The sequence below is a fragment of the Engystomops pustulosus genome, chromosome 2 (assembly GCF_040894005.1).
Source record: "Engystomops pustulosus chromosome 2, aEngPut4.maternal, whole genome shotgun sequence".
Taxonomy (NCBI): domain Eukaryota; kingdom Metazoa; phylum Chordata; class Amphibia; order Anura; family Leptodactylidae; genus Engystomops; species Engystomops pustulosus.
Genome location: NC_092412.1, coordinates 228,225,578 through 228,369,756, shown reverse-complemented (window position 1 = coordinate 228,369,756; position 144,179 = coordinate 228,225,578). Strand labels below are relative to the sequence as shown.

The following is a 144,179-nucleotide window of genomic DNA, read 5'->3' as shown; positions in this document are numbered from 1 at the left end:
ACATGTTATTTTATATATGTATAGAGAAAACAGAGAATGTTTGGTTTATTCTACTTTTTTCACATTATGAAAATGTCTCTCCCTAGACTTTCTGCTCCACTGAATAACTATGGAAATCTTTTCATGATTGAAAGCTGATTCTTCTGATACTGTAGGTAAAATTTGTTACATTCCCATATGTGCAGCCGCTTTATTAGTGTCTTTCTGGTGCAGAATTTCAGGATTTTCTGTAGGATTGTTTGATGTTCTTGTTCTACAGTGGACCTTAATTTTTGCCAAATAAAATATTGCAGAATGTAGTGTTGTTATATCCATCTATGGACATCGGATGGGTGCAGCTGCTGTGCCCAGATGTCACCAGTGGTGTCTAGCTCCAGCATTGCTGGTCAGACACAATGTATTGTTTCTGGAGCCCAAAGATCTGAAAAGTAGAGGTTTGAAAGACGAAAAACTAATAACTCTAAAATGTAGCAGTGACCTTACCTTACCAAAGAGAAGAGGCAGCTTAATGGGATTGTATCAAGTTATATTGTAATGGCGTATCTACAGGATAGAGGATAACAATCTGCAGGACTCGCCTGGTGGCACCAACATAGAATAAAAAAATTGAGGCCCCGTTATCACTAATAAAGGAAGCAGCAGGTCGTGCATGCAGTCCATTCGCTGTCTATGGGAGTAGTGGAAGTTGCCGAGCTTGGTGAATGGGAGGGCCAGTGATACTTGAGCGCTGTGTTTGGCAACTTCTGGCACTTCCATAGTGTTCAATGGAGCTGAAAGGGGTGAGAGAGAAATGGATCCAAACTGACAAAGCTGTTATGAATTTTCATCTGTATAGGAGGATAACATATGATCTTAAAGGGTACCTGTAGACAATCTAAATAAAAACCTGCGCAACGCCCCTGCCAGATGCAATGGTTAATTTAGGTGTTACAAAATGAATTCCCTCTCCATGCCATAGACCCTCTCCGTGAGCCTGATCAACTCACTGAGGGTCTCAAGTGCTGGATAATGGTAATGCAGCTAATAATTCTCTGCTGTGAAGGAATACTAACATTGTTAACCTATGAGATGCATTATAACAATTGTAATGCCAGGAGAAAGCTGGTTGGATAAGGAGCTTGCTGACCTCACAAGGGCAGTTTATAAAACCTCTTGTGGCTAGAAGGTTCTAGTTCTGCACAGAGGGTGGTTCTTAGGGCTTTCTTACCGCCCAGGACAGGACGAGAAGCTCAGGTGTCTGTGGCATGCTGCCCTTACACCATTGGCCTGAGAGAACACCAGGCCACACGCAGACCTCCACCATTAGGAGGTACCAGGCTGTGAGAACCTTCCTGAGGAGTCCGATCCAACCAGCTTTCTCCATCCAGTTGCGGACATTGTGGCCGTTGCCAGTTCCTAAATAAAGAAATGTAAGTTATATGTCTAACCAACGTTGCCTCTGAGTGATCCCTGTGCCAAGCTGTCTACCATAATCATGTTACCTTTAGCACACTGTTTTGAAAAGGAAGATGACAATTGCCTAGTTTCTTCTAGTACCCTGTTTAGTGATGATATGTCTTCTTTTGAAACAATCTCCATTATGAAATCTCTCTGTTCTTTTGCTTTTTCAAAAAATTTGAATGCATGTTCACTGCAACAATAAAAAAATACTATCATAAAAGTGGTATAGATTTACTAGTTGTGTATAATTCGTGACAAATTTACGACATTGGGTAACGCATATGATAGAACTAGTACTGCACCACCTATGTACTGGCTTAGTTTTAGCCCTCATTCACACCAACATATTTGCCTCATTTCTAATCATTAATTCATTAATGCCTCATTAATTCTAATGATAAGTGAAACCAAACTTTAAGTTCGGGTTTTGGTGCACCCCATGCAACCCGGACATGTAGCTGGGTTGGCAGCCGTGCAACCAATCAGGCAAATTGAAGCCCCTAGCCACAGCTGTGATTGGTCAGTGGGACACCCATGGCCCTCTTAAGGAAGTCTATGGGCTGTGAACAAATAGTGATGCACAAATGTCATCTTTGTGCCCTCTGTATTCATACCTCAGGTGCTAGGTAACACAATCATTTACCAGCCAGTGTTTTTCCAGATCCACAGAAAAAGGATGACATGCAGAAATCATGTAGCACCTATTTGGGGAGCTTCAGCTCAGAAACTGTAAAAAGAAGACATACTTGCCCCCGAAACTGGACAAAAAAGCCATATTTTGTGGTACTTTGAGACCACACAATTGCATCAAGATTGTTGCAATGTATCAATGGTGCCTTTTTATGCTAAGCCACCATTGTAGGATGAACTGCACAAAGTAAATGTACTACACAGTAAGTACACTAGTAGGATTAACAGAAGAGGAGGGAAAGTGGAGCCCAAACCAGTTGTCTAGCTCTTGTGTCTAGTATGATTCTACATTCTATTTCTTCCCATCTACAGCTCTGGACACTTTTAATTTTTAGATGTTCGAACCTTCACTAAATCTTTTGTGTGATCAGAAAATGTGTCACTGCTAGGAATTTAGTTATGTATAAAGAAAACTGTCTCTTTAGCGCCCCGCGGGTATAATTAAGCAATACACAAACAGTATGGCTTAATAGCAGATAGCACATTGTAATGCATGGGGTTGCCCGAAGTAGCCTTGGGTCTTCAGAAGACCCGAGGCTAGCATAGCTATGGATCGCCGCTCCCCGATGACGTCACTGGGAGCGACTATCCTCAGAAAGATGGCGGCGCCCATCTTTTTGAAGCCACCGGCAGCTTCCCAATGGCGATCAGCGGGTAAACCGTTACCGATAAGCCTTTGCTGCAATATACAGCAAAGACTTACCGGCTATGGAGAGGGCTCAGCCCGTGAGCCCTCTCCATGCACCTGCACCGTCATGTGACGTAATACTACGTCACATGTCGGTAAGGGGTTAAAGGAGTCTTTTACCAGTCTAAACTTTTAGGGTGGTTCCACATTGGCGTGTGTTGTGTGTCCATTGCATTTTGTCTCTGTTTTGCTTCCACTTTGTCTCCTTGATGCTTCCATTTTGTCTCTGCATCAGCAAAAAAAATGAACATTGCTTTGAAAACATTACATCTGGTTTCTTGGCCTCATCAGTGAAAAAAATCTGACGTTTCATATATTTTTTTTTTTGCCGACCCATAGACTTCTATTGATCCGCAATGGACAAGTTTACATTTTTTTTCCAAGAACAGCAGATCAGTGAAAAGATAAACCAATGTGAAAGCACCCATTGAAAACAGCCAAACCAGATCCCTACTCTGTACTGAGGAGACCCAATCAGGTTGAAACAGCGCTGTCTACAGTTGGAAGTCTGTTCCTTCTGGAAAATATACTGTATACTGGTTTGGTTTTAATCCTGCATTATGTTAGGCTTCCGTTACTTGTTGTTGACTTCTAAGTTCACCACACAGAATTTCTCATCCCTTGAGGAGGAAGCACCATGGCCACATTTTCTGTCGTCACTATAAAAATAGAAAGAAAATAATTAATTTTTGAATACATTTACAATGAAAATACATTGTTTTGTAAAATTATTGTAATATTATGAAATGTGCACACTAAGGGAACTGCTTCTTCGTTATGTAGGGCGTTGATTATACAGAAACCAAGCAAACAACTGTGACAACCATATGAAGCTTGACATGGCTGCAGTTTATATTGTTACATACCTCAATTGCAATAACCAAATAGCACATGTAACATGAGGAATAACATTTAACTTTTACTTCTTGCAATTAAAAATAGATGCTAGCAGAATACAACTAATACCGGCAATAGAAATATAAAAGAACACTCACGGTATATCGTTAAACAAGTTTAAATTGTACCCTGCCATGAGAAGGCTGTTAACAGGATGAAATGGATGGATGAGATGGATGAAAACGGGGAAAATATCACTAATGGCCCTTGTGAGGCTGCAGGGAAATGCCCTATGCACACTTATTTTATCTCATGCCCTTACAAGGCAGTACCCAGCCTGACCCTTCAATGATGTCCAAAACCCCCACAACATTGATCCCAGGCCAATCCCGACGCATTTCTGGTGTCTAGAGTGACACCATCATCATGAGAAATGTTGTAGATCTGGGGCTACAGCTTATCTCAGGTAGTAATCGCTAACGCTCTCTAGACATACAGACAGGCAGTGGGCCTCTTTTTCCAAAAAAACGGATAGCACAGTGGTGACTATGTGGCTAGGTGTCATTATATAAATTAAAAAATAAGGAGGACGTTGAAGAACAGACAGAAATTATTAAGAAGAGGTTTATGGAAAGGGGATACCCTAAGAGTTTGTTTTATATGATACATAGGAAACAAAGAGGTATAGGAGAGAATTAAATTAACCCTCCTCTTTTTACTAAATACTCTAGGGAGGCTTTGAGGATTAAATCTATTGTACAGAAATATTGTCAAATAGTGTGCGGAGATCTGGTCATTGGGGAATCTCTTCCAAATAAACCTAAGGTGATTTTTTAGAAGGCATCATCCCTGAGGGATATACTCACAAATAGGTATATAGGAAAAAGATTGGGTGTGAACAAGGAAGGTTTGAATAAAGGTTTTACCCTTTGTGGGAAGTGTAAGACGTGTAGAGAGACGAAAAAAGGCAGGGCATTGGGGAATGGGAACGGAGTAGAAATTATTGAACTAGAAAAGAAAAGAAATTAATATCGAGTGAAATTATAGTAAACTAATGAGCTCCAGGCACTTGGATGTTAGATGGTAACCCAAAATAATAATTAAATGGTGCACTACCGAAAATGATCTGAACTAACTTTACTCATGATGGCAAAAAAGAACTTGGTAGACTAGGGGCCACATTTATCACTTTTGTGCGCCTAAATGTAGTAGTTGCGCCTAAATTCTGGCGCACTGTTTTGCCAGAATTATCACAAGCTACAACCATCTGTGATAAGTATATTTTCTGCCTCTTATTAATCACTTTACTTTAACACAGTTTAGGCGCAGTTTAGGCGCAATGTTAGATTCGGGCACTTACATGTGATCCTCCTACAAGCTCCTCTCTGCTTCTCCCACAGCCCAGAATGAGAATAACACTCACAGCAGCACCCAGGTGTGTGACACCCTGCACCCAGTGATCTCCTCAGCAGGGGTTTCTCCTAGAGGGGATCCCCCAGTGCTGGTCTCCTGCTGTACCCCTGTAATACTGCACAATATCCCCCTCAGACACTGTGCAGAATTACATGGGGGACACTTGTTTGCAGTATCTGCAAGCTTCTGCAAACTTGTGCAAACTTCTCTTCTCTCTTGCTTTGAGCTCAGGTTTTGCAGAATATTTTGTAAATAGAAGTGATGATCTGTAAATAGAGTCTGCAGCTCCTGTCTGTAATGTATCTAATTGTATCTATTATATGTTCCAGTGTCTGCAGTGTATATAATTGTATCTATTATATGTTCTAGTGTCTGGCTGAGACCTGCTGCTAGAAATGAGCTCTTCTGCAAAGGGGCTCAGTGCTTTCTTCTCAGATAACGCCACCTTCGGGCTGGAGTGTTTTTGCGCCCGTTTTTGCGCCTAAATGCAAAAGTCGCCCGTGATGAATATCATTAGGCGCAGCAAAACATCTGGAATTGAACGATAGATGAGGGAAAGGTGGTTATTTTTGCTGCGCGGCTAATTTGACGTTTAATCGCAAAAATGGCGCAAAAACGGTGCGCCTAAACGAAAAGGCGCAAAAACAACAGAAAAAACAAGTGATAAATGTGGCCCTAGGTTTTAACTGAGCCCCAAAAATTCTGCCAAAAAAGTGTTGGCGAAACTAGAAGTACAGGAAAAGTGTTGGGATTCCACAGCTGCACCCCAAATTGTGCAACCAACAAAAGAAAAAGTGTGAGAGCTGGGAAAACAGTTTTTTTTGTGGTGCAGACATTTCATAAATATGGCGCAGGCATTCCAAACACCAACTATGGACCCAAGTCTGCAGGAAACCTGGTGTAAAAGACATAATGAATGCCCCAGAAATAGAGCAGCTAAAAGCTGGTCTACCAAGTTCTATTTCACGTTCATGTGTGCCAATTCATTCATCCCTTGCTCCACCATCTAACAGGCCAGTGTAAATAGCCACATGGTTTCTGCATCAAAAACATGGACCCTGTGACATTATTAATGAATAGTGTCCTATCAGCAAGTAGCATGTTACAAGGCAGAAGGACCTGAGCAGATAACATAGGGGGAGATTCATTATGCCTTCTCCGCCAGTTTCCTGGCAAAAAAGACACATAAATCTCCCTCTCCTCACTAGTTTTCCTGTTTCCCTAACCCCCATATCACTTTGGGCATGGTGGTAGGAGGGTGGACAGGGCGGTGAACGCCCAGCTAGCTAGATTTACTTTAGTCTCTGAGAACCAAACTGGCTAAGATCATAATTACCAAGAGGTAGGAGCCCATTTAGTAGATACAGCCGCTGGACCACCAGTAGGGGGACTTTAGAACCGGCATTTAAATTGCAAGTATTAATGAATTCCCTTAGTGTCTCCTATATGCAGGGAGCATGTTATAGAACAGCTGAGCAGAATTCAAGAAATGTTCCAGGACATTAAAATCTCTGCTCATTTGGGGTTCATTCATCTGAATGTGGTGCTTAATTTTGGCCACTTTTCCTTTTTGGAAATTTGAAATGTAAATGAAGAAAAGTTACACTGAGACTTTGTAACAGCAATATGAGTACGCTGTTTATGTATCTGCTCAATGTTACTCCAACCATTTTCAATGTTGGCAAAAGTATACTATACTTTACCCTGGTCGTAGACATGTAACACATGTATTATATTTCATTATTATAAAATGTATGTGTATTTATGACCCCGATATGTCACGCACAGTTTATTGTTCCTATAAAAGAAGTATCCAAGCATTGAAGTCAATGAGAGATATCTGCTTAGTTATTTATTTTCCATCTGTTCATAAAGAAGAGTGAAATAATATGCACAGTCACTTTTTCTTAACCTAATTCTTTGTGGTTTCAGGTCTGAATTATATAGCATACTGCTTACAATACTCAGGAACTGGGTCTATATCTGAAAAAAATAGCTATTGGGCATGTCTTGCATTTCACCTTTGAAATTTAAGATGAACACCTCCAGGTTCCTCACACATTCCATGAGACACGTTAAAACAAATCTCACGGATAATTGTTACTGCCCCATGGAAAAGAGCAAAAAGCCTAAATCTACGATACGTAACTTTCTATGAATAAACAGGATTATTGAATTCAACAAGAAACTCCTAAAAAGATTCTTTTCAGAGAAAACCTGAAGTACTGCTTATTCTGCTCCCCCCCCATACACAGACTTTTAGTGAGAGTCCTGATTGCTAGCCCCACACACAGTGATTAAAAGAGTCCTGATTACTACCCTAATAGACAATGACCGACAGCTACAGCCACTCACTACATGTACAGGCAGTTCCGGGGTTATGCACAAGATAAGTTCTGTAGTTTCTTAAATTGAATTTGTAAGTGTTGTAAAATTTTGGGTTTTAATCAAAACTGAGATTTACCCTACTTCCTTCTAAAATCAACTTTTAAAATGTTTCTAATGATCCTGAAGTGCTATGGGGTAATTACCAGAGTCTCTCCCTGCTTTGGCTTCATAGGCAGGAGCCTCACTCTCTCCCCTGCTCCTTACTGAGCACTTCCCCCTCCCTCTGCCTGCTGTAATCTCACTGTAGCAGAAGAAGTTTCAGCACAAAGTGGGAGGGAGGAGTGTTCCTTCACATTGTAACAGCCTGTGAAGCTGCAGCTGGCTCATTAGCATAATTTTAAAAGTGTATTTTAGAAGATGTTTAGACTTGACTTGTCTAATTGTGCAATGTCTTGGAACAATGTTTTTGGGATGGATAAGTCTGCCCCTGTGTGTCCAATGTATTATGAGACACAGACCTCATAATAAATAGGATGCATGGCCTCACTGAAGTTGACTCCAGCATGAGACTGTTATCTTGCTTAAAGATTGTGAATCTAGAAGATGCCTGCTGATTTCCTGCTTTTTAGAAAGTGGGGAGGCTGCCAGTGGTTCCCCCCTTCCCTCTAACAGTGTCAGCCCGGCCTACCAGATTACACGAGGAGCCTATGGTAGGCCTAGGCTCCAACCCAATAGTGGATCTCAAAAAAATACAACAGAAGAAAACCCAGTAGTAGGGTCAACTTCCCAGAATAATTTCATCTGGAGGACCCAACAAGCCCCAGTTCCACACTTGACATAATTATCCACTGCAGGTATGTTGTCAAACAAGTTATGTTCCAATTCATGTTTCTTTCATGACTTGGTTTGGTGGCATCATCTGGAAAATCAACATTGAGATGAGATGTAAAATAGTGAAGGTAGAGAGTTTAGAGCTGAATGATGTCAAAATCATTCACATATGTTTTATATATATTCTAACAATTTTTTCGGTTGATGAAGACACTTGATTGTTAGAATTTGGATTGACTGGAGGGGTAGGTATTTCTTCATAGATTATATTACACCCCTCGAAAAATAGTGAGAATGGGCAAGCGAGTGGAGATGTGGGGCAACCGAAGCAGGGTTTTATCATATGGTATGGAGTTGTCCAAAGATTAGCCCATTTTGGGAAGGAGTCCATCAGAAGATGGAACAATGGTTAGGAATATCAATAGAGGAGTCAACAAAGGTATTGATTCATAACTTGCTTAGTTGTTATCTGTGTTCAGGTCTGAGGAAACACCATATTGAAGCCACATGTAAATTTTTTCTCTTGGCAAAGGTGATTATTGCAAAAAATTGGAAGAGCGCAGCACCCCCATCAATACAGCAATGGGAGGCATTATGCAAGAAGGTAAAAAAAATCTGAAAAAATACACTACAGGCAGTCCCCTACTTAAGAACACTTGACTTACATACGACCCCTAGTTACAAACGGAACTCTGGATATTGGTAATTTATTGTACTTTAGTCCTGGGCTACAATAATCAGCTGTAACAGTTACCAAATGTGTCTGTAATGAAGCTTTAGTGTTAATCCTAATTCTTATGACAACCCAACATTTTTAAAACACAGAGACCATAAAAGTTCTGTCTGGGATTGCAATGATAAAATATACAGTTCTGACTTACATACAAATTCAACTTAAGAACAAACCTACAGACCCTATCTTGTATGTAACTTGGGGACTGCCTGTATATGCGTAGAAGGAAAATTATTGAATGGGAAAAGATCTGGGCATCTCACTAGATGTGGATATTATGGCATGCATACTGGTTATTTTTTTCCCCTCCTCTTTTTCCCCCTTTCGGCTTGGGTTAGGATGGTCTTATGTAGAGATGAGCGAACACTAAAATGCTCGGGTACTCGTTATTCGAGACGAACTTTTCCCGATGCTCGAGTGCTCGTCTCGAATAACGAACCCCATTGAAGTCAATGGGAGACTCGAGCATTTTTCAAGGGGACCAAGGCTCTGCACAGGGAAGCTTGGCCAAACACCTGGGAACCTCAGAAAAGGATGGAAACACCACGGAAATGGACAGGAAACAGCAGGGGCAGCATGCATGGATGCCTCTGAGGCTGCATAATCGCACCATTATGCCAAAATTATGGGCAACAGCATGGCCATGACAGAGTGACAGAATGAAGCTAGATAGCATCTAAAACATCCAATAATTGACCCTGACACTATAGGGGACGGCATGCAGAGGCAGCGGCAGCAGGCTAGAGAGTGTCATGGCGACATACCCTAAATGGACTCAGGCTTCAAACCAATGGGTGGCAGAGAGGAACCAAAGGAGGTGAGCAAGAAGCGCTCAAATAATATCGGTACATGATAAAAGTTTGCCAGTATATTTTGTGGATTACACAGCAGGGTGGCGACAAAGTTAACATGGAAGCCATGAAAACAACCCAAAATTCTGCCTGACACAGCTCGTTTGATAAGGGGACCATGTATGGAGGCAGTGAACTAGTAGTAGATTAAAGGTGCTGCAGTTAAAACTATGTTAGTTGGATCTTGGCATGGAGCTGGCGCTCCGCTGCCAGGCGAGCTTTCGCCAATCCAAGCCCCTGTCTATAGGCTACTCCCCAAACAGCACTTCTAAGAACCTTTTGTATAAGATCAAGTGTAGTAGCGTTCTTATAAGTTTAGGATATGGCGGGTGAGGGGAATGTAAACAGATGCGCAAGAAGCGCTGAAATAATATCCCTAAATGGTAAAAGTTTGCAAGTATATTTTGGGGATTACACAGCAGGGTGGCGACAAAGTTAACAACTTTGATGTGGAATGCCCTGTAATAGCTCTTGGGCGGTGTGCCTTTTATCGCCTAGGCTCAGCAGTTTCAGCACCGCCTGCTGTCGCTTAGCGACGGCACTGCTGCTGTGCCTAGAGCTACCGACTGATGGCGCCATGCCCACGGACGGTAATTCGGAGGAGGAGGAGGTGGAGGAGGGGTGGGAGGAGGTATAGTAGGCCTTTGAGACCTGGACCGAGGTAGGCCCCGCAATTCTCTGCGTCGGCAGTATATGACCAGCCCCAGGGTCAGACTCGGTCCCAGCCTGCACCAAGTTAAGTGTAGTAGCGTTCTTATAAGTTTGGGATATGGCGGGTGAGGGGAAGGTAAACAGATGCGCAAGAAGCGCATGATGCGCATGGAGCTGGCGTTCCGCTGCCAGGCGAGCTTTCGCCAATCCAAGCCCCTGTCTCTAGGCTACTCCCCAAACAGCACTTCTAAGAACCTTTTGTATAAGATCAAGTGTAGTAGCGTTCTTATAAGTTTAGGATATGCCGGGTGAGGGGAATGTAAACAGATGCGCAAGAAGCGCTGAAATAATATCCCTAAATGGTAAAAGTTTGCCAGTATATTTTGTGGATAACACAGCAGGGTGGCGACAAAGTTAACAACTTTGATGTGGAATCCATGAAAACAACCCAAATTTCTGCCTGACACACCTCGTTTGATAAAGGGACGATGTATGGAGGCAGCTATATGGACGACTTTTGGAGGTAGCAATGGAGACAACGTGTGGAGGCTGCTATGGAGACAATTTAATTTGGATAGTGCCTGTATGTGGCAGTCCCAAACATTTTTCAAACCAGAGGAGCAGGTAGGTGGCCCTCCAGTAAAATGGGATAGATTGAGTGCCTGTATGTGGCAGTCCCAAAAATGTTTCAAACCAGAGGAGCAGGTAGGTGGCCCTCCAGTAAAATGGAATAGATTGAGTGCCTGTATGTGGCAGTCCCAAAAATTGTTCAAACCAGAGGAGCAGGTAGGTGGCCCTGCAGTAAAATGGAATAGATTGAGTGCCTGTATGTGGCAGTCCCAAAAATTGTTCAAACCAGAGGAGCAGGTAGGTGGCCCTGCAGTAAAATGGAATAGATTGAGTGCCTGTATGTGGCAGTCCCAAAAATGTTTCAAACCAGAGGAGCAGGTAGGTGGCCCTCCAGTAAAATGGAATAGATTGAGTGCCTGTATGTGGCAGTCCCAAAAATTGTTCAAACCAGAGGAGCAGGTAGGTGGCCCTGCAGTAAAATGGAATAGATTGAGTGCCTGTATGTGGCAGTCCCAAAAATTTTTTAAAACAGAGGACCGGGTAGGTGGCCCTCCAGAAAAATGGAATAGATTGAGTGCCTGTATGTGGCACTCACAAAAATTGTTTCAAACAGAGGACCGGGTAGGTGGCCCTCCAGAAAAATTAAATGCATGAAGTACTATAGCAAGAGCCAGTGGGCCCTGTCAAAAAATAGCCATTTTCCTCTGCTTTACTGTACAAAGAGGAGGAGAAGGAGGAAAATGAGGAGGAGGAGGAGGAGTGGATCAATTATTCAGGTTGAGCTTCCTTCACCTGGTGGAGATTGGAAATTCTGAGAAATCCAGCCTTTATTCATTTTAATAAGCGTCAGCCTGTCAGCGCTGTCAGTCGACAGGCGTGTACGCTTATCGGTGATGATGCCACCAGCTGCACTGAAAACCCGCTCGGACAAGACGCTAGCGGCAGGGCAGGCAAGAACCTCCAAGGCGTACAGCGCCAGTTCGTGCCACATGTCCAGCTTTGAAACCCAGTAGTTGTAGGGAGCTGTGTGATCATTTAGGACGATGGTATGGTCAGCTACGTACTCCCTCACCATCTTTCTGTAAAGATCAGCCCTACTCTGCCGAGACTGGGGACAGGTGACAGTGTCTTGCTGGGGTGACATAAAGCTGGCAAAAGCCTTGTAAAGCGTACCCTTGCCAGTGCTGGACAAGCTGCCTGCTCGCCTACTCTCCCTCGCTACTTGTCCCGCAGAACTACGCACTCTGCCGCTAGCGCTGTCAGAAGGGAAATACTGTTTCAGCTTGTGCACCAGGGCCTGCTGGTATTCATGCATTCTCACACTCCTTTCCTCTCCAGGGATGAGAGTGGGAAGATTTTGCTTGTACCGTGGGTCCAGGAGAGTGAACACCCAGTAATCGGTGCTGGAATAAATTCTTTGAACGCGAGGGTCACGGGATAGGCAGCCTAGCATGAAATCTGCCATATGCGCCAGAGTACCAACGCGTAAGAATTCACTCCCCTCACTGGCCTGACTGTCCATTTCCTCCTCCTCCAACTCCTCCAACTCCTCTTCTTCTGCCCATACACGCTGAACAGTGAAGGACTCAACAATGGTCCCCTCTTGTGTCTCGCCAACATTCTCCTCCTCTTCCTCCTCATCCTCCTCCACCTCCACCTCCTCCGATATGCGCTGAGAAACAGACCTCAGGGTGCTTTGGCTATCAACAAGGGAATATTCTTCCCCCGTCTCTTGTGACGAGCGCAAAGCTTCCGACTTCATGCTGACCAGAGAGTTTTTCAACAGGCCAAGCAGCGGGATGGTGAGGCTGATGATGGCGGCATCGCCACTGACCATCTGTGTTGACTCCTCAAAGTTACTCAGCACCTGACAGATATCAGACATCCACGTCCACTCCTCATTGTAGACTTGAGGAAGCTGACTGACCTGACTACCAGTTCTGGTGGAAGTTGACATCTGGCAGTCTACAATCGCTCTGCGCTGTTGGTAAACTCTGGATAACATGGTCAGTGTTGAATTCCACCTCGTGGGCACGTCGCACAACAGTCGGTGAGCGGGCAGTTGGAGGCGGCGCTGCGCTGCCCTGAGAGTGGCAGCATCTGGGCTGGACTTCCTGAAATGCGCACAGATGCGGCGCACCTTCGTGAGCAAATCAGACAGATTGGGGTATGTCTTGAGGAAACGCTGCACTATCAGATTTAACACATGGGCCAGGCATGGCACATGTGTCAGTCTGCCGAGTTGCAGAGCCGCCACCAGGTTACGGCCGTTGTCACACACAACCATTCCCGGCTTGAGGTTCAGCGGTGCCAGCCACAGATCAGTCTGCGCCGTGATGCCCTGTAATAGCTCTTGGGCGGTGTGCCTTTTGTCGCCTAGGCTCAGCAGTTTGAGCACCGCCTGCTGTCGCTTAGCGACGGCACTGCTGCTGTGCCTAGAGCTACCGACTGATGGCGCCGTGCCCACGGATGGTAGTTCGGAGGAGGAGGTGGAGGAGGGGTGGGAGGAGGAGGAGGCATAGTAGGCCTGAAACACCTGGACCGAGGTAGGCCCCGCAATCCTCGGCGTCGGCAGTATATGAGCAGCCCCAGGGTCAGACTCGGTCCCAGCCTCCACCAAGTTAACCCAATGTGCCGTCAGCGATATATAGTGGCCCTGCCCGGCAGCACTCGTCCACGTGTCCGTGGTCAGGTGGACCTTGTCAGAAACGGCGTTGGTCAGGGCACGGATGATGTTGTCTGACACGTGCTGGTGCAGGGCTGGGACGGCACATCGGGAAAAGTAGTGGCGGCTGGGGACCGAATACCGAGGGGCGGCCGCCGCCATGAGGTTGCGAAAGGCCTCGGTCTCTACTAGCCTATAGGGCAGCATCTCCAGGCTAAGCAATCTGGAGATGTGCACATTAAGGGCTTGGGCGTGCGGGTGGGTTGCACTATATTTGCGTTTCCGCTCCAGCGTCTGGGGTATGGAGAGCTGAACGCTGGTGGATGCTGTGGAGGATCGTGGAGGCGACGATGGGGTTTTTGTGCCAGGGTCCTGGGCAGGGGGCTGACTAGCAGCTGACACAGGGGAAGGAGCAGTGGTGTGCACGGCCGGAGGTGAACGGGCTTGTTGCCACTGAGTGGGGTGCTTAGCATTCATATGCCTGCGCATACTGGTGGTAGTTAAGCTAGTAGTGGTGGAACCCCTGCTGAGCCTGGTTTGGCAAATGTTGCACACCACAGTCCGTCGGTCATCCGGTGTTTCCTTAAAGAACCTCCACACTTCTGAAGATCTAGCCCTCGCCGCAAGAGCCCTCACCACGGGAGCTTCACTAGTTGACAGTGGCGCTGATGCACCAGCTCTGGCCCTGCCTCTCCGTCTGGCCCCACCACTGCCTCTTCCAACCTGTTCAGGTCGAGGACTCTCCTCCGTCTCAGAAGCACTGTGTTCACCCGGCCTCTCAACCCAGCTTGGGTCTGTCACCTCATCATCCTCCGATCCCTCAGTCTGCTCCCCCCTCGGACTTCCTGCCCTGACAACAACTTCCCCACTGTCTGACAACCGTGTCTCCTCATCGTCGGACACCTCTTTACACACTTCCACTACGTCAAGAAGGTCATCATCACCCACAGACTGTGACTGGTGGAAAACCTGGGCATCGGAAAATTGCTCAGCAGCAACCGGACAAGTGGTTTGTGACTGTGGGAAGGGTCCAGAAAACAGTTCCTCAGAGTATGCCGGTTCAAATGCCAAATTTTCCTGGGAGGGGGCAGACTGGGGGGGAGGAGGCTGAGGTGCAGGAGCTGGAGGAGTGGGGATTTCGGTGACATGGGTGGACTGCGTGGAAGACTGACTGGTGGTGGACAAATTGCTCGAAGCATTGTCAGCAATCCACGACATCACCTGTTCGCACTGTTCTGGCCTCAACAGTGCTCTACCACGAGTCCCAGTAACTTCAGACATGAACCTAGGGAGTGTAGCTCTGCGGCGTTCCCCTGCTCCCTCATCAGCAGGTGGTGTCTCACCCCGCCCAGGACCACGGCCTCTGACCCCTGCAGTAGTTGGACGCCCACGTCCCCGCCCTCGTCCTCTACCCCTAGCCCTCGGGTTAAACATTTTTAAAATGAGAGTTATAACTTTTTTTTTTTTTTACTTCTTTTTGTTTTTTTTGGTGTTTTTTTGTGTTTTTTTTTTTTTTTTTTGTGTTTTTTGTTTTTTTTTGAGTTTTTAAAACCAAACAATCCTATCCTATTGCTATGGCTATTTTCTAGCCAAGTATCAAAGGAAGCACACTACTATGCCAGATGAGATGACACTGAGTTATTGCCTAATAGAAATCCAACCCCTACTGAATTTTGCCACTTCGGCCTTTGCTATGGATATGTGCGCCACTAAGCGCAGAACACAGCGGTCGCAAGTCTCACTACAAATTGCTCAGAATTGGCAAGTACATGCACTGCAGAAACTACAGCCACCAGCAGATCAACCAGAAATCAAATATATAGAACGCTACTGTAGGCTTCAAGAAGCTGTTTGTATTCTCCTATGGCTATTTTCTAGCCAAGTATCAAAGGAAGCACACTACTATGCCAGATGAGATGACACTGAGTTATTGCCTAATAGAAATCCAACCCCTACTGAATTTTGCCACTTCGGCCTTTGCTATGGATATGTGCGCCACTAAGCGCAGAACACAGCGGTCGCAAGTCTCACTACAAATTGCTCAGAATTGGCAAGTACATGCACTGCAGAAACTACAGCCACCAGCAGATCAACCAGAAATCAAATATATAGAACGCTACTGTAGGCTTCAAGAAGCTGTTTGTATTCTCCTATGGCTATTTTCTAGCCAAGTATCAAAGGAAGCACACTACTATGCCAGATGAGATGACACTGAGTTATTGCCTAATAGAAATCCAACCCCTACTGAATTTTGCCACTTCGGCCTTTGCTATGGATATGTGCGCCACTAAGCGCAGAACACAGCGGTCGCAAGTCTCACTACAAATTGCTCAGAATTGGCAAGTACATGCACTGCAGAAACTACAGCCACCAGCAGATCAACCAGAAATCAAATATATAGAACGCTACTGTAGGCTTCAAGAAGCTGTTTGTATTCTCCTATGGCTATTTTCTAGCCAAGTATCAAAGGAAGCACACTACTATGCCAGATGAGATGACACTGAGTTATTGCCTAATAGAAATCCAACCCCTACTGAATTTTGCCACTTCGGCCTTTGCTATGGATATGTGCGCCACTAAGCGCAGAACACAGCGGTCGCAAGTCTCACTACAAATTGCTCAGAATTGGCAAGTACATGCACTGCAGAAACTACAGCCACCAGCAGATCAACCAGAAATCAAATATATAGAACGCTACTGTAGGCTTCAAGAAGCTGTTTGTATTCTCCTATGGCTATTTTCTAGCCAAGTATCAAAGGAAGCACACTACTATGCCAGATGAGATGACACTGAGTTATTGCCTAATAGAAATCCAACCCCTACTGAATTTTGCCACTTCGGCCTTTGCTATGGATATGTGCGCCACTAAGCGCAGAACACAGCGGTCGCAAGTCTCACTACAAATTGCTCAGAATTGGCAAGTACATGCACTGCAGAAACTACAGCCACCAGCAGATCAACCAGAAATCAAATATATAGAACGCTACTGTAGGCTTCAAGAAGCTGTTTGTATTCTCCTATGGCTATTTTCTAGCCAAGTATCAAAGGAAGCACACTACTATGCCAGATGAGATGACACTGAGTTATTGCCTAATAGAAATCCAACCCCTACTGAATTTTGCCACTTCGGCCTTTGCTATGGATATGTGTGCCACTAAGAGCTAAACACAACGGTAGCAAGTCCCCCTGCTAATTCCTCACAAAATGGTAAAAGATGCAAATTAAAATAAAAAAAGTAGAACGTTATTGTAGCCCTAAGAAGGGCTGTTGGGTTCTTTGAGAATCACTCCTGCCTAACAGTAAGCTAATAGAACACCCTAACGCTTTCCCTGACCAGCAGCAGCTCTCTCCCTAGCGGCATCCAGAGACAGAATGATCCGAGCAGCGCGGCCAGCGGCTAGTCTATCCCAGGGTCACCTGATCTGGCCAGCCAACCACTGCTATCGACGTGTAAGGGTACCACGTCATGCTGGGTGGAGTGCAGAGTCTCCTGGCTTGTGATTGGCTCTGTTTCTGGCCGCCAAAAAGCAAAACGGCGGGAGCTGCCATTTTCTCGAGCGGGCGAAGTATTCGTCCGAGTAACGAGCAGTTTCGAGTACCCTAATGCTCGACCGAGCATCAAGCTCGGACAAGCATGTTCGCTCATCTCTAGTCTTATGCATAAATATAAATGACATAAGATATATTTGTATATATGATAGGATAGTTTACTTTGGATTTGTACGACTTTGGATATATAGATAAATATTGCTGTTTTTTACTTTAATTGTAATATTTGTGATGTCAAATGACTAAACTAAATTATGAATGTATTACTGTGCACCCTGTCACAAGATTATGTCATATTTATTGAAATGTATAATGTCTTGAAGCAAGATGAAAAAAAGAAAGATGTGCTAAGCTGCTTTACTACAAACCGGTATTAATTTTTTAGGTCAATTTATGCTGAAAGGTTCCCCATAAGCATCATTATCAGTAATCCTCTAATATTTCTCATCAGCATCAAAATCATTCACATATGTTTTATATATATTTGGGGTGGAGGGTTCCTAACATGTGTCAGTCTACGAGAAAGGCTTCTACTTCTACAGAAACTTATAAGTTGTTACTTCTTGGGCTTCCACTGGAATGAATGTCGCATGTCAGTTAAAGTTATAAGTGTGGATCATATCAGGATCCCACCTGCCCGCTGGACTTTTGTATCCTATTTTCTATATATATATATATATATATATATATATATATACACACACACGTTTGCAAAACAGGGCAGAACCTACTGTATCTTGCCTGATAGGTTACTCCACTTGCTATGATACCACTTTACTGTAGTAGTATGGATTTAACCTAACAAAAATATGGTTTAAGAGGCACAAAAAAAATCTAATCCATAAGTGTGCCATTAAAAAAAGGTTCATCCACAAATAGTTCCCCATACACCCAAGTTAACTAAAAAATCAAAAAGAGTTTCTAGACAGTGTAAGACATATTCATATTCATCTGGATGCTCCATGGTTATCATTGTTCCATTTATCACATTAGTATTATCATTAACTCTCTAATCCTGTAACTCTAATACATACTGTAGTACAGCGCATTGAAGACGTTTTTGGAAGACAAATATGGAGACTTACCGTAATGTAACATTCTTTTCCATGAGAGAAACTTCTTCATCTGTGCTGTCAACAAGCTTGAATCTTCTAGAAGTCATTTTGTTCCTATCCCTACTCCAGGGAAGGCTCCACATAATCTACTAGTGCAGAGGCACCTGGCTCATTATATTGAGGACTATGTAGTCATCTGAAGAAAATAAAAAAGCCAGCACTTCTAATGTAGGAGAAAGTGGAGGTTTTTAGGGTTAGGGTCATGTTCAATGTTTCCGTTGGGTTCAGCCTTTTTGTGACAATAGAAGATGCTCTTCAGATTGTAACCTAGAGAGAAAACTAGTAAAAAGTGCACAAAGGTGGAATGAATAAGACAAAGGAAGGTTCAGCCACAAACCCACCTAACTAGTTCTCCAGTGTCCTGACACGTCCTGACATAAGAGCATATATCCATCAATCTGCCTGTCCTCCGTTTCCGGATTGCTCAGCACATGGGCTACTGTATAACTGCTGTGTCAGCTGCTTCCACTGGAATGTATGAGATGCTATATAATAGATATCGCCAGCACTTATCCAAAAAAACAGACTTTTCACAACCTCAACTTTTTATATCTTTAACCCCTATTCACCTTTTGCATTTCAGTTTTTTTTTACTTTCCACCTGCAAAAAGATATGTTTTTTTATTTTTTCATTAGCAGAGCTATTATGTGTAACCGGAGTCCATTGCAAAAAATAAATTGTGTACGTTTGGCATGTACAGATAATCGGGCAGAAGAATTAGTTACAAGCAAATAGGTATGTGGTGCATCCAGATAGTTAGGTGACATGAACGATTGATTTATGTAGATGATATGTTTCAACAATTCCAATGATTAATGATCTAGCTGGAGGCGTGTGGGGGAGTTTAGAAGTTTGGAACATGTGAGCCATTGTAAAAGCATGTAAAAAGACACACATTTAAATGATATATTGATATTTGATGGGATACGGCCAAAGAAAGTATCAAATATCTGTGAAGTGTAAAGAAAATATTACACGCTTTTGCGACTTTTTGCTAGTTAATAAAACTGGAAAGTGCGGTGAACATATGTGTTCAGCCTGCCCTGTACTCCCTAGATAAAATCCAGGGAGTCCAATAAGCTTAAGATTTTCCCTTACTAGTAGAGTACATCTTTACATAATTTATTCTGAAGACTAACATTTGACTATTTTATTTTTCTGTAACACTAATTTTATCTTTACATGTACCCAAGCATATGTAAAGTGCTGCTGCATATGATGGGGCTATATAAATAATTATTATTAATCATTATTAGTATAAACACAAGTTCAATTTTTTGTGAAGGCCACAGAGGTTTGTTAGAGAGCATTAGTGAACAAACTGCATCATGAAAACCAAGGAATACACCAGAAAGCTCAGGGATAAAGTTGTGGCATAGAATATTGCAGGAGCCAGGAGGTCCAGGGTTATTTTGGTGGAGCTGCTGAGATCTTCTGTTCTGGTGGGAGAATCTCTCCACAGGACAATTAATTGGTCCCGTGCGCCACAAATCTGAACTGGTAAGAGTAAGAGCCATTTTTGAAAGCAAAACATATGTAAAAAACTATGAAGGGGCACAGCTAGAATATGGAAAAAGTGCATTGGTCAGAGTAGGACAAATTTTTAGTTTTAGGCCTATATAATAAATGCTATGTGTTGGTTTTAAACAAAGTAGGGGCCCTGAGCAAAACAAAAAGTGAGGTCCCAAAATAAAACTTTATTTTAAAACTTTACTTTATTTTATAAACCGTCACAATCAGTACAAATGCTCTCTTCAGCTCTACACAATAATAATTCTTTATTTATATAACTTGCAAAGCGCTACACAGAGCTTGCCAAATCGGTCTCTGTCCCCAATGGGGCTCACAATTGAACCTACCAGTATGTTTTGTAGCGTGGGAGGAAACCGGAGGACCCGGAGGAAACGCACTCAGACACGGAAAGAACAGGCAAACTCTTTGCAGATGTTGACCCTGGGACATGAACCCAGGTCCCCACCGCTGCAAGGTTGTAATGCTAACCACTAAGCCACCGTGCTTGACACTTAGATAGATAGATGATAGGAAGATAGATGATATATATGAGATAGATGGTTTTACACAGCACATCTTTCTAAGTAAAACTCTTAAGTGCATAAACTGAATTAGACCAAGGGGAGCATCATTGTTATCTTCTGCCATATGTCATCTTTTCCACCTGATTTCACCATCACTCAATTCTCTCATCTTCAATTTTTTCGGGTTAATTCAGTATAAGAAAGCCCAGCCCTCTCTGCAATAGTTTTAATCTTTTTTTGTACTTGTTAGTGTGAATGCATATCTATTTCCCTGCTGATTTCTGCAGATTTTCTGCATCCTGCTCCATTTCTCTGTCCACTTTTTTTCACACCTGATAGTTGTAACTAATTTGTCTTGGGTGTATAAATTGCAGACTAGTGGTCTTACTAGACCTTGGTCTTGCAGTGCATTCTCCTAAGTGCAAGTCTTAAGTGCACAAACTGACTTATACCAGAATTGAACCAGTAGTGAGCAAGTGGGCTCTTTCTGTAAGTACTAGTGTAACTAAAAAGACTAATTACTCATCTTAAGCTTTATTTGAAAAGCAAACCATTACCTCTGTCATCCGACCTACCTACTCTTGTAATCATTCCAACTATCCATCGGATTCCTTTACCACCTCCTCCTCCAACTATGGAACGCACGTTCTGTATGCAACAAACTCGCAGGTATTCACAACCCTTTCATCTCCAGAAAATCGTCTTTTCTGAGCCTAATGTAAACATGACTAGCCCCATCTGACACTGCTTCCCCTGCTGCGCCCTGTTATGACAGTCTCTGCTTTTATCGCACTCCTCCACTCTGCAATAAACCTGGTGTTTGAGTTGGCATCCACCTGTCAGAAAACTGCTCCTTCAGCCCACTCCCACCTTTACCCTCTCTCACCTTTCCATCTTTAAGAATTCCTTGCATCCACATCGATGCTCCATGTAACATACAAGTGGCTGTCATCTACAGCCACTAGTTTTATTGATCATTTCAACACCTGGCTTCTTCCCTTCTTCGCCGTCATCATCATGGGTGACTTTAACATCCCCATTGATACCTCTAAACCCCTCTCTATTACATCCTCCTTTGATCACCCTAAATAGTCCTCCACAGCCATATACCAGACTTAATTGTCACCCACCTTGGTTTCCTATCCAGCCTCTACTAACACTACTCATCTAACACTACTCTTATATTGGACCACAACTTACTCCCCTTCTCCGCTACTCTGGCCCCAACTACTCCTGCAGTTCTCCTATACCCTAATGTAAGGAGGGAGAACTGCTGCCACCTTCTTTAACACCACCACCACATCAGCCCAGAACTCTGTAGCTCCAGTAGTGCTGTGATCTCACAATCCCAGACAATTATTTTCTTTAACTTCGTCCTTCAGCATCCCCATCACCTGGGATGGGAGGTGGGTGTCAGGCACCAGGGGTGGACCCACTGGACGATAGCGTAAGGCGACACATGGGAGCGGAGTGGCAACCGGTTTTCACCAGAAAACCGTAGTAACCAGGTTGCTCCACAGATGCGACTTTGTCCTTGGTGGCGGCCAAAGTGTAGTACAAAGTCGTGAGGTAGAAGTGTGGTCGGGGACAGGCAGAAGGTCAAGACAGGCAGCACAGGAGCGAAGTCAGGAACGGAATTGAGGTCACAATAGGAAATCAGGATAATCACAAAGGGCTTGGAATACAGTTTTCTCTCTGGCATAGAAGCACAAAGATCCGGCAGGGGTCACAGGAAGAGGTTGAGCATTGCTAGGTTGTCAGGTGGCCAGCGCTAATTAGCAGTGTGCTAGCCCTTTAAATTTCAGACAGCGTGGATGCACTCTGAAGCGAGGAGACAGTCGCTGGAGCGCGGCTAGGCAAGTGTGGCTGCTGGCTTGAGGGGCACATGGTTGCGTCTGCAACCCGGAACATTGGTCGCAGGAGCACTGGTGACAGTACCTCCCCCTTTGGCATCCCCCTCTCATTGGTCTGAAGAAACCTTTGCAGAAGGGTACGGTCCAGGATATTGTCCGTGGGCTCCCAAGATCTCTCCTCTGGCCCAAACCTGTTCCAGTCAATGAGAAAGTACTGTCTTCCTCTAACCAACTTCATGTCCAGGACCTCTTTGATTTCAAAGAAATTGGTGGAATAAGCCACAGGAGCAGGAGGAGTTATTTGCCAGTAGAAACGTTTAAAGATGACCAGTTTTAAGAGGTAGACATGGAAGGAGTTCGGGATGCTCATGGTGGGAAGAAGACGAAGTTTGTATGCCACGGGATTGATGTGCCTTAGTACCTCTAATGGGCCCAAAAAATGAGGACCATTTGTCGCTGGAGATCTTCAGATGGACATATCTGAAAGACAGCCAGACTTTATCTCCAGGAGAGAAGACTGGAAGAGGCCTATGTTTCCTGATGGCCTGCGCTTTGGTGCAGGCGGATGCACAAAGTAGAGAATGGTGAGTTTTCTCCCAGATGGGGCTAAGATCTTGTACCATTTCTTCATCAGAAGGAATGTCAAGAGGAAGAGGTGGGCATGGAAGTAGACAATAAAGAAGGGAGCAGCACCGGCAGATTCAAAGTCTAGAGAATTATAAGATAATTCCGCCAAAGGTAAGAGGGAGGACCAATTGTTCTGTTGAGCAGAGATAAAGTGCCGTAGATAGCAGCCCAGAGTTTGGTTGACTGAGGACGATATGCAGAGGAGAAGTCCAGCTCAACCTGCAGTTGATTGCAGAGGGAACGCCAGAACCTGGAAACAAACTGGACCCCACGGCCCGAGACAATGTGCAGGCGCAGCCCATGTATCCGGAAGATATGGAGAAAGAACAGGCTGGCAAGACGAGGAGATGACGGTAGACCTGGCAGAGGCACAAAGTGGGACATCTTGAAAACATGATCTGTTACCAACCAACCAGATAACTGTATTACTGGAAGAAGATGGGAGATCCGTAACAAAGTCCATGGCTATGTTCATCCACGGGCAACTGGGTTTCGGCAATGGCAGGAACAGAAATGACTGGCACAGAAAGCACAGTAAAATCTCAAATGTCCTTGACCAGATCTGGCCACCAGAAGTAACAAAATATGAAAGCGGCAGACCTCTGCACCCCAGGGTGCCCAGCCTTACGAGAGCAATGCTCCCAAGTTAGTATCCTCTTCTGATGGGCAGGTTGGACATAATTCTTGCTAGGAGGAACCTGCCGCAGATCCACAGGAGTGGCAACAACCAGTCGTTCTGGAGGAACAATATAACGAGGAGCCAGTTCTTCCCCAATCATATCAGAGGCAAGAGAGAGAGCATCGGCCTTAACATTCTTCTCTGTTAGAAATAAGTATATCATAAAATTGAAATGGCAGAAGAAGAGGGACCAACAAGCCTGTCGAGGATTGAGATGCTGGGCGGTCTAGAGGTATAGGAGATTCTTGTGATCCGTGTAGATACAAACCAAATGATGAGCTCCTTCCAGCAGATAACACCACTCTTCCAAGGCAAGTTTTATGGCCAGAAGCTCCCAATCACCTATGGAGTAGATCCTCTCTGCAACAGAAAAAGCCTTTGAGAAGAAACCATAGGTGAGTGTTCAGCCATTGGGCCCTTTCTGGTCGAGGATGGCTCCAGCTCCTATAGAGGAAGCGTCAACCTAAAGCTGGAATGGTTTGTCCGCCTCAGGCCGTGTGAGAACAGGAGCTGAGGTAAAGGCAGACCTCAATTAAGAAAACCCTTCTTCAGCCACTGGAGGATCAGCATTTTTCTTTGTTAACGCCACAATCAGCAGGGGGGCAGGATGGGTAGAGGTCCGAGATGGCTGAGGGAACAGGTGCCAGGCAATGGCCTGTTGTGGCTGCTGCGCTGCACATACTACTGAATGCCTGGATAATAGCTGGAAATGGTAAAGGACCTTTGATGAGGTCATTACCATGTGACTCCTGTGTGGAGGAGCAACAAAGGAAGACCCGACTATAGTTTTTTGCCATGTGTGGTGCTGAGGTATGAGAACTTATACTGAGGCAGTGCAAGGGGAAAAACGTGGGGGTACAGTGTGAGGATGGGTTGTGGGATGTATTGTGATATGTATATGATGTGAGGGTACAGGGGGTGTGGTGATGCAGTGTGACATGAATGTAATGGGGGTTATAGGGGAGAATGTAGGGGTGCAGCCTGACATGTGTAATGTGGGAGTTCAGGGTGATGTGGATGTAATGTGGGAGTTCAGGGTGACATGGAGTAATGTGGGAGTTCATGGTGATATGGATGTAATGTGGGGGTGCTGCGTGACATGGCTGTTATGTGAGGTGCAGCGTGACGTGGCTGTTATGTGGGGTGCAGCGTGACGTGACTGTTATTTGGGGTGCATGGTAACGTGGCTGTTATGTGGGGTGCAGGGTAACATGGCTGTTATGTGGGGTTCAGGGTAACATGGCTGTTATGTGAGGTGCAGTGTGACACGGCTGTTATGTGAGGGTGTAGCGTGACATGGCTATTATGTGGGGTGCAGCATGACATGGCTGTCATGTGGGTGCAGGGTAACATGACTGTTATGTGGGGTGCAGTGTGACAAGACTTATGTGGGCTGTAGGGTGACATGGCTGTTATATGGGCTGCAGGGTGACATGGCTATTATGTGGGGTGCAGGGTGACGTGGCTGTTATGTGGGGTGCTGCGTGACGTGGCTGTTATGTGGGCTGCAGGGTGACATAGCTGTTCTATGGGCTGCAGGGTGACGTGGCTGTTATGTGGGCTGCAGAGTGACGTGGCTGTTGTGTGGGATGCAGAGTGACGTGGCAGTTATGTGGGGTGCAGCGTGACGTGGATGTTATGTGGGGTGCAGCATGACGTGGCTCTTATGTGGGGTGCAGGGTAACATGGCTGTTATGTGGGGTTCAGGGTAACATGGCTGTTATGTGGGGTTCAGGGTAACATGGCTGTTATGTGGGGTGTAGCGTGACGTGGCTGTTATGTGAGGTGCAGCGTGACATGGCTGTTTTGTGAAGGTGTAGCGTGATATGGCTCTTATGTGGGGTGCAGCGTGACATGGCTGTTATGTGAGGGTGTAGCGTGATATGGCTGTTATATGGGGTGCAGCGTGACATGGCTATTATGTGAAGGTGTAGCGTGATATGGCTGTTATATGGGGTGCAGCGTGACATGGCTGTCATGTGGGTGCAGGGTAACATGACTGTTATGTGAGGTGCAGCGTGACATGGCTTTTATGTGAAGGTGTAGCGTGATATGGCTGTTATGTGGGGTGCAGCGTGACATGGCTGTCATGTGGGTGCAGGGTAACATGACTGTTATGTGAGGGTGCAGCGTGACATGGCTGTTATGTGGGGTGCAGGGTGACATGGCTGTTATGTGGGCTGCAGGGTGACATGGCTGTTGTGTGGGCTGCAGGGTAACATGGCTGTTATGTAGGGTGCAGGGTAACATGGCTGTTATTTAGGGTGCAGGGTGAGGGCGTGTTATGAATGGACGCCTAGTGGTACGTGTGACCACGGCCTAACAAGCTTCTGTTCAAATACTGCAGCAATCACATGTTGTGGATCATGACCATATACCAGCTGGCCTTTATAACAGGTAACATAACAGATGACTGATTGACTCTGTTCTCACAGTGGCCTCACTTTCGAGTTGGACTCAGGGCGCATTTACACGATGCGTTGCGTCGCGTTGTGCATTGCATTTTTGACACACTCCACTGGCTTCAGTCTTGATCACACACTAAGGTTACATTGCGTTTTAGCAGATGCAGTGGAAACGCAATGTAACCTTAGCATGTGATCAAGGCTGAAGCCAGTGGAATGAGTCAAAAACGCAACGCACAACACGTCGCAACGCATCGTGTGAATGCGCCCTGAGACTTAATATCTGCCCTGCTAAACAAAGCCAACAAGCCCATATACAATATTGCCCAACTGTAGTGCACACTGTGGTGAATTTGTGGAGTGGCCACCCAAAAAATAATTTATTATGATCTGCTGTGAAGGCTGTGGTGGTCAATCAAACCTGCATTAGAACCTAGTTTGCTTAAAGCTGTGTTTCCATTTTGAGGGTGCTGTATTCAGTTTTTTAAACCAAAACGAGTAGTGGGGAGGAAGAAGAGGAATCAAAAATCATCCACACCAAAAACTGCACATCAAAGCACAATGGGGCTCATTTACTAAGGGTTATAGCACACGTGGCGTTTTGAATGCGTTTTTGGCCCATTTTTTAAGCAGTCAAAAAACGCATGTGTGGCCCCTCCTCCCTACATAGAAAAAAGCGGTGTACGGCCGCACACTCGCCGCATGCGTTTTTGACCAGTTTGAATTAAGATAATTGGTCAATTGATCGTTTTTTAATGCATGCGTTTTTTACGATCTGAAAAGACAGCCCAAAAACGGCCTAAAAACGCCATGTGTGTCTTCACCCTTAGGGTGATGCCAAACATGGCATTTTGAAATCGATTTTTGGTCTGTTTTTAAGCAGTCAGTTTAAAAAACACATACGTTTTTTTTACAGGTTTTACCAAGTATCTTAATCGAAACTGGTCAAAAACGCATGCGTTTTTGGATGGACTGCTTAAAAACGGACCAAAAACGGGTTCAAAACGCCACGTGTGGCATTACTCTCAGGGTGCAGTCACAGGTGTCGCTTGTGTTGAGTTTACAAATGCAACAGAAGCGCTGGGGGGGGGGGGGTCTCGGCCTGATTACATAAGTGTTTGCATGGAAATGCACAAAATCAGTAACCAGGCACCTGGTCTCTCGCATTAAAAATGAATTGTGTATATAAATTGTGCAGTTAAATTGGACATATGCAGAATACCTAATCTTGCAAACCTGCACACCCAAAGAAGCCTACGATCACACTTCTTTACTTTTTCTGTTCTCTTTAATGTCATAGAAGCAAAAATTTGGATTTTTGCTATGATGTATTTCCTTATACATATGATACAAAGCATGTATGCAAGAATAGCAGAAATATACAATTCAAACCTGTCACCAGGGACCTCATTTTTCACTAAAGACAGATTGTAAAAGCCCATGACACCTGCAGTGCAAAAATGTCTTTCTGCCTTTTCTAAGCATTTGCATTACAATATAATTGTATATTATAACTTACTCTTGCATCCTGACAAAATCCTGTTGTAGTCACAGGGGCTGGACTTTGGTTTGGATGCATTTCAAAAAACAACATGTGACCTGTTTGAGCTGCAGGCTGTCTCCATGTTTGTGCTCCTGTACAGCTTGTCCCTCCCCCCACTGATGTCAGGTTGACCAGGCTGTGACCTCTGAGAAGAAAGCTCTGAGGAGTGGGTAACACAGACAAGCCACATGTTGTTTTTTGAAATGCATCCAAACCAAAGTCCAGCCCCTGTGTGCACTTCTACACACTGATATATTTACAAAACCCTAATATATGTCCTCCTATTCCCACATACCTACATACATATCTACAGGCACACTTACCGTCCATGCTGGATCTGTAGGTAAGCAGTGTTCCTGCAGATTTGATTACACTACCCCCCTCTTTATCACTGCTCCGACTCAAGCACATTTTAAACCAGAAGAAAAAGGAAAAGTAGAGGTCATACCTTTCCCCAACAGCTAAATTCCTCACCCAAATACCTCCTGCAAGAGGACACTGACCGGGAGCAGCGCACAGGAAGAGGGAGAGGGGCGGCTTGTGAACTCTGCTCGAAGCTCACTGCTGCTGTACACACCAACTATGTGTGCAGCAGACGCTACAGATCATACACATAGCTGTAAATTCTTCCCCTGTTTCTCCACTTTGAAAACGTGACATTAGTCACATTTGCTAGCAGTCTCAGTGACCACAGAGTAACTTACAGCAGGAAGAATCTGAATGTTTTGGAAGAGTCTGAGAACTTGTAGCACAGGGCTTGTGATGCCGCCTGCTTTCTCCAGCAGGTGGCGCCGCCTGAGGCAGAAAGATCAACCTGCATCATGGAAGCAATAATGAGGTGATAATAGACAGTGCTGCTTTTTTTCTTCTATTTGGAGGCCAACACAGTACTCTATTTAGTATATCAAGGATAGAGGAATACTACTGCTTATATAAGAAGCAGGAATCACAAAATCACCAAGCGCCCCTTTGCATGGTAGAGCTGCTAGTTTCTATACAAGTTAAATACAGGCAGTCCCCGGGTTACATACAAGATAGGTTCCATAGGTTTGTTATTAAGTTGAATATGTATGTAAGTCGAAACTGTATATTTTATCATTGTAGATCCAGATCAAATTTTTTTTTTTCCCCAGTGACAATTGGAGTTTCAACATTTTTTGCTATAATTGGACCAAGGATTATCAATAATACTTAATTACAGACACTTTACAGCTAAACATTGCAGTCTGGGACCATAGTGAAGGATCCAGAGAGCTTCACCAGAGGTCACAGTCGGCAGAGAGGTCCGTCTTTAAGGGGTCGTCTGTAAGTAAAGTGTCCTTAAGTAGGGGACCGCCTGTATAGAGTAAAAATTACTTTAGTAATTTAGTATTTTAGAACTTGTCCAAAGTCATCAAATAGTGTTTGGTCTTTGGTCTTAAAGCCTGGTTTCCATGACTGAATCCTCTTCATTTTCCTGCAGGATTGTAGGATGTTCCCCTCGGCCAGATACATCCACTTCATCCATAGCTGGTTTGCTGGAGCAGCTATCAGCTTCTTTTACTGAAGAAAGCAAAAAAATCTTTTATAAATACCAGCATTTTTCATGTGTTTTTAATGATGGTAAAGGCATAAATTATACAATATTGCAGGAACTCAATTGGAAAGTTTATATAAGTTTTTTAAATAACAAAAGTGGCAGAGGTCAAATAACTGCCCATTCTGTTTTTCAGGGAGTAAGAGTACGGAGACTTTGCCAATTAAGGTCGCCTTGTAGGCTTGTGGAGACTTAAAGGAGTTGTTCACTTTATGCACATTCCAGTAAAAAATTGATTGTGTTTGTGTAGTGAAAAGTTATACAATTTTCCAATATACTTTGTATACATGTATCAATTCTTTACGGTTTTCTAAATCTTTGCTTGCTGTCTTCTTGCTGGAAACTTCATTTTTTCTCCCTGTAGATAAACACCGGTCCATGATCAACCTGGTGCATGTGAGTATTAGCTTATATTTTAAGGACCCATTTGTATATCAATTATGTGGATGTCAGTTTTATTCCGAGACCTATAATCCCTCTTTTGGCCACCTAAAGGGGAATGACCCCCTCCAATCCCCTTGATTCTTCATGAGACATATTTACTGCTAGTGCCTCAGATTTAGAAAAATGTATTTTAATAGATACATGGGAATATTCTTTTAATTGTTGCAAAAGATTAGGGATAGAGATACAGGGTTTAGATACAAAAAACAATATATCGTCTGCATACACTGCTATCTTAATTTCTTCTACCCGGGATATTATGCCCGTGATATTCTGGTCTAATATAACTCATCTAATGAATGGCTCTAATGCTAGCACATACATTAAAGGTGATGATGGAGAACTCTGTTTAACTCCATTTCTTATCTCCTGACAGGATACCATTTACCCTCACCTTTGCTGTAGGGTTGGAGTTTAAAGATAAAATCCACTGCATCATACTATGCTTCAGGCCTATTCCACGCAGTGTCTCAGCCACATATATCCAATATATCCATATATCCAATCTTTCTCTGCATCTGTTGAAAGCAATGCCACTGGGCTTTGATGTATTGTTTCTGGCTTCACAGCGTGTTAAAAAAGCCTGTCTGATCTAAGTGTATGAGTTTAACCGCCAAGGGCATAAGGTTCTAGGCTAATATTTTTGCCATCAATTTTGTGTCCACATTGACCAGGGAAATTGGCCTGTAGCTGGGACACTGCGTGGGGTCTTTACCTGATTTCGGTCTTACCTGCTATACCTTCATGGTAGCAGCTAAGCAAAAATAATTTAATCCAAGATTGAAGCTCTGCACTGCTGCTTGGGGGAGCCCTTACAGATGAAATCCTTCCGCTGTCTATGCCAAGCAGCTCCAAATCCGCTCCCATGTGCTCTGAGTGACAGTTGTAATGGGGTCTTGGTTTACACCACAGCTGTCACTTAGAGCTGCAGGGAAAGACTATGAAGATACACTCACTTTATTAGGCCACTTTATTAGGTACACCTGTCCAACTGCTTGTTAACACTTAATTTCTAATCAGCCAATCACATGGCGGCAACTCAGTGCATTTAGGCATGTAGACATGGTCAAGACAATCTCCTGCAGTTCAAACCGAGCATCAGTATGGGGAAGAAAGGTGATTTGAGTGCCTCTGAACGTGGCATGGTTGTTGGTGCCAGAAGGGCCGGTCTGAGTATTTCGGAAGCTGATGATCTACTGGGATTTTCACGCACAACCATCTCTAGGGTTTACAGAGAATGGTCCGAAAAATAAAAAACATTCAGTGAGCGGCAGTTCTGTGGGCGGAAATGCCTTTTTGATGCCAAAGGTCAGAGGAAAATGGGCAGACTGGTTTGAGCTGATAGAAAGGCAACAGTGACTCAAATTGCTACCCGTTACAACCAAGGTAGGCAGAAGAACATCTCTGAACGCACAGTACGTCGAACTTTGAGGCAGATGCGCTACAGCAGCAGAAGACCACACCGGGTGCCACTCCTTTCAGCTAAGAACAGGAAACTGAGGCTACAATTTGCACAAGCTCATCGAAATTGGACAGTAGAAGATTGGAAAAACGTTGCCTGGTCTGATGAGTCTCGATTTCTGCTGCAACATTCGGATGGTAGGGTCAGAATTTGGCGTCAACAACATGAAAGCATGGATCCATCCTGCCTTGTATCAACGGTTCAGGCTGGTGGTGGTGGTGTCATGGTGTGGGGAATATTTTATTGGCACTCTTTGGGCCCCTTGGTACCAATTGAGCATCGTTGCAATGCCACAGCCTACCTGAGTATTGTTGCTGACCATGTCCACCCCTTTATGACCACAATGTACCCAACATCTGATGGCTACTTTCAGCAGGATAATGCGCCATGTCATAAAGCTGGAATCATCTCAGACTGGTTTCTTGAACATGACAATGAGTTCACTGTACTCAAATGGCCTCCACAGTCACCAGATCTCAATCCAATAGTGCATCTTTGGGATGTGGTGGAACGGGAGATTCGCATCATGGATGTGCAGCCGACAAATCTGCGGCAACTGTGTGATGCCATGTCAATATGGACCAAAATCTCTGAGGAATGCTTCCAGCACCTTGTTCAATCTATGCCATGAAGAATTGAGGCAGTTCTGAAGGCAAAAGGGGGTCCAACCCGTTACTAGCATGGTGTACCTAATAAAGTGGCCGGTGAGTGTAGCTCTTCAGGATAAAGTACGTCTTGCAGATCTGCAGTGTTCGATTAAGCGTTTATTTTTTCTAGTCCTGCCGGTACTAAATACACACATAAAGGTTTGGTTGCACAGATCTTCGGGGCAAATAGCTAACAATTTCTGCTGTTGCATGATGAAAACTGTAAAAAGTTGTGGTTGTTTATTCCAATCTTACTTAAAGTATATAAGGCTTCATGCACACGAGCATGTGGTTTACTAGGCCGTATCCCGGGCCAAAGGACATAGCCTGGGTGGCGATGGGAGGGGTGAATAGCCAGGAATAGGGTCTTCTCTATATTTGTGGTGTTGGTACCGGGCTCGGTCACAGTGCGGTGAGATACCACGTGCTCATCACTCTGTGATTAGGTACAATAGACCTCTATGGTGGTTGTGATCTGGCTGCAATTTGCATGGCCAAATCACAGCCCCAATACAGTCATGTATATACAATATGAAGTGAAAAGTATCCAAGCATGTTATACCACTTGACAAACCTTTTGACTGTGTTACTCCATCCTCTTGCACACAGGTGACTGCCCTGTGCCATTCGCTCCATTTCACTTTATTGATCCTGTAGGTAGAGAAAATATTTATTCTTCTGTTTCTTCTTGATATGTTCAACATTTGTTCATGCAACACCCCTAAAGATGCAAAGGGTTAGGTAAATGTTACGAAAGTGTCCCTCATGTCAGAAGCTGTAACATGGGAAACATAGTGATTGCAGCTTAAAGCTACTGCCTGGTAAGGCAACAGTTAATTGTGAAATATGTAATTAGCCAATGATCAGTCTGCTATGAAAGCTGGAGTTTGATTGGAGAGGTGCTACCACCTGACCAGGGGGAGTATAAAACCCCTGCTCAGTGAGAGCACATAGTCGCAGGTCTGATCCCAAGGAGGGCAGAGAAAGACAGTGGGGCACATTTACTTACCCGGTCCTGTCACGGTCCAGCGGCGCGTTCTCAGTCGAGGATTCGGGTCTTCCAGCGGTTCACTAAGGTCGTGCGCCCGATGTCCACCAGGTTTCACTGCTGCACTGAAGACCGTCGGAGTTCACTGGAGTTCACTGGAGTTCACTATCCTATTCCTGGTACAGGTAAGCGCGTGTGAAGCGACGCTTTTTTTTTTTTTTTTAATTCCACTTTTTTTCCGAATCCGTCTGGTTTTCGTCGGCCCTGATTTCCATCCCGTGAAAGCCGGCGCTGATGCGCCACAATCCGATCGCGTGCGCCAAAATCCCGGGGCAATTCAGGGAAAAACGGCACAAATCGGAAAAATACGGGAAACCCGACGAAAATGCGCAAATCAGACCCTTAGTAAATGGCCCCCAGTGTGTGCAGCACACCTTCAGTGCTACCACAGAAACTAATCCCTGGAACTGATAGAGCTGAAGCTTCCACAATTTGGACACAGCTCCACCTCAACTATCCCAGCCTGCATTCACTATCAGGCTGGTGCACTATTCCTGTACACCACTTTCCATGACCACTCCAGTAACCAGCATTCAATGTTAATCGTCTTTGGGCCGTTGCCTGCTGTTTGGAGTTCAATAAAGTACTGTAAGTTGATTTGCACAACGTTATCTCCGTCTGATCCCTGAATACGGCTGTTTACCCCCATGGGCTCCCCCATCCATTACCCATGGACTTATCCTACATACACTCAGGGATTACCCCAGGGAGAACCAGTACATCAGCCTCTCCCTCCTTATTTCTTGCACACACCACCTGCTGGAGACCTGCCAGGCTGTGGGACAGCCCTCTGTCCCCATAACAAGGCCCAGAAGGTATTCTGGGCCTCGGCTGCCTCCAGGCCCAAAATAAAAGGCTAGGACCCGATGGGGGATGTTGCAAGTGGCGTCACGAACAGTATATTTACTTCTGGGCCTTTTACTAGCACTTTAAACTGTTGTTTTAAAAGACTGTGCTGCCTATCCCTGCTGCCATCCGGGTTAAGGCCCAAGTGATTGTGCTATCCTCGTATTATAATATTAATATTGTAATATGTGTATTGTATATGTGTATTGTAATATTATTGATATTATCAATGTATTATCCTTATAGAGCCAGAGACTCTCCTGGATTCTTATCCTTTGTTTAAAGTCAAGAGACTATGCTTGAACTTTTCCACTGTTGTGCTAGTATGAACCCATTCAGGGCCGCATCTGCCATGAGGAGAGATGAAAATCTCGCCTTAGGCGGCAGAATGCGGATCCCTATAAAGGGCGGTGAAATTCGCCGCTCTAAAGTGGGCGATTCGGGCGCCGTTAATGGCCGAATCGCCCACCAGCTAAATAAATCGCGCCTGCCTCTTTAAGACCCCCTTTCCGGCTGCTGCGTCGCTCCGTTCTAATCAGTGACACAGGCGTCATGACTAGAGATGAGCGAACATACTCGTCCAAGCTTGATGCTCGTTCGAGCATTAGAGTACTCGAACTTTGCCCGCTCGAGAAAATGGCATCTCCCGCCGTTGTGATTTTTGGCGGCCAGAAACAGAGCCAATCACAAGCCAGGAGACTCTGCACTCCACCCAGCATGACGTGGTACCCGTAGACGTCGATAGCAGTGGTTGGCTGGCCTGATCAGGTGACCCTGGAATAGACTAGCCCCTGCCCGTGCTGCTCGGTTCATTCTGTGTCTGGATGCCGCTAGGGAGAGAGCTGCTGCTGGTCAGGGAAAGCGTTAGGGTGTTCTATTAGAATAGTGTTAGGCAGGAGTGATTCTACAAGAACCCAACAGCCCTTCTTAGGGCTACAATAACGTTATACATTTTTTTTTTTATTTGCTTGTGGCTGGGCTTGCTGGCACTAGTAGTGCAGCTAGTACCATATTGTGAGTAATTTGCAGGGGGACTTGCTACCGTTGTGTTTAGCTCTTAGTGACACACATATCCACCTCAAACACCAAAGTGGGACAATTTATTAGGGGTTTGATTAGAATTAGGCAGAGTCTGCTGATTTATTTTTTTTTTTTACCTTTATTTCATTTTATAGCTCAAACTCATCTTGCAAAGCAGTGTGCTTTCAGTGTAGGCTAGAAAATAGCCATAGGAGAACCCCAACGGCTTACTTAGGCCTACAATAGCGTTATATTTTCCTTTTTTTTGTTTGCTTGTGGCTGGGCTTGCTGGCATTAGTAGTGCAGCTAGTACCATATTGTGAAGAATTTGCTGGGAGACCTGCGACCGTTGTGTTTAGCTCTTAGTGAAACGCATATCCACCTCAAACACCGAAGTGGGACAATTTATTAGGGGTTTGATTAGAATTAGGCAGAGTCTGCTGATTTATTTTTTTTTTCCTTTATTTCATTTTATAGCTCAAACTCATCAGGCACAGCACAAAACCCAGTTGTGTGCTGTCAGTGTAGGTTAGAAACTAGCCATAGCAATAGGATAGCATCGTTTTGTTAAAAAAAAATAAAAAAAATAAACACAAAAAAAAAAAATTAAAAGTTTACACTTTAATTTGGAAAATGTTTAACCCGAGGGCTAGGGGTAGAGGGCGTGGACATGGGCGTCCAACTACTGCAGGGGTCAGAGGCCGTGGTCCTGGGCGGGGTGAAACACCACCTGCTGATGGGGGAGCAGGGGAACGCCGCAGAGCTACACTCCCTAGGTTCATCATGTCTCAAGTTACTGGGACTCGTGGTAGAGCACTGTTGAGGCCAGAACAGTGCGAAGAGGTGATGTCGTGGATTGCGGACAATGCTTCTAGCCATTTGTCCACCAGTCAGTCTTCCACGCAGTCCACCCATGTCACCGAAATCGGCACTCCTCCAGCTCCTCCACCTCAGCCTCCTTCCCCCCAGTCTGCCCCCTCCCACCAAAATTTGGCATTTGAACCGGCATACTCTGAGGAACTGTTTTCTGGACCCTTCCCACAGTCACAAACCACTTGTCCGGCTGCTGCTGAGCTATTTTCCGATGCCCAGGTTTTCCCCCGGTCGCAGTCTGTGGGTGATGATGACATTATTGACGTAGTGGAAGAAGTGTGTAAAGAGGTGTCGGACGATGAGGAGACACGATTGTCAGACAGTGGTGAAGTTATTGTCAGGGCAGTAAGTCCGAGGGGGGAGCAGACTGAGGGATCGGAGGATGATGAGGTGACAGACCCAAGCTGGGTTGATAGGCCGGGTGAACACAGTGCTTCTGAGACGGAGGCGATTCCTGTAGCAGAACAGGTTGGAAGAGGCAGTGGTGCGGCCAGACGGAGAGGCAGGGCCAGAGCTGGTGCATCAGCGCCAAATGTTGGCCGTAGTGAAGCTCCCGTGGCGAGGGCTAGATTTTCAGAAGTCTGGAGGTTCTTTAAAGAAACACCGGATGACCGATGGACTGTGGTGTGCAACCTGTGCCAAACCAGGATCAGCAGGGGTTCCACCACTACTAGCTTAACTACCACCAGTATGCGCAGGCATATGAATGCTAAACACCCCACTCAATGGCACCAAGCCCGTTCACCTCCGGCCGGGCACACCACTGCTCCTTCCCCTGTGTCATCTGCTAGTCAGCCCCCTGCCCAGGACCCCGGCCCAAACACCATCCGTGCGAAAACCCCATCTTCGCCTCCACGATCCTCCACAGCATCCACCAGCGTTCAGCTCTCCATACCCCAGACGCTGGAGCGCTAAAGGAGGTATAGTGCAACCCACCCACACGCCCAAGCCCTCAACGTCCACATCTCCAAGTTGCTTAGCCTGGAGATGCTGCCCTATAGGCAGGTAGAGACCGAGGCCTTTCAAAACCTCATGGCGGCGTCCGCCCCTCGGTATTCGGTCCCCAGCCGACACTACTTTTCCCTATGTGCCGTCCCAGCCCTGCACAAGCACGTGTCAGAGAACATCATCCGTGCCCTGACCAACGCCGTTTCTGACAAGGTCCACCTGACCACGGACACGTGGACGAGTGCTGCCGGGCAGGGCCAATATATATCGCTGACGGCACATTGGGTTAACTTGGTGGAGGCTGGGACCGAGTCTGCCCCTGGGGCTGGTCATATACTGGCGACGCCGAGGATTGCGGGGCCTACCTCGGTACAGGTCTCAAAGGCCTACTATGCCTCCTCCTCCTCCCACCCCTCCTCCACCTCCTCCTCTGAATTACCATCCGTGGGCATGGCGCCATCAGTCGGTAGCTCTAGGCACAGCAGCAGTGCCATCGCTAAGCAACAGTGCTCGGTGTTTTCTTCGGAAACCTGCCACTTCAAGTGGTAGGTTTACTTTAAATCTCATAGTTCAGCGTTTCCTCAAGACATACCCCAATCTGTCTGATTTGCTCACGAAGGTGCGCCGCATCTGTGCGCATTTCAGGAAGTCCAGCACAGATGCTGCCACTCTCAGGGCAGCGCAGCGCCGCCTCCAACTGCCCGCTCACCGACTGTTGTGCAATGTGCCCACGAGGTGGAATTCAACATTAACCATGTTATCCGGAGTTTACCAGCAGCGCAGAGCGATTGTAGACTGCCAGATGTCAACTTCCACCAGAACTGGTAGTCAGGTCAGTCAGCTTCCTCAAGTCTAAAATGAGGAGTGGACGTGGATGTCTGATATCTGTCAGGTGCTGAGTAACTTTGAGGAGTCAACACAGATGGTCAGTGGCGATGCCGCCATCATCAGCCTCACCATCCCGCTGCTTGGCCTGTTGAAAAACTCTCTGGTCAGCATGAAGTCGGAAGCTTTGCGCTCGTCACAAGAGACGGGGGAAGAAGATTCCCTTGTTGATAGCCAAAGCACCCTTAGGTCTGTTTCTCAGCGCATATCGGAGGAGGTGGAAGAGGATGAGGAGGAAGAGGAGGAGAATGTTGGCGAGACAGAAGAGGGGACCATTGTTCAGTCCTTCACTGTTCAGCGTGTATGGGCAGAAGAAGAGGAGTTGGAGGAGTTGGAAGAGGAGGAAATGGGCAGTCAGGCCAGTGAGGAGAGTGAATTCTTGCGTGTTGGGACTCTGGCGCATATGGCAGATTTCATGCTAGGCTGCCTATCCCGTGACCCTTGCGTTCAAAGAATTTATTCCAGCACCGATTACAGGGTATTCACTCTCCTGGACCCACGGTACAAGCAAAATCTTTCCACTCTCATCCCTGGAGAGGAAAGGAGTGTGAGAATGCATGAATACCAGCAGGCCCTGGTGCACAAGCTGAACAGTATTTCCCTTCTGACAGCGCTAGCGGCAGAGGGCGTACTTCTGCGGGACAAGTAGCGAGGGAGAGTAGGCGAGCAGGCAGCTTTTCCAGCACTGGCAGGCGTACGCTTTACAAGGCCTTTGCCAGTTTTATGTCACCCCAGCAAGACACTGTCACCTGTCCCCAGTCTCGGCAGAGTAGGGCTGATCTTTACAGAAAGATGGTGAGGGAGTACGTAGCTGACCATACCATCGTCCTAAATGATCACACAGCTCCCTACAACTACTGGGTTTCAAAACCTGGGGGTTCTTGCCTGCCCTGCCGCTAGCGTGTTGTCCGAGCGGGTTTTCAGTGCAGCTGGTGGCATCATCACCGATAAGCGTACACTGACAGCGCTGACAGGCTGACGCTTATCAAGATGAATAAAGCCTGGATTTCTCTGGATTTTCATTCTCCACCAGGTGAAAGAAGCTGAACCTGAATAATGTATGCACTCCTCCTCCTCATTGTCCTCCTTCTCCTCCTCTTTGTACACTAAAGCAGAGGAAACTGGCTATTTTTTGCCAGGGCCAACTGTCTCTGGCTATAGTACTCTATGTATTTAATTTTTCTGGAGGGCCACCTACCCGGTCCTCTGTTTTAAACAATTTTTGGGAGTGCCACATACAGGCACTCAATCTATGTAATTTTTCTGGAGGACCACCTACCTGCTCCTGTTGTTTGAAAACTTTTTTGGACTGCCACATACAGGCACTCAATTTATTTAATTTTTCTGGAGGACTAGCTACCTGCTCCTCTGGTTTGAAAACTTTTTTGGACTGCCACATACAGGCACTCAATTTATTTAATTTTTCTGGAGGACCAGCTACCTGCTCCTCTGGTTTGAAAACTTTTTTGGACTGCCACATACAGGCACTCAATCTATTTAATTTTTCTGGATGACCACCTACCTGCTCCTCTTGTTTGAAAACTTTTTTGGACTGCCACATACAGGCACTCAATTTATTTAATTTTTCTGGAGGACCAGCTACCTGCTCCTCTGGTTTGAAAACTTTTTTGGACTGCCACATACAGGCACTCAATCTATTTAATTTTTCTGGAGGACCACCTACCTACTCCTCTGGTTTGAAAACTTTTTTGGACTGCCACATACAGGCACTATGCAAATTAAATTGTCTCCATAGCAGCCTCCACATGTCGTCTTTTTAGCTGGCTCCACACGTTGTCTCCATTGCTACCTCCACACGTCATCGCTATAGCTGCCTCCAAAAGTCGTCCATATAGCTGCCTCCATACATGGTCCCCTTATCAAACGAGCTGTGTCAGGCAGAATTTTGGGTTGTTTTCATGGCTTCCACATCAAACTTGTTTACTTTGTTGCCACCCTGCTGTGTAATCCACAAAATATACTGGCAAACTTTTATCATTTACCGATATTATTTCAGCGCTTCTTGCGCATCTGTTTACATTCCCCTCACCCGCCATAACCCAAACTTATAAGAACGCTACTACACTTGATCTTATACAAAAGGTTCTTAGAAGTGCTGTTTGGGGAGTAGCCTAGAGACAGGGGCTTGGATTGGCGAAAGCTCCCCTGGCAGCGGAGCGCCAGCTCCATCTCAAGATCCAACTAACATAGTTTTAACTGCAGCACCTTTAATCTACTACTAGTTCACTGCCTCCATACATGGTCCCCTTATCAAACGAGCTGTGTCAGGCAGAATTTTCAGGTGTTTCACCAGATACATAGTGGAACTCAGCCCATCTGTCGCCGCCATGCTGGAGACCTGAAGTTGCAATCATAGCAGCGCAATATGGATGCCCCATACTGTCGCTCTTAATCATGGAACCATTTCCGTAAAAACAATTAAAAATAGAACCACTATGCTATTCCATTATTCCTTGGTGAAATATTCAAACGACCCGGCCTGCTTTGAAAATTATAATTTTTTCAAAGTAAACGCTTCTGGCCCCCAGGCCCATTTTGGGTGGGGAGGAGCCGAGAGACAGGGGCTTGGACAGGCGAAAGCTCGCCTGGCAGCGGACCGCCAGCTCCATCCCAAGATTAGGCAGCCTCAGATGCATCCATGCATGCTGCTCCTGCTGTTTCCTGTCCATTTTGCCTCCACGATCCTCCACAGCGTCCACCAATGTCTCATTTCAACTCTCTATACCCCAGACGTGGAGCATGAGAGGATATGCAGCACATCATCCCCTTATCAAACGAGCTGTGTCAGGCAGAATTTTCAGGTGTTTCACCAGATACATAGTGGAACTCGGCCCATCTGTCGCCGCCATGCTGGAGACCTGAAGTTGCAATCATAGCAGCGCAATATGAATGCCCCATACTGTCGCTCTTAATCATGGAAGTCGTCTCCATGGCTGCCTCCACATGTCGTCCCCTTATCAAAAGAGCTGTGTCAGGCTCATTTTTTGGGTGTTTCACCAGATATGTTATGGAACTTGGTCACTATGTCGACACCATGCTGTGTTATCGACTAAATATACCGTCAACCTTTTGTTCACATAGGAAATCATTTCAGCGCTTCTTGCTCACCTCCTTTGGTGAAGCCTGAGGCCATTTAGGGTATGTCGCCATGACACTCTCTAGCCTGCCGCTGCTGCCGCTGCCTCTGCATGCCGTCCCCTATAGTGTCAGGGTCAATTATTGCATGTTTTAGATGCTATCTAGCCTCATTCGGTCACTCTGTCATTGCCATGCTGTTGCCCATAATTTTGGCATAATGGTGCGATTAAGCAGCCTCAGAGGCATCCATGCATGCTGCCCCTGCTGTTTCCTGTCCATTTCCATGGTGTTTCCATCCTTTTCTGAGGTTCCCAGGTGCTTGGCCAAGCTTCCCTGTGCAGATCCTTGGTCCCCTTCAAAAATGCTCGAGTCTCCCATTGACTTCAATGGGGCTCGTTATTCGAGACGAGCACTCGAGCATCGGGAAAAGTTTGTCTCTAATAACGAGTACCCGAGCATTTTAGTGCTCGCTCATCTCTAGTCATGACGTCACGCCGCCTGTGTCGCTGTGCGGATCCGTGAAGGCGGGAACCAGTCGCCGAGGGAGCAGCTGCCTGCAGGTGAGTCTGATTTTTAATGCACTTTCATTAATTCTATGTGGCTAATAAGGGGGAGTGGGGAGGTGTCATGTTATCGTGGGAGGGGGGAAGTACTGTATATTTTATATGGGGCCATAATTGTTTTATACTGTGGGGGGGGGTGTGTGTGTGTATATATTATATGGGGCCAAAATTGTTCTATACTGGGGGGTGCTGTATACATTATATGTGGCCATACTTGTTTTATACTGTAGGGGGGGGGGTGCACATATTATATGTGGCCATACTTGTATTATACTGTGGGGGGGGGGTGCATATATTATATGTGGCCATACTTGTTTTATACTGTGGCGGGGGGTTGCATATATTATATGTGGCCATACTTGTTTTATACTGTGGGGGGGGGGGGGGGTGCACATATTATATGTGGCCATACTTGTATTATACTGTGGGGGTGCATATATTATATGTGGCCATACTTGTTTTATACTGTGGCGGGGGGGTGCATATATTATATGTGGCCATACTTGTTTTATACTGTGGGGGGGGGGGGTGCATATATTATATGTGGCCATACTTGTTTTATACTGTGGCGGGGGGTTGCATATATTATATGTGGCCATACTTGTTTTATACTGTGGGGGGGTGTGTGCATATATTATATGTGGCCATACTTGTTTTATACTGTGGCGGGGGGTTGCATATATCATATGTGGCCATACTTGTTTTATACTGTGGGGGGGGGGGCATATGTTATATGGGGCCAGAATTGTTGTATACTGTGTGTGTGGGGAGGGGGTGCTGCATATATTATACGGGGCAAGAATTTTTTATACTGGGGGGTACTGTATATATTATTTGGGGTCAGAATTGTTTTATACTGGGGGGGAAGCAGTGTATATTATATGGGCCCAGAGTCATTTATACTGGGGCGGGGGGGGGGGGGGGCTCAATATATTATATGGGGACAGAATAATTTTATGCTGGGGGCTGTATATATTATATGAGGCCAGATTCTTCTTTTCCTGGGGGGGTTATATATTTATATGGGGTCAGATTTCAGCCGGGGGGTACAGTATATTACTAAGCTGGGGATCTGTATATGGGATACATATATTACTAAGCTGGGGAGCTGTATATGGGATAGAGTATATTACTAAGCTGGGGGGGGCTATATATGGGATACAGTATATTACTAAGCTGGGGTGCTGTATATGGGGTACAGTATATTACCAAGCTGCGGGGATGTATATGGGATACAGTATATTACTAGGCAAGGGGGCTGTATATGGGATACAGTATATTACTAAGCTGGGGGCTGTATATGGGATACAGTATATTACTAAGCTGGGGTGCTGTATATGGGGTACAGTATATTACTAAGCTGGGGGGCTGTATATGGGATACAGTATATTACTAAGCTGGGGGGCTGTATATGCGATACAGTATATTACTAAGCTGGGGGGTTGTATATGGAGTACAGTATATTACTAAGCTGGGGGGCTGCATATGGGGCACAATATATTACTAGGCTGGGGGGCTGGATATGGGATACGGTATATTACTAAGCTGGGGGCTGTATATGGGATACAGTATATTACTAAGCTGGGGTGCTGTATATGGGGTACAGTATATTACTAAGCTGGGGGGCTGTATATGGGATACAGTATATTACTAAGCTGGGGGGCTGTATATGGGATACAGTATATTACTAAGCTGGGGGGCTGTATATGCAATACAGTATATTACTAAGCTGGGGGGTTGTATATGGAGTACAGTATATTACTAAGCTGGGGGGCTGCATATGGGATACAGTATATTACTAAGCTGGGGGGCTGTATATGCGATACAGTATATTACTAAGCTGGGGGGTTGTATATGGAGTACAGTATATTACTAAGCTGGGGGGCTGCATATGGGGCACAATATATTACTAAGCTGGGGGGCTGTATATGGGGTACAGTATATTACTAAGCTGGGGGGCTGTATATGGGATACGGTATATTACTAAGCTGTGGGCTGTATATGGGATACAGTATATTACTAAGCTGGGGGGCTGTATATGGGATACGGTATATTACTAAGCTGGGGGGCTGTATATGGGGTACAGTATATTACTAAGCTGGGAGGCTGTATATGGGATACAGTATATTACTAAGCTGGGGGGCTGTATATGGGATACAGTATATTACTAAGCTGGGGGGCTGTATATAGGATACAGTATATTACTAAGCTGGGGGGATGTATATGGGATACAGTATTTTACTAAGCTGGGGGGCTGTATATGGGATACAGTATATTACTAAGCTGGGAGGGGGCTGTATATGGGATACAGTATATTACTAAGCTGGGGGATGTATATGGGATACAGTATATTACTAAGCTGGGGGGCTGTATATGGGATACAGTATATTACTAAGCTGGGGGGCTGTATATGGGATACAGTATATTACTAAGCTGGGTGGGCTGTATATAGGATACAGTATATTACTAAGCTGGGGGGCTGTATATGGGATACAGTATATTACTAAGCTGGGGGGCTGTATATGGGATACAGTATATTACTAAGCTGGGGGGCTGTATATAGGATACAGTATATTACTAAGCTGGGGGGCTGTATATGGGATACAGTATATTACTAAGCTGGGGGGCTGTATATGGGATACAGTATATTACCAAGCTGCGGGGATGTATATGGGATACAGTATATTACTAGGCAAGGGGGCTGTATATGGGATACAGTATATTACTAAGCTGGGGGGCTGTATATGGGATACAGTATATTACTAAGCTGGGGGGCTGTATATGGGATACAGTATATTACCAAGCTGCGGGGATGTATATGGGATACAGTATATTACTAGGCAAGGGGGCTGTATATGGGATACAGTATATTACTAAGCTGCAGGGGCTGTATATGGGGTACAGTATATTACTAAGCTGGGGGATGTATATGGGATACAGTATATTACTAAGCTGGGGGGATGTATATGGGGTACAGTATATTACTAAGCTGAGGGGGCTGTATATGGGATACAGTATATTACTAAGCTGGGGTGCTGTATATGGGGTACAGTATATTACTAAGCTGGGGGGCTGTATATGGGATACAGTATATTACTAAGCTGGGGGGCTGTATATGCGATACAGTATATTACTAAGCTGGGGGGTTGTATATGGAGTACAGTATATTACTAAGCTGGGGGGCTGCATATGGGGCACAATATATTACTAGGCTGGGGGGCTGTATATGGGATACGGTATATTACTAAGCTGGGGGCTGTATATGGGATACAGTATATTACTAAGCTGGGGTGCTGTATATGGGGTACAGTATATTACTAAGCTGGGGGGCTGTATATGGGATACAGTATATTACTAAGCTGGGGGGCTGTATATGGGATACAGTATATTACTAAGCTGGGGGGCTGTATATGCAATACAGTATATTACTAAGCTGGGGGGTTGTATATGGAGTACAGTATATTACTAAGCTGGGGGGCTGCATATGGGATACAGTATATTACTAAGCTGGGGGGCTGTATATGCGATACAGTATATTACTAAGCTGGGGGGTTGTATATGGAGTACAGTATATTACTAAGCTGGGGGGCTGCATATGGGGCACAATATATTACTAAGCTGGGGGGCTGTATATGGGGTACAGTATATTACTAAGCTGGGGGGCTGTATATGGGATACGGTATATTACTAAGCTGTGGGCTGTATATGGGATACAGTATATTACTAAGCTGGGGCTGTATATGGGGTACAGTATATTACTAAGCTGGGAGGCTGTATATGGGATACAGTATATTACTAAGCTGGGGGGCTGTATATGGGATACAGTATATTACTAAGCTGGGGGGCTGTATATGGGATACAGTATATCACTAAGCTGGGAGGCTGTATATGGGATACAGTATATTACTAAGCTGGGGGGCTGTATATAGGATACAGTATATTACTAAGCTGGGGGGATGTATATGGGATACAGTATATTACTAAGCTGGGGGGCTGTATATGGGATACAGTATATTACTAAGCTGGGAGGGGGCTGTATATGGGATACAGTATATTACTAAGCTGGGGGATGTATATGGGATACAGTATATTACTAAGCTGGGGGGCTGTATATGGGATACAGTATATTACTAAGCTGGGGGGCTGTATATGGGATACAGTATATTACTAAGCTGGGTGGGCTGTATATAGGATACAGTATATTACTAAGCTGGGGGGCTGTATATGGGATACAGTATATTACTAAGCTGGGGGGCTGTATATGGGATACAGTATATTACTAAGCTGGGGGGCTGTATATAGGATACAGTATATTACTAAGCTGGGGGGCTGTATATGGGATACAGTATATTACTAAGCTGGGGGGCTGTATATGGGATATAGTATATTACTAAGCTGGGGGGCTGTATATGGGATACAGTATATTACTAAGCTGGGGGCTGTATATGGGATACAGTATATTACTAAGCTGGGGGCTGTATATGGGATACAGTATTTTACTAAGCTGGGGGGCTGTATATGGGATACAGTATATTACTAAGCTGGGGGCTGTATATGGGGTACAGTATATTACTAAGTTGGGAGGGCTGTATATAGGATACAGTATGTTACTAAGCTGGGGGCTGTATATAGGATACAGTATATTACTAAGCTGGGGGGCTGTATATGGGATACAGTATATTACTAAGCTGGGAGGGGGCTGTATATGGGATACAGTATATTACTAAGCTGGGGGATGTATATGGGATACAGTATATTACTAAGCTGGGGGGCTGTATATGGGATACAGTATATTACTAAGCTGGGGGCTGTATATGGGGTACAGTATATTACTAAGCTGGGAGGGCTGTATATAGGATACAGTATATTACTAAGCTAGGGGCTGTATATAGGATACAGTATATTACTAGGCTGGGGGGCTGTATATGGGATACGGTATATTACTAAGCTGGGGGGGCTGTATATGGGATACAGTGTATTACTAAGTTGGGGGGCTGTATATGGGGCACAATATATTACTAGGCTGGGGGGCTGTATATGGGATACGGTATATTACTAAGCTGGGGTGCTGTATATGGGGTACAGTATATTACTAAGCTGGGAGGGCTGTATATAGGATACAGTATATTACTAAGCTGGGGGGATGTATATGGGATACAGTATATTACTAAGCTGGGGGGCTGTATATGGGATACAGTATATTACTAAGCTGGGGGGCTGTATATGGGATACAGTATATTACTAAGCTGGGGGGTTGTATATTAGGGGGTGCTATATATTCACATTGGTCAGGGTAGCACTGTATGTAAAATCATGTAACATAATAACAGGGTGGGATATATTAGTTATAGGATACCATAGATTACTTTGCATCATTTAAACTAAATGTTAGGGGTCTGTATTAATAAATTGGGGGTGTTGTATATTGATATGCTGTACCTGCTATAATTCCAGTAGAATATATATATAATGAAGGGATGTGTTATATGTGGGGAGAGTGCGGTCAGTTGAGTTGTGAGGGGTATATATTATTTAGGAGCGCATTGTCGTTATCCAGGAGACTTTATACTGTAAGTGACTGTGGTATTTTTAGGGACGCCGGGTGGAGATGCTGCACGGAGCTGAAGATATCTGGCCGTGAATTCAGCAGTGATACGTCATGGATTGGAGAACCCGGAATAAAGTCCTACTGATGGAAGAGATTGTCATCTATAAGGTACTAGATGCCACTAATGACTCCCAGAACCTGTAGTCAGCCACACAGTGTCAGGGAGCTGCCTGTGGGGATGTTGTTAGTAACGTTTTCAGCATTTACTTAACAGGGAAGGGGGGGGGGCAGCATTTTTATATTCGCCTCAGGCAGCAAATATACTAGAATCGGCCCTGAACCCATTTCTGCTGAAAGCAGATCCTCACAACTTTATCTATCAATGACTGTGCCCAGAGTTTGGACTCTAATACAGCTGAGCCCTCTGAGAGACTCTTAGTCACCATCTTCTTTCCAGGAAACATACAATCTATTGCATGCTATGCCTTTCTTTTTCTAAGAAAAGGACATTCTTATTGCTGCTACTTTAGGTAGCCACATGGTAACAAATACTATATGTTAGGTTGCACTAATAGACTTTGCAGTTAAGACTGTGTTGGATCGTCTCTTCATCTATATGTGTCTATGATTATGCCACCTAGGTGATGTATCCACGGACAAATTGCCAGCCTTGGTGCAAGGAGTGGATTACAGGACATGACACCACGCCTTACCTAATGAAACAGTTGGTTTAAGGGCAATAGCTACCAACTGTAGTGTACCCATGTATGTATTTAGTCCGACACAAACCCCGGTTTCAACGCTGGATACGGCCGCTTACCACCACGGGCTCCCCAATCCTTAACCCAGGGACTCATCCTACAGACACTAAAGGATTGTCTGAGGGAGAAACCAGAAATCAGCCTCTCCCTCCTTATCTCTTGCACACACCATTAGCTGGAGACCTGCCAGTCTGTAGGACAGCCCTCCGGTCCACATATCAACCGCCGTGACAGCAGCATGCCCAAGGCCGCAATAGCCAGCCACTCTGGTATTCTGTGCCCCGGATGCCTCCAGGCCCACAAGAAAAGGCTAGGCCCCGGTGTTACATTCACATTTTATGTTTTTAATTTCTTGGACTTTGTTTTACCTTAAATATGATGCACCCTTTTCAGCAAAGTCAGGCTTCTTTCCAAGCTGAAATTTGTTTCCGAAAATAAGTTTGATTTTTTTTTCATACTTTAGTATAGTTCTTGCTCTCTGTTAGAAAAAAAGAATGGATAAATCATCCTAGAACTGATACAAAAAATAAACAAGTTACATAATAAACATCACCGTATCCCAAAAGGTCCATTCTATCAAAATTAATAGAATAATAATCCTTTTTTTTTCCCGTTGTTGAACCTCCCACTTTTAAGCCATTTTGCAGCATATAAAAAAATGAACAAAAAGTTTACAGACGGATATACAACCCCAAAACGGCTGTGTGAATGGAATGGAGCCTCAAAGATGCACCAAAAACAGTTGCTGCACACTTCCCAAGTAGTGCAGGGTGCACCAGATAATTGAAGACCATGCACCAGTATTCAATAATCTGGTGCACCCTGTTTTGATAAATGTGGGCCATTGTTCAATAAACACATCGCACCGACATGTGACGTAATAGTACGTCACTTGTCGGGTCCCGGTACATGGAGAGGGCTCGCGGGCCGAGCCCTCTCCATAGCCGGTAAGTCTTTGCTGCATATTGCAGCAAAGGCTTACCGGTAACACCCGCGATCAGTGCCGGCACCGATCGCGGGTGTTTTACCACTGACCGCCGCCAGTAAAGGTGCCGGCGGCTTCAAAAAGACGGAGGCGCGCGGGTGCCACCATCTTTCCGTGGATCGTCGCTCCCTGTGACGTCATCGGGGAGTGGCGATCCGTCGCCATGGTAGCTTCGGGTCTCACGAAGACCCAAAGCTACTTCGGGTTAACCCATTCATTACAATGTGCTGTCAGCACATGGTAATGTATGAGTAGTAAAATCCCCATATACTGCCATACTATAGTATGGCAGTATATGATAGGATCCTACAGACACCATAGGGTTAAAGTACCCTAGGGAGTCTGAAAAATAGTAAAGATAAAAAAAAAGTTAAAATAAAAAAATTATAATAAAAAAACCTAAAAATTCAAATCACCCCCCTTTCCCTAGAATTGATATAAATATAAATAAATAGTAAAAATCATAAACACATTGGGTATTTCCACGTCCGAAAATGTCCGATCTATCAAAATATGATAACGGTTTTTCACTTCGTTTAATCCCGTAACGGAAAATCGCGCCCAAAGTTGAAAATGGCACTTTTTTGCCATTTAAAAAAAAATTACAAATTCTATAAAAAGTGATCAAAAGGTCATACAGTCCTAAAAATGATAACATTGTAAACTTCATCAAAATCCGCAAAAAACGACACCACCCACAGTATGAAAAAGTTATTAGCGCCAGAAGATGGCAAAATTCCCCAAAAAATTTTGTACAGGAGGTTTTCATTTTTTTAAATGTATGAAAACATTATAAAACCTATACAAATTTGGTATCCCCGTAATCGTACCGACCCAAAGAATAAAGTAGACATGTCATTTGGGGTGCACAGTGAAATCCGTAAAATCCAAGCCCACAAGAATACGGCACAAATGCGTTTTTTTTACCAATTTCACTGCATTTGGAAGTTTTTTTCCCGCTTCCCAGTACATGGCATGGAATATTAAATACCACCATTTTTAAGTGTAATTTGTTACGCAGAAAATAAGCCATCACACAGCTCTGTACATGGAAAAATAAAAAAGTTACAGATTTTTGAATGTGGGGAGTGAAAAATGAAAACGCAAAATCGAAAAAGGGCCGCGGCGGGAAGGGGTTAAACCCACCTGAAGCCTCCAGATGTTCTCGCTTTCTTTTGAAATGTTTTCCACAGTTTCTCCCATTAATGCAATTAACATATTAAGGAGAAGCACAAATGTTGAAATGACATAAATTATTAGAAGAATCAGGAAGAGGGTGGGATATTTTGCGCCTTGTTGCATCTCCAGGTCTCCTAGTCCCAGGGTAAGCTTAAATAGTTCCACAATAGCTGTTCTAAACCTGCTATAAGAGCTGCAGTCTTCACCTTCAGCACAATGTTCAATTAGCGAAGCCAGAGCTGGGGAGAGGAATTAAAAAATATATTACATTGCATTTACTGCTAGATTGGCCTCCACCCTTGCATTCCAGGACAAACTCACACAGACACACACTCTGACTTCCAGCCAGCAAACAACACAAAGAGAGTAAGACTGCATACGTGCCCTGCCATGGAGAGGAGGAGGGGTGACCCCCTTCCCTTTCCATAGAAATGCATTGTGTACGAGCAATATTAAGGGGAAAGATTGGACATGTCACGTACATGTGCACCACCGTACCACTCCGTGCTGCAAAGTACAGGCACATAAGTTCTTTATCCAGGGGAGGCACATCAAATCTGACTGCATGTTGCGGCAGAGCAGAGATGTAGCAGGGCTAAGAATGTAACATGCATCTTATGGATCTCATCCTCCCTCATCTCTGATCTGTCTCATCTCTTTTTCTATGTGTCAGATACTAGTACAATGTTTAAAAGTTAAATGAAAGTTTATATACCATATTTTTTGGACTATAAGACGCACTTTTTAGCAAGAAAAAATCTTGCTAAAAAGTCCCTGCGTCTTATAGACCGAAGGTCAGTAGGATCCAGCACTGCCAGACCCTCCTGACCGCTGTAAGGGAGATCGGGTGATGCTCTGATATAGAGCTGCACCCAATCTCCGAGAGAAGAGCCTCCATACTGCTCTCTTCCTACAGGTAGAGGACCTGCGGTGATGTCAGAATCATGTGACTGATCCCATGATTTTTACATCACCACAGGTCTGATACTGCCATGCTGCGCTGGAACAGCGTGAGAAGAAGGGGAATGGGGGACGTATGTTTGTATGTGTGTGTGTGTGGTTTTGTGTGTGTAGCTGAGCTGTGTGTGTGGTTTTGTGTGTGTAGCTGAGCTGTGTGTGTGGTTCTGTGTGTGTAGCTGGGCTGTGTATGTGGTTCTGTGTGTGTAGCTGAGCTGTGTGTGGGGTTCTGTGTGTGTAGCTGGGCTGTGTGTGTGGTGCTGTGTGTGTGTTGCTGTGTGTAGTTCTGTGTGTGTAGCTGAGATATGTGTGTGGTTCTGTGTGTGTAGCTGGGCTGTGTGTGTGGTTCCGTGTGTGTAGCTGGGCTGTGTTTGTATCTGAATGGATGATGCAGAGCTGAGTGTGTGTAACTATGGATGATGCTGGGCTGAGTGTGTGTAACTATGGATGATGCGGAGCTGTGTGTGTATCTGTATGTCTGTGTGTTGTGCTTTAGTGCAACCAACAGGAATATTTTAATTGGTGTAAAATATATTTTTCCTTTTTTTGGAAGCCTAAATCTGGGGTGCGTCCTATAGTAAGAAGCGTCTTATAGTCCGAGAAAGGGCACATTCACATGGCCGTCTGCGGGGACGTACATGCGGCCGCAAATTTGCGGCCGTATGTACGTCTCCATAGACAGCAATAGCAGCGCTGATCCGGGCCGCACACCGCAAAAAGATAGAGCATGCTCTATCTTTCGGCGTGTGTGTGGCCGTGCGCCGCTATTCTCTATGGAGGGAGGAGGGGTCACCTCCTCCTCCTCTCCAGCACACGGCGGTATGCCCGCACGGCGGGCATACCGCTGTGTGAATGTATCCAAATACGGCAAGCTTTATACTCTGATAATCTAACCACATTTTCAGCTTACAGCACTACAAGAATCATGAAGAGTCTGCTTAGAGATTCCCTGCCCACACTCTAAATTTTAATTTTAAAATTGAGTCACTAAGTTATAGGAGCTAACACAGCAATTGTAACAATGTAAAGTAAAGGGTTAAAAATTATCTTTATTGTGTAAACATCACTAGGGTATTGAAATTTGCAAATTTTCTTTCATGGGCAAGCCACTTTAGGGCTATTTGACCAAGCCAGATTTTTAAAAATCTGCGCTTTGTCACTATTAGTGGTTTTAACCTTCGAATGCTTTAACATATCCAGGTAATTTTGAGATTGTTTTCTCGTCCCACATTGTACATCAAATTAGTGGAAAAATCGGATTATATCTTTTGTAGTTAAATGGAAATTTTGAAATTTTTGCATGGTTTTTCATGCATCTCCTCATTTTTTAGGATGTCATGGGGCTTAATGTTGGGCAATTAACAACAAGAATAAAAAACGCTGTAGCTCACCCAGTATGATTGCTGGTGGACCCAGGTCTCGGATCCCGCACAGACCAAGTGCGTTCAACTGTATGGCAGTAAAAGATAGGATCCAGCAGGAATGCCCAGGAGTAATTAAACGTTTTTCTTTATTCTGGATACATTATCCAATTCCATAAAAACCGCTTCAGTTATGTTAAGACTGAGGCAGTTTTTATGGCATGGATTATTTTAACTACTCCTGGGCATACACGCTGGATTCTATCTTTTACTGCCATATACTAACAGGCACCCGCTCAGCTCTCAAGTGATTTTGAGAAGGTAAAACCCCATAAATTACCCCACTACAGAAACTACATCCTTCAATTTATGAGAAACCAACTTTAAGAAGTTTGTTAACCCTTTAGATGTATTACAGGGGTTAAAACAAAATGGAGGTGGAATTTAATTTGTAGTTTTTTTGGACAATACATTAATCTTGTAATCTAAAAAATTCACAATGGATTAAAATGATAAAAAGCTCCACAAAGTTTAATACCTGTGATACCTGTGCAGGACAGGTTGTGGAGGGGAGGTATATTTCTCCAAGGTTCCTCTCATATGTGAAGTAGCAGGTCAGAGACTCACCTGCTGCCTAATTAATGAGGTGTTCAGAAGGAAAGTATTTAGGGAAAGTCAGGTGGGCAGTTCCCTCTCTCTACCTGGAGACACAGGGCTGTCTGTGTGAGAGCCACATGCAAAGTCAGCTTCTACCTACCTGCTGTTGTTTGCCTCGAATTGATGGAAAAAGAAGCGTGACCTTTGACTCCAGCAAAGGCGATCCCTAACCTATTTCTTACATACCATATTTCTCCCTAGTATGCCAATACCTCATCTGTGTAAGTTACATGCTGTTTGCGCACACGGCAGGCATGGAATGAAAAGAGCGCCATCCAGAGCAGATATGTATTGTCATATTTTACAGTCTACCACCCCTTAGGTTGGTGTCACACGTCTTGAATCCGTTTTTAGTCCGTTTTTAAGCATGCGTTTTCAGTCCGTTCATGCTCCCAACCGGACTAGGCTCCGCGCACATCTCCGTTACCTAGGGCTCTCGCGTGGCGGTACTCTAAGATTTAAAGGGCCAGCACACAGGTGATTGGCGCTGGACATTTCCAGGTCTTCATTTAATCCGTCTCCCATCATTCCCCGCTGGATCTTTAAGCCATTCCTGTGAAGAGGAAGCCATTCCTGTGAAGAGGAAGCCCTCCTGTGTCTCCAGCGTTTCTGTTTCTCAAGCATTCCTGTGTCTCCAGTGTTAATGTGTCTTCAGCGTTCCTGTGTCTCCAGCGTTCCTGTGTCTCCAGCATTCTTGTGTGTTCCCATGATCCTGCTCCTGCGTCCCATGTGCCAGTCCGTTCCTGCTTTCCTGTTCCGTGTGCCAGCTCCTATGTTCCTGACGTGAGTCCTTGAGTTCCTTCCTGCACTGTTCTCCCGCTGTCACCCCTGGCTCGGACTGTCTCCTTCATTGTTACCTTGGCTGCCACCGCGGGCTAGTCACACCTGTGGAATGACCCGTTGGTACCCCCGCCGCAGCAAGACCATCCCACTTTGCGGCGGGCTCTGGTAAAGATCAGGTGCCACTTAGACTCCGGTACCAGGTGTTTGCTAGTACCATCTCCCGCGGCGGTCCAGAGGGTCCACAGACTCAAGGGAGACACAAGTCCCAGATGGACTTAAGATCTCTGACTAACTCTTCCACGACAGCAACATCGGAAGTCACCGACAGCGGTAGAGGTAGACGGCAATGCTGTCCATTGACAATGAATAAGGTCGGCGGAGCCGGCAGATTCGGAATCCAAGGAACTATAGGAGAATTCAGCCCACGGCAACAGAGTGGACCAGTCGTCTTGATGGGCAGAAACAAAATGAGGTAACATCCCAGAGTCTGGTTGAGTCTCTCTCCCTGTCCATTGCATGGAGGGTAGTACGCAGAGGAGAAATCCAACTTTACTTGATGTTGACTGCAGAGAGAACTCCAGAAGCGGGAAACAAACTGGACCCCTCGGTCAGAGACGATGTGCTCAGGAAGTCCATGTAGCTGGAAGATATGGGTGAAGAACAGGCTGGCAAGGCGAGGGGATGTTGGCAGACCTGACAGAGGCACAAAATGGGACTGCTTGGAGAACCGGTCTGTTACCACCCAGATGATGTTATTCCCATAGGAAGATCCATAATGAAGTCCAGTAGTAGACCAGCTGGTTTGAGGCAAGATGGCTTATTACGAGCACAGGAAGTGCCAGAGCCCACAAAATCCTGTACTTCTTTGACCAGGTGCCACTTAGAAGCAGGTGTTTGCTACTACCATCTCCCGTAGCGGTCCAGATGGAACCCAGACTTGCACTTGTTCGAGACGTTGCTCCTCAGTGCGCTCCATTAACCGGATATCAATCCGAGTAGCCAGAGAGATGAGCATACTCAAAATACTCTAACTTTTCCAGTAAATCCCTTTTTAATGTCAGGGATGCATCATGATGAGACAGTTTAGACAGCAAAACCTTGGCAGGGTTCATGGGCGGATCTTACTGTCAGGCTCCAGGAGTAGTGGACCCACTGGACCACATAAGCTGACACCTGGGACCAGAATCTAAGTGGTACTCGGTTTTCACCAGAGCCCACTGCAAAATGGGTTGGACTTGCTGTGGCATGGTACAGCCAGGATGTTCCACAGGTGCGACTTTGTCCGTGGTGGCAGCCAAGGCAAGGTACAGTGACGTTGAGCAGAATCATAGTCGGGGACAGGCAGGAGGTAAGGATGAGCAGAACGGGGTTGGAGTCAGGCAAGTATCAATAGGTCAAGGCAGGCAGCAGAGGAGCGTAGTCAGGAACGGAACTGGGGTCACAACGGGAAATCACAATAACAGAGCAGGGCATGAGACAAAGCTTTCTCTAAGGCACGAAGATCCGGCAGGGTGTAATGGAAGCGGCTGATTTATATAGAATTCTGGGAAATGGCCAGTGGCAATTAACGATGCGCTGGCCCTTTAAATTCTCTGAAGCTGGCGCAAGGCCCCTAGGATCGGGAACAGGAGTGGGGACAGAAAAGAGGCACGGGCACCGTGCTTACAAGTAACGAGGGTAGCACCCGTGACACTGACTTATATTAAAATTATAATCTAATATATAAAGAAGCTCCTTACCTACTCCAAATCCAAATAGGAAGAGTAAATACACTAGTAAAAACTTTGAGACATCATTCAAGATAACCTAGAAAATAAAAATATGTTGCTGGTTGAGTACATTCATAATTTTTTGTACTGTACAATATTCTCTCAGTAGAGTTGACAAAGGTCGGCTGATAGTTCTCACTCTGTGGTGTTCTGCATTGCATAAACAGAGCAGGTGCCAGGAAACACAAGTCCATAGTTGCCCATAGAAATAGAATAAATATCATCTAAACTCGTTCAATTGGTGAAAGAAACTAATTATCTTTCAACTTCAACTTAATCCTTTGTTCCTGTTTCGGATATTCTTGCTAGAGACCAATAAATTAAAGTTCTAGTTTGGATGATAGACCCCGCTGTGTCTTTTGTAACATAAAACAATAAACATAACAGAATGTGAACTGAGACTTTCCATAGTGCAGTATATTACATTTATTTCACATTCTACATTACAATATGTGTTCAGCCATATTCACACCCGGGTCAGGGTTTCCATTACAATGTTTGTTTTAAGAGAATGCAATGGAAACAAAAAATAGACAATCTACCATTAACCTTCTATTCACCATAGACTTCAAAGGATCACCCTTTATGCTTTGCTGCACTATTTTTTCAACTATTAACACTGGAAGGTTCAATGACATCTATAGAACACGGGTATTAACTTGGTCTTAGCTGTGCTGGTTATAAAAACAATACACTTTTACATGGAATATTCCTTATTGATATTTACCTTCTGGACCATAACGCTGTAGATACCAAGGGACTGGAACCCTCTGGTGTAGTACAACAGGTTTGTCCATCCAAGTGTTATGGCGATGACCGTGAAGATCAGAGATTCTTCTATTCCAAATATATAGGTTATTGATGAAAGGATGACCAGGACGGCTTGTGTGATGCTGATATATAAATGGATATGCATTAAACAGATGCATTTGTGTAACTCATTACTCATCTTTAGTAATATCAAGCCTTGATCATTTGGCTTGCTACAAAAAAATTACTCTCTGTTAACCCCTTAACAACCAGGCTCTTTTTGTTTTTGCATTTTTATTTTTCATTCCCCACCTTCAAGAATCCATTTTTTTTCCATGTAAAGAGCTGTGTGAGGGCTTGTTTTCTGCGTAACAAATTGCACTTCGTGACGGTATTTAATATTCCATGCCATGTACTGGGAAATGGGAAAAAAATTCCAAATGAAGGGAAATTGGTGAAAAAATGCATTTGTGCTCTGTTTTTGTGGGCTTGAATTTTATGACCTTCACTGTACACCCAAAATGACATGTCTACTTTATTCTTTGGGTCCGTATTGGGTCCGTATTCTTTAGGTCTTCATACCTAAAGAATATTTTTATTTATTTAAATTAATTTATTTATTTTTGTGGTTAATTTTTCAGTTTTTTCTGTTAACTTTTTGATACTTCAGTGTACAGAGCTGTGTGTTTCTAGTGAATGGGGGGGATTTGAATTTTAAGGATTTTTTAAATTTAGGTTTTTTTTAACTTTTTTTCAGACCACAGTATGGCGGTAAATGAGGATTTTACAGTGGAAAAAGAGACCGCCTCATTTCTTCGTGTGACCCAAGGCTGTCATAGAAATGGATTGCTGCTCCTCGAGCCAAGATGGATACCCCCGTAGTGTTAGCGTTACGGTGGGTGTACAGACATTTAAAACACAAGGCTCCCAAAGGCACTCAGGCTATGTCAGCTGAGCGTCCCAGGGTAATAAGCATAACTTTTATAACTCTTGGGATATAGAGTTATAATAAAAGGAGTCGTCTTATTAGGACACATCTACTATCGCTAAACTGATGGTAAATGTCCTTTAACACATTTTTTAATAGAGTCTTGTAGCCTTCAAATTAGCTTGTCTTTTGGGGTCCAGTATTTGGTTATGAAGCACACTCCACCAGGGCTGACAGGAACATGGATGTAGATGTGGGTGTTGGGCAGTTTGTAGGCTAGTACTGGAGTAGCTGGCTTGGCTGTGGCCTAAAACTTGTGTCACTTGCTGTGGTAGTTGTGTCAATGGCCCATCTCTCTGGGTGTCTGGGATCTTTATCCTTTCGCTGGATGAGCGATGAGAGTACAAGTTGCTGGGATAACCAGTCATCAATGGGTCCACTTAGCATGAGGACCAAGTAGATTTAGTAATGGGCCAACTCCAGGACATTACAGTTAGAGCCTGGGCCCAACAGAGGATCTGGACCTGGTTCTTTGGTGAGCCATTCAGACATGGGGAAAAGGGGGGCAATGTGTATGATAACCATGTAAAGATCTCTACTGTTTTATCTATGGAAAACCAGCTGTACTGGTTAGAGCAATAATGTTGTGTGGCCAGGGTCAAGCATAAGGGTTGCATTGGGTGAAGTCACACATCAGTCCAATGCAAAGTACTAAAAATCCTTCTAATATTTAGATTTACGGCTGACATGATTAGACACCATTTACATACTGTAAACCTACTGATGGCACTTGAGGCTGGAAAGTTCAAGACAAGACAAAACCCCATAGCCACACTCTTCAATGATTCATAATATCTGGGAGAAGGTCAAACAGTTGGGGGGTCCAAGGGCTTACAGGATAAACCCCCCTGTGGCATAATTCTAAAACCTAGAATTTTCAGCCTTTTGGGAAAGAGCAGGTTTAGTGCGCGTGACCCAATTGCTGAAGCATGCCTTTGAGAAACAGCCCCAGTCTGTTCCTATAACACCTAAAAGGGACGCACTATTGTTTAACGTAGCCAAAAATGACCATGCAGCTGGGCTTTACCAGTTGCTATTGTGCAAATTCCTTGAGGGATTTCCCCTCCGTGTCAGTAATAGATGGGTCATTGATGCCGGGGAGATCTCCAATGAACAATGGCAATCTGTTCTTGAGGCTATCCCACTATGCTATCTAGGGGAGGCAACCCGCTTTTCACAATTATAAGTTGTAAATAGCGTATACAGGACACCTAAGTTGTGCGATATAGGGGTATGCCAAGATGCAACATGTCCTAAATGTAGAGAGGTACCGGCAGATATGCTTTATATATTATGGGCCTGCCCTAGATTTGCATATATTATGGGCGAAAGTACTGGATCTTATTAATAAAGTGTACAATATGAAACTCCCCAGAAATATCTTAGGCTACATTCACACTACAGTATGGGGGACGTATATACGGCCGACGTATATACGGCCGATATACGTCCCCCATACACTCCTATGGGCTCACGGCCCTGTACGGGAGCGGTACGGTGCAGCACACGTGCGGCACCGTACCGCTCCGTAGCCCGGGGAAAGATAGGACATGTCCTATCTTTCCCCGTATTACGGCGCCGTGCGCCATTAGTTTCTATGGAGAGGGGCGGGGGTGAGCTGCGCTCACCTCCTCCTCCTCTCCCCGCGCTGCCGTGTGCCCGCCGTGCTACGGTGCGGCGGGCTCACGGCAGTGTGAATTTAGCCTTAGTCTGTATACTGGGATGCATGGATGAAATGCCAATAGATGGGGCAGGGAAATTGGCAGTGCACATGCAAGACAGGAGGAACCTCCTCTGAAACATCACAGGACACATCAGGCATTCGGCTTCTCAGTGGACGCCATGGAAGCCTAAGCGTGGACTTTTAATATGGACTACGGCATGCTATAGCTCAAGGATGGTGAAGTACTCATGCCTTATGTATGTTTTGAATGCAAAAAAAAAGAATCTAAAAAAAGGAATCTTGATTCTTACTATGGTCTAACCTATGTTTTGTACGTTGATCGCTATGAGCTTGAGAGGCTCTGAATGTTAGACCAGTGTACATACTTAGGATTTGAATACGGAACGTTTTTCTTTATATGTCGGTTTTGTGTTATGGAAAACCTTAATAAAAAGGATCAGATTTTTTTTTTTAAAAAAAAAACCTTGTTAATGTGGAATATTGCATTTTAGACTGGATATTTTTGCCCGAATAGCAAACAATATCGATTGCAAGTGGATTGATAAATTTAACCCATTGTTTTATCGGCCCCTTAGTTAAACTTGTTTACCAACTTGAAGCCTGATTTTCCATAATTGGTATACAGGCGGTACCCTACTTAAGAACACCCAACTTACAGACGACCCTTAGTTAAAGACGGACCACTCTTGACGGACCCACTGTGATCTCTGGTGAAGCTCTCTAAATGCAGTCCCAGACTGCAATAATCAGCTGTAATGAAGCTTTATTGATAATTTGTGGTCCCATTACAGCAAAAAATTTTGAAAATTCAATTGTCACTGGGGCAAAAAGAATTTTGTCTGGATCTACAATTATAAAATATACAGTTTCGACTTACATACAAATTCAACTTAAGAACAAACCTATGGAACCTATCTTGTACGTAACCTGGGGACTGCCTGTAATACCTATTGTTATGCCAGGTCTCAGGTGTGTGCCTAAGTGATTTATAGCTAAAAACTTGTAAAACATTTTAAAAGTTTCAGACAAATAGATAGAAGATATGTATAAAGTGCATTACGACTTACAATAGAACATGGAACGAGGCATCTGACACCACAGATTGTAGACCAGAGAACGTCAACCAGTATATTGAAGAGCTCTAAAAGACAACACCATCATTCTTTAGACTATTGTTTTTGGTAAATTAAGCTCTGTTCATCTTACTGCCATGGATTCTGTTTCTACAAAGACCAAAAATTTCCAAAACTGGAAAAAAGATTATGATGAATAGGAAATGGTTTCAAGTTAAGAACTAATGTGCACGAATGGAAGTGGGATCATGATCTGAGCATGGTCCTCAGACACTTATGGCACCTGGTCACGGTGCGGAGAGCACATGCTGTCTCACCGGACCATGACCGGGCATGGAAAAATATAGGACATATCTATGGCTCTCTATGGAGCAGGTGAGGAGCGCTAACCATCCATTCAAGTGCATGAAGCCTAAGTCAAAGCGAAACGGCCCCTTCCACACTAGTGTTGCATTTCAAGTCAGGGTGCAATGCGTGAAAAACTGACATTTTTGGCTGCGTTTTTGTTCCATTTTTCCTTGAAGTCATTAGCGTTTTTGCGTTTTTCACGCGCGTGTTGTTCGCGTTTTTCTTGCGTTTTCGGTGCGTTTTTCACGCGCGTTTTTTAAGTCAATGGGAGAATCGAGCATTTTTCAAAAGGACCATGGTTCAGGAACAAAATGTGTTATTTAATTGAAAAAGAATGCCTTCTGATAAGTTAGCACTAGAGATGAGCGAACACTAAAATGCTCGGGTACTCGTTATTCGAGACGAACTTTTCCCGATGCTCGAGTGCTCGTCTCGAATAACGAACCCCATTGAAGTCAATGGGAGACTCGAGCATTTTTCAAGGGGACCAAGGCTCTGCACAGGGAAGCTTGGCCAAACACCTGGGAACCTCAGAAAAGGATGGAAACACCACGGAAATGGACAGGAAACAGCAGGGGCAGCATGCATGGATGCCTCTGAGGCTGCATAATCGCACCATTATGCCAAAATTATGGGCAACAGCATGGCCATGACAGAGTGACAGAATGAAGCTAGATAGCATCTAAAACATCCAATAATTGACCCTGACACTATAGGGGACGGCATGCAGAGGCAGCGGCAGCAGGCTAGAGAGTGTCATGGCGACATACCCTAAATGGACTCAGGCTTCAAACCAATGGGTGGCAGAGAGGAACCAAAGGAGGTGAGCAAGAAGCGCTCAAATAATATCGGTACATGATAAAAGTTTGCCAGTATATTTTGTGGATTACACAGCAGGGTGGCGACAAAGTTAACATGGAAGCCATGAAAACAACCCAAAATTCTGCCTGACACAGCTCGTTTGATAAGGGGACGATGTATGGAGGCAGTGAACTAGTAGTAGATTAAAGGTGCTGCAGTTAAAACTATGTTAGTTGGATCTTGGCATGGAGCTGGCGCTCCGCTGCCAGGCGAGCTTTCGCCAATCCAAGCCCCTGTCTCTAGGCTACTCCCCAAACAGCACTTCTAAGAACCTTTTGTATAAGATCAAGTGTAGTAGCGTTCTTATAAGTTTAGGATATGCCGGGTGAGGGGAATGTAAACAGATGCGCAAGAAGCGCTGAAATAATATCCCTAAATGGTAAAAGTTTGCAAGTATATTTTGGGGATTACACAGCAGGGTGGCGACAAAGTTAACAACTTTGATGTGGAATGCCCTGTAATAGCTCTTGGGCGGTGTGCCTTTTATCGCCTAGGCTCAGCAGTTTCAGCACCGCCTGCTGTCGCTTAGCGACGGCACTGCTGCTGTGCCTAGAGCTACCGACTGATGGCGCCATGCCCACGGATGGTAATTCGGAGGAGGAGGAGGTGGAGGAGGGGTGGGAGGAGGTATAGTAGGCCTTTGAGACCTGGACCGAGGTAGGCCCCGCAATTCTCTGCGTCGGCAGTATATGACCAGCCCCAGGGTCAGACTCGGTCCCAGCCTGCACCAAGTTAAGTGTAGTAGCGTTCTTATAAGTTTGGGATATGGCGGGTGAGGGGAATGTAAACAGATGCGCAAGAAGCGCATGATGCGCATGGAGCTGGCGTTCCGCTGCCAGGCGAGCTTTCGCCAATCCAAGCCCCTGTCTCTAGGCTACTCCCCAAACAGCACTTCTAAGAACCTTTTGTATAAGATCAAGTGTAGTAGCGTTCTTATAAGTTTAGGATATGCCGGGTGAGGGGAATGTAAACAGATGCGCAAGAAGCGCTGAAATAATATCCCTAAATGGTAAAAGTTTGCCAGTATATTTTGGGGATTACACAGCAGGGTGGCGACAAAGTTAACAACTTTGATGTGGAATCCATGAAAACAACCCAAATTTCTGCCTGACACACCTCGTTTGATAAAGGGACGATGTATGGAGGCAGCTATATGGACGACTTTTGGAGGTAGCAATGGAGACAACGTGTGGAGGCTGCTATGGAGACAATTTAATTTGGATAGTGCCTGTATGTGGCAGTCCCAAATATTTTTCAAACCAGAGGAGCAGGTAGGTGGCCCTCCAGTAAAATGGGATAGATTGAGTGCCTGTATGTGGCAGTCCCAAAAATGTTTCAAACCAGAGGAGCAGGTAGGTGGCCCTCCAGTAAAATGGAATAGATTGAGTGCCTGTATGTGGCAGTCCCAAAAATTGTTCAAACCAGAGGAGCAGGTAGGTGGCCCTGCAGTAAAATGGAATAGATTGAGTGCCTGTATGTGGCAGTCCCAAAAATTGTTCAAACCAGAGGAGCAGGTAGGTGGCCCTGCAGTAAAATGGAATAGATTGAGTGCCTGTATGTGGCAGTCCCAAAAATTGTTCAAACCAGAGGAGCAGGTAGGTGGCCCTGCAGTAAAATGGAATAGATTGAGTGCCTGTATGTGGCAGTCCCAAAAATGTTTCAAACCAGAGGAGCAGGTAGGTGGCCCTCCAGTAAAATGGAATAGATTGAGTGCCTGTATGTGGCAGTCCCAAAAATTGTTCAAACCAGAGGAGCAGGTAGGTGGCCCTGCAGTAAAATGGAATAGATTGAGTGCCTGTATGTGGCAGTCCCAAAAATGTTTCAAACCAGAGGAGCAGGTAGGTGGCCCTCCAGTAAAATGGAATAGATTGAGTGCCTGTATGTGGCAGTCCCAAAAATTGTTCAAACCAGAGGAGCAGGTAGGTGGCCCTGCAGTAAAATGGAATAGATTGAGTGCCTGTATGTGGCAGTCCCAAAAATGTTTCAAACCAGAGGAGCAGGTAGGTGGCCCTCCAGTAAAATGGAATAGATTGAGTGCCTGTATGTGGCAGTCCCAAAAATTGTTCAAACCAGAGGAGCAGGTAGGTGGCCCTGCAGTAAAATGGAATAGATTGAGTGCCTGTATGTGGCAGTCCCAAAAATTGTTCAAACCAGAGGAGCAGGTAGGTGGCCCTGCAGTAAAATGGAATAGATTGAGTGCCTGTATGTGGCAGTCCCAAAAATGTTTCAAACCAGAGGAGCAGGTAGGTGGCCCTCCAGTAAAATGGAATAGATTGAGTGCCTGTATGTGGCAGTCCCAAAAATTGTTCAAACCAGAGGAGCAGGTAGGTGGCCCTGCAGTAAAATGGAATAGATTGAGTGCCTGTATGTGGCAGTCCCAAAAATTTTTTAAAACAGAGGACCGGGTAGGTGGCCCTCCAGAAAAATGGAATAGATTGAGTGCCTGTATGTGGCACTCACAAAAATTGTTTCAAACAGAGGACCGGGTAGGTGGCCCTCCAGAAAAATTAAATGCATAAAGTACTATAGGTAGAGCCAGTGGGCCCTGTCAAAAAATAGCCAGTTTCCTCTGCTTTACTGTACAAAGAGCAGGAGAAGGAGGAAAATGAGGAGGAGGAGGAGGAGTGGATAAATTATTCAGGTTGAGCTTCCTTCACCTGCTGGAGATTGGAAATTAGGAGAAATCCATGCTTTATTCATCTTGATAAGCGTCAGCCTGTCAGCGCTGTCAGTCGACAGGCGTGTACGCTTATCGGTGATGATGCCACCAGCTGCACTGAAAACCCGCTCGGACAAGACGCTAGCGGCAGGGCAGGCAAGAACCTCCAAGGCGTAGAGCGCCAGTTCGTGCCACATGTCCAGCTTTGAAACCCAGTAGTTGTAGGGAGCTGTGTGATCATTTAGGACGATGGTATGGTCAGCTACGTACTCCCTCACCATCTTTCTGTAAAGATCAGCCCTACTCTGCCGAGACTGGGGACAGGTGACAGTGTCTTGCTGGGGTGACATAAAGCTGGCAAAAGCCTTGTAAAGCGTACCCTTGCCAGTGCTGGACAAGCTGCCTGCTCGCCTACTCTCCCTCGCTACTTGTCCCGCAGAACTACGCACTCTGCCGCTAGCGCTGTCAGAAGGGAAATACTGTTTCAGCTTGTGCACCAGGGCCTGCTGGTATTCATGCATTCTCACACTCCTTTCCTCTCCAGGGATGAGAGTGGGAAGATTTTGCTTGTACCGTGGGTCCAGGAGAGTGAACACCCAGTAATCGGTGCTGGAATAAATTCTTTGAACGCGAGGGTCACGGGATAGGCAGCCTAGCATGAAATCTGCCATATGCGCCAGAGTACCAACGCGTAAGAATTCACTCCCCTCACTGGCCTGACTGTCCATTTCCTCCTCCTCCAACTCCTCCAACTCCTCTTCTTCTGCCCATACACGCTGAACAGTGAAGGACTCAACAATGGTCCCCTCTTGTGTCTCGCCAACATTCTCCTCCTCTTCCTCCTCATCCTCCTCCACCTCCACCTCCTCCGATATGCGCTGAGAAACAGACCTCAGGGTGCTTTGGCTATCAACAAGGGAATATTCTTCCCCCGTCTCTTGTGACGAGCGCAAAGCTTCCGACTTCATGCTGACCAGAGAGTTTTTCAACAGGCCAAGCAGCGGGATGGTGAGGCTGATGATGGCGGCATCGCCACTGACCATCTGTGTTGACTCCTCAAAGTTACTCAGCACCTGACAGATATCAGACATCCACGTCCACTCCTCATTGTAGACTTGAGGAAGCTGACTGACCTGACTACCAGTTCTGGTGGAAGTTGACATCTGGCAGTCTACAATCGCTCTGCGCTGCTGGTAAACTCTGGATAACATGGTCAGTGTTGAATTCCACCTCGTGGGCACGTCGCACAACAGTCGGTGAGCGGGCAGTTGGAGGCGGCGCTGCGCTGCCCTGAGAGTGGCAGCATCTGGGCTGGACTTCCTGAAATGCGCACAGATGCGGCGCACCTTCGTGAGCAAATCAGACAGATTGGGGTATGTCTTGAGGAAACGCTGCACTATCAGATTTAACACATGGGCCAGGCATGGCACATGTGTCAGTCTGCCGAGTTGCAGAGCCGCCACCAGGTTACGGCCGTTGTCACACACAACCATTCCCGGCTTGAGGTTCAGCGGTGCCAGCCACAGATCAGTCTGCGCCGTGATGCCCTGTAATAGCTCTTGGGCGGTGTGCCTTTTGTCGCCTAGGCTCAGCAGTTTGAGCACCGCCTGCTGTCGCTTAGCGACGGCACTGCTGCTGTGCCTAGAGCTACCGACTGATGGCGCCGTGCCCACGGATGGTAGTTCGGAGGAGGAGGTGGAGGAGGGGTGGGAGGAGGAGGAGGCATAGTAGGCCTGAAACACCTGGACCGAGGTAGGCCCCGCAATCCTCGGCGTCGGCAGTATATGAGCAGCCCCAGGGTCAGACTCGGTCCCAGCCTCCACCAAGTTAACCCAATGTGCCGTCAGCGATATATAGTGGCCCTGCCCGGCAGCACTCGTCCACGTGTCCGTGGTCAGGTGGACCTTGTCAGAAACGGCGTTGGTCAGGGCACGGATGATGTTGTCTGACACGTGCTGGTGCAGGGCTGGGACGGCACATCGGGAAAAGTAGTGGCGGCTGGGGACCGAATACCGAGGGGCGGCCGCCGCCATGAGGTTGCGAAAGGCCTCGGTCTCTACTAGCCTATAGGGCAGCATCTCCAGGCTAAGCAATCTGGAGATGTGCACATTAAGGGCTTGGGCGTGCGGGTGGGTTGCACTATATTTGCGTTTCCGCTCCAGCGTCTGGGGTATGGAGAGCTGAACGCTGGTGGATGCTGTGGAGGATCGTGGAGGCGACGATGGGGTTTTTGTGCCAGGGTCCTGGGCAGGGGGCTGACTAGCAGCTGACACAGGGGAAGGAGCAGTGGTGTGCACGGCCGGAGGTGAACGGGCTTGTTGCCACTGAGTGGGGTGCTTAGCATTCATATGCCTGCGCATACTGGTGGTAGTTAAGCTAGTAGTGGTGGAACCCCTGCTGAGCCTGGTTTGGCAAATGTTGCACACCACAGTCCGTCGGTCATCCGGTGTTTCCTTAAAGAACCTCCACACTTCTGAAGATCTAGCCCTCGCCGCAAGAGCCCTCACCACGGGAGCTTCACTAGTTGACAGTGGCGCTGATGCACCAGCTCTGGCCCTGCCTCTCCGTCTGGCCCCACCACTGCCTCTTCCAACCTGTTCAGGTCGAGGACTCTCCTCCGTCTCAGAAGCACTGTGTTCACCCGGCCTCTCAACCCAGCTTGGGTCTGTCACCTCATCATCCTCCGATCCCTCAGTCTGCTCCCCCCTCGGACTTCCTGCCCTGACAACAACTTCCCCACTGTCTGACAACCGTGTCTCCTCATCGTCGGACACCTCTTTACACACTTCCACTACGTCAAGAAGGTCATCATCACCCACAGACTGTGACTGGTGGAAAACCTGGGCATCGGAAAATTGCTCAGCAGCAACCGGACAAGTGGTTTGTGACTGTGGGAAGGGTCCAGAAAACAGTTCCTCAGAGTATGCCGGTTCAAATGCCAAATTTTCCTGGGAGGGGGCAGACTGGGGGGGAGGAGGCTGAGGTGCAGGAGCTGGAGGAGTGGCGATTTCGGTGACATGGGTGGACTGCGTGGAAGACTGACTGGTGGTGGACAAATTGCTCGAAGCATTGTCAGCCATCCACGACATCACCTGTTCGCACTGTTCTGGCCTCAACAGTGCTCTACCACGAGTCCCAGTAACTTCAGACATGAACCTAGGGAGTGTAGCTCTGCGGCGTTCCCCTGCTCCCTCATCAGCAGGTGGTGTCTCACCCCGCCCAGGACCACGGCCTCTGACCCCTGCAGTAGTTGGACGCCCACGTCCCCGCCCTCGTCCTCTACCCCTAGCCCTCGGGTTAAACATTTTTAAAATGAGAGTTATAACTTTATTTTTTTTTTTACTTTTTTTTGTTTTTTTTTGTGTTTTTTTTTTTTTTTTGAGTTTTTAAAACCAAACAATGCTATCCTATTGCTATGGCTATTTTCTAGCCAAGTATCAAAGGAAGCACAGTACTATGCCAGATGAGATGACACTGAGTTATTGCCTAATAGAAATCCAACCCCTACTGAATTTTGCCACTTCGGCCTTTGCTATGGATATGTGCGCCACTAAGCGCAGAACACAGCGGTCGCAAGTCCCACTACAAATTGCTCAGAATTGGCAAGTACATGCACTGCAGAAACTACAGCCACCAGCAGATCAACCAGAAATCAAATATATAGAACGCTACTGTAGGCTTCAAGATCAAGAAGCTGTTTGTATTCTCCTATGGCTATTTTCTAGCCAAGTATCAAAGGAAGCACAGTACTATGCCGGATGAGATGACACTGAGTTATTGCCTAATAGAAATCCAACCCCTACTGAATTTTGCCACTTCGGCCTTTGCTATGGATATGTGCGCCACTAAGCGCAGAACACAGCGGTCGCAAGTCCCACTACAAATTGCTCAGAATTGGCAAGTACATGCACTGCAGAAACTACAGCCACCAGCAGATCAACCAGAAATCAAATATATAGAACGCTACTGTAGGCTTCAAGATCAAGAAGCTGTTTGTATTCTCCTATGGCTATTTTCTAGCCAAGTATCAAAGGAAGCACAGTACTATGCCAGATGAGATGACACTGAGTTATTGCCTAATAGAAATCCAACCCCTACTGAATTTTGCCACTTCAGCCTTTGCTATGGATATGTGCGCCACTAAGCGCAGAACACAGCGGTCGCAAGTCTCACTACAAATTGCTCAGAATTGGCAAGTACATGCACTGCAGAAACTACAGCCACCAGCAGCTCAACCAGAAATCAAATATATAGAACGCTACTGTAGGCTTCAAGAAGCTGTTTGTATTCTCCTATGGCTATTTTCTAGCCAAGTATCAAAGGAAGCACAGTACTATGCCAGATGAGATGACACTGAGTTATTGCCTAATAGAAATCCAACCCCTACTGAATTTTGCCACTTCAGCCTTTGCTATGGATATGTGCGCCACTAAGCGCAGAACACAGCGGTCGCAAGTCTCACTACAAATTGCTCAGAATTGGCAAGTACATGCACTGCAGAAACTACAGCCACCAGCAGATCAACCAGAAATCAAATATATAGAACGCTACTGTAGGCTTCAAGAAGCTGTTTGTATTCTCCTATGGCTATTTTCTAGCCAAGTATCAAAGGAAGCACAGTACTATGCCAGATGAGATGACACTGATTTATTGCCTAATAGAAATCCAACCCCTACTGAATTTTGCCACTTCAGCCTTTGCTATGGATATGTGCGCCACTAAGCGCAGAACACAGCGGTCGCAAGTCTCACTACAAATTGCTCAGAATTGGCAAGTACATGCACTGCAGAAACTACAGCCACCAGCAGATCAACCAGAAATCAAATATATAGAACGCTACTGTAGGCTTCAAGAAGCTGTTTGTATTCTCCTATGGCTATTTTCTAGCCAAGTATCAAAGGAAGCACAGTACTATGCCAGATGAGATGACACTGAGTTATTGCCTAATAGAAATCCAACCCCTACTGAATTTTCCCACTTCGGTCTTTGCTATGGATATGTGTGCCACTAAGAGCTAAACACAACGGTAGCAAGTCCCCCTGCTAATTCCTCACAAAATGGTAAAAGATGCAAATTAAAATAAAAAAAGTAGAACGTTATTGTAGCCCTAAGAAGGGCTGTTGGGTTCTTTGAGAATCACTCCTGCCTAACAGTAAGCTAATAGAACACCCTAACGCTTTCCCTGAGCAGCAGCAGCTCTCTCCCTAGCGGCATCCAGAGACAGAATGATCCGAGCAGCGCGGCCAGCGGCTAGTCTATCCCAGGGTCACCTGATCTGGCCAGCCAACCACTGCTATCGACGTGTAAGGGTACCACGTCATGCTGGGTGGAGTGCAGAGTCTCCTGGCTTGTGATTGGCTCTGTTTCTGGCCGCCAAAAAGCAAAACGGCGGGAGCTGCCATTTTCTCGAGCGGGCGAAGTATTCGTCCGAGTAACGAGCAGTTTCGAGTACCCTAATGCTCGACCGAGCATCAAGCTCGGACGAGCATGTTCGCTCATCTCTAGTTAGCACATGTATTCAAACATCTGCAATCTATTCTTCACTGTTCTGCGCGTATATTATCTCCTGACAAGTTAGCAGATGTGAAGAACAGTGAAGAATAGAATAAAAACAGTGAACAGTGAACACAGGATCATTTAAGTAAAAAACACAGTGAAAAACACAGTGAAGAATAGATTACAGATGTTCGGCACATCTGCTTACTTGTCGGGAGATACGCGCGGAGCGTTGCGAACAAAATAGTATGTGAAGAACATTATATATGTGTGTAAAGAACACATTGCAGATGTTTCCATACATCTGCAATGTGTTCTTCACACATATATATTGTTCTTCACATGCTATTTTGTTCGCACCGTTCCGCGCGTATCTCACACGCAGAACTCACGCGTGAAAAACGCTAGTGTGGAAGGGGCCTAAGGGTATGGTTACACAGATTAATTTGATTTGAAATTTCAGCCACTAAATTGATTGTATCTGATTGATATTCATTGTTATTCGAGTTTTATGCACAGAATATCAGGCCACCAAATATAATACACAGGAGGGGAAAAAAAATCTATGTCAAAATCCTTTGTGTGTAAACTGACAAATTGAAAATAAAAATACTCTTATGCAATATTTTTTTCTCTGTGAGAATATCACACAAAGCTGTTCTGTGTTAGGGATTCTCAGACACATGATTTATGACTGACAACATATAGTCCTGACCTCCTGAATTATGATGCCCATGGAGCAAGTCATAACATACACATGACCAAAAACTTTTAGCCAACTCTTAGTACTGGATAAGTTGAATGCGCTCCGATTCTGCTGTGATAACTTCAAAACCTGCAGGCAGAAAAATACTATATTATTAGCCAGTGGTAAACAAATATGTATTAAAAATAAATTGGACGACAGACTGAGGTCCAATGTATATGTAAACGCCTTGTGGAAGGAGGTGAGTAAGAGACAAAAACACAAAACTGAAAACACCCAGAAATACCTGGACCTGAAACGGTCAAGAATAAAAAATATAGCTTTCAGCCCCTTTCTTCCCCCAAAATAAAGAAAATATTGCCTCACTAAATTCCAAAACCAATGAGTTTTTTTATATTGCAATAATGGAGCCTGCAGAACATGTTGCAATTTTTATTGCTAACTTTTTTGAGGAATGTCTAATTTGATCACACAAATTAAAAAGACAAATAAAGGCGTATTACCAACTTGTGATTCACATTTCATTTAATTCATCTGCCATATACATACACTTGTTCATACACATACACTTCTTTCTTTATTGAAAAAATAAGATTGTTGTCCTTGGATACAACCTCAACTGCTGGATGGACTCCACAAATAAATAGATCTCTTATTGTATATAAAATGTTTGGGAGTTACTGCATGTCCCACAGCCGTCCTGTGGAAATAAACAATGAATCTAGGCGGTTGTGTGCCTCAATACCGCATGTCTGGTCAAAGTGATCATATCCAAGGAAATCTGTATTGATTTTAAGGGGCGACATATATGGGAATTTATCTTTACACAGGGGAATTGTTTTTTAATAACTTCTTTGGAATAAATGTATGTATATGGCAGATGTGAACACCCCTTATAATATAAAATATAAATATTCTTTATTAGTATAGCAGTAGCATAGGCATTTCCAGTATAGAAGACCTTACAGCTCACAGTGCATTTAAGAACATGTGAGAATCATGAGGAACTGCCAGAGAAGATCAGAGAAAGAATTGTGGCAAGGCACAGATTTGGCCAATGTTACAAAAGAATTTCTGCAGTAGTAAAGTTTCCTAAGAGCACAGTGGCCTCCATAATCCTTAAATGGAAGAAGTTTGGGATGACCACAACTCTTCCTTGACCTGGCTGTCCAGCCAAACTACCTCTCTCACCAAGGCTCTTTTCCAACGATAGTTTAAAGAAGAACCCCAAGATCACTGTGGCTGAGCTCCAGAGATGCAGTAGAAAAAGAAAGTTCCACAGTGAACTTTCAAAGTCAGCTATCACTGCAGCCCTCCACCAAGTCAGGGCTTTATGGCAGAGTGTGACGGAAGCCTGTCGTCATTGCAAGACATATACAAACCTACATAAAGAAGGGCTTCCACATAAAGGGCTTCCAAACTATAAGAAATAAGATTCTCTGGTCTGATGAGATGAAGATTACATTTTTTGCTGTTAATTCTAAGCGGTATGTGTGGAGCAAACCAGACACTGTTCATCACCTGCCAAATACAACCCCAACAGTGACAAATGGTCGAAGCAGCATCATGCAATGGTGGCAGGGACTGAAAGCAAATTTGGCCAAGTACAGAGATATCCTGGATGAAAACTTCTTCCTGAGTGCTCTGAACCTCAGATTGGGCCAATGGTTCACCTTCCAACAAGCACATCAAAAATAACAAAGAAGTGGCTTCAGAACAATTGTGTGACTATTCTTGACTGGCCCAGCCAGAGCCCTGAACTTAACCCAATTGAGCATCTTTGGAGAGATTTAAAAATAGCGTCCACAAACGTTCACCAGCCAACCTGGGGGAACTGGAGAGGATCTGCAAGGAAGAGGCAGAGGATCCCAAAATCCAGGTGTGAAAATCTTTTTGCCTCATTCCCAAGAAGACTCCTGACTGTACTAGCTTAAAATCTGCTTCTACCAAGCAAAGGGTCTGAATACTAATGACCATGTGATATTTAAGTTTTTCTTGTTTAATCTACATTTCTATTTTTTACTGTCAATATGGAGGAACGTGGGACATTAATGAGCAAAAAAACCTGCTCGTTAAAATTTTTATTTGATCTTACCATTTGGCTTCAATGAAAGAAAGAGTGAAAAATTTGAAGGGGTCTGAATACTTTCTGTACCCACTGTATTTTTAGAATCCAGATGTGGACGTATGGAAAAGTCACAATTTTGGCACAAATTGCTGTTAAAAATCTGCAATTTTGGTGCATATAAGCTCCACTCTTGAGTAGGTGTAGGAAAAAGTTTAGTTTTAAAAAGAAAGACACACATGCCTAATATATCACCCTTTAAATAGATCAATCAAGCCTAAAACCCATTAAAAAATAGACAAAAAAAGATGGGCACAAATGTTCAAACTAAAGATAAATTTCTTGAATTCTTGAAAATGTAATATACAACTGATTGATGCTTAACGGACAATGTACCTTATCATCTTTACGTTGTCGATAGAACATTAATGTAAAAATAATATTAAAAGCAAAGAAAAAAAGAAAAGACAATAAAAACATGCATCTTGCAAATTTGTTCCATTTCATTCGAAGAAGACTATCGAGAGGCTCCAAACGCAACATTTCATGACGATCCTAGAACAAATAATGAGACAGTGTTTAATTTGCTCTTATGTACAGGATTGTAAAACATAATGAGGAGGAATGTATTATGTAGTTTACATTTCTTCTTTGGTGCCCCATCCCTCCTTTTTAAAGCTGTGCCGGTGCCACATAAAGCTCATTTTTCCAGCCCCCTCCAAAAAAAACATCTTATTATGGAGTGTCAATTCTGATGCCCATTTTTTCTTCTTGCAGTACGTACACCAAATAAACCTAGCCCACAATAAAAAATGACAGCACAAAACACCACTAATGTTGGACACCAGAAAACAGACCTTTCACCACAATACATATCCCCCTATATGCTCTAAAACAGTGATGGTGAAAGATTTTCTTTAATCTCTGTTCTATGAGAGTTATTTGGGCAGATTTATCAAAGTTGTCTAAAAGCAAGATAAGGTCAGATTTTCTTACTTAACAGGATATTCTTTTCTTAATATACACCAGGAAAAGCTTCAAAAGTAAGATATTTGCACGCACCCCTTTTAAGGTAAGCAACACCCCTGCCCCCATAATTAGTATTATAAATTATAAAATTAATCATAATGATAACGGCCATGCCCCCCTGTGACAGCGGATAAATCTGGAGATATAGGCCTCTTGATGCATCTTCTGGTCAAAACCACACCTGGTTTGTCCGCATGGACGCCTCGTACAGGCCCACTGCACTGGTGCCCGCATCCCTCCACACCCCCATGGAGTCGAGATGGTAAAAATAATCTAGATTTCTTTCAGTACACAAGAAATTGCAATTATTTCAGTGTCTTTACACCAGAAGCTTGCACACAAGCCCTTAAAAATGTCCCCCACACTTACTTTAATGCGTGTATTGTGGACAAGCGTTTCAAGTATTGAGTTTGGTGATTCAGTATCTACACCTTTCAAGTCATAGAGAGAGGAGGATACCGGTCCATACGACCAGTCTGTGATCTTCCGAGACAACGTTTTATTCTCATCGTCCTTCATTTCTCTGTTCAGAATATATTTTAGAATCTAAATAAATGGACAAATAGTTAGACCTTGTTCATGTGAACATAATATATATTTTGAAGTAGAATAAAACATCATTTATTCAATTTTATCCAGTTTTATACAACTTTGACCTATATAACTAGGAATTGTCTGGAAGTTGGGTGTCCTTAAATACTGTCTGTATTTATATTGAGCAATATTTTAGTGTATTGTATATGAAATCTGAGTATTATTCTTACCTCCAATTTACCTTCCTTGGCTGCTAGTTGCATTGGTGTGAGGTTTTCCTTGTTTCCAACAGTTTCCAGGTTCTTGTCTTTGTAGCTGCGGAGGATCTTTTCATACATCGCTATCATGAATGGATTGTGAGGTTTTCCATTCTCTGTCACAGTAACAAGGGCATGGAGGATGTTATTTCCATAAGAGTCCTGGATGTCTATCGTGGTCTTGCTGTTATCCATAAGCAATGTCACTATGTCTGGCTGGTTGGTACAGGCAGCAAGAGCTAAGGGAGTTTCACCTAAAATGTCAAGAGAGCGGATATATTATACAGCTACACACATTGCAGGTTCTCATGTGGAAAATCCTCATTTTTGTTTTTTATGTGCGACTTCCCGATGTGTGCTTTTTTACCTGTTTTGTTTCACCTCATCTGATGTCATTTAAAGCAAAAATCTGCAACAAATCCACATCATGAGTTGCTGCAGATTTGTTTCGCTCCCATAAAAAAGTGCATGCAAAAATCTGCAAGGACGCACAATTAAAGTGACATGACTAGAGATGAGCGAGCACTAAAATGCTCGGGTACTCGTTATTCGAGATGAACTTTTCCCGATGCTCGAGTGCTCGTTTCGAGTAACGAGCCCCATTGAAGTCAATGGGAGACTCGAGCATTTTTCAAGGGGACCAAGGCTCTGCACAGGGAAGCTTGGCCAAACACCTGGGAACCTCAGAAAAGGATGGAAACACCACGGAAATGGACAGGAAACAGCAGAGGCAGCATGCATGGATGCCTCTGAGGCTGCTTAATCGCACCATTATGCCAAAATTATGGGCAACAGCATGGCCATGACAGAGTGACCGAATGAGGCTAGATAGCATCTAAAACATCAAATAATTGACCCTGACACTATAGGGGACGGCAAGCAGAGGCAGCGGCAGCAGCGGCAGGCTAGAGAGTGTCATGGCAACATACCCTAAATGGACTCAGGCTTCAAACCAATGGGTGGCAGAGAGGAACCAAAGGAGGTGAGCAAGAAGCGCTCAAATAATATCGGTACATGATAAAAGTTTGCCAGTATATTTTGTGGATTACACAGCAGGGTGGTGACAAAGTTAACATGGAAGCCATGAAAACAATCCAAAATTCTGCCTGACACAGCTCGTTTGATAAGGGGACCATGTATGGAGGCAGTGAACTAGTAGTAGATTAAAGGTGCTGCAGTTAAAACTATGTTAGTTGGATCTTGGCATGGAGCTGGCGCTCCGCTGCCAGGCGAGCTTTCGCCAATCCAAGAACCAGTCTCTAGGCTACTACCCAAACAGCACTTCTAAGAACCTTTTGTATAAGATCAAGTGTAGTAGCGTTCTTATAAGTTTGGGATATGGCGGGTGAGGGGAATGTAAACATCTGCGCAAGAAGCGCTGAAATAATATCCGTAAATGGTAAAAGTTTGCCAGTGTATTTTGTGGATAACACAGCAGGGTGGCGACAAAGTTAACAACTTTGATGTGGAATCCATGAAAACAACCCAAATTTCGGCCTGACACACCTCGTTTGATAAAGGGACGATGTATGGAGGCAGCTATATGGACGACTTTTGGAGGTAGCAATGGAGACAACGTGTGGAGGCTGCTATGGAGACAATTCAATTTGGATAGTGCCTGTATGTGGCAGTCCAAAAAAGTTTTCAAACCAGAGGAGCAGGTAGGTGGCCCTCCAGAAAAATTGAATAGATTGAGTGCCTGTATGTGGCAGTCCAAAAAAGTTTTCAAACCACAGGAGCAGGTAGGTGGCCCTCCAGAAAAATTGAATAGATTGAGTGCCTGTATGTGGCAGTCCAAAAAAGTTTTCAAACCAGAGGAGCAGGTAGGTGGCCCTCCAGAAAAATGGAATAGATTGAGTGCCTGTATGTGGCAGTCCAAAAAAGTTTTCAAACCACAGGAGCAGGTAGGTGGCCCTCCAGAAAAATGGAATAGATTGAGTGCCTGTATGTGGCAGTCCAAAAAAGTTTTCAAACCAGAGGAGCAGGTAGGTGGCCCTCCAGAAAAATTGAATAGATTGAGTGCCTGTATGTGGCAGTCCAAAAAAGTTTTCAAACCAGAGGAGCAGGTAGGTGGCCCTCCAGAAAAATTGAATAGATTGAGTGCCTGTATGTGGCACTCCCAAAAATTGTTTAAAACAGAGGACCGGGTCGGTGGCCCTCCAGAAAAATTAAATGCATAAAGTACTATAGCTAGAGCCAGTGGGCCCTGTCAAAAAATAGCCTCTGCTTTACTGTACAAAGAGGAGGAGAAGGAGGAAAATGAGGAGAAGGAAGAGTGAATAAATTATTCAGGTTGAGCTTCCTTCACCTGGTGGAGATTGGAAATTAGGAGAAATCCAGGCTTTATTCATCTTGATAAGCGTCAGCCTGTCAGCGCTGTCAGTCGACAGGCGTGTACGCTTATCGGTGATGATGCCACCAGCTGCACTGAAAACCCGCTCGGACAAGATGCTAGCGGCAGGGCAGGCAAGAACCTCCAAGGCGTACAGCGCCAGTTCGTGCCACATGTCCAGCTTTGAAACCCAGTAGTTGTAGGGAGCTGTGTGATCATTTAGGACGATGGTATGGTCAGCTACGTACTCCCTCACCATCTTTCTATAAAGATCAGCCCTACTCTGCCGAGACTAGGGACAGGTGACAGTGTCTTGCTGGGGTGACATAAAGCTGGCAAAAGCCTTGTAAAGCGTACCCTTGCCAGTGCTGGACAAGCTGCCTGCTCGCCTACTCTCCCTCGCTACTTGTCCCGCAGAACTACGCACTCTGCCGCTAGCGCTGTCAGAAGGGAAATACTGTTTCAGCTTGTGCACCAGGGCCTGCTGGTATTCATGCATTCTCACACTCCTTTCCTCTCCAGGGATGAGAGTGGAAAGATTTTGCTTGTACCGTGGGTCCAGGAGAGTGAACACCCAGTAATCGGTGCTGGAATAACTTCTTTGAACGCGAGGGTCACGGGATAGGCAGCCTAGCATGAAATCTGCCATATGCGCCAGAGTACCAACGCGTAAGAATTCACTCCCCTCACTGGCCTGACTGTCCATTTCCTCCTCCTCCAACTCCTCCAACTCCTCTTCTTCTGCCCATACACGCTCAACAGTGAAGGACTCAACAATGGTCCCCTCTTGTGTCTCGCCAACATTCTCCTCCTCTTCCTCCTCATCCTCCTCCACCTCCACCTCCTCCGATATGTGCTGAGAAACAGACCTAAGGGTGCTTTGGCTATCAACAAGGGAATCTTCTTCCCCCGTCTCTTGTGAGGAGCGCAAAGCTTCCGACTTCATGCTGACCAGAGAGTTTTTCAACAGGCCAAGCAGCGGGATGGTGAGGCTGATGATGGCGGCATCGCCACTGACCATCTGTGTTGACTCCTCAAAGTTACTCAGCACCTGACAGATATCAGACATCCACGTCCACTCCTCATTGTAGACTTGAGGAAGCTGACTGACCTGACTACCAGTTCTGGTGGAAGTTGACATCTGGCAGTCTACAATCGCTCGGCGCTGCTGGTAAACTCTGGATAACATGGTCAGTGTTGAATTCCACCTCGTGGGCACGTCGCACAACAGTCGGTGAGCGGGCAGTTGGAGGCGGCGCTGCGCTGCCCTGAGAGTGGCAGCATCTGTGCTGGACTTCCTGAAATGCGCACAGATGCGGCGCACCTTCGTGAGCAAATCAGACAGATTGGGGTATGTCTTGAGGAAACGCTGAACTATCAGATTTAACACATGGGCCAGGCATGGCACATGTGTCAGTCTGCCGAGTTGCAGAGCCGCCACCAGGTTACGGCCGTTGTCACACACAACCATGCCTGGCTTCAGGTTCAGCGGGGCCAGCCACAGATCAGTCTGCGCCGTGATGCCCTGTAATAGTTCTTGGGCGGTGTGCCTTTTATCGCCTAGGCTCAGCAGTTTGAGCACCACCTGCTGTCGCTTAGCGACGGCACTGCTGCTGTGCCTAGAGCTACCGACTGATGGCGCCATGCCCACGGATGGTCGTTCGGAGGAGGAGGTGGAGGAGGGGTGGGAGGAGGAGGAGGCATAGTAGGCCTGAAACACCTGGACCGAGGTAGGCCCCGCAATCCTCGGCGTCGGCAGTATATGACCAGCCGCAGGGTCAGACTCGGTCCCAGCCTCCACCAAGTTAACCCAATGTGCCGTCAGCGATATATAGTGGCCCTGCCCGGCAACACTCGTCCACGTGTCCGTGGTCAGGTGGACCTTGTCAGAAACGGCGTTGGTCAGGGCACGGATTATGTTGTCTGACACGTGCTGGTGCAGGGCTGGGACGGCACATCGGGAAAAGTAGTGGCGGCTGGGGACCGAATACCGAGGGGCGGCTGCCGCCATGAGGCTGCGAAAGGCCTCGGTCTCTATTAGCCTATAGGGCAGCATCTCCAGGCTTAGCAATCTGGAGATGTGCACATTAAGGGCTTGGGCGTGCGGGTGGGTTGCACTATATTTGCGTTTCCGCTCCAGCGTCTGGGGTATGGAGAGCTGAACGCTGGTGGATGCTGTGGAGGATCGTTGAGGAGACGATGGGGTTTTTGTGGCAGGGTCCTGGGAAGGGGGCTGACTATCAGCTGACACAGGGGAAGGAGCAGTGGTGTGCACGGCCGGAGGTGAACGCGCTTGTTGCCACTGAGTGGGGTGTTTAGCATTCATATGCCTGCGCATACTGGTGGTAGTTAAGCTATTAGTGGTGGAACCCCTGCTGATCCTGGTTTGGCAAATGTGGCACACCACAGTCCGTCGGTCATCCGGTGTTTCCTTAAAGAACCTCCAGACTTCTCGCCACGGGAGCTTCACTAGTTGACACATTTGGCGCTGATGCACCAGCTCTGGCCCTGCCTCTCCGTCTGGCCCCACCACTGCCTCTTCCAACCTGTTCTGGTCGAGGACTCTCCTCCGTCTCAGAAGCACTGTGTTCACCCGGCCTCTCAACCCAGCTTGGGTCTGTCACCTCATCATCCTCCGATCCCTCAGTCTGCTCCCCCCTCGGACTTCCTGCCCTGACAACAACTTCCCCACTGTCTGACAACCGTGTCTCCTCATCGTCGGACACCTCTTTACACACTTCTTCCAGTACGTCAACAAGGTCATCATCACCCACAGACTGCGACTGGTGGAAAACCTGGGCATCGGAAAATTGCTCATCAGCAACCGGACAAGTGGTTTGTGACTGTGGGAAGGGTCCAGAAAACAGTTCCTCAGAGTATGCCGGTTCAAATGGCAAATTTTGGTGGGAGGGGGCAGACTGGGGGGGAGGAGGCTGAGGTGCAGGAGCTGGAGGAGTGCCGATTTCGGTGACATGGGTGGACTGCGTGGAAGACTGACTGGTGGACAAATTGCTCGAAGCATTGTGGGCAATCCACGACATCACCTGTTCGCACTGTTCTGGCCTCAACAGTGCTCTACCACGAGTCCCAGTAACTTCAGACATGAACCTAGGGAGTGTAGCTCTGCGGCATTCCCCTGCTCCCTCATAAGCAGGTGGTGTCTCACCCCGCCCAGGACCACGGCCTCTGACCCCTGCAGTAGTTGGACGCCCACGTCCCCGCCCTCGTCCTCTACCCCTAGCCCTCGGGTTAAACATTTTGAAAATGAGAGTTATAACTTTAATTGTTTTTTTAACTTTTTTTTGTGTTTTTTTTTTGTGTGTTTTTTAGTTTTTAAAACCAAACGATGCTATCCTATTGCTATGGCTATTTTCTAGCCAAGTATTAAAGCACACTACTATGCCAGATGAGATGACGCTGAGTTATGAAAAAAATAAACGTAAAATAAAAAAGGAAATGGCAGACTGTGCCTAATTGAAATCAAACCCCTAATAAATTTTCCCACTTTGGTGTTTGAGGTGGATATGCGTGTCACTAAGAGCTAAACACAACGGTAGCAAGTCCCCCTGCTAATTCCTCACAATATGGTACTAGCTGCACTACTAGTGCCAGCAAGCCCAGCCACAAGCAAATAAAAAAAAAAAGTATAACGTTATTGTAGCCCTAAGAAGGGCTGTTGGGTTGTTGTAGAATCACTCCTGCCTAACAGTAAGCTAATAGAACACCCTATCGCTTTCCCTAACCAGCAGCAGCTCTCTCCCTAGCGGCATCCAGACAGAGAATGATCCGAGCAGCGCGGGCAGCGGCTAGTCTATCCCAGGGTCACCTGATCTGGCCAGCCAACCACTGCTATCGACGTGTAAGGGTACCACGTCATGCTGGGTGGAGTGCAGAGTCTCCTGGCTTGTGATTGGCTCTGTTTCTGGCCGCCAAAAAGCAAAACGGCGGGAGCTGCCATTTTCTCGAGCGGGCGAAATACTCGTCCGAGCAACGAGCAGTTACGAGTACGCTAATGCTCGATCGAGCATCAAGCTCGGACGAGTATGTTCGCTCATCTCTAGACATGACCATTATTTTATTTTCCACTCTGAGCAACAATTTCTGCATGGAAAAAAAAAACATTGTCTACTTTACGGTTTCCAAATCTCATTGACTTTAATTCTACAGTATTAACCCCTTAAGGACGCAGGGTTTTTTCGCTCATTTCTCGCTTAAAAAATCCATAACTTTTTCATTTTTCCATGTACAGACCTGTGTGAGGGCTTATTTTGTGCGTAACAAATTTTACTTTCCCGTGATTTTATTTATTATTCCATGCCGTGTACTGGGAAGCAGGAAAAAAATTCCAAATGTGGAAAAATTAAAAAAAAAACCTGCATGTTCTTGTGGGCTCAGTTTTTACGACTTTCACTCTTCGCTCCAAATAACACCTCTACTTTATTTTTTGGCTCGGTACGATCGCGATGATACCAAATTTATACAGGTTGTATTGCGTTTTAATACATTTTCAAAAACTTTGGTGTACGGAGCTGGGGGAGGTGTCATTTTTTGCAAAATGAGCCCACGTTTTCATTGCTACCATTTTGAGGTCTGTGTGACATTTTGATCACTTTTCATTGCATTTTTTATGTGATGTAAAAAGCTGTAAAAGTCGCATTTCGGACATTTGGGCGCCATTTCCCGTCTCGGAGGTCACCGCAGTTTATAACCATTTTTATAATTTGATAGATTGGGCATTTTTGGACGCGGCGATACCTAATGTGTTTGTGATTTTTACTGTTTATTATATTTTATATCAGTTCTAGGGAAATGGGGGTGTTTTGAACTTACATTTTTTAAACTTTTTTTTTTTTTTCACTATTTCTTAGACCATCTAGGGTACATTAACCCTAGATGGTCCGATCGTTCCTACCATATACTGCAATACAACTGTATTGCAGTATATGGAGTTTTTGCAGGTCATTCATTTCAATGAGCCACTGGTTCATTGTAACGAATCTGCAGAAGCCATTCAGCCTCGGGTCAAACGAAGACCCGAAGCTGTCATGGCAACCGATCGCGACCCCCCGATAACGCCCATGCGCCGCCATGCTTTCAGTGCCGTTGGCAAAGAAAAGGTTAACACCCGCGATCGGTGCAAGCACCAACCGCAGGTTTTAGCAATGGGTCTTTGCTGCAATATGCCCTGAGCCCTCTTCATACACTCTTCATGATGTAGCTACACTAATTCAAAAACATCTTGTTTTATCTCTGATCCGAGTGGTTTTGCTCAAAAAACTATTATAAAAGTTTATAAGAGTTTGGGACAACGATTCAAATAGAAATTGAGTTACAAGGAATTCAACATTAAATTTAGAATTTGGAGAGTTATAGGGATGTTAGAGAAGTTGTTGACATAATGATCTTCAAACAAGGGAGTTGGTGTTGCGCAGAGGTCCTGATAAATATGCCACAAAGTGTGAGTGGCATAAGATAAATGACCCCGTTTGTGTAACAGAAGTAGTAGTGATTATTATAGTGGCCACTTAAGTTCTCTACTTACCAAAATAAAATCCATCAGTTTTTCTCTTAAAAAATAATCCATGTGCACATACATTCACATCTGCACCTTTATCGATAAGATACTTAACAATTTTATTTTGCCGTCTTTCAATGGCTATGTGCAAAGCAGTCTCACCTAGATGACAATGGAATAGATTTCTTAAAATAATTTACATAAATTTGGCACTGGTAAAAAAGACACACGCAAGCAAGCACTAGTACTAGGGTAACACAGAAACCAAGAAAAGGGGACAACTACGTTTAGCTTTAATCTATTTCTCAAATATTTTGTATTATAATGACTCCCTTCTTAAAATAAATCAGAAGCGAGTAGTCATATTGCTAATATGACAAGCGGTCCAATACTTAAGGACACCCGACTTACAGATGACTCCTATTTACAAACGGACCTCTGGATGTTGGTAATTTACTGTACTTTAGCCCTAGACTACAATGATCAGCTGTAAAACTTATCAAAAATGTCTGCAATAAAGCTTTATTGTTAATCCTGGTTCTTATGACAATCCAACATTTTTAAAATGCAATAGTCAGAGACCAAAAAAATTTGGCTGGGGTTACAATTAAAAAATTATACAGTTCCGACTTACATACAAATTCAAATTAAGAACAGATCTAAAGAACCTATCTTGTACGTAACCCGGGGACTGCCTGTAATGTGTCTGTGACAGGGTCTAATAGCAATATGAGACAAAAAAATGTGAAAAACATTTCAAAAGTTTTAAAATTCAAACACCCAGCATCACTATTATTTAAAATTAACATATTAAAGTATTGCCCCAGCCAGGGGCGGATTAAGACTGGCATGGTCTCTGTACTGTATGAATATTAGTGATTCTACAAGTCTAGAACTTCCTTGGAGAATGGAGGATGCTGTTTGCTTTCAATATGTAGTTTCAGGACTTCTGGAGGACCATCAAATATCCTGAAATGGCTCTTGTGTACATGTGTATGGAGAGCAGGAACAGATGTACAATGATTTCATGGGTTAAGATCCATCTCAGTATAAAATTTGGTGGGTGGTTTAGGTGGCCATGGACCCCCTAGAAGACTTGGGCCTGAATCCCCAATTAATTTCCAAACATTGGATAAAAATCACCATACATAGCCCAAGGATATATCAAGTGTAATACCAGAAAAAGAGAGCTGCACAATAGTAAAAAGTATATGTCTTCTTTATTATCAATAGATACAAATAATTATACAAATAATTCCCAAAAGACTGGGAGAAAGACGATATATGGGGAAAACAAGATGTCCCAGATGAAACATGGGACCACCACAAAAAGACCTAAAAACCCAAAGACCACCCCCTTTTTTTCCCCTGTAACCCGGAGTGAAAAGCCAAAATCCTGTTCAAAAGATGATGGGGCAGATTTATCAATCAGTCTGAAAGTCAGAATATTTCCAGTTGCCCATGGCAACCAATCACAGCTCAGCTTTAATTTTACCAGTGCTCATGAATATTTTAAAGGGGAGCTGTGATTGGTTTCCATGGGCAACTAGAAATATTCTGACTTTCAGACTGCTTGATAAATCTGCCCCGATATGTCCAGAGACTAGGACAAGGAGTACAGGGTAAAGTGACAACAGTGCAGTAAACAAATGACTCAATAAACCGGAGGTACCTTCCGGTATTTTAGATTCCAAGGAGCTGTGTCACACTTACCCGTAGGCATGATAACAGGCAGACAGCGGGCTATCAGGGGGGAGGTCAACAGATGCACCCCGACGCGCGTTTCGCACCAATGCTTCGTCAGGAGGTAACATATGGATGCTTTGCCCACCTTTAATTACAAAGCTCCGGCGTAACTGCTTAGAGACGCGCCCATCACGTGACGCATCCACCCACTGAGGTTGCCACCGGATACGCGTCATCATGGGGCGCCCGACCCAGTCACACGATCGGGTCAGCGCTTTCATGGAGACGAGTCCCACTTCCCCGCGACTGGATGCGGCGCACGCGCCTAGGCGCGTCAACAGAATGCTGCTCTGTGAGGTAGGTATCAACACATTAAAAATTCATACAAATAAAATATATATCGAAAAAATGCCCACTTGTTTTAATAATAGACATGGTACCAGCAAACGATGTGCATTATTGTCAATATATACACATAAGCATAATGTTTACTGTGACACATCGATGGACCATGCCCGATCCCTATATATATATATATATATCCCTATAAATATCCCTATGTACGATCTAATGACGTGTGCCCACTAATAGGTGCATATCCCCAAAGGTCATGTCCTATTAAAATGTAAAGTGTCCAACGTGCTAAAAAGTGCAAAGTGTGTATAAGTGATTTTGGGCTGATTTGTGGAATTGTGGTGTGATTTGCAGTGGTGTATATATACTGTATATACTCGTGTATAAGCCGAGTTTTTCAGCACAAAAAATGAGCTGAAAAATCTCACCTCGGCTTATACACGAATCAATGATAAAAGAAAATTAATACTCACCCTTCGGTGTCCCCGATGTTCCTCCCGGCTCCCGGCAGCTCACAATCCCTGTTGCGGCTCCCGGCGGCTCCCCGTGTCTCTTTTCTGTCTTCTATCTTCTCTAGCCAGCAGAGTCGCGTCCATGCGATCTGCCGACCGTCGCACACTGTGATGCAGCGCTGTCGCTGCTGATGACGTCATCAGCAGCGACAGATTCGCATCACAGTGTGCAACGGCCGGCAGATCGCATGGACGCGACTCTGCTGGCTAGAGAAGATAAAAGATAGAAGAGTGAAGAAGCTGCCGGGAGCCACTGGGATCCGCAACGAACATCGGGGACACTGGAGGGTGAGTATTAAGTTTATTTTTTTTATCTGTATGCTACACAGGGGCAGGCTGTATTCTACACGGGGCAGGCTGTATTCTACACGGGGCAGGCTGTATTCTACACGGGGGCAGGCTGTATACTATACGGGGGCAGGCTGTATACTATACGGGGGCAGGCTGTATACTATATGGGGGCAGGCTGTATACTATATGGGGGCAGGCTGTATACTACATGGGGGCAGGCTGTATACTACATGGGGGCAGGCTGTATGCTACGTGGGGCTGGCTGTATACTACATGGGGACTGGCTGGCTGTGTGCTACACCCTCGGCTTATACTCGAGTCAATAGGTTTTACCAGTTTTCTGTGGTAAAATTAGGGGTCTTGGCTTATACTCGGGTCGGCTTATACTCGAGTATATACGGTATAAATTTTGTATGTAATTACCTAGTTTTTTATGGGTCATGATTCACTTTGAGGTTTTCTCATGTTTATTCCTGGTCTTGGTTTTCATAACACTAGTGTTTATTGCCCTTTGGTAGGGCGTGTAGTTTGCACATCACTACTAGCGCTGTCTGCTAGTATATGCACTTTATTCACTTCACTAGGTAGATCATTCTTATAACAGTGTATAACTGTATATTATTAAATTTTAATAGTTCATTTCCTTCACTATTTATAATTATATATTTATTAGTATTTATAGTGACACTGCACTTTTTAGCACATTGGACACTTTACATTCTAATAGGACATGACCTTTGGGGATATGCACCTATTAGTGGGCACACGTCATTAGATCGTACATAGGGATAGCAGGAGAGACTTGTGGTTACATATGATCGGAACACCTATAGATAGGAGGTATATTGATTTATATTCATTTTTATTTTGGGGGTGGGATGTTCTCTATGCATTTGAAAACTGATGATTTGTATCTGCTTTTGTGCAACTCTGTGCTATGGTATTGAATCATGAATTCATTATCTGTTATCATTTTTTGTGTTTTTTTATGTCTTTTCATGTATTTATCATGTATAATGGTTTTTATATGATCAGGCATGGTCCATCGATGTGTCACAATATGTGTATATATTGACAATAATGCACATTGTTTGCTGGTACCATGTCTATTATTAATACAAGTGGGCATTTTTTTGATATATATATATATATTTTTATTCGTATGAATTTTTAATGTGTTGATACCTACCTCACATTCTGTTGACGCGCCTAGGCGCGTGCGCCGCTTCCAGGTGTGGGGAAGTGCATGCAAGTGGGACACGTCTCCATGGAAGCGCTGACCCCATCATGTGACCGGGTTGGGCACCCCATGATGACGCGTATCCGGTGCGCAACCTCAGTGGGTGGATGCGTCACGTGATGGGCGCGTCTCTGAGCAGATATGCCGGAGCTTTGTATTTAAAGGTGGGCACAGCATCCATATGTTACCTCCTGACGAAGCATTGGTGCGAAACGCGCGTCGGGGTGCATCTGTTGACCTCCCCCCTGATAGCCCACTGTCTGCCTGTTATCATGCCTACGGGTAAGTGTGACACAGCTCCTTGGAATCTATAATACCGCAAGGTACCTCCGGTTTATTGAGTCATTTGTTTACTGCACTGTTGTCACTTTACCCTGTACTCCTTGTCGTAGTCTCTGGACATATCATCTTTTGAACAGGATTTTGACTTTTCACTCCGGGTTACAGGGGAAAAAAAGGGGGGGGGGGTCTTTGGGTTTTTTGGTCTTTTTGTGGTGATCCCATGTTTCATCTGGGACATCTTATTTTCCCCCAGTCTTTCTCCCAGTCTTTTGGGAATTATATGTATAATTATTTGTATCTATTGATAATAAAGAAGACATATACTTTTTACTATTGTGCAGCTCTCTTTTTCTGGTATTATTAGAGGCTTTTGTTTGAGAGTTGGTGAGGATACCCTACATTTAGGCGTTTTTGGTCTTTTGTGATATATCAAGGGTAGCCTACACCTACACAATCTACTGTAACGAAAGCATAATTCTGTAACAATATGAAATAGTACAATATGTCCTGCAAAAATCTTATGTCTCTTTAAATGGAAAACAGTGAGGTAGGGATAGTAGAAATAATATTGATCTTACATTCTCAAATGTGAACAATGGCGGATCTTCATATAGGCGGTATGGGCGGACCTGGGTCCCCTGCAAGAGAAAGGCCGTGGACCCTATATGAAGATCCGTCATCAGTCTTTAAAAATAAATTATACTTAACTTCCGGTTTTCTCTCCCGGGCCCGTGGCTCCGTCCTCTGCTCTTCCCAGGCATATAACTACGATGCGGAGGTGTCGTGGCAGCTAGACGTCATAATATATGCACCGTGCAGGCCCTTACACTTTGACGTCACGCTGATGCGACACTGTTGCATCATGGTGTATGCATCTGGGAAGGAAGAGAGGAAGAAGGAGCTGCAAGGAGAAGAAAGAGTCGCGGGGCCGGGAGAAGAAGCTGGAAAGTGAGTATAGATTTTTTTCTTTCAAGAGGGCCCTGCTATGAACACAACATTAAAAGGGGGCCATCTGGGGTGGGCATTTCATGAAAACAGGCATCTGGGGTGGATATTTTATTAAGGGGGCCATCTGGGGTGGACATTTTATTAAAAGGGGGAACCGGGGTGGATATTTAGTTAAAGGGGCCATCTGTGGTGGACATTTGGTTAAAGTGGACATCTGCAGTGGACATTTCACTAAAGGGGCCACCTGGGTGGGTAATTCAGTAATGGGGACATCTGCTGTAGATATTTCATTAATGAGCATCTGCTGTGGACATTTCATTAAAGGGGGCTATCTCAGGTGGACATTTCATTAAATGAGGCATCTGGGGTGGACATTTTATTAAAGGGGGCATCTACTGTGGATATTTCATTATAAGGGGGGCTCTACATTAGACATTTCTGTAAAGGGGGCTCTGTTGTGGATATTTCTGTAAAGGTTGGCTCTGCTGTGGACATTTCTGTAAAGAGGGGCTCTGCTGTGGACATTTTATTAACGTGGTGCGGCTGCTGCTGGACATTTTATTAGAGTAGCGGCTGCATTTCCTACCCTAGGCTTATACTCCAGTTTTTTTCCCAGTTTTTTTTTTAGGTAAAATTAGGTGCTTCGGCTTATACGTGAGTATTTACAGTATGAGGGGGAGTTCAGCTGCAGAGCACAGAGCCCAGGTAGCCAGGGGTAGCATCCACATCTCCTTCACTGTCTGGGGGATCTGGTCTGGACGGTAGTTGGGGTGGAGGATGCAGTTAGGGAATGTGATCGGCTTTCTTTTATGGATGGGTTATAAGAGCACGATTGTAGTTCATCGTTAAATTACTTTTATGAACAGTATAAGATTAAGGATATGGAGGATATAGAGGATATAGAGTAGCACTTAAGTCCTAACATCCGAGTACATGTTGCTTTGGACTCTAGGGGCCCTAGTTGTGTGAACAGCCCGGGGCCCATGGGACATTCATCGCTGTGTGCAGCCAGTATTTGAATTGGACAAGTGACAAATCTGTTAATGTATTAATCTAAATTACCTTTGTAATCTTCCGCTGTATACTTAGCATTGATAAATTTATCCAGTAATCCATGCTCCTCAGTGAATGATAGAAGAATGTGCACTATCTCCTCAGTCTTTCCATTAATACTCATTAAAGCTTTCATCAAACACGTTTTGCCATTGTCCTTTGATGTCAGACACTCCTCGAGAAAATCTGAAATGTTACAAACCAGGTTATTTTATATATTTATAGAAATAATGAGAGAAATGCACTTTCTTTTCTACTCTTTATCACAATATGAAAATGTCTCTGCACTAGACATTCAGCTCCCCTGAATAACATGAGAAGTTGTTCATGTTTAAAAGCTGATACTTCTGATTCTGTAGGGAAAATTTGTCAGCTTATGTTCCCATATGTGCAGCCACTTTCTCCGGTACAGAATTTCAGAGTTTTCTGTAGGATTGTTTCTTGTATTTGGCCCATCACTTTCTAGAGTGGACCTTCATTTTTGTTACATAGTTGTTAAATTTTGTTACATATTTTTTTTACATAACTTTTACATAGCTAATTTTATTAATTTAATTTTTACATAATTTTTGTTACATAATTGTTAAATTGTTAAATTTTGTTACATTTTTTTACCTAATTTTTACATAATTTTACAAATTTAATTTTTACATAATTTGTGTTACATAATTGTTAAATTGTTAAATTTTGTTACATAATTTTGGCCAAAAGTTTTATGCCAAAATTTTTTCACCAAAAATGTAATTTTTGCCAAATAGAACATTGCAGAATGCAATGAATTTCTATCCATCTATGGGAATCGGATGGGTGCATCTACCAATGATGACCTGACAGGTGGTGGTGATCGAATCCAATATGATAGCGCGCATGAACCACCGCCAGCTTTACATAGGTGATCGGTGCCAGCTCATGCTGTGAGCCTTATCTATGCTCCCGCTCCCGACGCATGCCGTCCTATTACAGCACACATCAGTGAGGTGTTAAATCTATGAAATAAACCATATTTACTAGTGCCAGTCTTTTTCACATTTTTTATGCATTTTCCTGTAGCCTTAGTGTCAGCTACTCTTGCCTGTAGCACAGTAGACATTGGTTAATTTCAAGATTCTCGGACATTGCCTGTCACTGATTGGACCGTACGAGAGAAGATTATCATAACACCCATCTCCAGCTGCAACCTATATAAACAGATGGAGCGAGCTGCACAGGAGGGGACAGTAGTGATAATGGGAGACTTTAACTTTCCAAATATAAATTGGGGTCAGGGCTCGTCTTCATCTGCGAAGGGTAAACATTTTGTCAACTTGCTGCAGGATAATTTTATGGTGCAGCTTGCAGAAGATCCCACAAGAGGTGACGATTTTGTTGGAACCTGTGATTTCAAACAATGCGGAAATTGTCCAAAATGTCAGTGTCAGGGAACCCCTTGGGAACAGCGATAATAAAATAATTATTTTCCTCTTAAACTGCAAAAAGCAAAAACATGTGGGAAAATCAAAAACACTAAGTTTTAAGAAGACTAATTTCCTGAAATTCAGGACTGGACTACATGATATAGACTAGGATCAGATAATGTCACATGATGATACTAATGTTAAATGGGAGAAATTCAAATCTATCCTGGGTTTTTATACTTCTAAATTTATTCCAATAGGTAACAAGTATAGACGGGCTAGATTACACCCCGTGTGACTTTCAGCTACAGTTAAAAGATCAATTAATGAAAATAGAGGGCATTCAAAAAATATTAATCTGACGGGTCACCTGAAGCCTTTAATAATTACAAAACACTTACCCAAATCAGTAAGATGGAAAAAATCTGACAAAATACAAAATGAAAGACAGGTGGCCAAAGATATCAAAACAAATATTTTTTAAGTATATCAATGCGAAAAAAATGCTGTAGACTGGCTGAATGTAGACATGATTCAATCTAAGCTCAATAAAATCAATGTGTACAAGGCTCCTGGACCTGATGAGTTACACTTTCGAGTTCAAGGTGAATGCAATGTCAATATTTAAAAAAGGCTCTAGAACTTTGCCAGGCAATCACAGGCCTGTAAGATTAACTGCAATTGTTGGGAAAGTATTGGAATAGTATAATAAGTGGCAGCCGGCATGGGTTTACTAGGGATAGATGTCCTAATGTGGCTAATATTCGCATGCAACACATGTCCTTGTGGGAGATCATAAATTAAATAACAGCATGCAATGTCAATCAGCTGCCTCTAAAGTCAGCAAGATCTTGTTATGTATCAAAAGTGGTCTGGACTCTCGTGATAAGGATGTAATATTTCCACTGTACAAGACATTGGTTCAGCCTCACCTGGAATATGCCGTCCAGTTCTGGGCATCAGTCCATAGAAAGGATGCCCTGAAGCTGGGTACAATGAAGAGCCACAAAATAATAAGAGGAATGGAGTGTCTCAGTTATGAGGAAAGATTAAAAAAACTAGATTTATTAAGTTTGGAAAAGAGATGACTAAGAGGGGAAATGATTGATTTATATAAATATATGAATGGTCCATACAATAAATATATAGTGGAAAGTTGTTCCAGATAAAAACAAATCAAAAGATGAGGGGGCACTGTCCCCGTCAGGAGAATACAAGGTTTTATCACTGGAGGTGACAGCGCTCTTATGCTATGGGACTGTCAATCTGTAGGGACAGCAGAGAGCTTCAAGAAGGGCCTAGATCCCTTTTTACACCTAAATAACATTGACGGTCGTGTTTTATAGAATTGTTTCCCCTAAATCCCTTCCTCATTCAATCCCTACCCTTCCTTCCCTTCCTTGGTTGAACTTGATGGATATGTGTCTTTTTTCAAGTGTGTAAACTATAATACTATGATACAATGAACAGTTCTCCTGCCCCTGAGGGTCAGAACTGAGGGTCAGAAATGAGAAAACGTGTCTGCATTCTTTAAAAAGCAACACTCAGATTTCCTGATCTATTTACTACATACATCTGAGCTGTATTTCCAGAAAATAAGCAACATAAAGAATAATAATATTGGAAATGATCATATACAGAATAATTATGTTACCTTTAGCACACTGTTTTGGAAAGTAAGATGACAATTGCCTAGTTTCTTCTAGTACTCTGTTTAGTGACGATATGTCTTCTTTTGAAACAGCCTTCATTATGAAATCTCTCTGTTCTTCTGCTTTTTCATAAAATTTTAATGGAAGTTCACTGCAACAATAAAAAAATATATTGTCAAAAAAAATGGTACAGATTTACTAGTTGTGTATAACTGTTACGAATTTACCACAGTGGGTGACGCATATGATAGAACTAGTACTACACACTCAAGTTAAATAGAGGCAGATTTTGCACCTTGCTCACGTCCTCATGTCTTTCTGTTGGCTAATACACATAGCTGAGGATTTCACAGCCCTAAATCTGAGCCTAATGCTCCAAAGTAGAGATGAGTGGAACCAAACCTGCACAAATCGTGAGACCAAGATAGTCAGTACACAGTTGGATAGAACAATCCTTCTTGGCCACAAAGAAAAATCCAGCACCTGCAGGAGAAGACGACTTGCGGATGAATCCCTTCTGCAAATTCTCCTTAATGTAAGATGACATACAGTAGTTGCTGTCAGAGCCAGAGTCCAGGAAGGCTGAAAAATGAACTGGGTTGCCCGTTCCAAAACTGAGAAGAACAAGAAGATTCAGACAAGAAGAAGCTTTGCTCTCACCTAGGGACACTTCTCCCAAGAACCCTAGGTGCATGCGTTTCCCGGACGCCGTGGATGGACTAGACCAGACATAAGAAAGCGCTCCGGCTGGCACAATAAAGGCAGAGGTTCTCCTGTCTTCGCCTGGAACTCTCTTGGAAAGACAGACAAACTCTATCCACCTGTATGGGCTCCTCCGTTGCAGACACGGAAGACAGCTGAGGTGGTCTTTGGAAGACTGGAGCCAGGTGGGGCAGACGTCGGGTCCTGACTAGCGGTTGTTCCAGACATTGCTCCTCAGGGTGCTCAGTAAACCGGATGTCAATCCGAGTGGCCAGAGAGATGAGACCATTCAGTGTAGACGGCAGATCCCATGCCCACAGAGTGTCTTTGATCTGACCAAACAGACCTTTTTTAAAAGTAGTACTTGCTGCGGCGTGGTATCACCAGGTTGCTCCACAGGCACAACTTTGTCCGTGGTGGCGGCTAAGGTATAGTAAAAAGTCATAAGGCAAGGTAGTGGTCGGGTACAGGCAGGAGGTAGAGACAGGCAGCAGGGTCAGAGTCGGGGACGTCCTGGAAGGTCAGAACGGGCAGTACAGGAGCGAATTCAGGAACGGAATTAAGGTCGCAGTGGAAATCAGGATAATTGCACAGGGCATCAGACAAGCTTTCTCTAAGACTGTGAGGCACAAAGATCCAGCAGGGGTCACAGGAAGGGGCTGGAATACATCAGGGCAGGTGGCAGGCCAGCGCCAATCACAGAGCCATCACCCTAAGAGTCGCACAGCAGAGTGTGGGCAGCGGGGAGACCGCCACAGGAGTCAGGAAGGGTAAGTCGACATGCAGGCTGGCTCTGGGGGCTCACGGAGGTACACGGGTGCGCTGTGACCCGGGATATGAGTCGCAGGGGCACCCATGACAATTAATACTGAGGCCGATAGTATAATATTACAGAGGAATTTGTGGAAGCTTGAGGAGTAGGAGGAGCAATAGCTGATAAATATAAATAAATGTAAAGTTATGCACTTGGGCAATGAAAGCAAAAATTACAATTATGTTCTAAACAGCCAATTACTTAGTAAAACTGGAGCTGAAAAGGACTTTGGGGTATTGGTGGATGGTAAATTTAATTTTAGTGACCAGAGCCAGGCGGCTGCTGCTAAAGCAAATAAAATTATGGGATGTACCGAGACAGGAATAGATTCTCATGATAAAAAGTTTTACCCTTTTACAAATCACTGGTCAGATCACTCATGGAATATTGTGCACAGTTTCAGGCACCAGGGTATAAAAAGAACTGGAACACCTAGAGGAGCGGCGATTCTACCATCACCATAGATAAAGGTTCTTTACTGTAAGAGCAGTGAGACTATGGAACTCTCTGCCGCAGGAGGTTGTTATGGCGGACTCTATGTACATGTTGAAGAGAGGCCTGGATGACTTTCTGGAGAGCAAAAATATCACGGGTTATGGGAAAAAACATTTGCTAAATACCTAAAGGTTTGACTTGATGGATGTGTGTCTTTTTCAAGTCTTATATACTGTGATGCTATGATACAAAAAACTAACACTAAATGTAACCAATGCTACTGAAATGTTAGTTACTTTTTGTTGTCTATGTTCACCACACAGAATTTCTCATCCTTTGAGGAGGAAGCACCATGACCACATTTTCTGTTGTTACTAGAAAAATAGAAAGAAAATAATTAATTTTTGGAATACATTTTTTATCTGTTCATAAAAGCTGAAAATGAAAATACATTGGGGCAGCCGTCAGTCTGTTTTCTGACGGACTTTGCACATTCTTTTAGGTGTAAACTGCTTACACAGGTATTTAAAATGTGTCCGCACCACTATTGTCTCGCACGTGACCCTTTTGTGGCACAGCTGCGCTAGCCACCAAGCGACACAAATTATGGGTCGTGCTGGTGCTCAGTTATACCGCGCAAAGTCTGTTGTATGCCCTATGTTAAAGGTGCACCACAAAAAAGTTGGTGAACTCTGTCGGGCCAGTGCAAGGAAGCGCCAGATTCATGATTTCTGGTGCACATTCTTAATGAATCTGCCGCACCCTGCGCTTCCTTGCAGGGGGTTGATTATATAGAAACTAAGCAAACATCAGTGACAACCATGTGAAGCTTCACACAGCTGCAGTTTTTAGTGTTACACACCTCAATTCCAATATCCAAATAGCACATGTAAAACTTAACTTTTACTTCTTGCAATTAAAAATAGATGCTAGAAGAATACAACATAAAAACATTTAAAAACATATGGCCACAAGTACCAGAAGCCCGTGGAGGCGGAACACGTGGGGCACAACCTTCCATCCCCCAACATCAATACGGTGATATCTTTTTTATGCTGTTTTGGACTTCATGTGTTTGACTGCTTATGGCATAAGATGCATATGTTTTGAAATGTTTTTATGTTAGTGCTATTATATCACAATAAAGTAAGGAATTTACAGATGTACATTTGATATTTATTTCTTGTGGCCAGTTTTCATGCACATCCCCGCTATTTAGTTCATGTCATACATTGTTTACAGGGATGTGAGGCTAGTTAGTCCATACATCAGTAATTATAGAAGAATACAACTAATACCGGCAATATAAATATAAAAGAGCACTCACATGTGATCAATGAAGGTTTACTGTAAACAAGTAAAAATTGCACCTTACCGGGGAAGAGATGGATGAAAACGGGCAAAAAAGCACTGATGCTAATAGTATAGGGATTGTTACTTTGCAACTACAGGGTAATCTTTGTTGGTATTTAAAATAGCACTAATAGCCCTTGTTGCACAATGAGGCTGCAGGGAAGTGCCCTATGCACCCATTTAAGCTCCTGCCCTTACAAGGGCAGTACACAGACTAGCCCTTTAATAATGTCCAAAAGCCCCATAACACTGATTCCAGGCCAATCCCGACATAATTCTGGTGTCTAGAGTGACAACGTCATCAGGGAAAATATTGTGGATCTGGGGCTACAGGTAGTAATGACTTATGCTCTCTAGACATACAAACAGGCAGTGACCCTTTGTTTCCAAACAACGGGATAGCACAGTGGTGACTATGCGGTTAGGCGTCATTCTTTTATATTATCTACAGTCAACGGCCACTTTATTAGGTACACCTGTCCAACTGCTCGTTAACACTTAATTTCTAATCAGCCAATCACATGGCGGCAAATCACATGCGGCTACATGCATTTAGGCATGTAGACATGGTCAAGACAATCTCCTGCAGTTCAAACCGAGCATCAGTATGGGGAAGAAAGGTGATTTGAGTGCCTTTGAATGTGGCATGGTTGTTGGTGCCAGAAGGGCTGGTCTGAGTATTTCAGAAACTGCTGATCTACTGGGATTTTCACGCACAACCATCTCTAGGGTTTACAGAGAATGGTCCGAAAAAGAAAAAACATCCAGTGAGCGGCAGTTCTGTGGGTGGAAATGCCTTGTTGATGCCAGAGGTCAGAGGAGAATGGGCAGACTGGTTCGAGCTGATAGAAAGGCAACAGTGACTCAAATCGCCACCCGTTACAACCAAGGTAGGCAGAAGAGCATCTCTGAACGCACAGTATGTCGAACTTTGAGGCAGATGGGCTACAGCAGCAGAAGACCACACCGGGTGCCTCTCCTTTCAGCTAAGAACAGGAAACTGAGGCTACAATTTGCACAAGCTCATCGAAATTGGACAGTAGAAGATTGGAAAAACGTTGCCTGGTCTGATGAGTCTCGATTTCTGCTGCGACATTTGGATGGTAGGGTCAGAATTTGGCGTCAACAACATGAAAGCATGGATCCATCCTGCCTTGTATCAATGGTTCAGGCTGGTGGTGGTGGTGTCATGGTGTGGGGAATATTTTCTTGGCACTCTTTGGGCCCCTTGGTACCAATTGAGCATCGTTGCAACGCCACAGCCTACCTGAGTATTGTTGCTGACCATGTCCATCCCTTTATGACCACAATGTACCCAACATCTGATGGCTACTTTCAGCAGGATAATGCGCCATGTCATAAAGCTGGAATCATCTCAGACTGGTTTCTTGAACATGACAATGAGGTCACTGGACTCAAATGGCCTCCACAGTCACCAGATCTCAATCCAATAGAGCATCTTTGGGATGTGGTGGAACGGGAGATTCGCATCATGGATGTGCAGCCGACAAATCTTCGGCAACTGTGTGATGCCATCATGTCAATATGGACCAAAATCTCTGAGGAATGCTTCCAGCACCTTGTTGAATCTATGCCACAAAGAATTGAGGCAGTTCTGAAGGCAAAAGGGGGTCCAACCCGTTACTAGCATGGTGTACCTAATAAAGTGGCCGGTGAGTATAGATTGGTAACATAGCCACGGTGTTACATGATGACGGCTTAGTTTTATCAAGGGGCAGTGTTGTAAATACATGAAATCATGGATGTTCTTGGGATCAGAGAAGTGGGACCCTCTCTTAAGTTTAAAGGCTTACGAGAAGCACCCATCCCGCCACCTGTCTGCTGGAGCAGTCCCTGGCAAGCAGATGTTTAGATTTGCCTACAGAACTGACTGCACTTACTTTATGACCACATAGTAATGTAATCCCACTGAAATTGAGTGCTTGTAGCTTTCTGTACACTCTCTTGTGGCTATGTAATTTGTTCTTGTCTGTATTGTCATGTTTACTGTTTGACGCTAAATAAAATTGATGGAACATAGATTGAAAAAAAGAAAAATCCGGAGCAGCACTACTGGTTTAAATGGTAAGGTGGTGCAAAGCCGTAAGTTCCGTGGCGAACGGTCTTTTGTAAATAAGTCCAAAAAATAGGCAGCACTCCAAGGTTGTAGTCTAAGCACTATGCACCTTTAAATAGCTGGTATGTAATGATTGTTGTTATGCTTGATAAAGGTGGATTAAACCACCGAAACGTTGCCATGGAATAAAGCTTCACCCTCACGTTTTTGACTACAACCTTGGAGTGCTGCCTATTTTTTGGACTTTTGAACATAGATTGGCGACAAAGTTTTAAAGAAAATCTGTGTATTTGGGACTACTTAAACCTCTGCCTTTCTCTGCTGGTGTTGAGCATCCCAGACATATTTGCCACTGTCTCTGGACAATCTGGGGGGAATGGTGCAGTAGATCCGCTGATGTGGGTCTGTATAAAGCCACCAGTGCATGCCCAGTGACATAGTGAAGACATTGGGGCTCATTTACTAAGGGCCCTGCAGACCGCACTTTCGTTGGACATTCCGACGATTTCCATTTTGCGCTGCTGGGACAGGGATTTAAAAGGGGATTTTGATGCAGTCGCACCAGCTTTCATGCGACAGAAATTGGGGGGTGGGCTGTCGGATGATCTGACGGGTTCAGACAAACTGCGGAATTTAATTTCAAAATTGTGTCGCAAGCCAAGCGATTATATGCACCTGGAGGAAGATGGTGAACTCCAGCGGACCTGAGTGGGGAAGCGACAGATGCAGGAAATCGGACACACGATCTTAGTGAATCGCGGCACAGTGCATCCCGGACGGACAATGCACTTTCGGGAACTCCGAGGGACTGGGTAAGTAAATGTGCCCCATTACCTTACTTCACTGTGCATGATATTTGGTATTCCATGTAGTACCTGTGGGGGTCATTAATTAATAATGTCACAGGGTCTGTGTTCTTGATACACAAATTGTGCAGTAACTTACACTGGGATGTTAGATTTTGGCGCAAGGGCTTAATAAATTGGAGTATGAATGAAAAGTGTCTACTAACTCTACATTCATTTAGGTGAAAGTAGTAAACAAACTTTTAGCTCTCTAGTTGGGTGCAAAGTTTTTTCTAAAAAGTCTTGGGATTCCCAAGCTGCGTCCGAATTGAGCGACCATAAACGTGTATGTGTTGAAAAAGGAGCAATATTGTGCAGCCAGCACTTGATAAATATGGTACACAAGGCACAGCGAGGGAAAAAAATACTGAGCCAAAATTATAATAATGAATGAGCCCAGTGATTCTTTATATGAAACTGCCTTTCACCTCTCTTAAAGCCAACCTGTCACCAATTTTTATTTTATTTTATTATCTTCTGGTGCTAATAACTTTTTAAAACTTTGGCCTACACAGCTGTGGCTGGTGTAATTTTTTGCGACTTTTGATGAAGTCTTCATTGTTATGATTTTTAGGACTGCACAACCTTTTGATCACTTTTTATTGATTTTTTAATATTTTTCAAAATGGCAAAAAAGTGCCATTTTCGACTTAGGGCACTATTTTCTGTAATGGGATTAAACGCAGTAAAAAAATATTATTATTAAACATATTGGGCCACATTTAATTACCCAGTCCTGTCGCGATCCTGTGGTGCCTTGTCGCATGCAAGCTGTTGCATGCAAGCCGGCGCCACAATCCCCCACAAAATGGAAATATTCGGGAAACGAGACAGGAATCGCGGTCCGCGGAGCCTTAGTAAATGAGCCCCAGTATATTTTGATAGAACGGGCATTTTCTGATGCATCGATACCTAATTTGTTTGTGAATTTTACTGTTTATATTTATATCAGTTCTAGGGAAAGGGGGGTGATTTGAATTTTTAGTTTTTTTTATTATAAATTTTTTTTTAAACTTTTTTAATTTTTACTTTTACTATTTTCAGACTCCCTAGGGTACTTTAACCCTAATTTGTCCAATTGATCCTACCATATACTGCCATACTACAGTATGGGGATTTTTCTCCTCATTCATTTCAATGTGCAAATCGCACATTGTAATCAATGGATTGAATCGAGGCGAAGACCCGAGGCTGTCATGGCAATGGATCGCCGCTCCCCGATGACGTCACAGGAAGCAACGATCTCCAACAACATGGCGGCACCCCGCCATATTTTTGAAGCCGCCGGAAGCTTTGCCAGCAGCGATGTGCGGGTCGACACCCGCGAAAGGTGCTAGCGATATGCAGCAAAGACTTACCGGCTATGGAGAGGGCTCAGCCCGTGAGCCCTCTCCCTGCATTCGCAGCCGACCTGTGATGTGCTCAGAGCCGATTCTAGCATATTTGCTGCCTGAGGCGAATATTAACCGGTTCGCGACCGCCCGCTGTGTATTCATGGCGGCGGTCGCGTTCCGATGCATGGAGAGGGCTCGCGGGCCGAGCCCTCTCCATAGCCGGTAAGTCTCTGCTGCATATTGCTGCAAAGGCTTACCGGTAACACCCACGATCGGTGCCGGCACCGATCGCGGGTGTTCTCTTGCTGATCGCAGCCGGCAAAGCTGCCGGCGGCTTCAAACAGATGGCGGCGCATGGGCGCCACCATCTTTCCGAGGATCGCCGCTCCCCGTGACGTCATCGGGGAGCGGCGATCCATCGCCATGGTAGCTTCGGGTCTCACTAAGACCCGAAGCTACTTCGGGTTAACCCATTCATTACAATGTGCTAAAGCCGTAATATCCAAGCCCACAAGAATACGACACAAATGCGTTTTTTCACCATTTTCACTGCATTTGGAATTTTTTTCCCGCTTCCCAGTACATGGCATGGAATATTCAATGCAATCACTATGAAGTGCAATTTGTTACGCAAAAAATGAGTCGTCACACAGTGACACAGTTTACGTGTAAAAATAAAAAAGTTATAGATTTTTGAAGGTGGGGAGTGAAAAATGGAAATGAAAAAAACGGAAATGGCCCGGTCCTTAACCGGTTAAAATGCTGCCCCCCCCCCCCCACTCCCTGTTAAGTAAATCCTTAAACTTTACTAACAATTAACAACCCTACAGGCAGCTCCCTGACACTGTGTGACTGACTACAGGACCTTATAGATGACAATCTCTTCCATCAGTAGGACTTTATTCCTGGTTCTCCAATCCATGACGCATTACGGCTGAATTCATGGCCAGATATCTTCAGCTCCGTGCAGCACATCTCCACTCGGCGTCCTTAAAAATACCACAGTCACTTACAGTATAAAGTCTCCTGGATAACAACATTGTGCTCCTAAATAATATATACCCCTCACAACACAACTGACCACACTCTCCCCACATATAACACATCCCTTCATTATATATATATATATTACTGGAATTATAGCATACACTGCACCAATCAATATACAACACCCCCAATTTATTAATACAGACCCCCCCCAACATTTGGTTTACATGATGCAAAATAATCTGTATCCTATAACTAATAAATATATAACACCCCCTAATGAATATATATATATATATATATATATATATATATATTTTTTTTTTTTTTTTATATAGCCCTGCTCTCATATATTTAAAGGCCTCGTTATTCACCCCCCCCAATTAAATTATATACAGCTCCCATATACAGATCCCCTACAGCTTAAATAAAATCTTGCCCCACATATACAGTCCCCTCCCAGCTTAGTAATATACTGTATCCCATATACAGCCCCTGCAGCTAAGTAATATACTGTACACGATATACAGCCCCTGCAGCTTAGTAATATACTGTACCCGATATACAGCCCCCCCAGCTTAGTAATATACTGTATCCCATATACATCCCCCAGCTTAGTAATATACTGTATCCTATATACAGCCCCCAGCTTAGTAATATACTGTATCCCATATACAGCCCCCCAGCTTAGTAATATACTGTATCCCATATACAGCCCTCCCAGCTTAGTAATATACTGTATCCCATATACAGCCCCCCAGCTTAGTAATATACTGTATCCTATATATAGCCCCCAGCTTAGTAATATACTGTATCCCATATACAGCCTCCCAGCTTAGTAATATACTGTATCCCATATACAGCCCCCCAGCTTAGTAATATACTGTATCCCATATACAGCCCCTGCAGCTTAGTAATATATTGTATCCCATATACAGCCCCCCCAGCTTAGTAATATACTGTATCCCATATACATCCCCCCAGCTTAGTAATATACTGTATCCCATATAAATCCCCCCAGCTTAGTAATATACTGTATCCCATATACATCCCCCAGCTTAGTGATATAGTGATATATAATAAATAGCATCCCCCCCCCCAGTATAAAATAATTATGGCCCCATATAATATATACTGAATCCTTCCCCAGTATAAAATAATTATAGCCCCAAATAATATATATAGCACCCCCCCCAGTATAAAATAATTATAGCCCCAAATCCCCAAATAAAAAATAAAATATACAGAACCCCCCCTAGTATAAAATAATTATGGCCCCATATAATATATACAGCACCCCCCTTGTATAAAATAATTATAGCCCCAAATAATATCTATAGCATCCCCCCCCAGTATTAAAACAATCATAGCCACAAATAATATATATATAGCATTCCCCCCCTAGTATAAAATAATTACGGTATAGCACCAAATAATATATATATATATATAGCATCCCCCCAGTATAAAATAATTATAGCCCCAAATAATATATATATATATATATATATAGCATCCCCCCCAGTATAAAATAATTATAGCCCCAAATAAAATACATAGCATTCCATCATCTCCCCCCCCAGTATAAAATAATTATGGCCCCATATGATATATATATAGCATCCCCCCCAGTATAAAATAATTATGGCCCATATGATATATATAGCGTCCCCCCTCTAGTTAGTATAAAATAATTATGGCCCCAAATAATATATATAGCATCCACCCAGTATAAAATAATTATGTCCCCAAATAATATATATAGCACCCCCCCTAGTGCTTGTGTAGTGATAACTAAGTTTGGGTGTTTCCCTCTTCAAACAAAGGCTTAGTGCTCACTAGCACCACCTAGAGGAAGGTATCCAGGCGAGCACCTGGGAAGTTTCAGTATTTGCATGTAGCCAATAGTATTAGACTCCTTTGTGTGCTTACATCCAATAGTGTTACATTTCCTGGGTGAGAACACCCAACAATAGTTGCTGCTATCCTAATTACACGCCTTATGTAAAGTGCCTTATGGTTTTCTATAAATGTCCGTCCCTCAATAAACTTATCAGTCTTGTTGCTAACTTCCTGCAAGGACAGGTCTTGTCTTTTCATTCAAGTTAGTCACATACCAGCGCTGGACACAGATTCATTTAATTTGAAAGTCACCTTACAATGATTAGGGGTTTGAGCCCCAGATATAAATCTATAAGAATTGGCGTCTCCTGGCTGGCCATACTTTTATGGACATCTAACCATCGAGGTGACCTCCGCAAGAGTCCAGGCGGCCAGTGACCAGAACTGACAATGAGCGCTCGTCGGGGTAAGTCAAGTCTATTTTTGTCTACCTTGACTGTAGTTCTGTTTCACTGGCTGAAAGGGACTGGGTAAGGTCATCTCCTTGTGTGATATTATGTACTTTGCCTTACATGTCCATATATAATTGTATGTTCACTATAATTTCGGCAAATGATATCTTGTAAGGTGATGGACAGAGACTGGACGTGACAATGTATGTTGTAGAAAAAGGTCTGCAGTGCCCTCTTGTGAATTGTTGAGATAGTTCAGAAAGTTTGTGATGGTGTTGAGATTTTTGTTCATGTAAGCGCGGATAGAATCTGGAAGTTTGCAGAGACAAATTCTGGCCAAATTTACGTATCGTTCCTTCGGGATTGATGCGGCCCCGTGATGCGGAAAGGACAGTAGAGGCAAGAGGGACACTGACGGGAATTTTACAGTTGAGCGTTAACTCCTTGATTTCTGAAATATTGTGTGAAGGTCTCTAATTTGTGCTTACTGATAGTTAGCGGGGTAGTCTGGAGCTGTATCGGAGAAAGTCCAAAAAAGTACATCGATCCAGCGCAGAGTAGTGTGGAAAATCTTAGAATACTTTATTTGCTCCAATAAAAACAAAAGTACACTTACATGCACTTCAGCACTGCGTCCACGGTGTGGGCTATGGTTTCTTGCCTACGCGTTTCGAGTGCGTTATGCACTCTTACTCATGGCTATCGCAGGTCTGGAGAGGACAGGTAATATACTATTCCGGATGTGCGTCAGTGAGACAGGGGAGTAAAGCACCACCTGCTCATTAGAGCGCAACGTAATTGGTGTCCTTTCCAGGTGTGCGGCAGTGTTTTTTTTAAAAAAAGAACATAATTTTTAGTTTATTCAAGTTAAAAGTACATGCACGGATTCAAAAATATTAAAAACACTTGAAATAAACCATAGTCTAGCAAAGGAAATGAGTAGTGTTATCCGATCGGCTGATCTGTATATTTTCTATGAATGCGTATTTTGCAAAAAGCGGATCGGATAATTAACCTTCATGTTTGTAAATGGGGTAGAAGGGAAATACATGGGGAATAACCAGAGTAGTACGTGTCGTCCCAGTGTGTAACCCAAGTGTGCACAAGTATAATATGAAAAAGGGGGGGGGACGGCACGAGTCGTGTTCGCAAAATGGCAGAGCATGTGATCTGTACAATTCCTTTGCGGAAGGACAGAAAAATAGAAAAATAATTCAGGTTGGTTGTATATGGAGTCGGTTTACAGATGGTATATGGCATGACTGTTTGCCCCCATGTAGGTGTACATATAGCATGTGGCAGGGGTAGGTTTTAATAATGGAACATGAACTCCTGCCTATAATTCATGCCACTTGGAAATCTCGTGTCCAAGTGTAGTATCCAATATGCCTCACGGTCAAAGAGTAATTTGCTGCGGTCTCCCCCTCTAATATTGCATCGAATTTGTTCAATGCCATATGCCTGAAACCCTTTACTGTTACCTCCATGCTCGTCATTGAAGTGTCTCGAGGCACCCGAAATAGTTTTTTTAAAAGTTAAGGTGCCTGGCTCCTTTCTCCCTATATCCCCTAGGTGTTCAAGAATGCGTTTTTTTAGTTTACGGGTGGTAGCCCCTACATATTTGCGGTCACATATGGTGCATTCGATAATGTATATAACAAAATCACTGTTGCAATTAATATAGTTCTTAATATCGAATTCTAGAGAATTGGATGAATTAGAAAATTTACTTTTTGTTTTTACTACTGTACATGTTCTGCACCTTTGTGCCCCGCAATGAAAAAAACCCTTATGTGTCAACCAAGTGGTTTTATTTTTATTAATGGGTCTGAAACTAGGTGAAATCATGTTGCCAATAGTGGGCGCCCTCTTGGCAACTATGTTGCAGCCATTTTTTAGGATTTCTGCCAATTTGTCATCCTGGTATAGGATTGGCAGGTGTTTAAGAATAAGATGTTTGATTTCCTCAAATTGATTACTGTATTGTAATGGCAGAAACACTTTCTTGTTCTGTTTGTTTTTGGGAAGTAGTTTCTCCACTAAGAGGGTGTCTCTTGGTTTATTCTTAACAATTTCAGTGGCTCGATTTAGTGTCCTGTGTGTATAGCCCCTTTGTAATAATCTTTTTCTGATGTCTTTGTTCTCTGTGTCATAGTCATGTTGTGAGCTGCAGTTTCTCTTTGCCCTCATCATCTCACCTATGGGTATGGCTTTAATGGTGTGTCTGGGATGCAGGCTTCTAGCATGCAGGATGGTATTTCCTGACACCTTCTTTCTGTGTGTGTTTGTACTCAGTTGGCCCTTTTTGATATTTAGGTTGAGATCCAGAAACACCATATGTTCCCTGTCAGTAGAGAAAGTGAAGGCAAGGTTGCATTCGTTGTTATTAAGGAAGTTGACAAAGTCCGGTATGGCAGACACATCGGCGCGCCATATAAATAGCAAACCGTCGATGTATCTGCCATACCAGACGATGGCACCGACATACGGGTTACAATCCGAGTAGAGGTACTGCTCCTCCCACCATGCCATGGTGAGGTTAGCTATGGACGGGGAAAATTTAGCCCCCATAGATACCCCTTTGGTTTGGAGGTAGTAAGTATTCCCATGGAGAAAAAAATTATGGGTCATCAGAAACCATAACACCTCATTTATGTAATTTTTCAGGTCTGTGCTGTATGTGCTATATTTATTGAGGTGATGGTTTAAAGCCATCATGGCTATCTCATGGGGTATTGAAGTGTATAGGGATACTGCATCGCAGCTCAACCATGTATACTCAGCAGACCATTGGATTTTATTTAGGATTCTAAGGACATCCCCTGTATCCTTAAGGTATCCTGCAGTTCTAACCACTAGTGGTTGCAGTAAGGCGTCCAGCCATTCGCAGAGGGGTTCATTAATGGACCCGATGCCCGATATTATCGGTCGCATGGGAGGGGGGAATTCCCCCTTATGGACTTTGGGCAGTGTATACACGATGGGCGTGACCGGGTTAGTAACTAACATGTGATCCCTTTGTTTGGCATTGAAAATGCCTAAATCAAAACCCTCTTGAATGAGAGCTGCGATTTTTTTGTGAAAAACTCCAGTTGGATTGGAGGGGAGGACACGGTAAGTGGCACGGTCGGAGAGCATCTGCTCCGTTTGTTGGATGTATTCTTTAGTATTCATTACTACGACCGTGCCACCCTTGTCCGCCATCCTGATGGTTATTTTAGCGTCACATTTCAGATCATTAAGGGCACATTTCATTGCATAACTCATGTTATTACTGTTACGTTTGTTACAATCTGACAATTTCTTAAGTTCCCTTTCCATTACTTCCTGGAATGAGTCCATGGGTTTGGTCCTGGATTGTATCGGATAAAACGTATGGTTTTTTATATAGTCCATGGATGGTGGGGAGACATCAGAAACAGGCTGGGTGGTATCGAGACTTTGTAATGTAATAAGTGTCCTTTGATCTTCAAAGGTAAGGCTCTTGTAGATGTTTAGTTGTTTCCCATTAGTGGGTGTATCATTCAAGGTGCTTTCTTGTTCCTCATTCTCATAGTCTGGAGCTGTATGTACGGAGGATATCTATAGCCCTTGAACAAAACCAGGTATTCCACAGATTCCACAAAATAGGTAGTGAGCAAAGTAAGACTGTAGCTGGACACTGCAGACCTAAAAAGGCGACTGACATAGTGTCACACAGGAAAAGTAAAGAGTGGGTAAAAGGAAGTTATGAGGTATTGAAGGTTTTGGGTATGTTAGATGATCCCCTGAGTGTGTAGAGGTAGGAGACAGCACTTGATGTAAATGGTGGCTGGCTCAAAGACAAAAACTGGCACACCCAGGCAGAAGGTTGTTTTGATGTAAGTAGAGAGTTAATGACAAAGGAAAGTGGATGGGGTTGATTACTGGAGACTTAGACCAGTGACTACGGACGGACCAGGACAGAGGGACAGGAATCCTAGAGAGTGCTCATTAAAAAAAAAAAAAAAAAAAAAATCGTTTGGAATGCAGACCAGCACCCTCTTAGACTCCACCCCCGTATCTGGGGGGTTAGAGAAGATGACACGCCCTACCATCTTTTAGTGGTGGCCATCTTAAGACAGTATATTCCCTTCAAGTCCCTGAAAGTTAATTGCCTATAACTCTACACTGTAGGCTGGTTGTAGGATAGCAGCCGAGTCACCCTTGAGGCGTCCTGGCGGACGTTTGAAATAAAATGCCGGCAGGTGAATATTTTCACCAATTTCAAACATTTGGTAAGGGTCTTGAGTGTGCAACGCTGTTTGTTTATTTTATTTTTTATTTTTTTTAAACTTATTTGATCTTGACAATTGCAGAAAAATTACTAGAAAAAGTGTTGCAATGTCTCTGGTACCTGCTTTCTGGAGTTGAAAGAGTTAATCAGGGGGAGATCTCTGTGCAGCTGTGCAGCTGGGGTTTGCTTTGTCTTATCTATGTCTGTGAGAAGTGGCCTTGAAGCACACAGAAAGCATCTGTGTTGAGTGGGGGAAACAGAGCTGACAATCTAAAAGACGTAAAGGAATTTGCTTGTGATAAGAATACAAAGAGACACACTCTAGGAAACCTAGACGGCCCCAACAGGGCGGGACAAGGGGGGTGGTAATGGACAAGGATGTCAGCAAGAACAGCCCCCCTCTTCTGAAAGCCCCCCCCCCCCAAATAGAGTTAGTGCCTTTCATTGTAGAACTCTTCCCTGTTGACAAATGTTTTCCTCTCTGTGCCCCTACATGAGGATTACCAGTACCTATTTGCCTTTACCAGTGTAGTATTCCAGTATATCTGATGCAGATTCCCACAAGGGGGGTAAAACTCCCCCAGCCAGTACTCCATACTACACGGCCCTACAGGGAGTAGACTGGCAGACATGCCCCTTACTGGATGTTCTCCTTTTCAGTATGCGGATGACCTACTGTTGTTGTTTGCCAGGATGCATTTATTGACCTTATGTGTTTTCTGTTCCAGAAGGGTTACAAAGTTTCCAGAGACAAACACCAGTACTGCCAGGAGAAGGTGGTCTTCCTAGGCCACTGCTTCTCAGCCGCAGGCAGATACCAGGAAGAAAGCTGGCAGTCCAGAATATGCCCCTGCCCTGAGGCCCTAAGCCTCTGCACATGTTTCTAGGACTGGCCAGCTCCTGCAGCCTGGGATAAGGTCTGCTGCCTCCAGTCTGATGCTGCCCCTTTCTGACTGCATTGCCTCTTCCTCATTTGCCCTTAGTCAAGAGGCAATTGATGCATTCTATAGCCTTAAGCTGAGAAATCCTGTCTGCACCGGCCCTAGGCACATCCCACTGGATCAAACTTTTGTTTTATTTTGCACTGAGTATCTAGGCCACGCCACAGGTGTCGAGTGCAGGAACGTGGTGGCCTCCCCAGTGGCCCACTATTAGGCCCGGTTAGACTCAGTCGTGAGGGGAGCCCCTCATGTGTCAGTAGCTGCAGCAGCAAGGCCAGTGAGTTGATCCTAGATTACTCAGTTACTGTGCAAACCCCACATACCTTGCACAGTGTCCTCACCCAAGTACAGCCCAAGCATCTGAGCAAAGGCCAGACAGCTCAGACTCCAGTGTGCACTCCTGATGCCCCAGGACACACTGATAAGGTGCACAGCTCTGAATCCTTCATTCTATCACCAGTCTTCCAGGATTCAGAGAGGGGGGAGAGAAGGGTGATTAACCCAGATGTTGAGTTTTTTTCTCATAGATGGCTCCAGGTCTGCAGGAGAAGACAGACGGTTCTACACTGGATATACAGTGGTCAGTGGTGCACATGAGGTAGTACAAGCAGAACCACTCCCTCCACACAGGTCAGCGCAGGAGGTGAAGTGATGGCACTCAGGGAAGCGCTACAGCTGGTGGAAGGTAAAAGGGCGAACATCTATACTCAAGGTATAGTTCTGGGATCTATACACGACTATGAACCCATATGGAAGGCTAGAGATTTCCTCACCTCTGCAGGGAACCCCCGTTAGGCATGGCAAGCTGGGTAAAGAGCTCATGGATGCTCTCTTACTTCCACAAGAGGTGAGGATAGTAAAACTAAAAGCACACACAATTTGGTAACTCCACAAGCCAAGGGCAAGTATGTGGCTGACGGGATGGCGAAGGCAGCTGCACAGATGGAGCCCGGAGACTGTCCTGAAGTCTCAGCGGTGAGTTCTGAGCTAAAAGTTTGATCCACAGGTGTTCCAGTCCCCGGTGGCCCGAGAGTCACCAGAAGTGAAGGGAGTGTGGAGTAAAGCTGGAGCCCAGATGCCGATGGGACCTGGATGCTGGGAGAGAGGGTGTGCCTGCCCGGAGCCCTGCACCCGACAGTAAGTCAAGTAGCCCACAGACACACACACATATCCAAAATGGCCATGCTAGTGCTCATAAACCATAAGTGGTTTGCCCGGGCATTACTACCCCTGTCACTAGACTAGTGAAAGCCTTTATAGTCTGTGCCTGCCACAACCCGGGTAAGGTGGAAAAGACCCCACGGAAGGTGACACCCAAGCTGCTGTATCCCTTCCAAAGACTGCAGATGGATTTTATCCAGCTACCAAAAAGTGGTACATAGGAATACGTGCCTGTGTGCATTGATCTCTTTCCAGGGTGGCCAGAAGCTTCTCCCATGACCAAGGCTATTGCCAGAGCTGCAGCCAAGAAGTTGGTGAGTGAGATTTTTCTGCAGGTTTGGACTTCCGGAGACCATAGAGTCCGGTCGCAGAACCAACTTCACTGGACAGGTAAAGACTGAAAGCCTTGTCCCTCCTGGGTGTAGAACAGGCCCTGCACACCCCTTACCCTTCCCGAATTAGTTGTGGGTTTGAGAGAATAAACGGCACTCTTAAGTTAGAGATCCAGAAGGCCATGGAAGTAACAGGGAAACCATGGTGCGAGTGCTTTCCTGCTGCCCACCATTCAGTTAGGAACACCCCAAACAGAAAGACAGGATTGTCCCCCTTTGAAGTATTTTTTGGCTATGCACCCAGACTAGGCCCCTACTTCCCATAGACCCTATAGCTGATGGCAGGAAACCAGGTGGAACATGCCGTACAGTTGAGCCAGGCCTTGGAAAAGGTCCGCAAAAGTGTTTCTGATTACTTTTTCAGATCCAGACAGAGACCTCAGGACGCATAACCTGAAGCCTGGAGACTACGTGGTGGTAAAGAGACACCAGGGAGAGAGTCCGGAGCCTCGCTACGACGGTCCTTTCCAAGTCCTGCTGACCAGTGCCACGTCTGTGAAGCTAGAGGGAAGTCAGCACGCTTCCCACACTTACTGTTGCAAACTTACTTATTCTTCTTGCTAGCTGGTCTCTTCTGACTGACTTTATTCTCAGGGACACCCCAACCATGACTATCACTGTATCTATAGGGCTGACCAGGATGCCACCAGGGTAGGAGACTTTACCTACGGTTGGTGCAACACGACAATGACCTTCTTTAACATTGAGAGCACAGGTAACCCTGTATTAGCAGTGTCTGATGTGTACTGGATTTGTGGGGATAGGAGAGTGAGGTCAGGCCTAGAGGCTGGGAAGGTGAGTGTACGGTGATAACACTTGTGCATTCCTTCCTCGTGATCCCCAGGGATAAGTTTGATCAGACACATAAGAAAAGGTAGAGAATCCCAAAGGATTCTGGAGGTCTGAGAGAGAAGCACCTAGATGACAACGTTTATATAGATACAGTGGGAGCACTAAGGGGGGTTCCTGATGAGTACAAGGCCCACAATCAGATATGGGCAGGTCTAGAGTCCATTATTCCCCAGAGAGCTATGAGTAAAGATGTTGATTGGGTTAACTGGTTGTATTGTAATCAACAGAGATTTGTGATTGTATCCGAGATGCTTCCCAGAACCGCACGGCTTTGGACATGATCCTTGCTGAGAAGGGAGGAGTCTGTAAGATGGTGGGAGTGACTTGTCGCATATATATCCCGGATGACATCGCCCCCTATGGATCCATTACCCATGCACTTGAAGAGATTGAAGGACTGTCCAGGGAACTCAAGAGAAACTCTGGGGTGGACACTTTGTCCTTCACTTTTTGTTTGGGGGATTGGAAGGGTTGCCTTTAAGTGGGGGTGATATTGGGGATTGTGATTTTGCTCTCGTCACTTATTGCGTGTTGTGTGGTCCCCCTCATCAAGTCCACCATGTCCCAGACGGCCGTCCAGGTGGTAAGAACCATGACAGGAGAAGTGCCGGTGTGGAGGATACCGTCTTGTTGAAGAACCAGCTTGTTAATAAACCCATAAACTATGGAAACACAATTATGTAATTTGAGTATGCAGGCCTGTAACCCCCGAGTGACTGGCCTCCAGGGGATCTGGTGAAGAGTTAACAAGTCCAGCAGGTAAGGGTTTAGCCTACCTGTGGGTACCTGGAGTTTGAGGAGGTCACTCTGGACAACAGTTACAGGCCATGCAAAGCTCAAAAGGGGGGAAATGTTAAAGATATTACACTGGACTCAGACGCCATCTTACATATTGTCGGACATTTTAAAGATTCAGCATTATTTCACATAACTTTGTGTAGTGATAACTAAGTTTGGGTGTTTCCCTCTTCAAACAAAGGCTTAGTGCTCACTAGCACCACCTAGAGGAAGGTATCCAGGCGAGCACCTGGGAAGTTTCAGTATTTGCATGTAGCCAATAGTATTAGACTCCTTTGTGTGCTTACATCCAATAGTGTTACATTTCCTGGGTGAGAACACCCAACAATAGTTGCTGCTATCCTAATTACACGCCTTATGTAAAGTGCCTTATGGTTTTCTATAAATGTCCATCCCTCAATAAACTTATCAGTCTTGTTGCTAACTTCCTGCAAGGACAGGTCTTGTCTTTTCATTCAAGTTAGTCACATTCCAGCGCTGGACACAGACTCATTTAATTTGAAAGTCACCTTACAATGATTAGGGGTTTGAGCCCCAGATATAAATCTATAAGAGGACAAAGGCAGGCAGAAGGAATCTACCTCTGATGGTAGAATCCTCATGGTGGGTGTCCTTTAAACATTCAGAATTTATTAAATGACATAAGGCTCCACTGCCATATGGGCACCCGGACGGGCATAAAATGGAAAGTGCACCATTCAGAGCAGATTTGCATTGCCGAATTTTCTAGTACATAATTTTGGGGCATGGATTTGATTAACTCTGTTGGAGGATGAAATAATAACCATAAACTTTTGGTAATTTTGTTTTGTTTTTTTGGCCATTCACTATACCATAAAAATAATATGTATTTGTTATTCTAAAGGTCACCACAATTACGAAAATACCTGATTTACATGGATTTCTTTTTTATCCTGCACAACATTTAGGGTGCTGTCACACAGTGCATTCTTGGACAGTTCTTGGTTCTTGCGTTTTTTTAACTTATCACCGACACTAGTTTTCAGCTCAATGACCAGACTCGATTTTTCAAATCTGCCCTGATAATTGGTTATAACTTCGGAACGCTTTAACATATCTGGGTGATTTTGAGACTGTTTTCTCGTGACACATTGTACTTCATGTTAGTTATAAAATTTAAGTGATAAGTTTTGCGTTTCGTTCTGAAAAAAAGTGAAAATTTGGCAAAAGTTTGTAAAAATTCTTCATTTTCCAAGTTTGAAATGTTCTGGTTTCCAGACAAGATGTAAAACTACCCAAAAAGTTTGATAATTAACATTTACAGAATATCTGATTTATGTTGGGATGATATTTTATGCTTCCGGCTTTTTTTCTAGGATGTTATGAGACGCCGAACTTTAGGTGCGATTTTTCTCATTTTCATGAAAATTGCCAAAACGCACATTTTGAGGGACAACTCAGCTTTCAAGTGACTTTGAGAGGCCTAAATAATAGCAAAACCCCATAAATTACCCCACTATAGAAAGTTCACCCCTCAACATATGTAAAACAACTTCTATTAAGTCTATTAACCCTTTAAGTGTTTCACATGGGTTAAAAAATATGGACCTGCGATTTAGAAACTATAGAATTTTTTTGGAAAATACATTCATTTAGGCCAAACTGACAGTTTCAGAATAAATAAAATGATGAAACGCACTGCAACACTTGATGCCCAATTCCTCCCGAGTGTACTGATACCCCATATGTGGTGGTGACTGCTGTACGGGCGCACGGCCGAGTATAGAATGAATGGAGGCGCCATTCACAGCAGATTTGTATTGTCACATTGTACGACCTATAATTTTTTTTTTTTTGGTAATGCAAACATATGAGGGCTTATTTTTTACGGAATGAGATACAATGTATAGATAATTTATTTTGGGAGTCTAAAGCTTATTCTTGAGATTTTATTAACTATTTCAAGGGGGATACAAACAAAATCATCAATTTTTATTTTGGATTGTTAGCATTTTTTTTCCCCCGCTCACCGTAATGTAAAAATAATATTTTATCTTTATTCTCTGGTCCACTACGATTGCGGTGATACCTCATTTATATAGTTTTTCTTATTTTTGCTTAATTTTCCTGAGCAAAAACAATATTGGAGAAAATAGCATTGTTTTTACTATTGACAACTTTTCTGGGCCATAACTTCTGTATTTTTCTGTTGTCAGATCTGGTTGAGGGCTTATTTTTTGCGAAAACAGTTGTTCTTTTCAGTCGTATCATATTAGGGAACGTAACTTTTGGAAACACACTAAGAGCGGACTAAGAACTGACCAGGACCACACCTTGTGACAGCACCCTTAGTACTGCAGGATAATTGAACATTTGCTTTGTGTAAAATGTTGTTAATTTGGCACAATTTTAGGCACACAATGGGGGGGCCTTCATTAATAGGAAGTCCGAAGGAAATGTGATCCGCAGACCCTTAGTAAATAAGCCACAAGATCTTTAGCAATATTCTCTATCTCACCAGAGCTATTTGTTATACTAAGAATAGTATTCTGGTAAATGAGGTGTGCCAGAAGCCTATTTGACTGGTTTCCCTGATCAAAATATTTTTGGTTCATGAAGAACCAAAACGTCATTTACTTTTCTCATATAGAAACCTTCGGAGCCATAAGCAAAGGGGGACATGACTTTGGCATGGGGGGACCTAGAACGCTGGAAGTTTTTATGTAGTTGTATTCATTTAATATAGGTGGGTTCTGCTTTGAGAGGGCAGAGTGTAGGGTAGGGTGGTACTATGAGAGGGCAGAGTGTAGGGTAGGGTGATGCTATGAGAGGGCAGAGTGTAAGGTAGGGTGGTACTATGAGAGGGCAGAGTGTAGGGTAGGGTGGTACTATGAGAGGGGTGCTGCCCAGCAGTAGATATCACTTCCTGTCCTGGGTCTCTCTTCCTCTTCCTCTTCCTCTCACCAGAAGACCATGGAGAAACATGTCTGCTGCTTGGGGGAGTATAATACTGAGGTTATATCACACTGTAGTCACCACATACACCTCACACATCATGTACCAGTGTAGAATCAGCTTCTACATTAGGTATAGAAGGATTTTTACCTCAGAAATCATAATTAACACAGAAGTTTATGTAATAATCTCCTCATGAATATAAGCTCAGTTATGTTATATACGGCAGACATGACTGTATATCAGCTTATTACCTCATACACTGTGGATATGGCTGCTTAGTGTTACTGGGGAGACATATTTTATAGTATTATGTGAGCATGCTGCAGGGGAGACCTGCTCCCAGTTACAGTACCTCACATAGTGCAGACATGGCTGAGCAGGTATCTGCTTCACACAGGGATTTCACAGGGAGTTTTATTACCTCACACAGAGTTGATATGGATGTTTTTCTATTGCATGGGAGCTTTCTGCAGCTCATATGTGTTCTTACAGCAGCCATGGCTGATACATCAGATATTACAGCAGACACATACCTCCCAACATTTGGGAAAAGGAAAGAGGGACAAAATGGCGGCACGCGTAGCGTGCCGCGGCGAACCCCCTAAGCCACACCCCCAATCACTCCCTGGCCACGCCCCAAATTTTAGCCATATTAAAAATAATAAAAATCATAATTTAAAAAAAAAAAAAAATATTATCCTCATTGGGATTTGAACCCAGAACCTGCAGTGTCCATGTACAATAATAACACAGCGCCTCAACCCACTGAGCTATAACCTCTGTGATTAACAAGTGGAGAATTTTGGTAACTAAGAACTATATACTGCCTTGGTATATAGGGAGGGATCTTCTCAGATTATTGTAATTATTGAGACTATTATTATTATTATTATTATTATTATTATTATTATTATTATTGAGATGATTATTATTATTTTTACCATTATTAATAATCATCTCCATAATAATAAAATTTATAATAATAATAATAATAATAATAGTCTCAATAATTACAATAATAATCTCTGAGAAGATCCCTCTCTATATATCAGTGCATTAGTCTGTGTCACAATGTAACACTGGCTGATAACATGTCTTACTTACCAGAAATCCTCAGCTCTCTATCACTGGGCTTATAGCTCAGTTAGTTAAGCTCCTGTCTATGGTGCAGAGGGTCCCAGGTTCGAATCTCAGCCTGGCCAAAACTTTATGTAATTTAATTATATAAAGAGCTTGTGTCTGGGGAAGACCTGGAGACCATATATGGACAGATAGAGATCTGAGCTGATGACGTGGTCCCTGCTCTCTCTGCTAAGCCGACACTTCTCTGAAAAGGATTCCCTGCCCGATGTCTGCTCTGGGGAACCCTAGGAGATGCAGTGACCATATATGGACAGATAGAGATCTGAGCTGATGACGTGGTCCCTGCTCTCTCCACTAAGCCGACACTTCTCTGAAAAGGATTCCCTCCCGATGTCTGTAGAAGCCATTCTGTACTGTGAGTTCAGACTTTCAAAGTATTTACTATGGGGACACAGCGGGACCTGGGGGGAGAATCCGTGACAATATCATAGCTGCCCGTGACGCGGGGCAGAGGTACGAAAAACGGGAAAGTCCCGTCAAAATCGGGACGGTTGGGAGCTATGCAGACATGGCTGATACATCAGATATTACAGCAGACATGGCTGATACATCACATATTACAGCAGCCATGGCTGATACATCAGATATTACAGCAGACATGGCTGATACATCACATATTACAGCAGCCATGGCTGATACATCAGATATTACAGCAGCCACGGCTGATACATCAGATATTACAGCAGCCACGGCTGATACATCAGATATTACAGCAGCCATGGCTGATACATTAGATATTACAGCAGCCATGGCTGATACATCAGATATTACAGCAGCCATGGCTGATACATCAGATATTACAGCAGCCATGGCTGATACATCAGATATTACAGCAGCCATGGCTGAGGCTGAGGATAGATATCAGCCATTTCTGTGCTCTCTATGAGGAGGTCACATGTAGCACACACTGGTGAGAGAGGAGCAGGTCGGGAAGGAGAGAGAGCATAGATCACATGAAACATGGGGCTGACATTTCCTATAACAACCACTTATAATGTTATCATAGTCTCTGTATATCAGTTTATGTGGCCACCATCTTAGTCACTGACCATGAGGGATGCAGGTTATTGCCCCTCCCCTCCCTGTGTCTGGGGTCTGATGTTATGTATATGACTTACATCTCACTGCTGCTCTACATTACATGCAGCCTTAGTTGATAAAGAAAAGAAAAAAGCTCTATAGTATAAGACTACATGCGCCCATGTACATATTACATAGGAGGTAGATGGGATAGTAGTGAGGGAGTACATGCACCCTCAGTCTATATTACTGGAGAAGCTCTGTAGTTTAAGACTACATGTGCTCATGTATACATTTCATAGGAGGTGGATGGGACAGTAGTGAGGGAAGTACATGCACCCTCAGTCTATATTATAGCAGAAGCTCTGTAGTGTATGCCTTCATGTACGCATGTATTATTATATAGTATGGGGCTGGACTGAAGGGAGTACATAAAACCTCAGTCCTTGGAGTTTCTGGGAAATGGTGGAGGGAGGGGATTTACCTTCGGTTGGTCTCCAACTTTAACTGGTTAGCGACCGCCAGCTGTGGATTCACGGCGGCGGTCGGGTCCCGCTGCATGGAGAGGGCTCACGGGCTCAGCCCTCTCCATAGCAGGTAAGTCTTTGCTGCATACAGCAATTGCCGCCATCTTGCCTAGGATCTTCCGAAGACCCGAGGCTATTTCGGGTATATCAGCATATTGTAATGAATGAGAAGGAAAATCCCCATATACTGCCATACTGTAGCAGACAACCTAGGGTTAAAGTACCCTAGTGAGTCTAAAAAATAGTAAAAATAAAAAAAAGGTTAAAAAAATTTTATAATAATAATAATAACCTAAAAATTCAAATCACCCCCCTTTCCCTAGAACTGACATAAATATCAATAAACAGTAAAAATCATATACACATTAGGTATCAACCCGTCCGAAAATGCCCGATCTATCAAAATATATTAACGGTCTTTCAATGCGTTTAACCCCGTAACGGAAAATAGCGCCCAAATTAGATAATGGCACTTTTTTTGCCATTTTGAAATATATAAAAAAATCTATAAAAAGTGATCAAAAGGTCGTACAGTCCTAAAAATGATATCATTGAAAATATTATCAAATGTCGCAAAAAATGACCACACCCACAGCTCCGTACAACAAAGTATAAAAAAGTTATTAGCGCCAGAAGATGGCAAAATAAAAAAAAAATTTTGTACAGGAGCTTTTAATTTTTGTAAATGTATTAAACCATTATAAAACCTAAACAAATTTGGTATCCCCTTAATCGTACCAACCCAGAGAATAAAGTAGACATGTCATTTGGGGCGCACAGTGAAAGCCGTAATATCCAAGCCCACAAGAAAACGGTGCAAAAGCGATTTTTTCACCATTTTCACTGCATTTTGAATTTTTTTCCCGCTTCCCAGTACACGGCATGGAATATTCAATACCATCACTATGAAGTGCAATTTGTTACGCAGAAAACAAGCCCTCACACAGCTCTTTACGTGTAAAAATAAAAAAGTTATAGATTTTTGAAGGTGGGGAGTGCAAAATGGAAATGAAAAACCAGGAAAGGGCCCGGTCCTTAACAGGTTAAATTATACAGATCATTTAGCCTTCCGCCTGTGAGTGATGTTGGTTTATTGTTACAATGTGGAAGTTGTGCTCCTCAACTGATGATTTAAAAAAAAAAAAAAAAAGTTGAATGTTATATTTTAAATTTATGCAGTATCTGTGGCGGGTAGAGGGTCCTCGGGGTTGGTATAAAATGTCTTGGGAGGTGGAGTCGGAGGGGAGTGACACACCTTAAAAAATTTTGGCTGGTTTATTTCTGGTCAAGGCACACATGGGTATGGAGGCTCTCACAGGGTGTTGTCCTTGGGGAGCCCGGGAGATGAGAGTAGCCACCGAATGGTGGCTGGCGGTGCCGCGGAGCCTATGGTGGTGGCTGGCGGTAATGGAACATATTTTCCTGGTTTTGTGTGCCTGACCTTTTTGGGGCCTCGAGGACGATCTACCTATATAAATATGTATATATTTATGGTTATATTTATATTTTAAATATGGCTCTCCATTTAGTTGTCACCTCTCAAGTCGGTAAGTTTTTTGGTTCGGGCTATTTTGCAGACCTTACTATCTAATTTAAATTAGAAATTAGAATTATATATATAGCGCACAGAGCCTGCCAAATGGGCCCCGGTCCCGTGGGGCTCACTATCTAGTCAGCCCACCAGCATGTTTTATAAGTTGAACACAGATACGGAAACAAATGTCTCTTATGGCTGTTGGGTATATAAGAACAGGTGGGCATTGGCTGTCTGTAATACTATTATTACATTAGGTTCTAAGACTTTGCTCATTAATGGTAATAGCCTGTAATCTAGCAAAACACATAAGTGCGGCCTCTGATGCATTTTGCAATTTGAAAGGTCATTCTTCTGTTTTGCTTCTTTTTTTTTTTATACAAACTTTATTAGAAAAATTTATCATTAGACATAACAAAGGAAAAACAACAAGGAAGACATACAGATATATACAAAGTTTGCACAAATTATTTCCCATATATGCCATCCAAATGGGTGAGCCCTCTTGTTTCAATTAACGATCAATATGGCTCTTATACAAAAGATAAAAGGCTTTACATAAATATATCATTATCCCACAAATTGTCCGAGTCGGTGAGCCAACTAGGTGTAAATGACAATGTAACATGTTCCAATTCAAACCCTTCCCACCTCCATTGGTCCGCTGAGAAAAAAAAAAAACTATATATGTGTATAATATATTTTCCGCTCTCTCTAATTCCATTTGGCCCAAATTCCTTCCCATTTCCCTGAGGCACCCTTTTTCCCAAACATGTTTCTTTCATAATTTTTAATTAAAAGTGAGAGATTATACCATGTCTCCAAAGTAGGGGAGTTTTTTGATCCCCAATTACGTGCCAAACAAACACCAGCCAGGTTCATCAGTCTGAGAATCAGTTTACCATGTTTCCTTTCTATGTCTTGACTCTCTATTAATCCCAGTAAAGGCGTTTGCAAGGACATATTCAACTTAATCTCCAAAACACTACAAATTTTTCCAAATACCTTTTCCCAGAACTCCCATACTAATTGACATAACAGAATAGAATTGACAGACAGAATGATAAAAGTCTGCATCCAGAGTTTCGCATTTCCAGCATATGGAGTTCGACTTAACCCCCATTTTGGATAAATTTTGTGGAGTGTAATATATTTGATGAACCATCTTATTATCCTGTGATTAACATTTATTGACCCTTTTTTGGTATTCTTCTGAATCCTACCCCATTCTACATCCCATATGGGTCCAATCATTCTTTCCCATTTAATTTTTGCTTTACTTCCCTCCAATTGTGCCATACCATCCACCATATATTTATATAATTTTGAGATCAATTTCCGATTTGTTCCTCCCAACATCACCAAATTTAAACCCACATGTGTTCCTATGTGTATATTTTCCTTTTGTGCATCTTCTTTTAGTGCATGTGCTAATTGCACATATCGTAGCCAATCATTTTCTCTTAACCCATATGTCTCTTGTAGTGAACTAAAAAGTTTAATCTTATTATCCTTCCATACTTGTGCTACATATCTCACTCCAAGTTTCTCCCAAAATATCCTGTCTGGTACTTTATCTATTTCACCCAGGTTCTCATTGAACCAGATAGGAGACTCTTCTATAAATCCTGTAATGTTTAGGATTTTTTTAAATGCCTTCCAAGCCTTAGTTATTGCCTTACATAATGCCCATTTGTTAAACGGTTCTTCCTTCCCCAGGTAACTTTCCAAAAATTCAAAAATAGTTCTCACCTTGCCCTCTGAGCTTATTAAGCCAGTGTGTCTCTTTCCATTTTACTAAACGTGCTATTTGTGAGGCCAAAAAATACCCTCTAAAAAAGGGGATCCCCAGCCCTCCTTCTCCTATTGGGCTATATAGAGACTGCATTTTCATTCTTACTTTTTTCCGGCCCCAAATCAGCTCATTCAAAATGGATTCCATCAGCTTAAAATAGGACTCCTCTATCCATACAGGGGAAGATGACAAGGTATACAGCACTTGGGGCAGCAAAATCGTTTTTATGATCCCAATTCTATCGGCCTGGGAGAGTGGTAGTTTGCTCCAACAATTAATTTTCCCCTTACCAATCCAATCAATGGTTGTAGGTTCAGTTTATCAAACTCCTGGATATTCCCGGAGACTTCGATCCCCAAATATCGGAATTTTTCTCTACACGAAATACTACTATTCCCCCTTGCCCATTCCTTGGTTTCCTGATCCAGAGGTAACATAACGGATTTACACCAATTAATTTTGAGCCCCGATAGACTACCAAATTCCTCAATTACCTGGATCGCTTTTGGAATCGAGGATGGAGAATTACTCACTTACAGAACCAGGTCGTCGGCGTATAGGCAAATTTTATCTTTGGAGTTCCCGCATCCATCCGCTTGTATACCCTCCTCACTTCTGATTTGAATAGCCAATGGTTCAATGTAAATGGAAAAAAGGAGTGGGGAAAGGGGGAACCCCTGCCTGGTCCCGCATGATAAGGGGAAAGCCTCCAATTCTCTCCCCACTGCTCTTACCCTAGCTACTGGAGCACTATACATCCATCTTATATATTTAATAAACACCGGTCCCACTCCAAACCATTCAAGGGTTTCCCAGAGGAAGCCCCACTCCACCCTGTCAAAGGCCTTAACCGCGTCCAATGACAGGATGGAGCGGAGTCCCCCCTCCCCCATTTCAATGACCGAATACATCCTCTGGATGCAGTCTCCCGTACATCTGCCAGGGATAAACCCGTTTTGGTCTTGGTGTATAATATCTTTAATCACTCGTTGCAGTCTCATCGCCAAAACCTTTGCCAAGATTTTTACATCAGTATTAAGTAATGAGATCGGGGGATAAGAGGCTGCATCCAGAGGATCCTTTCCCTGTTTTGGGATCAGTACAATACTTGCCTCAGCCATCGAGCCGGACACCGTCTCTCTTTCTAATATTTCTCTGAGGACCATCTCCAACTTAGGGAGTAGGGTACTGTGGTATTTCCTATAAAAAGCAAATGGAATGCCATCTGAACCTGGGGAGGTATCTTTCCCAAAGGAGAACAGAGCCGCCTTTCTTCTAAAGTAATCGGAGCATCCAATTTTACCCTGTCCTCCTGAGTGATCCTAGGACCCTGTATGTGACTTAAGTACTTCTTAATTCCCCCTTCTATTACTGGGGTTTTAGCTTGGTATAATTCTTCATAAAATGTACTAAGAATCTTTAAAATTTCAGATGGATTCCTGTTTACCTTCCCATCCTTGTCCCTAAGTGCCGCAATTACAATGTTCTTCCCATTATTCTGTATCATCCTTGCAAAGGTTTTACCGGATTTTCCCTGTTCTATAAATTGTTTTTGGTCCCTAAAGAAAACCTTATGTTGTGCTTTCTGTCTTAGGAATTTACTGAGGGCATCCCTACAATCAATTGCTTTCCCCCTTGCATTCTCCGATGGGGACTCTAGTAATACCTGCTCTGCGTTCCGCATTTCCTCTTTCAGTTTTTGCTCTTCTCTACCAAATAAGGTTTTTGCTTGCTTGATATGTTTAGAGTATATTCCTTTTATATGTAATTTAAAGGCATCCCACACCATTAACAAGTCAGATGTTCCCGTTCCCAGGTTTCTCTTCCAAAAGCACTCCATTTCCCCAACCCTTAAGTATACAGCCTCCAGCCCCCTTAAGTATACAGCCTCCAGCCCCCTTAAGTATACAGCCTGCCAGCCCCCTTAAGTATACAGCCTCCAGCCCCCTTAAGTATACAGCCTCCAGCCCCTTTAAGTATACAGCCTCCAGCCCCCTTAAGTATACAGCCTCCAGCCCCTTTAAGTATACAGCCTCCAGCCCCCTTATGTATACATCCTTCAGCCCCCTTATGTATACAGCCTCCGGCTCCCTTATGTATGCAGCCTCCAGCCCCGTTCGCCAAGCACATTAAAAAAAAAACTTTCATACTCACCTACAGGCGGCTTCCTGATGCTCCGTTCCGCGTGGCTGGATTCCGGTCTCCTGTCTTCTCTGTGTTGTATCAGCCGGCAGACACGCGTCCACGCGATCTGCCGGCTGGTGCACAATATCACGTGGCGGTGTCACGTGATATTGTGCGCAGTCGGCAGATCGCGTGGACGCGTGTCTGCCGGCTGATACAACACAGAGAAGACCGGAGACCGAAGACCAGCTGCAGGGAAGACAGAAGAGGAGCTGCCGAACATCGGGAGCCACGCGGTCCATCGGGCCTTCGGAGGGTGAGTATGGAAATTTTTTTTGTGTTTTATTGACTCGTGTATAAGCCGAGGGGAGGTTTTTCAGCACGTTTTTTGTGCTGAAAAACTCGGCTTATACACGAGTATATACGGTAACCAGAAAACTGACGGTTTAGTTTAGAATCAATTTACACAGGACTGTCTGAGCTCGGATTCCAGCAGTCCTATGCACACTGAAACACCACTTTTACACCATTTTACATCACATTAAAGAGTAATAAAAAGTTATCAAAAGGTCCCCCAGTCCTCAAAATGGTAGCAATGAAAACAACGGCTCATTAAGCAAAAAAAAATCACACCTCCCCAGCTCCGTGCACTAAAGTTATTAGTGTCACAAGATGGCGAAACTATTTTCTTTTTCGTACACTGTTTTAATTATTGAAAAAGTATTAAAATACAATAAAACCTACAAATCTGGTATCACTGCGATTTTACCGAACCAAAGAATAAAGGAGACAAATGATTTGGAGCGCACAGCGAAAGTATTAAAATCCAGCTTCCCAGTACACGACATGGAATAATAAATGAGAAGTAAAATAAGTTACACGAAAAATAAGCCCTCACACAGGTATAAATATATAAATGCACATATAAATATATAATATAATGTGTATATACATAAATACATACATAGAAATACATATGTTACTTACTCTTTGGTTGTCCAAGGTGGCGGCCATGCTGGCGGGCAGAAGTTCAGGTGTCTGTTGTTCCGGGGGGGTGGGGGGTGGTTGTCCAGGTGTGGACAGTGGTTGTCCGCACCTGGCAGTGGTTGGGAGGATGGGGCGCGTGCCAGCAGTGAGGGCTCTGCTTGCCCTCTCTGGCACGCGTGCCATAGGTTCGCCACCACTGCCATAGAGTGAGCGCCACACGTCCATCCCAAGCTTTCACATAAGTGACTGAGCTTACTCTTTTTATTTAAGGAGGGTTTCCACCCGGTTTCCACTCCAGAGATGCTGGTGGGGGAATATAAATAAATGCCATGGTAATTTTAATTCCTTTCAGAGTGCCATGTAAAAAGACAAACCTGCCTTCTTTATCAATATGCTTTTTTTCCATTTTAAAGTCAATATTCCTGTGTAGAACTGACACTCCTCTGGAAAAAATAGTACCAAATGAGTGATATTCCTCCCCAATCCAATTTTTCCTAAATCTTCTGGCATGTTCTTCTGTCAAATGAGTCTCAGTCAGAGCAACAAATGCTGGCTGGTGTTTGTTGATAATATCAAATATCTGACATCTTTTGATTTTCTCGCTGGACCATCTAATATTCCATGTTATTATTTTAACCTCACATTCCTCACAACCCCAGCGGACCCCCTCCCTTCCCCCAAATAACCCGATTTCATACCTCCTAATCCGGGTCTCAACCTTCTCTCCTAATACCATCCATCCCTCCTCCCTCCACTGCCCCCCATCCGACCTCAAAATAAACCACAGTGTTACTTTATACAGTCTCCAGCATAATAAAGGTCATATCGGTGAGATTCACCCACCTATCATTTATTTCAGACCCTCTGAATCTAACCATTTTCCCGCCTCCTCTGGCGAGGAAAAAAAATGTGCTTTATCTTTATAAATAACGCATAGTTTAAAGGGAAATAACAATGCGTATTGCAGTTGAGCCCCAGCAAGCCTTTTTTTAACCCCTTTAAATCTGGCCCTTTGCAGCTGAGTGTCCCTAGAAAAATCCGGGTAGATAGCAATTTTGGCACCATTAAAAATGATTTCTGGTTTCCTTCAACTCTCCTGTAAAATCTTATCCCTATCTTGGGAATTAATTAATTTCGCCAGTACAGCCCGGGGGTGGGGGTGCACCAGGGAGGGGCTTATTCAGGGGAATACGGTGCGCTCTTTCCACTCCGAAAACTGCTGAAAAACATTCGCTTCCAAAGGTCTCAATTAGCCCTTTCTGAATAGTTTGCGAAAGGTCTCTACCACTTTCCTCCTCTGGGATACCAACTATACGGATATTGTTTCTTCTGGATCTATCTTCCAGATCAATTATTTTATCTTGTAATTTCTTATTAGTCAGTTTATTCTGCTCCATCTCCTTCCTCATATCTTTCATCTGATTAACCAAACTGTTACAGTCTTTTTCCATGTCTTTAGATTTATCTCTAAGTTTACTCATTTCGTCTCTTATTACCATAACTTCTGTCTGTAGAGAGCCAAGTTGTTGACTTAAGTCGCCTATCACCACCTTGGATTCCTCCACTGCCACTTTCGTTTCTTTAACCGCCGCCAAAATCTGTTGTAATGTTTCTTTCAATTCCCCTGGTAGCTCCTCCACCTGCAGGGCCGTAAATCTAGAACCCCCATCTAGACCCCCCTCTAGCTCTTTTGGATTTTGTCTCGTTTTTGCAGGGGATCCTTTCCAAAGCTTGTCAATTCCCCCCCCCCCCCCTGATTTCCGTTGGGCAGCTTTAGGACCCATAATCTTCCACACTCAGGTTCAAATAACGTAACTGATGACACACCAGGTGACACAGTCACCTTACCCAGCCCTTTCTCAATGCCCAAATTTCACTTTACTGCCACAAACCTTTACAGCAATTGGCTAATAGAACCCTGCCTGGTTCCCTCGGGTTTCAATCTAAAGGGACCTACCATATATACTCGAGTATAAGCCGAGACCCCTAATTTTACCACCAAAAACTGGGAAAACCTATTGACTCGAGTATAAGCCGAGGGTGTAGTATACAGCCAGCCCCCATGTAGTATACAGCCAACCAGCCCCCATGTAGTATACAGCCAGCCCCCAGTAGTATACAGCTTGCCCCCAGTAGTATACAGCCTGCCCACCAGTAGTATACAGCCTGCCCCCTGTAGTATACAGCTTGTCCCCTTGCAGTATACAGCCTGCCCCCAGTAGTATACAGCTTGCCCCAGTAGTATACAGCTTGCCCCCGTAGTATACAGCCTGCACCCAGTAGTATACAGCCTGCCCCCAGTAGTATACAGCTTGCCCCCAGTAGTATACAGCTTGCCCCCAATAGTATACAGCTTTCCCCCAGTACTATACAGCCTGCCCCCAGTAGTATACAGCCTGCCTCCAGTAGTATATAGCCTGCCCCCAGTAGTATACAGCCTGCCACCAGTAGTACACAGCACAGCCCCCAGTAGTATACAGCTTGTCCCCAGTAGTATACAGCCTGCCCCCATCAGTATACAGTCTGCCCTCAGTAGTATACAGCAGCCCCTATACAGATAAAGAAATAAACTGAATACTCACCCTCCGTTGTCCCGATGTTCGTCGCGGCTCCCGGCGGCTTCCGATCCCCATCGCGGCTCCCGGCGGCTTCTTCACTCTTTTCTGGCCGGGAGATCGCGCTGGCCGTCGCACACTGTGATGCCGCGCTGTCGCAGCCGATGACGTCATCCGCGGCGACAGCGTCGCATCACAGTGTGCGACGGCCAGCGCAATCTCCCGTCCACTGAAGAGTGAAGAAGCTGCGACAGGGATCGGGAGCCGCCGGGAGCCGCAAGGAACATCGGTGACACCGGAGGGTGAGTATTAATGTATTTATTTTTATCATTGACTCGTGTATAAGCCGAGGCAAGGTTTTTCAGCACATTTTTTGTGCTGAAAATTTCGGCTTATACACGAGTATATACGGTATTCTCTTAACAAACACATATATTAACAGTGAACGGGTCAAGCAAGATCAGCAGTGAGAAAAAATAAGATCCCAAAACCGAAACACTATCCAGTGTATAAGCACCGTTGAACCAGGAACCAGCGGGTGGAGGCTAACAGTGCTTCAATAAACAGAAAGGTTCAAGGCTCCCCCTTTCCTTCGTATGAGGTCAGAGTCAATATCTTACAGGGAGGTCACCGTTATTAGTCACAAAATTAGTAGCAAGCAGCCTAGGCGCAGTCGGCCATATATTAATCATAAGTTAGTAGTATTAATTCTTGTGCAAGCAAAAAGATATACTTCACTTCATGTAAAGTCACTGTTAATGACATACAAGGTGGTCGCCTTCAGACATGGGGGGATTAGTAACAAACCGCATAAGAGCGATCAGCTGTGTATTAACCATGAATAAGTAGCATCCAGTTCCCAGATTTAGGCTTAAGCAATTAAGGAGAGCAAACAAAAGGGTAAGAGTCCAGCAGCTGACGGGGCGATTCAGGGGTCCACCCTTGTTTCGTATAAGACCAGTATTACAGGGTGTTCGCCAACAATCATCACAGGATTAGTAGCAAGCAGCATAGGCACGGTCAGCCATGTATTAACCATGAATTAGTAGCATTGGTTCTTAGAATTAATAGCAAACAGCATAGGCACAGTCAGCCATGTATTAACCATGAATTAGTAGCCTTATTCTTGTGATTAATAACAAGCAGCATAAACACAGTCAGCCATACACTCACCGGCCACTTTATTAGGTACACCATGCTAGTAACGGGTTGGACCCCCTTTTGCCTTCAGAACTGCCTCAATTCTTCGTGGCATAGATTCGACAAGGTGCTGGAAGCATTCCTCAGAGATTTTGGTCCATATTGACATGATGGCATCACACAGTTGCCGCAGATTTGTCGGCTGCACATCCATGATGCGAATCTCCCGTTCCACCACATCCCTAAGATGCTCTATTGGATTGAGATCTGGTGACTGTGGAGGCCATTTGAGTACAGTGAACTCATTGTCATGTTTAAGAAACCAGTCTGAGATGATTCCAGCTTTATGACATGACGCATTATCCTGCTGAAAGTAGCCATCAGATGTTGGGCACATTGTGGTCATAAAGGGATGGACATGGTCAGCAACAATACTCAGGTAGGCTGTGGCGTTGCAACGATGCTCAATTGGTACCAAGGGGCCCAAAGAGTGCCAAGAAAATATGCCCCACACCATGACACCACCACCAGCAGCCTGAACCCTTGATACAAGGCAGGATGGATCCATGCTTTCATGTTGTTGACGCCAAAATCTGACCCTACCATCCGAATGTCACAGCAGAAATCGAGACTCATCAGACCAGGCAACGTTTTACCAATCTTCTACTGTCCAATTTCGATGAGCTTGTGCAAATTGTAGCCTCAGTTTCCTGTTCTTAGCTGAAAGGAGTGGCACCCGGTGTGGTCTTCTGCTGCTGTAGCCCAGCTGCCTCAAAGTTCAACGTACTGTGCGTTCAGAGATGCTCTTCTGCCTACCTTGGTTGTAACGGGTGGCGATTTGAGTCACTGTTGCCTTTCTATCAGCTCGAACCAGTCTGCCCATTCTCCTCTGACCTCTGGCATCAACAAGGCATTTCCGCTCACAGAACTGCCGCTCACTGGATGTTTTTTCTTTTTCGGACCATTCTCTGTAAACCCTAGGGATGGTTGTGCGTGAAAATCCCAGTAGATCAGCAGTTTCTGAAATACTCAGACCAGCCCTTCTGGCACCAACAACCATGCCACGTTCAAAGGCACTCAAATCACCTTTCTTCCCCATGCTAATGCTCGGTTTGAACTGCAGGAGATTGTCTTGACCATGTCTACATGCCTAAATGCACTGAGTTGCCGCCATGTGATTGGCTGATTAGAAATTAAGTGTTAACGAGCAGTTGGACAGGTGTACCTAATAAAGTGGCTGGTGAGTGTATATTAACCATGCATGGGGGAGATTAGTAGCAAACAGCATAGGCACAGTCCGCCGTATATTCACCATAAATTAGTCGTATTAGCAGTCTTGGTTCTTGAGTCAAGGCTTATGCACAGTGGAGAGTTTTCACCTAAGAGGCCAGGTAGTCAGTAGCCTTATTACTGTTGCAGAGCAAGAACAGTCTACTTTTAGTTGGTACTGTGAGAGCCCCCAACAATCAGAGTGTATTCACTCCTATGATAATATCAAACTGAAAATTCCACTCACGGATCCACCTAGGTCATCTTCTTTCTCCCTGAGCACTCCAAACCGGTCATTTAGCCATCTTGGGGGAATCGCGCTGAATCCGGCCACTCTGGCCCCTCTATGCTTGCCTTTACTCCAATTCCCGGTTTCCTGTGCAGGCTCCCCTGTATCTTAGGTAATCCCCGATCTCACCTCCTTCTGTGCGCTTGATCAAAGGACTCACTGCCGGTTTCCAGGAGTTCACTTCGGCATACAGGCGCCGGCCACAAATCGCGGTAGTTCATGCTGCTGCTGGGCATCTACACAGCGCCAAAGACAAGCAGGCGCTGGACTCGAGTAGCGGTGCCGGACACATACGGGAACTGGACGCCTGCACCACGCCGAGGACGGACGGAGCAGCGGAGAGAGGGGAGGAGCGGCCCGACGTCTCCTACGTCATGCCGTCCCGCGTCCCATGCACCAAAACTCCCGTGTTTTGCTTTAATGATATACTGGGAGAGTCTTAGAAAGGAGTAAGATTTTGATATATACTACAGACATACGAAAAATATTCATATAACCACAAAAAAAAAAATCACACCCCCCCTCCCTGGGGGTAACCATCACAGGTATGGCCCTCTGGAGTTGAGGAGTAGCCATCACGGGTATGGCCTCCTGGAGTGGAGGAGTAGCCATCATGGGTATGGCCTCCTGGAGTAGAGGAGTAGCCATCAGGGGAATGGCCCCCTGGAGTGGAGAGGTAGCCATTAGCTGTACAGAACCATTAGCTAGGCAGAGGTGCAATAATTTTTGTATTTTAATAGGAGAGGGTATGTTAGCCCCCATGTGTTTATTGGAATCATGGTTACTCTTTTATGATTCCCTGCTTCACTGTTTTTAATTGGATTATTATTGCTGTCATTACTTTATAGTCTTTTACATTTTGTAGAGTTGGGCTATGCTATTTTACTTGGACATTTCCTCAATAGTTTTGCAAAAACATCTCTGAGAACTAGAGTTTATTGGCTTTGTGGGGGGTTGAGTCCATTTGATGTGTTAAACGGCCTCTTCTATGGCGGTCGAGGAGTTGGGTGGAAGTTGCAGGTGGACTTAATTTTAACTAATAGAGGATGTTAAACCTCATGGTGGTGAACAGGCTGAGCTTTGGAAGTGGCCAGCCTGAAGGATGTCTTAATGGTAATGTCATCCAGGGGTGGGCACGGTGGTGAAGCACAGGAGTGAGGATCTTCACAAGGGTCATTGGTGCCCTTAAAGTGGACTGGCTCTGCTAGAATGGCAAGCCAGAGCGTGCCGCCCCTTTATTGCTGCCTGGCCGGTGGGCTGTATGTCAGGCAGCTGGGGATCTCACAGTATAGGTGAATCCCATTCCTAGCAATTCACCCAACTCCTCCTTTAACTGTTTTAGTCTTGTGATTTAAATAAAGCTGTGGCCTATTTGAAAAAAGTCAAAGACAGTTAATGTACTTACTGTCCAGGTGGAGCCATGCACACCTATTCTCCCATTTGGGGGCAGCTACAAAAGTGGCTTCCAGAGACATACAGCCCAAGGCCAAATCCTCCTCTTCTCTAGCTAACTTATTTTTGATATATGAAATAGATGATTGTAGGATACCACACAAATATGCCTTAAAACCTTCCCAATAATAAGCATGGTGATCATATGGGTTATTGTGTAGGTCGTACGTGTCTAACAGTGCGGGGTCTGATCTTGATCCCCAATAGAGATGAGCACTAAAATGCTTGGGTGCTCGTTATTCGAGACAAACTTTTCCAGATGCTTGAGTGCTCGTCTCGAATAACGAGCCCCATTGAAGTCAATGGGAGACTCGAGCATTTTTCAAGGGGACCAAGGCTCTGCACAGGGAAGCTTGGCCAAACACCTGGGAACCTCAGAAAAGGATGAAAACACCACGGAAATGGACAGGAAACAGCAGGGGCAGCATGCATGGATGCCTCTGAGGCTGCTTAATCGTACCATTATGCCAAAATTATGGGCAACAGCATGGCCATGACAGAGTGACCGAATGAGGCTAGATAGCATCTAAAACATGCAATAATTGACCCTGACACTATAGGGGATGGCATGCAGAGGCAGCGGCAGGCTAGAGAGTCTCATGGCGACATACCCTAAATGGACTCAGGCTTCAAACCAATGGGTGGCAGAGAGGAACCAAAGGAGGTGAGCAAGAAGCGCTGAAATGATTTCCTATGTGAACAAAAGGTTGACGGTATATTTAGTCGATAACACAGCATGGTGGCAACATAGTGACCAAGTTCCATAACGTATCTGGTGAAACACCCGAAAAATGAGCCTGACACAGTTCGTTTGATAAGGGGACGACATGTGGAGGCAGCCATGGAGACGACTTCTATGATTAACAGCGACAGTATGGGGCATCCATATTGCGCTGCTATGATTGCAACTTCAGGCCTTCAGCATGGCGGCGACAGATGGGCCGAGTTCCACTATGTATCTGGTGAAACACCTGAAAATTTTGCCTGACACAGCTCGTTTGATAAGGGGACGATGTATGGAGGCAGTGAAGTAGTAGTAGATTAAAGGTGCTGCAGTTAAAACTATGTTAGTTGGATCTTGGGATGGAGCTGGCGGTCCGCTGCCAGACGAGCTTTCGCCTGTCCAAGCCCCTGTCTCTCGGCTTGGACAGGTGGTCCTCCAGAAAAATTAAATAGATTGACTGCCTGTATGTGGCAGTTCAAAAAAGTTTTCAAACCAGAGGAGCAGGTAGGTGGTCCTCCAGAAAAATTAAATAGATTGACTGCCTGTATGTGACACTCCCAAAAATTGTTTGAAACAGAAGACCGGGTAGGTGACCCTCCAGAAAAATTAAATACATAGAGTACTATAGCTAGAGCCAGTTGTCCCTGGCAAAAAATAGCCAGTTTCCTCTGCTTTAGTGTACAAAGAGGAGGAGAAGGAGGAAAATGAGGAGGAGGAGTGCATAAATTATTCAGGTTGAGCTTCCTTCACATGGTGGAGAATGGAAATCCTGAGAAATCCAGGCTTTATTCATCTTGATAAGCGTCAGCCTGTCAGCGCTGTCAGTCGAGAGCCGTGTACGCTTATCTGTGATGATGCCACCAGCTGCACTGAAAACCCGCTCGGACAACACGCTAGCGGCAGGGCAGGCAAGAACCTCCAAGGCGTACAGCGCCAGTTCGTGCCACATGTCCAGCTTTGAAACCCAGTAGTTGTAGGGAGCTGTGTGATCATTTAGGACGATGGTATGGTCAGCTACGTACTCCCTCACCATCTTTCTGTAAAGATCAGCCCTACTCTGCCGAGACTGGGGACAGGTGACAGTGTCTTGCTGGGGTGACATAAAACTGGCGAAGGCCTTGTAAAGCGTACCCCTGCCAGTGCTGGACAAGCTGCCTGCTCGCCTACTCCCCCTTGCTACTTGTCCCGCAGAAGTACGCCCTCTGCCACTAGCGCTGTCAGAAGGGAAATACTGTTTCAGCTTGTGCACCAGGGCCTGCTGGTATTCATGCATTCTCACACTCCTTTCCTCTCCAGGGATGAGAGTGGAAAGATTTTGCTTGTACCGTGGGTCCAGTAAAGTGAATACTCAGTAATCGGGGCTGGAATAAATTCTTTGAACGCGAGGGTCATGGGACAGGCAGCCTAGCATGAAATCTGCCATATGCGCCAGAGTACCAACACGCAAGAATTCACTCCCCTCACTAGCCTGACTCTCCATATCCTCCTCCTCCAACTCCTCTTCTCCCTCGCCAACATTCTCCTCCTCTTCCTCCTCCACCTCCTCAGATATGCGCTGAGAAACAGACCTGAGGGTGCTTTGGCTATCAACAAGGGAATCTTCTTCCCCCGTCTCTTGTGACGAGTGCAAAGCTTCCGACATCATGCTGACCAGAGAGTTTTTCAACAGGCCAAGCAGCGGGATGGTGAGGCTGATGATGGCGGCATCGCCACTGACCATCTGTGTCGACTCCTCAAAGTTACTCAGCACCTGACAGATATCAGACATCCACGTCCACTCCTCATTGTAGACTTGAGGAAGCTGACTGACGTGACTACCAGTTCTGGTGGAAGTTGACATCTGGCAGTCTACAATCGCTCTGCGCTGCTGGTAAACTCTGGATAACATGGTTAATGTTGAATTCCACCTCGTAGGCATGTCGCACAACAGTCAGTGAGCGAGCAGTTGGAGGCGGCACTGCGCTGCCCTGAGAGTGGCAGCATCTGTGCTGGACTTCCTGAAATGCACACAGATGCGGCGCACCTTCGTGAGCAAATCAGACAGATTCGGGTATGTCTTAAGGAACCGCTGAGATTTAACACATGGGCCAGGCATGGCACATGTGTCAGTCTGCCGATTTGCAGAGCCACCACCAGGTTAAGGCCGTTGTCACACACAACCATGCCTGGCTTCAGGTTCAGCGGTGCCCGCCACAGATCAGTCTGCGTCGTGATGCCCTGTAATAACTCTAGGGCGGTGTGCCTTTTATCGCCTAAGCTCAGCAGTTTGAGCACCGCCTGCTGTCGCTTAGCGACGGCACTGCTGCTGTGCCTAGAGCTACCGACTGATGGCGCCATGCCCACGAATGGTAATTGGGAGGAGGAGGTGGAGGAGGGGTGGGAGGAGGAGGAGGCATAGTAGGCCTGAGAGACCTGGACCGAGGTAGGCCCCGCAATCCTCGGCGTCGCCAGTATATGACCAGCTCCAGGGTCAGACTCGGTCCCAGCCTCCACCAAGTTAACCCAATGTGCCGTCAGCGATATATAGTGGCCCTGCCCAGCAGCACTCGTCTACGTGTCCGTGGTCAGGTGGACCTTGTCAGAAATGGCGTTGGTCAGGGCACGGATGATGTTCTCTGACATGTGCTGGTGAAAGGCTGGGATGGCACATCGGGAAAAGTAGTGGCGGCTGGGGACCGAATACCGAGGGGCGGCCGCCGCCATGAGGTTGCGAAAGCTTGGGCAAGTGGGTGGGTTGCGCTATACTTCCTTTTGCGCTCCAGCGTCTGGGGTATGGAGAGCTGAACGCTGGAGGATGCTGTGGAGGATCGTGGAGGCGAAGATGGGGTTTTCGCACAGGAGGTTTTTGGGCCGGGGTCCTGGGCAGGGGGCTGACTAGCACATGACACAGGGGAAGGAGCAGTGGTGTGCCCGGCCGGAGGTGAACGGGCTTGGTGCCATTGAGTGGGGTGTTTAGCATTCATATGCCTGCGCATACTGGTGGTAGTTAAGCTAGTAGTGTTGGAACCCCTGCTGATCCTGGTTTGGCACAGGTTGCACACCACAGTCCGTCGGTCATCCGGTGTTTCTTTAAAGAACCTCCAGACTTCTGAAAATCTAGCCATGAGTAAGGTTGTGTACCGAAACGCGTAGGCTTGTAGCCTTTATGTCTTTTTTCAATCCTATGTACTGTGCTATACATGTTCACTTTTTTAAAAGGACAAAATAACGACTCCACGTGCCCAGCTGGATGTGTTTTCACTTCTCAAGTATCTGAAAATCTAGCCCTCGCCACGGGAGCTTGACTACGTGAAACATTTGGAGCTGATGCACCAGCTCTGGCCCTGCCTCTCCGTCTGGCCCCACCACTGCCTCTTCCAACCTGTTCTGGTATAGGACTCGCCTTTGTCTCAGAAGCACTGTGTTCACCCGGCCTATCAACCAGCTTGGGTCTGTCACCCAGCTTGGGTCTGTCACCTCATCATACTCCCATCCCTCAGTCTGCTCCCCCCTCGGACTTCCTGCCCTGACAATAACTTCACCACTGTCTGACAACCGTGTCTCCTCATCGTCCGACACCTCTTTACATACTTCTTCCACTATGTCAATAATGTCATCATCACCCACAGACTGCGACCGGTGGAAAACCTGGGCATCGGAAAAGAGCTCAGCAGCAACCAGACAAGTGGTTTGTGACTGTGGGAAGGGTCCAGAAAACAGTTCCTCAGAGTATGCCGGTTCAAATGCCAAATTTTCCTGGGAGGGGGCAGACTGGGGGGAAGCAGACTGAGGTGGAGGTGCTGGAGGAGTGCTGATTTCGGTGACATGGGTGGACTGCGTGGAAGACTGACTGGTGGACAAATGGCTAGAAGCATTGTCCGCAATCCACAACATCACCTGTTCGCACTGTTCTGGCCTCAACAGTGCTCTACCACGAGTCCCAGTAACTTGAGACATGAACCTAGGGTGTGTAGCTCTGCGGCGTTCCCCTGCTCCCTCATCAGCAGGTGGTGTCTCACCCCGCCCAGGACCACGGCCTCTGACCCCTGCTGTAGTTGGACTCCCACGTCCACGCCCTTTTTTTTTAAACAAAACGATGCTATCCTATTTCTATGGCTAGTTTCTAACCTACACTGACTACATAACTGGATTTTGTGCTGTGCCTGATGACTTTGAGTTATAAAAAAAAATGAACGTAAAAAAAATAAATAAATGAGCAGACTGTGCCTAATTCAAATCAAACCCCTAATAAATTGTCCCACTTCGGTGTTTGAGATGGATATGTGTGTCACTAAGAGATAAACACAACGGTCACAAGTCTTCCTGCAAATTCCTCACAATATGGTACTAGCTGCACTACTAGTGCCAGCAAGCCCAGCCACAAGCAAACAAAAAAAAAAAATATATAATGCTATTGTAGGCCTAAGTAAGCCGTTTGGGTTCTCCTATGGCTATTTTCTAGTCTTCACTGAAAGCACACTGCTATGCCAGATGACTTTGAGTTATCAAAAAAAATAAACGTAAAAAAAAATAAATCAGCAGACTGTGCCTAATTCAAATCAAACCCCTAATAAATTGTCCCACTTAGGTGTTTGAGATGGATATGTGTGTCACTAAGAGCTAAATAGAACGTTCCCAAGTCTCCCTGCAAATTCCTCACAATATGGTACTAGCTGCACTACTAGTGCCAGCAAGCCCAGCCACAAGCAAACAAAAAAAAATAAAATATAACGCTATTGTAGCCCTAAGAAGGGCTGTTGGGTTCTTGTAGACTCACTACTGCCTAACAGTAAGCTAATATAACACCCTAACGCTATCCCTGCAGCAGCGGCAACTCTCTCCCTAACGGCATCCAGACAGAGAATGATCCGAGCAGCGCGGGCAGGGGCTAGTCTATTCCAGGGTCACCTGATCAGGCCAGCCAACCACTGCTATCGACGTGTAAGGGTACCACGTCATGCTGGGTGGAGTGCAGAGTCTCCTGGCTTGTGATTGGCTCTGTTTCTGGCCGCCAAAAATCACAACGGCGGGAGATGCCATTTTCTCGAGCTGGCGAAATACTCGTCCGAGCAGTTTTGAGTACGCTAATGCTTGAACGAGCATCAATCTCGGACGAGTGTGTTCGCTTATCTCTAATCCCCAAGGGCAGCCGGTGAGAGAACCTATCAACAGAGGAGTCGACCACTGTATTCCAGTCCCCCATGCAAATGACTGCGGAACAAGGAGCCAGCCCTGTTGATGGTGGGACATACAGACATAAAATAACATGGGGCTTGCAGTTTATGCATGCATGGGTAAAAAAATATGTACTGTCCGGGTCAGAAACTATGGAACCTAACTCCCATCTAGCCATCCTATGCACTAGTAAGGAAACCTCCCCACTCCCCTCTAGGGAGTTGGAAGAAAGGGTCGAGTGGGCAGACCATTAGACCCATAGGTGATCTAATTCACCAGTTTGACCAGGGGCCATATGTGTTTCCAACAGGGAACTCAAATGAGGGTTGTGGGCACACATTGAGGAAAAAAATCACATTGCGCTTACGCGCCTCTCTCAGAGAGTGCCATGTTGTGCGGTATTTGTTAACTAAGTGAACAAATAACCAGTAAATATACTAGAAATACAGTTAGAGTATAAAGCACACTATACCATAGCCATCTGTTGTGTGACGACAGGGCCCCCCAGAAAACTACAGAGAAGGACACGGGGACACACACCCAGACAGCAGGGATACAGATGAGCCCCAAGGGGGACTGCTCCCTACAAAATGTGGCAAAAGGAAACGGTGGAGATCTGGGTTAGGGTGTAGGTAAATAAAAGACCAAATACCCAGCACTTCATAACGGGCTGTGGACCCGGGCATGTTAACATGATGGGCCTCCTGTAACTGGACATCAGAAGCCAAGGGGCAGCTTATGAACACCAATATACTTGAGAGGCAACCTTCCAGAAAGGGTCAGCAGGCAAAGATTTAGTAAACAGAGTGTGCAAATTATAACTCCTAATTAAATGGATCCTGACTTCAGGAGAAGTTTATAACCAAATACTTATTGCATTAACCCTTTGAAAAAGCATTGAAGTCAATAAGAGATGGCTGCTTAGTTATTTCATCTATTCATAAAGAAGATTGATAGAATATGCACAGTCACTTTTTCTTAACTGAATTATTTGAGGTTGGTTGCTTTCCAGTCTGAATTATAAAGCATACTGCTTACAATACTCAGGAACTAGATCTATATCCGAAAAATAGCTATTGGGCTTGTCCTGTATTTCACCTTTGATTTTTAAGATTAACACCTCCAGTTTCCTCACACATTCCATGAGACAGGTTAAAACAAATCTCAAGGGTAATTGCTACTGCCCCATGGAAAAAAGCAAAAAAAGCCTAAATCTACGATATGTAGCTTTCTTTGAATAAACAGGATTATTGAATACAACAAGTAAATCCTAACAGGAAGTACTTATTATGCTGCCTCATACACATATACAATAAGAGTCCTGATTACCCTGCTCACACACATTGATTGACAGTGAGAGTCCCGATTAATGTGACATGGGGGCCGCAGTGTAACATGGATGTAATGCAGGGTGTAGTGTGACATGGATGTAATGCAGGGTGTAGTGTGACATGGATGCAATGCAGGGTGTAGTGTGACATGGATGTAATGTGAGGGTGCAGTGTGACATGGATGTTATGTGGGGTGCAGGGTGACATGGATGTAATGTGGGGGTGCAGGGTGACATGGATGTAATGCAGGGTGACATGGATGTAATGTGAGGGTGCAGGGTGACATGGATGTAATATGGGGGTGCAGGGTGACATGTATGTTATGTGGGGTGCAGGGCGCCATGCATGTAATGTGTGGGTGCAGGGTGACATGGATGTAATACGGGGTGCAGTGTGACATGGATCTAATGCAGGGTGCAGTGTGACATGGATGTAATGCAGGGTGCAGTGTGACATGGATGTAATGTAGGGAAAGCAGGGTGACATGGATGTAATATGGGGGTGCAGGGTGACATGGATGTAATGTGAGGGTGCAGGGTGACATGGATGTAATGGGGGGGCGCAGGGTGACATGGATGTAATGTGAGGGTGCAGGGTGACATGGATGTAATGTGAGGGTGCAGGGTGACATGGATGTAATGTAGGGAAAGCAGGGTGACATGGATGTAATGTGAGGGTGCAGGGTGACATGGATGTAATGGGGGGGGCGCAGGGTGACATGGATGTAATGTGAGGCTGCAGGGTGACATGGATGTAATGTGATTGCAGTTTGACATGGCTGTAATGTGGGGTGCAGGGCGACATGAATGTAATGAAGGGTGCAGGGTGACATGGATGTAATGTGAGGGTGCAGTGTGACATGGATGTTATGTGGGGTGCAGGGTGACATGGATGTAATGTGGGGGTGCAGGGTGACATGGATGTAATGCAGGGTGACATGGATGTAATGTGAGGGTGCAGGGTGACATGGATGTAATATGGGGGTGCAGGGTGACATGTATGTTATGTGGGGTGCAGGGTGCCATGCATGTAATGTGTGGGTGCAGGGTGACATGGATGTAATACGGGGTGCAGTGTGACATGGATCTAATGCAGGGTGCAGTGTGACATGGATGTAATGCAGGGTGCAGTGTGACATGGATGTAATGTAGGGAAAGCAGGGTGACATGGATGTAATATGGGGGTGCAGGGTGACATGGATGTAATGTGAGGGTGCAGGGTGACATGGATGTAATGGGGGGGCGCAGGGTGACATGGATGTAATGTGAGGGTGCAGGGTGACATGGATGTAATGTGAGGGTGCAGGGTGACATGGATGTAATGTAGGGAAAGCAGGGTGACATGGATGTAATGTGAGGGTGCAGGGTGACATGGATGTAATGGGGGGGCGAAGGGTGACATGGATGTAATGTGAGGGTGCAGGGTGACATGGATGTAATGTGATTGCAGTTTGACATGGCTGTAATGTGGGGAGCAGGGCGACATGAATGTAATGTGGGGTGCAGGGTGACATGGATGTAATGGGGGGGCGCAGGGTGACATGGATGTAATGTGAGGGTGCAGGGTGACATGGATGTAATGTGGGGTGCAGGGTAACATGGCTGTAATGTGGGGTGCAGGGCGACATGAATGTAATGTGGGGTGCAGTGTGACATGTATGTAATGTGGGGTGCAGTGTGACATGGGTGTACTGTGAGGGTGCAGTGTGACATGGATGTAATGTGAGGTTCAGCATGACATAGCTCTTATGTGGGGGTGCAGTGTGACATAGATGTAATGTGGGCTTTCAGTGTGCCATGAATGTATTGCAGGGTGCAGTGTGACATGAATGTAATGTGAGGGTGCAGGGTGACATGAATGTAATGTGGGGGTGCAGGGTGACATGGATGTAATGTGGGGGTGCAGGGTGACATGGATGTAATGTGGGGGTGCAGGGTGACATGGCTGCAATGTGGGTGCAGGGTGACATGGCTGTAATGTGGGGTGCAGGGCGACATGAATGTAATGTGGGGGTGCTGTTGGAGATGGATGTAATGTGGGGTGCAGTGTGACATGGATGTAATGTGGGGGTGCAGTGGGAGATGGATGTAATGTGGGGTGCAGTGTGACATGGATGTAATGTGGGGCTGCAGTGTGACACGGGTGTACTTTGAGGGTGCAGTGTGACATGGATGTAATGTGGGGTGCAGTGTGACATAGCTGTTATGTGGGGGTGCAGTGTGACATGGATGTAATGTGGGGTTCAGGATGACATAACTCTTATGTGGGGGTGCAGTGTGACATAGATGTAACCCAGTGTGAAATGGATGTAATGTGTGGATGCAGGGTGATATGGATGTAATGTGGGGTTCAGGGTGACAAAGCTGTAATGTTGGGGTGCAGTGTGACATAGATGTAATGTGGGGTTCAGGGTGGCACAGATGTAATGTGGGCGTTCAGTGTGCCATGAATGTAATGTGGGGGTGCAGAATCTGTGTGACATGGAGGGAACATGCGGAGCAGGCCACATTTGATAACACTTCCACATGAGTCAAGTCGATGGCTTTTTCTCCTATTGGCTACTGGGTCACCATTGTGACTACTTGGGGGGCAAGCACATTGACTTGAGGGCATCACAGTGACTACTGGGCTTTTAATTGTGGCTTCTGGGGGTAGTAATTTTGTAGGTCAATTTATGCTGTCAGGTTCCCTTTAAGCACCACTATCTAGCTACAATCCTCTGATATTACTAATCAGCATCAAAATCATTCACATGTGTTTTATATATTAGGGGGAGGAGGGTTCCTAACATGTTAGTCACACAGTTTTATATATGAGAAACAAACAGGAAGAAAATCATTAAAGAGAACCCGTCATGCAAAATAACCCCCCTAAACTAAATATATTTTCATAAACTGCCATTAGAGAGCACTGCCTCTATCCCTTCATTGTCCCTCTACATGCCTTCCAATGAAGCTGTCCACTCTATTCATGAGTGGGAGGCACAGCCACACCCCCAGTGCATGACTGACAGCCTGTGTAATGATGTGAGGCTGTATAATGATGTGCTTCCTGGTGCTGGTGGCCACGCCCCCTGCAGCCTGTGTGTGCATGTGTGTGTGTTTAGGAGAGATACAGCAGCTCCAGGCAGCCATGTTACAGCAGAACATGTCAGGCACTTGTGTAGCTCATGTCTGTGTCTCTCACCTGTATATTAGGAGGATGCAGCATGTCTGTAGATGCAGCAAACACATTAGCCATGCTTTACTATACATTACACACAGACATGAGCAGGGGGAGGAGAGGGGAGGGGTAACAGGGGTGACATCACTGCCTCTGACCATGTGACCAGCCTCATTTACATAATAAAGAATAGATGATTTTACAATGAATAATGTATGAAATAACTAGATAAAGGCTGAGATGGGATCCTTGTGAGCTGCTCCAACAGGTAGACGTGACAGGACTAGTGACACAGACCTGATGACAGGGGTCCTTTAAGCTCTGCACTACAGAATTCTGGCATCCAAAAGTTTCAAACCAGGGCAGGATTTTAAAAGGTTTCATATTAATAAATAGCCTCCCCTTAAAGGAGAAATGTATAATTATGTGTTATGGTAATTTGCACCAAACAGCTCTATGTATCTTGCCTGATAGGTTTTTCCACTTTTTCTGCTACCACTTTACTGTAGTAATAGTATGGATTTTTTTTAAAGTCTCACATAAAAAATGTGGTTTAAAATAAATGATTTAAATAAATAAAAATCCATAAGTGTGCCATTGAAAAAAAGAGTTTATCCACAAATAGTTCCCCATACACCCAAGTTAAAAAATCAAAAAGAGTTTCTAAGCAGTGTAAGACATATTCATATTCATCTGGATGCTCCATGGTTATCATAGTTCCATTTATCACATTAGTATTATCATTAACTCTCTAATCCTGTAACTCTAATACATACTGTAGTACAGCGCATTGAAGATGTTTTTGGAAGACAAATATGGAGACTTACCGTAATGTAACGTTCTTTTTAATGAGAGAAACTTCTTCATCTGTTTTGTCAACTGGTTTGGACCTTCCAGAAGTCTTTTTGTTCCTACCCCAACTCCAGAGAAGGCTCCACATAATCTACTAGTGCAGAGGCAACTGCCCAATTTTATTGAAGAATCTATATGAAAAAAAAATTAAAAAAAGCCAGCACTTCTAATGTAGGAGAAAGTGGAGGTTTTTAGGGTTAGGGTCATGTTCAATGTTTCCGTTGGGTTCAGCCTTGGTGTGAGCATAGGAGATGCTCTTCAGCTTGTAACCTAGAGAGAAAACTAGTTTAAAATGCACAAAGGTGGAATAAATAAGACGGAGGAAGGTTCAGCCACAAACCCACCTAACTAGTTCTCCAGTGTCCTGACACGTCCTGACATAAGAGCATATATCCATCAATCTGCCTGTCCTCCATTTCCGGATTGCTCAGCACATGGGCTACTGTATAACTGCTGTATCAGCTGCTTCCACTGGAATGTATGAGATGCTATATAATAGATATCGCCAGTACTTATCCAAAAAACAGGTTTAATGGGACTTTTCACCACTTCAACTTTTTTATATCATTTAACCCCTACAGGACTCACCTTTTTGCATTTCAGTTTATTTTACTCCCCACCTGCAAAAAGCCATAACTTTTTTTTTTTTTCCCGTTATCAGAACTATATGAGAGCTTGTTATCTATGGGGCAAATTGTACTTTAAATAGTAATTTATTAGAAAGGTTGGAAAAATTCCAATGAAATGAAATTGATATAAAATCAGTTGGGGCAATTTTTTTACTGGATTTGTTTTTACGGTTTCCAATGTACAGTCCAAATGACAGATATCATTTATTCTTTGGGTCTGTATGTTTATGGAGATACCAAATTTGTAACTGCATGAAGGTTAATACACATTGGGGCAGATTTACTTACCCGGTCCATTCGCGATCCAGCGGCGCGTTCTCTGCGCTGGATTTGGGTCCAGCCGGGATTTATTAAGGCAGTTCCTCCAACGTCCACCAGGTGGCACTGCTGCGCTGAAAAGCATCGGAGCGCACTCAAGTTCACCGGCCTATTCCTAGTGAAGGTAAGTGCAAGCTCCGCTACACATTTTTTGTTTTAAATGCGGCGTTTTTTCCGAATTCGTCGGGTTTTCGTTCGGCCACACCCCCGATTTCCGTCGCGTGCATGCCAGTGCTGATGCGCCACAATCCGATCGCGTGACCCAAAATCCCGGGGCAATTCAGGGGAAATCGGCGCAAATCGGAAATATTCGGGTAACACGTCGGGAAAACGCAAATCGGGCCCTTAGTAAATGACCCCCATTATTCCACATATTATGGCTCAGCTGGATTTTTTTTCTGTTTACCCTTCTATTCCCTAATAATGAATGTCTTAATTTATTGATCTCTATTGTTTGATGGCCTGAGCCAGGGTGTCTTCTCGGCTCAGAATAACTCATCTGACAGTCAGGGGTGAACCTAAACTTTATGCCGCCTGAGGCAATAATAATAATCTTTATTCATAAAGGGCCATCATTTTCCTGTAGCACTTTACAAATCATAAAGGACATATACAAATAATATATTACATAACAAAGTAGAAACAGTCATCTGTAACAATAGGAATGAGAGCCTAATGACTCCCCGCTTTGCCCCATCAGGTTATTTTTTAAATATATCAGGTTATTTTTTTAGTAAGTGGGTTCTCCATGCAATATTTCACATCCTAATATTGAATGAAAAGAGACACGATTTTGAAGTGTTTGTAGTAAGAGACTGAGCCCTTGATGCTGCCCCGATTTGCTGCCGGTTGTGCTGCCTGAAGCAAGAGGCTCAACCCCTCTCATGGCTGGTGCACCCCCGGCTGAAAGTTGATTAATTAGCTTAGTTTTTCGGGTCGGTTCAGTCCTCAATATGCTAATTAGGTTATCTACTGTCCTTGGTTGTAGTTTACAACAATTTTTCCCATCTGATGTAGAGATCCAAAAATAATTTCTTTTGCTAGAAAGAAAATTCCACCAAGAGTGACCCCTAACTTGGAGTGGATGTAGGTTATATAAGGTCCTTTTTTAAACCAAGAAGGAACCAAAATGACCAGAAAAAATGTTAAGAACTCTTCCGATTGGTAATGGATAATTGATTACAAGTTGCTTTTGTGATGATTGTAAATTTGATCTACTGAGTCCTATATCCTCCATGGTCTTCAGCTGCGGGTTTTTCTTTACAAGCCTATGAGAGTAGGTTGAGCAAGAGGTCAGAGCATTGAGAGTAGCATTAATATCACCAGTACAAAAAAATGTATTGATTAGGTCTGGCATATATAGATAATGTGGCAGATTAATAAATTACAAGTAAAAACATATGTGGTGCGTCCAGATAGTTAGGTGACATGAACAATTGATATATGAAGATGATATGTTTCGACAATACTGAGAAGTGACATAGCTGGAGGCGTGTGGGGGAGTTTAAAAATTTGGAGCATGTGAGCCATTGTATAAGCATGTAAAAAGACACACATTTACCGGAAATGTATATTATTGATATTTTATGGAATAAGGCCAAACAAAGTATCAAGTATATGTGGAATATTACACACTTTTGTAACTTTTTGCTAGTTAAAAAAACTGAAAAGTGCGGTGTACATATGTTTTCAGCCCTCGCTGGACTCCAGCATCTACAGATAAGATTCAGTAAGTCCAATCACCTTTAGATTTTCCCTAACTAGGAAATAGAGAACATATTCATGTAATTTATTGTGAAGGTTGTTTAATTTGACCATTTTATTATTCTATAATGTCTAATTTTATCTATATATGTACCCGATCAGAAGTAAAGTCCTGCTGAATATGATGGAGCTATATAAAGACGTAGTCTTATTTACTATTGGTATAAACGCAGGTTCACAGTTTTGTGAAGGCTACAGAGGTTTGTTAGAGAACATTAGTGAACAAACTGCATCATGAAAACCAAGGAATACACCAGACAGCTCAGGGATAAAGTTGTGGGATAGAATATTGCAGAAGCCAGGAGGTCCAGGGTTACTCTGGAGGAGCTGCCGAGATCTTCTGTTCTGGTGGAAGAATCTCTCCACAGGACAACTAATTGGTCCCGTGCGCCACAAATCTGAACTTTATGGAAGAGTGGTAAGAGTAAGAGCCATTTTTAAAAGCAAACCATATGTAGTTTGTTTGGAAATTGCTATGAAAGCAAACAGCTACAATAAAATAGTGAACTGGTCAGAAGAGGACAAATTTGTAACTTTTCGGCCTAAATGATAAATACTCGAGTATAAGCCGACCCGAGTATAAGCCGAGCCCCCTAATTTTACCACCAAAAACTGGGAAAACCTATTGACTCGAGTATAAACCGAGGGTGGGAAATGCATTGGTCACAGCCTCCCAGTATATAGCCAGCCTGCCCCCAGTAGTATACAGCCAGCCCAGCCTGCCCCCAGTAGTATACAGCCAGCCCAGCCTGCCCCAGTAGTATACAGCCAGCCCAGCCTGCCCCCAGTAGTATACAGCCAGCCCAGCCTGCCCCCTTAAGTATACAGCCTGCCCAACCTGACTAATCGGCCGGTGCTGACATCATACTATGCGACGGCCGGATAAGAACATGGCGGCGCACTGCGGAAGACAGAAGAGGACCCACGCGGACATCGGGTGAGCAGCGCAGACGCTTTTTTTTTTTTAAGTGCTGGGCTGCCTATTGACTCGTGTATAAGCCGAGTTGAGGATTTTCAGCACATTTTTTGTGCTGAAAAACTCGGCTTATACACGAGTATATATGGTATGTGTGGAGCAGGCCCGTTTTAGACACAGTGGGCACAACTAAAAAAAGGCCCTTAAATAAAACAATTTTTTAAACTTTTACATTTATTACAATAAAAACACGTAGATAGATAGATGATAGGAAGATATATGATAGATATGAGATAGATGGTATTATACAATGCATCCTCTTTAAAACCCCTTTTTTATTTTTTCATTTCCATTTTTCACTCCCTCGGCGGCTGGTGTGATCCAGATCCCCGATCCTGAGAAGGAGGCCTACGAAGACTTCTACAAGGAAAACTTCTGGCTGCAGCTTCCAGCGACTCCTCAGCCTGCACTGCCCTAAGCGGTGACACATGTGAGTGTCCCGTCCACTGCTATTGTGAGCACAGGCCCCATTACCATCCATGGACCAGGTCTGGTCCAAGGAAATACCCCGGCGGTCTCTCCGGTGGGCAGTGTGGTGGGTTCTCACTGGTCTTCCATGGCAGATGAAGCAGCCGAGGAGGGAGGTGAACTGTAGTTCCAGCAAGGAGTGACCCTCCAATTACTCCGTTCCAATGGGGTGATGATCCATC

General features: G+C 44.6%; 1 protein-coding gene across 1 annotated transcript; it reads right to left on the bottom strand.

Annotated features, from left to right (window-relative positions):
• Positions 1-28,394: 28,394 nt before the first annotated feature.
• LOC140116753 (transient receptor potential cation channel subfamily V member 3-like) lies at positions 28,395-140,194 on the bottom strand. Its single transcript, XM_072133187.1, has 16 exons — positions 139,818-140,194; positions 92,873-92,950; positions 90,628-90,776; positions 87,589-87,765; positions 81,241-81,375; positions 73,340-73,620; positions 72,945-73,121; positions 71,943-72,101; positions 69,491-69,610; positions 59,406-59,479; positions 55,644-55,809; positions 54,887-54,953; positions 49,357-49,628; positions 47,594-47,703; positions 32,209-32,285; positions 28,395-29,047 (listed from the first exon to the last, which is right to left on the bottom strand). The coding sequence occupies exons 1-16, from the start codon at positions 139,928-139,930 to the stop codon at positions 28,923-28,925; spliced, it is 2,280 nt and encodes a 759-aa protein (XP_071989288.1). The 5' UTR covers positions 139,931-140,194; the 3' UTR covers positions 28,395-28,922.
• Between the last annotated feature and the right edge of the window lie 3,985 nt (positions 140,195-144,179).

Coding starts and splice junctions, on each gene's coding strand:
- LOC140116753 (XM_072133187.1), bottom strand. CDS start 139,930: ATGTGGAGCCTTCTCTGGAGTTGGGGTAGGAACAAAAAGACTTCTGGA. Junction 87,766..90,627: donor TCCAAAACAGTGTGCTAAAG/GTAACATAATTA, acceptor GTAACATTTCAG/ATTTTCTCGAGGAGTGTCTG. Junction 54,954..55,643: donor ACAGCGTTATGGTCCAGAAG/GTAAATATCAAT, acceptor TTTATTTTCTAG/GTTATCTTGAATGATGTCTC.